Source organism: Peromyscus californicus, unplaced genomic scaffold (genome assembly GCF_007827085.1).
Source record: "Peromyscus californicus insignis strain IS unplaced genomic scaffold, ASM782708v3 Scaffold_12__1_contigs__length_115047231, whole genome shotgun sequence".
Taxonomy (NCBI): Eukaryota; Metazoa; Chordata; class Mammalia; order Rodentia; family Cricetidae; genus Peromyscus; species Peromyscus californicus.
The window spans coordinates 66,882,786-67,006,487 of NW_026294413.1; the positions used below are offsets into that span (position 1 = coordinate 66,882,786).

Below are 123,702 nucleotides of genomic sequence, written 5' to 3' on the forward strand. Positions count from 1 at the left end.
CAAAATAGACTTCAAACTGAAACTAATCAGAAGAGATAGGGAAGGACACCACATACTCATCAAAGGAAAATTCACAAAGAGGACTTTGCAATTCTTAACATCTATGCACCAAACACAAGGGCATCCATGATTGAAACACACACACACACACACACACACACACACACACACACACACACACACACTTAATACAGCTTAAATCACATACTGACCTGCACACACTTATAGTGGGAGACTTCAATACCCCACTCTCACCAATAGACAGGTCACCCAAACAAAAAACCTAAACAGAGAAATGCTGGAGCTAACTGATGATATAAACCAAATGGACCTAACAGACATCTACAGAACATTTCATCCAAACACAAAAGAATATACCTTCTTCTCAGAACCTCATGGAACTTTCTCCAAAATTGACCACATACTCAGACACAAAGCAAGTCTCAACATATATAAGAAAATTGAAATAATACCCTCCATCCTATCTGACCACCACAGAATAAAGCTGGATGTCAACAACAAAAAAAAAAACTGACAAACTCATGGAAAACAGAACTCACTGCTAGATGAAAAATGGGTCAAGACAAAAATTAAGAAAGAAATTAAATACTTTCTAAAATTTAATGAAAATGAATACACAATATACCCAAATTTATGGAATACAATGAAGGTGGTTCTAAAAGGCAAATTTGTAACACTAAGTGTAAACATTTAAAAAAAAGTGAGATCTCATACAAGCAACTTAACAGCACACCTGAAAGATCAAGAGGGGGAGGAGGAGGAGGAGAAATCATACCCAAAAGGGGTAGACAGAAAGAAATAATCAGACTGAGGTCTAAAATCAATAAAATAGAAACACAACGATACAAAAAAAATCAATAAAGAAAACAGTTAATTCTCTGAGAAAACCAGTAAGATTGACAAACCCTTATCCAAATTATCTAAAAGGAGAAGAGAGAATATCCAAATTAACAAAATTAAACATGAAAAGGGAGACATAACAACAGACACCTAGGAAATCCAGAGAATTGTAAAGACATACTTTCAAAACCTGTACTCCACCATGTTGGAAAATCTTAAAGAGATGGATAATTTTCTCAATACATACAACTTACCATAGTTAAATCAAGATCAAGTAAGCAATTTAAACAGACCTCTAACCCTCAATGAAATAGAAGCAGTCATTAAAAGTCAACCCCCCCCCCCAAAAAAAAAGCCCAGGGCCAGATGGTTTAAGTGCAAAATTCTACCAGACTTTTAAAGGAAAGTTAATGCCAATACTCCTCAAATTATTCCACAAAATATAAAAAGAAGAAACATTGCTCAGTTCATTACATTAGGCACAGTTACCCTGATAGCCAAATCACATAAAGACCCAACAAAGAAAGAGAATTACAGCCCCAATTCCCTGATGAACATAAATGCAAAAATTGTCAATAAAATACTTGCAAACCAAATCTAACAGCACATCAAAAAGATCATCCACCATGATCAAGTAGGCTTCGTCCTAGAGATGCAAGGATGTAAATATGTAACATATGTTTTGACATATGTAAATCAATAAATGTAATCTATATATAAACAAACTGAAATATATGAAAACCACGACTGTCTCATTAGATGCAGAAAAGGCCTTTGACAAAATCCAACATCCTTTCATGATAAAAGTCATGAAGAGATTAGGGTTAAAGAGGCATACTTCAATATAATAAAGGCAATTTACAGCAATCTCACAGTCAACATCAACTTAAATGGAGAGAAACTCAAAGAAATTCTGCTAAAATCAGGAACAAAACAATGTTGTCCTCTTTTTCTATACCTATTGAATAGTACTTGAAGTCTTACCTAGAGCAACAAGACAACTAAAGATCAAGGATATATAAACTAGAAATGAAGAAGTCCAAGTATTTGCTGATGATATGATAGCATACATAACTGGCCCTAAAAATTCTACTGGAAAATTCCTACAGCTCATAAACACTTTCAGCAAAGAAGCAGGACACAAAATTAACACACAAGAATCAGTAGCCCTCCTACATACAAATGACAAATGGACTGAGGAAGAAATCAGGAAAACTTGATTTTTTATAAAGTCAAAAATACACACTGGAAAAGAAACAGCATCTTCAACAAATGGTGCTAGTCAAACTGGATGGATGCATGTAGAAGAATCCAAATGGATCCATACTTATCACCTCACACAAAACTCAACTCCAAGTGGGATCAAAGACCTCAAAATAAAACCAGATACACTTGGGCTGGAGAGATGGCTCAGTGGTTAAGAGCACATACTGCTCTTCTTGAAGACCTGAGTTCAATTCCCAGCACCCACATCAGGTGGCTCACAACTGTCTGTACCACCAGCTCCAGGGGGATCTCACACCTCTGACCTCTGGGCACTTGCATTCATGTGCACATACTCCTTCCCCCCATACACATAATTAAAATAATAAAAATAAATCTTAAAAAAAACAGATACACTAAACTTGATAGAAGAGAAAGTGGGGAATAACCTTAAACTCATTGGCACAGGAAAAGACTTTCTGAACAGAATATCATTAGCACAGGCACTAAGATCAATAATTAACAAATAAGACCTCATGAAACTGAAAAGTGTAAAATACATAAAGGACTAAAAAAAAGGATGTCACGAAAACAACCTAATTAAAATGGGGTACATATCTAAACAAGAGAATTATCTAAAGAGGAAACTCAAATGACTGAGGAACATTTAAAGAAATGTTTGACATCCTTAGCCATCAGGGAACTGCAACTCAAATCTACTTTGAGATTCCATCTTACACCTGTCAGAATGGCTAAGATCAATAAAACAAGTAACAGTACATGTTGGAGAGGATGTGGAGTAAGGGGAACATTCCTTCACTGTTGGTAGGAGTGAAAACTTATACAGTCACTATGGAAATCAGTATGACAGTTCCTCAGGAAGATGGGAATCAACCTATCTCAAGATCTAGCCATATCACTCTTGGGCATACACAAAAGAACCATTCATCTTACCAGAGATATTTGCTCAACCATGTTCATTGTTATGCTATTCACAATAGTCAGAAATTAGAAACAACCTAAATGTCCCTCAACAAAAGAACAGATAAAGAAAATGTGATACATTTACATAATGGAGTATTATTCAACCGTTAAAAAAAATGAAATTTGCAGGTAAATGGATGGAACTAGGAACAAAACAAATCACCATGAGTGAGGTAACCCAGATACAGAAAGACAACTATGGTATATATTCATTTATATGAGGACATTAGCTGTGAAGTCAATGATAAGCAAGCTATAATCCATAGAACCACAGAGGTTAGGTATAGACTAAGGGACTGGGGCAGGGCAGCTCTCCCTAGGAAAGGGGAATAGAATAGATAGTTATGGATGGATTGGGGGGGTAAAATGGGAGGATCAAGTGAGGAGGGGGAGGAGAGAGGGTGATGAGGGAATACAAGAAAAAAATGCTTTTTCTTATCTACTTTTTCCGTACCTATTCAATACTTGTTTTTTTGACTTCACAGCTAATATCCACATATAAGTAAATACTTGCCATAGTTGTCTTTCTGTGTCTGGGATAGCTCACTCAGGATAATTTTTTTCCAGTTCCATTCATTTACCTGAAAATTTCATGATTTAATTAATTAACTAATTAATTAAAAAATTAACAAAATACTGACTCAGAAAACTTAAAATCTAAAGTAGAACATCTTACTGATAATCTGAATGAGAATTGCACAGGAGCCATTGCTTGAAACCTAAATTCCTGCTCTCCTTGTCACCAACCTCTGTAATCTCCTTTTTGCCTCACGTCCCTGACATACTGCAGTTCACCAAAATTTGTCTCCATCAGCCTTTCATGACACTGTGACTGTATCTGGCTGCAGCTCTTTTGTTGTGTTTCATTGAAAGCTTGGCCACATGATGGTCTCAGACATTTCATTCAACAGGGCAGAGAAGGTTCTGGGTCACACCATCAGACTCCAGGGAAAGAAGAAACAGGAAGATGGAGATTTTAAATAATCACCTCTGATCTCAGAAGTTTTGGTTCCCTGTAGAAATGTCTGAGTAAAATTTACCTCGGTTTTGAGGGCTTCTAGAATGTACTACAGAGCTGGGATTTCGGTTAGAACATAAAAACCACTTCTCTTTTCTTCCCTGTCACCTTCTGATAACATCACTCAGAGGAAATCCATTGTGGCCAAAAAAAAAAAGATTTTCCTTCCTTCCACACGGGGGTGTGGGCAATAGTGCTAAGGAATTCATGGCAGACATTCACAGGCACCAGCATGAGGGCACGATGCTGCTAAACCTCTGGTTCACTGACTTGACTTGTAGCAGATTAACCCAAGGAGCCAGCTTGAGTTGATCCAGAGGGCTCAGGAGACAGCAGCAAATACATTTCAAATTATTGAAAACTTCAGGTTTCGAATAAAGAGCAGGGTTGCTCTTGCAAAGGTTCAGCTAGGGAATCCTGTGAGCTGATAAGTCAAGCTCCTGTAATAGCAACAGCTACAACACTTGCCTTGAACCTGCTACCAGGTATGGTCCCTGCTGCGGCACCCCCACAGTGCTATGGCCTGGCTTCACCGAACCCCATGGCATGACTTGGGAGAGAAGGAATACTTTTGCTGGTCCTCAGAGCAGAAAGCGGAGACCTCAGTGCTGTCTAACACAAACGGTGTCCCAGGCTCTATCTTCCAGGGGGTGGGCGGAGAGGGGGGAGGGGGAAAACAGGCCCTGGGCCTTTGTTGAGTGGACTGGGGACCTGAGCAAACTCCCTAAGGACCACCAGACAGAAGGTGAACTTCCCCTTCCCAGTCTCCTGTTCCACATCCACCAATCCAGATCAGCCTGACTATTTAGTAAAAATTGAACATATGATGAAAAATGTGGTTTTATGCTTATTTCTTTTTTATGTGGGGAATCAGAAGTGTGGAGTGGGGAGGCGTGTAAACCATACACCATGAGTATGTGGCAGTCAGAGGATAATTTGTAGGCATTGGTTCTCTCCTCTACCATGTGGGCCCAAGGAACTAAATTGTATCATCAGGCTTTGTGGCAGACACTGACCCATCAGGGATGTGATTTTAAGGGGTACCAACTAATGATACTGCTTAGCCACCAACTCTACTCACAATCAGCCCTGCTCACTGCACTTCAGCAAAAGTGATGCTGCCTCCCCACTGTGGGCTGCTACTGATCACGAAGGCTGGAAGGGCAGTTCTGGGGGCCTGTACCTAAACCCCTTGTCCTTAATAGCTGCCATGCTCAGCCTCTCAAAAATCCCAGATAGCTAAATGTTTTAACCCTACACACTCCATCAGTGAGACACAGGCAGAGAAGTGGCCAAGGCCAGCCCTGTGAGACTCAATCTCCAAAGACACCTGCTACCTCGTGTCCCTGGGGATCTGGGTCAGAAAAAGACAGACAGAACACCAAGCCCAGGGCACTCCTGGAAGCCCCCTTCCTACCACAGGACTGGAAGAGTGCTGTACTTGGCAGTTAGGGATTCCCCCAGGCACCTTGTCTGATTTGAGAGGCTGGGCTTGGCCCCATCCAGGGCTCTTGCAGGCTGCAGGGCACCACTGTGGCAGAACCCTGGAGCTGAAAGGCTAAGGCCATCAAAAGCAGCTAAACCGTCCTTCCTCACACACTCCCCCGTGCATCTCTTGTTGGAGTAGCTATGAATTGCAGGCTTCTGGTTATGAGCTCATCTAATACCCACATCACTGAATACCTCCCCCCATCACCCCCTTTTACTTTTTCCTTTCTTGGGGAGAGTGAGGGTATAACAAAATTCTCACTTTATAGCCCAAGCTAGCCTCAACCTCTCAATCCTCCTGCCTCAGATCCCCAAGTGCAGGGACTATAGGTGTCCAATCACCACACCTGGCTTTCTCTTCACTCTTGGTAAGTCTGGTGATTTCACTGATACACTAGTTGTTTCTAAGAAGTCACCCCAAATTTGAAATGACTTAAGACTCACCTTTTTCTTTATTCCTCTTTCTCACAGTGCTAAAGGTAGAACCCAAAGCCTTGTATATATGCTAAGCCAGCACTCTGCCACAGAGCTCCACCAGCCCCTCCAATTAAACTTCTATCCATAGATCCGTATGGGGGAAATAACATCCACTTAAACCTGAAAGATGATGCTGAGATGCGTATGTGTGTACGGAGCAAGGCTTAACAGAGATTGAAATGGTCAGAGTTGATGGTAGCTGGTGGCCCTCAGCAGGCCCCACCGTAGCATGCCTGATTCTACCCATGACTGAACCTGTGGTGCAGAAGGTCAGCACTGTGCACTCTCCTGGATCCTGGATCTACAGACTTTTGTCAGAGAAGTACAGCCCTGAAGATGAGCCCTACTGGTCTCAGTTAAGCTCAAGGGTTTAACACTAGTAAACTTTTGATGTTTTGCACTCAATGCCAAGCTTAATTGTGGTGTGTGTGTGTGTGTGTGTGTGTGTGTGTGTGTGTGTGTGTGTGTTACAATCCCCATACTGAACACTAAAGTTTTGGAAACTAGTTTTTGTTACAGAGTTGGTGATGTTTCTTAATGAGCAACCCAAAAATCACAAGGCAAAGCGTGCTACAGAATAGAACATCCCACAGGAGAGTGATTTCCAAAAGATAAATTAACCTGACAGCTGATGGTGCAACCAGTTCATGGAACTCTGGATGGAATGTGATTCATCTACAACATAAAGATTTGTTAAGGGGGTAGACATCCTTAAATAAAATATAAAAGAATTGTACTATTGCCTTTCAAGAGAGGAATGCACTTGACTCATGACTTGCTAGTTTTCTGCAATCCCTATCCATTCAAGAAGACATCTTTAAAGATGAGACCCAACAGACGAACATTTGCAATCACTTCTGATGATAAAGAATTACTGGCTTTAAGTCCCAATTAAACAAAATGAGTAGTCCTCTAAAGGGCATTCTATCCTTATTGTAACTTTATTAGAAAATACTGATTTTTCTATAAATTGACATCTTGTCAGTAAAAACCTTGTGGAAATAAAAAAAACTATCGCATAATATCAATGTTTTCCATTGGTCCTAGGACCTAGCATATTCTCTGGTCCTTTACAGCTTACAGATGAGAGCACTGTGCCCTTGGTACTGGCAGCTGTGGTAGTGACTGAGTGCTCCCAGTGTGGCTATTACTGACTCTGCTGTGGCCACTTACCATCCTAGCTTCCAAGACTTCTTGCACATTTCTCTATTATCTTTGACTTGGCATATACTCTCTTGCCACTTCATATCAAGAAGAGATTCTGGGTTCTTGCATCATCTGGATGCCCTGCTTCACACCAGGCAAAACTGCACAATGGTTCTAGGGTACATGCCTAAAGCCCCAAACAAACCTCAGTTCTGCCATCTGTTTGTGTGACACAGGTCTTTAAATTGTGGGTAATACCATCACTTTGCAGGTCCACACACAGAAGACACTAGAATTAAGACAGTTCTTAACCCCACAGGAATGTTTGCTGGGACCAGGGTGCTCACACTTGGGGTAAATAGAATACATCTGATCCTAACACTCCACTCCAGCCTTGGTGAAAAGCATAACTGTTACAACATAAATATGGCCCAGGTGAAGCTTGATGTAGAAAATTAAGTGGAATCTAAAAAAGAAATGTGGGCATAGATCACCCCCTTTGGAGCCCAAGGGTAGGGCTTTCAGACTTTGAGATCATAAAAATATGTATGTCACCCAGCATAGTAAGGGTTAAAACAGGTTTGGTCAAGAATGCTTTTATCATGTTCTACCTACATGCCTGCTCTCCCTCTAAGGACTTGCGGCTGATTTTGACTAGGTTTTTAACTAGTTACAAATACAGCTCCTCTAGAGCCCATGCAGACTACTAACCAAATGCCTCCATCTAGCCCTGTACCCCAACTCCCATGGTTATTGAAATGGAAGGTCGAGGAATTCAGGAGGCAGCAGTATGCAAGATGAGTAAAGAGAAACCCACATAACACAGATGCTCAGAGGCACACCCCAAAACAGACACATCATAATGCATCATGTTGCTATTCCCAATGCTCCTTTGCTTTTGGTTTTTTCAATTAAAGGTACTTATAACCATTGATTCATTCAACAAACATTTATTAACACCTAATATGTGCCATAATTTTCCTAGGTACTTGTGATACAGGAGAGAAACCTTATCCCATTACATTCTCACCAAGTATGATGCTCTGCTCTTGTAGCAGGGGGACATTAAAAACAGAATGAACAGGCATGCATGAATAAATCAAGACTGAAATCTCAAGTCTGGGAGTTGTCCTCTGCTTTTTGCACTTTGCATCTCCCTCTTGAGAAAACAGGAAGCATGACTTTATTGAAGCCTAGAACTGCAGTCAGACAGAGCTGGTCTGTGAGTAGGTCCTAGGTATAGTGTATCACTCTCAGAAAGATCCAAGTGACCATCTTAGCTCATTCTCCACAGCTATAGACCATATCCTGGAGAGGGGCTGGGCTCTATGTCCCATTGGGTTCTTAGCACACGGATAGATGCCTGAAGGATGGTCAAGTTGTTAAATGAATAAACAATTTGCTCCATGGGAAGTGTAGCCCTGTTGATGTTCATATGCTACAAATGCCCAAAAGGGTGGAAAGTGAATGCTACTCTTCAATGATTAAATTCAACGGTAAAATTACCACTTCTGTATTTTATTCCTACTCGAACCATTTATTTGTGTATTAAGATCCAAACAGGGCCAAGCGTGGTGGCAGACACCTTTTAGTTCCAGCATTTGGAAGGCTGAGGCAGGCAGATTTCTGTGAGCTGGAAGCCAGCCTAGTCTACAGAGTTCCAAGACAGCCATAGCTCACTACATGGTTAAGACCCTGTCTCAAAACAAAACAATATAAATGCAAGTCTTACAGATCCCTTTTACATCTACCAAAAAAAATGCTAAATATTTTACTAAGAATAAAAATTATTGCTTGTCCCATCACCAATTCTTTACCAGTAATTTTTTTTTAAAAAATCTGAAAAAAAAATTTTTTGTGACAGAAACTGACAAGTGTGTTAAGGCATAGTTTATGCCAGTCATTATGCCAGAACATTGATTCTTAACTGCATTGAAGTCTAATAACAAGGTGCTGCCCCAACTTCACTAACATAAATCTACAACACATAATTCACCTTTGAAAATGCTGCACTCCAAGACCCCCAGTGATTTCAATTAGTCATCCCATAAAAGCAACTGATCCTGTTCACTACTGCCACCTGCTGACAGGAACTTAGAACTACAAATTTGATCATCTGGGAGAGAGGCAAGATGTTCAGGAGTTTGGGATCATTCTGATAGGTGGGTGAGGTGCTATCTCAAAGAAGCAACAAAAACAAACTACTACTCTTGTCATCAAAAGTGGGAATGTTTTATATTGCATATAGAGTTCAAAGGAACACACTACAACTTAGTGAGCTGAGTTTATTTCAAAAGCAATTGCTATGGAAAACCCTCTATCAATGTAGAATTCTTAAAATAACCTGTAACATGTTGGACACTGTATGTTCTACTTACTTTACAGAACCTAGAAACTGGATTGCTCTTGATTCACTGTAGCTGAGGTTCTTGTTGGCTTGGCTGATCCATGGAGAACATTCCAGGTCTGCATTGAGAACTAATTTTTTTAACTACTCAAATACCCAATTGGGCTTAAAACTAGAGACCAGGGCTGATACCATCACTGTCCAGAACTACTCTGACCATTTCCATTGGAGTTAATAACTGCAGTCACAGGAATCAATCTCCATCACATTCACAGGCAGTGATGAGTTCGTCAACAAAGCATAGCAGTAGCCTTTGGGAGGCGTCTAGATTATTCAGCTTCTGAAGATGGAGAGTGCATTCCTGGCAGTTAAATGTGGTACATCTTCTTTAATACACATTTCTTTTTCTCTTTGCCTACCATGGAGAGAAGCAGTTCTGTGGCACAAAGAAAATCTGTAGTAGCCACAGCACTCTGGGCAAGTGGCTCTCGAGGCCAGTCTGATCAACACACTGAGTTACAGCACAGCCAGGGGCTACACAGAGAAACCCCGTCTCAAAAAACCCAAAAAGTGTAGTACAATTTTGTGTTAATATTGATGTGGTTTGGGGTTGGACTTTAAACCCTGATCGTTTTTAAATTATTAAAGTGGTTTTAGACCTTTCCCCTCAGAAAACATGTTTCCAAGTGCATCACAAGGATTCACTATCAACCTGTGATGTGTACCACCACCAAGCTCAATTTCTAACTCCAGAATCAGAAATCTAGGCAATAGTGAGCTTTACAGACCCGAAGCCCTGCCACTGTTGTCACTGTGCTGCAGGAGGGTCAGTTTGGATGTGTGTGGCCCTCTTCAGTTCCACACAAGCTAAAATGCTTGGCACCAGTGATTCAGTTTGTGGGTCTGTAATGTTTCCACGGACTGACTGCATGACTGCTCCTCCCCCGAACACCCCAAATCGGAGTGTTGTCATGAAGACTCTTCAACGTTTTCAGATTTTAGACCATTGCAGAGTTCAGATTTTCAAACTAGGGAAGCTCAACTTGTCACTACTGTTTACAAGTTAAATCTTACCTTATATTTTGGTCTCCTTTTCATAAGGCCTGTATTTATGAGCTTGTAATTCAGTAATCAGGATTCCCTGCCTTTTATTGTAGGGACATTTTCCTACCCAGTTCATCTCATGTGAGAATCACAGCCATTTATTGGATTATCCTTCCAAACATCCAGTTTCAAAATGAAGACATAAAGTAGAGTAGCTGTTTCTACTCCCAGCCCCTGAATGAAGACGCTAACCTGCTGTGGACATAAGAGTTCAAGCTGGTAATGCTCTGAAACTGGTGTAATCTTAAGGGTATAGCAGAACAGACTGGCAAACTGCAGAATCTACTCTATGAATAACAGCTTGTCGGGGTAAAACTGAAAACTATGTAGTTTAGTTAAGGAAATTTATCTTTAAAAGTCTTTCACAGACATGATAATCATGACTTCTTTTGAGGGAAACTAAAGTAACATATAGTCAATGGTAGCTTAGAACAAAAGCAGAACCATGTAATGATACCCTCTGAAAAAATAGCTGGCCTAAAAACTAACGTTCAGTGATTTAAGACTACATTTAGGACATTTAAGACTGAAGACTAAGAAGACCTATGATAGAGTAGTGCAAACTCAAACTTGACATTTTCTATCCTCTTCACTACAGTCCTTTATGCTACACAGAAATGAGTTACCGTGATTTGCAAATCACAATTGGCCAGGACAAAGGGAAGCCAGAAAAAGCAGTGTAAATAGAAAGCACAGCATAATATGCACCCTCCTCCTGTTTCAATAATTAACACACGGGTAACCACTCCATTTCATGAAAGGAAAACATGAGTTACGATTTGAGTAAAAAGTATTTTTATGGGAAAAAAAGAAGGCTGAGCATCTTGCCTAGAAAAATCCTTTAATATCTCACGTTACCTAATACAGTAAAAGCCTTTCAAAATGCGTTGAGAATTCAGTTTGCATGGGAAATCCACTTGCCTCAGAATGGCTAGTCATCTTTTTAATTGAACGATTAAGTGGCAAAATCGTTCAGAACAGAAAAATATAGTATCTTCAATAGACATCTCAAGACAATAAAGTTCTATTTACAAGATGCTGTCTATAATCAGATATCACCAGAAGCAAAAATAAACAATCATTTCATTGTCCTTTCTCTCAGCAGCAGGTTATGGCCACACACTAAGGAGAGCCAAGAACCAAAGAAATGTGCTCCAGGTGAAATAAATTTCCCAGAACAGCTGTCATAAAATAGTTTTCTTTCCCCCTGAGAATCAAGTAGATCAATCATTGGATTGCATGAGACAAAAACGAGCTCTAAATCCACTACCATGTAAGATCAAAATTCTGTAGGCATTTCTGTTTAGAAAAGCTAAAATGTACAAATGATAAAAACTAAATAGCAAGACACGGTGCTTAGTAGTACCACAGCAGAAATTTATGGTATTTGGTAAAATATACATGTGATATTTGTGGATAAGTTTATTGCTTTTTGATGGGCTATAGCACCACTCTGAGAAATAAAAGATGGTTAGGATTAACCAGCCTTTAGTCACAATATGTGTTTCCAGTAAAAGTGTTTCAGAAGGAACGCTGAAAAGCCAAGAAACATTTGCATTATGTTTTAAGTATTCTCAGCTTCATTCAACAGGTGAATTGGGATCAATCTTAGTAAAGTAACTTGTACTGGATTTGCTACTGTCAGGCTGATGATTCAAATATAAAACCAAGGGACTCAAGTTAATCAAACTTACAAAAAGTTAGTACACTGCAAATTTTCATGCCAAAAGAAAATTTTTTGAGATAGTTATTGCTTAAATGAGCAGTGGCTATACATGTCAAATCTTCAAAATCGTGATTGATAAAATTTCTTTAGTGTGCTAAAATTTATCCTAAGGGAGAGAGAAATGTACAAGGGCTATGTAGATACTGTCTACTCACTATGGAAAACAGGCCAATTTCTCTCAGAAAATATTTTAAAAACTAATATCACCATGGTGATTTCAGGATTAAGAATAAGAAAGTAACATCACACATGCTATAGAGTCAGCCAAATAATGATTTTCAGCTACTACTTTACTCAGTCTTCAGAAAGTATAATATGAAGTTTCCTTAATCTAAAAGTTGTGAATAAGATAGACTGCTATGCAGAAGCACAAAGATATTTTAAATGTAATCTTCTATAAGAAGTAATTAAAATTTCAAAGCCAAACAATCTAGCATCAAGTATGATTTCCTCTGAGACTGACTTTATCCACAAGTTTTTTTCCTTCAATCATCTGGATTAATCAGCATTCTCCACTGGTAATCTTTGTGAGAAAGTGGGACACTATCTCCTTTCAAGTAGCTTGACTTTCTAAAATGACTATTTCAGGAGTGGAATTTCTAAAAATAATTCTGCCCCGCATAAGCATCAGTCACTTTTGGAAGCAGGCACAAGAATTCTCTAAGAGTGGTAAAACTTGAGAGTGCTATCCAAGTTGTAATGCAGCATGGTCTGTACACTTGGGGGTGGAGGGTGTCATATACTGAAGGCTGGTAGGGAAAAAGAAAACAGTCTTACACTGTCACCAGACATTTTTACAAAGAGAAATGTCTTAATCTTGTTTTCAAGTTACACACACTCTCTCTCTACTTACATATATATATAAAATCTATATATATATATATATACATACATACTTTTTTATTGGGGTGATGCAGAAAGTCACAAGTGAGAAAAGGACACTAAGTTTTAATAAAGGGAACATAAAGTCGTTTTCACCAGCATAGGTTCACATTACAGAACACCAGTATCGACAGCATTCTCTTGTCTATTTTTGGTACAGAAGATGGTATCTCTCTACACAACCTGGTAAGGCTTCAGTAACTAAAACATAAAACAAACAAACAAAAAACCCAAACAAAACAAAAAAAACCCAGCCTATTAGTTTACAGTTTATTTTAAAAATTTTGAAAGACACTGCAAGTTCTAAACTTGAGTAGTGCTACCCATACACAACCATCGGGTCAAGAACGCAGTAAAAGCACGCCCTTTGGAGGGAGCTTTGCAACAGGAGAGCAGTGCAACAAGAAAAACTTATACATGGCACATTCTCTTCATATTTTGTAATGTAAAAAGTTACAAACATACCTAATCAAATAAATAATAATAAAAAAGAATTTGATGTACTTGTTAAGTATCCTAAAACCACTACATAGAATAATGGCAACTTTCACTCACAGATTATTTACATGGTGATACCCAGTGTGGGTACATTGCTACAAAACTCAAAACAGAAGGAGTAAACTTGAAATGTTCTCCTGTAAAGATCTAGCAGCATGACTATCTAATGCTGTGTTATCCCATTGCTTCTGAAACGGTCCTTTTTTAGTCTGTGTCTTCATCCAGTTCATAATTGTCTTTATCATAAATATCTTTTACTAGAAGAACCCGTACAAGCATATTTTCCAGGGTGTTCCGGTCCAGGGAAGTAGATGTGTACCACACAGGGCTATCTGTAGAACTAGAACATTCTGGTTGCAAATAAAAAACATCCATTCTCTGATTAAGATTCTGTGGACTTTGGAGGAAAAGAGAAAAGGTCAATTTCATAAAACACAACAAAATTCCAATTGACTTTACTTCTTTCAAGAACAACTCAGCCCCCAGCAACAGCTGTGCTCGGCACTTTTTTCTGCCTCATTAACTGCAATAATGTTTTATCAGTAAACTGTTCTCTAAGCTTTTGTAATAAAAGGATTAGTTCTCTACTGTAATTTAAATCCTATTATCATAGAATCCAAGACTCCATTAATATATACATTATTATTTTAGTCATTATTATAATGGTGCCAATTATAATCTTAAATGCACTAATTTAACATTACAAGTCCATTTCAGGAAAAAGGAAATGCGAAAAATATGACTTAAAATGATGAAAATATGCAACATATAAAAAGCATTACAGCATTATACAACAGAAAAAAAAATCAAATACCAAAAAGACAATACTGAGAAAGGAATTCCCATCTGGCAAGTAGTTACCAACACTGGAAATCCATGAAACTAAACTGATGCTCCAGAATAGAGCTTAAGAAAACTACCTTTATACCACAGTGAGAAACATGGGCATGCTAGAGGTGAAGTTCATATGTTTACAAGTTCTTCAAAGCCACCCCAGAAACCACACTATGATTTGAGAAGTTGTTTACAAAGTACAACCCAACTCTGCACTTTATGAAAGTCAGAGTGCTTATTTAAAACACTCAAAATGAAATCGTATGACAGGGCCTCAACACTTATACAGTTCCCAGAGCCTATTAGTTTCAGACAGGGGAATGCAGCAGTCATGCAACTGGGGGACCTTCCGAAGAATGTCTTTAAAAAACTGTTTTCATTCACATCTAGGTATTTTATTTTCATCTCTACCCATTGTACCTACTTTTAAACACACCTACCTTTGCACTAGGAGCTGACAAACAGTGGCCAGCAACCTGTTTGTATAAAGCCATGTACTGTGAACTTATTATTATATAGTATACGGCCTCTGTCTAGTTGTAGTAGGACAATCAAGTAGATAAAACAGATTAAACACCCCAAAACCTAAAATAGTTATCTCTACACAGAAAGTTTATGTCCCTGCTCGGCAATCAACAGAACCGCTAATCTCTAATCTAAAAGATGACAGCAGGAGTGATATTTTTAGCAAAGAGTGGTTTCTTAACATCAACAATCCTAAAGCACGTGTGCTAGGTATTTCACAAGAGGACTCTAAAATTACAGTTGAATATAACTTTGGAATATAAAATTCCAAGAGAGAAATCTTAAAAATTGATAAAATACCATCACTTCCTTCATGCATTTTGTGTGTGTGCATAATACATATTGGTTTTTCAAGACAGGGATTCACTGTGTATCCCTCGCTATCCTGGAACTCTGTAGACCAGGTTGGCCTTGAACTCACAGAGCTTTCTGCCTCTGCCTCCTGAATGCTGGGATTACAGGCATGCACCACCACTGTACGGCTTGCCATCACTTCGTAATTAGTGTTAAATTCAACCAACTTATACAAACATTTTAAAAAGTCAAGTATCAGGCTGAGGATGCAGCTCAGTGACAGAGCACTTATCTAGGATGCATGAAGTCACAAGTTCAATTCACCTGTACTACAAAATAAAAGTAAAATATCATTAATGTTCACCTTTTAGACAAGTAGCATTCAAACATTTTCACAGGACATCTAGAAGGGTTGGCTGTGTTTTCAATTTGTTCAAATACTGGCTCATCATCTTCATGTTTTCGTTTTCCAGTAGCAATTTTATCTTTAAAAAGCAACAATAACAAAAGTAAGCCTCCTAAAACCAATCTTTTTTTCTTTCTTGTGTGTATGTGTATGTATGGTACGTGTATGAATGTGGGCACAGTGAGCCACAGCATATATGTGAAGGTCAGAGGACTTCTAAAAGTCAGTCCTTACCTTCCACCTATCTGAGGCAGGGCCTCTCTACATCTGCACTGCATACTCCAGGCTAGCTGGCCTATGAACTTCCTGGTGATTCTCCTGTTTCTGCCTCTCCTCTCCCCATAGAGTGCTGATATTACAGATGCACCATACTGTATCTGGCTCTTTATGTGGGCTCCAGGAATTCCAATTCAGGTGGTCAGACTTGCACAGCCCCCTAAACCAATTCTCAGTAAAGACATTACGATTTATCCATAGCAACACAGGATTAGGTTCCCTTCAGAGTTTTCTATGTGGTAGCTTTTAATGTATAATTTTCCAACAAAGGAACCGAGAGGCTGAGAATATAGCTCAGTTGGTAGAATGCTTGCCTAGTATGTCGAATGCCCAAGTATGAACCCCAGCTCAGTATAAAAACAGGTGTAATGGTTCATGCCTATAGTCAGCAAAGGAAGAAGGACCACAGTTCCAAGGTCATTCTTTGCTACATGATTTAAGGCCAGTCTCAATTAGAAATCCGATCCCAAAAAAATAAATAAATAAAACAAAAGAAATAAGACATTTTAAGAAGATACAGTTTGAAGGCAGAGGCAGATGGATATCTAGGAGTTTGAGGCCATCCTAGTCTACACAGGGAGTTCCAGACTAGCCAAGGATATATAAGTGAGACCGTGTCTCCAAAAAAAAAAAAAAAAAGGAAAGGCACATTTTGTTTTATGAAAACAATTGTCTTTAGGCTCTTAATGAATAGGGCTTAATGAGGTAGATTTTAATAAGAAAAACTTTGAATATTCCCACCACAGATAATCTCCAAATAAAAAGGCTATACTATCAGGACCAGTGATGGCTCACAGGTTAAGAGCACTGACTTGCTCTTGCAGAAGACCTGGGTTCAGTTCCCAGAACCTGCATGGTGGCTCACAACCATTCATAACTCCAGTTCCAGGGTATCTGACACCATCTTATGGCACCCTCGAACACTGCACATATGTGGTGCACACATACATTCTTGCAGGCAAAACACATTCATACACAGAAAATAAAGATAAATGTTGATTTTAAAAGAAGTTACACTACCTTCATTATCTGTTCCACATAAGGAAGACACCTGATACCGAAGACATGCTTTATTTTCCATCGTTAAAGGATTTTTTTTCCAATGCCTAAACACGGTGCCAAAGGAAAGTCTTAAGTGTTGCTCCACTGTTTTCAGGCCAAAATACTTAGTGTTGAAGTAGAACAAGGTGTTCAAAAGAGCTACTGGAGAGTGTGATCCTAGCTGTTTTATCCTCCAGAGATAGTCTTCTTCAACTCGAGAGAATATTGAACCTTAAATAGAGAGAACTATTTTAAAAGAATTATAAATACAACAGTTTTAATTTAACCATCTAGAAATAGAAGTGAATTTAAAACAGCCCTATGCCAATCCACTATTCACACTGGGTCAATGTGAATGAACCTTAGAATTACATATTAGCTCTTTTGACAATATAAGGGTTGGGAAACAGTCTGTGGAACCACCATCCACAGAATAAGGTACAGGATGCTTGCTCCTGTCCTTTAGTAAGACATCAGAAAATAATTAAAATCTGTATAATTCTTGAAAACATGTGATTCTCATAATCAAATATATTTTCTTCATATCAGAATCTATATATTGTAGGTCTTAAGACATAAATATCTAGCTTTGCACTCCAAATAAAGTAGGTCACAGGCTTTATGAAGTTCTTCACAAACATTAGTTACTGATTATGTTTATTTGCAAATGAGCTCATGAGCACAAGTTCATACATCCTAATTTGGATTATTTCCTAATTATACTTAACATACTTTCTGTAAAAGTAAAAATTCCATTATCAACTATCAACACATATTTAAAACAGCATTACCATCTGGAAGAATGCTTGGTTGCCAACTTCGGAGAATTTTATTCAATTCTTGCTCAAACATCTGGTATCCTGGATCAATAAATATGTTGTCCTTTCGATTACTACCACATAAGTACTACAAAAAAATTATTGAAGGAAAACCAGCTAATTATAAACAGTGAATGTATTACGCTTTTCATTTCTTAAGAAAAAGTTTTATGTTTAAGAAAAGCAAGGATTCTAATAAAACACAAAAAATTATTGGCCTTGGGTATGTGTGTACAAACTGAAAAAGCATAAACTACCAAATAACTATTGCTTAAAACATGAAAAGCTGGAAAGCATAACACAAATTCCTGAATGTAAAAACTACATACGAATCATCAATATGGGGCCATAGAAACGGCTTAAGCAGGTAAAGCATTTGCCACACAAAAGCCTGATAACCAAGTAAGGTTCTCAGAACCCACTCTACAATGTTGTCCTCTGACTGTCAGCTGTGCAGTGTGGCACGTACATGCTTCCCCCACCTCCCTCTCCCTCTCCCTCTCCCCCCCCTCACACACACACACAAAATCACACCCACACTCATTAGACAAAATACAAAATGACTATAGTTTATATCACACATGGAGAAAAATAGACATTTTAAAGAATAATTAATGATTAAAGGAAAACACTGAGGAGCTGGCTGCCTGAGCTCTCTGCCAAAAAAGTGTGCATACATGTGTACATGGTTGCGCTTCTGAAAATACTAAGAACCTAACCAGGGTTATACCACAAGGGAGGAACACCTGCCTAGTTGCTCAAGGGCCAGGGCATTATTTCCAGTATAGCAGAAATCAAAACAAAAACAATCTTTTTACCTGAAAACTAAACAATTTACAGAAGAACCCAGGCCCTTTATGGTATGACTTCACCATCACTTACACTTCACACCTGATATCCAGCCATGTTAAAAGTGGTTCCTGGGAAACTGCCTGACTCTGTTTTCTAGGGATGCCATTCTCCTCTCATCCTCTCTAGGAAATTTCTACCTGCATTTCAATTTAAAGTCTCTCATGCTGTGTATACACTTGTGTAACACATGCTTGTGTAAGCACACACATGTGGAAGCCAGAGGTAAACACTGAGTATCTTCCTTAATTACTTCTCGACATTTTTGCGACAAGAGTCTCTCACTCAACATGGAGCTCTCTGATTCAGGTAGACTTCCTGGCCAGAAAGTCCTAGGGAGCCTCCTGTCTCCCCCTTCCTAGCATTGGGATTACAAGCAAACACCCCCACATCTGGCTTTTTACGTGGGTGCTGGGGATCCAAACTCAGGTCCTCATGCTGGAACTGCAAGCATTTTACCCACTGAGCCAGCTCCTCGCCCCACTGTTAGACCTTACTGAGATACTTAGGTAGAATTACTTTGTCCCAGAACTGTGCTACAAATACTCCTTGAGTAAAGCATCATGAATATTTTAAATCCTTGTGCAAACCATATCATAATGTCCTCCTCCCTTACTATTCTCCCTCACAGCCCATGCTGGCCTCAAACTCACAACCCTCCTGCCTCACATATGCTAGCATGTACGATGTACTATGCCTCGTTTATACTGATTTCGTAAGTCAAACTAATCAATTCTACTTGATTTTTTTTCTTTTGTTGTTGTGTTTTTGTTTTTGATTTTTGTTTTCTATTTTTGGGGGTTTTTTTGTTTTTCTGTTTTTTGAAACAGGGTCTTGCCACATAGCCCAGGCTGACCTCACACTCATGAGCATACCTGCCTTAGTCTCCCCCAAGTACTGTGCTACTATACTCAGCCCAGATTCAAACTTATGAGCTACATAACTTGGACAAGCTCCTATGTAACACATCTCTCCTCATCAGAACAAGGCAAAAATAATGGTAGGTGCATCCAACACTTAGCACGGGTACATAGAAAATCAACTACTAGTAGTTAATAAATGTAATTTATCAACAGAAGTATGTCAATTTCCAAACCATGCCAAAGTCCAGTAAACAGAAAAATTAAAAGATTAGCAAAACTTCATAAATACTATAAATGTATTTCTTTTTGTTTTGGTTTTTGTCAAGACAGGGTTTCTCTGTGTAGCTTTGGAGATTATCCTGGAACTCACTCTGTAGACCAGGCTGGCCTTGAACGCAGAGATCCACCTGTCTCTGCCTCCTGAGTGCTAGGATTAAAGGCATGTGCCACCACTGCCCGGCTAAATATTTTTATAGTATATAAATAATGCAGTCTTAAAGCCTCATGAATAAAAGAAAATTGGTTGTATGTAATTTAGTAATTTCTGAAAACTACTCATTTGTATAGAACTTAAATTAACTACACAGGCCACTGCTCTACTCTTTCTTAAATTTATAAACATAGTGCAAAGCTTTAAAACAAAATCTTACTACATTCCTACCTATAAAATACTCAAAGGTAAAATCCTAGAAGAAATTCTGGGATGATGTCAAGTTACTACTATCTAGGGAGTTGGAAGAGAGAGAAATCTATCAGAATATACCATGAAATTCTCAAAGAATGAAAATATTATTAAACAACAACAAACCCTCAAAACTAAGCAATCAAGCAACAAAAAAAACTAGAAGCTCATTTTTAGGATATATTTAGGAAGGTGTTTTTAAATAAAATTTCATATAGACTAAAAAACAACAAAAATATAGAACTGGATAAAGATAACAAGAAAAGCCTAAAACTTTCTCTCCTTTCCCACTGAACCCATGTTCTGTTTTACACGCAAATCTTTTCATCTGCATAGTCAAACATAATGTCTCTTGAAACAAAGGGCATGGACAGTTACTTAGCATTGCTAGTGTGGTCCAGGTAATATACTTATACCCTGTACTTATATAGAAACATCAGCAACTTAAAGGGAATTCTGTAGCTAACAGTCTATGAATTCATTTACTTGCAACTACTAAAAAGTGGTGTCATCCCCAAACACACAACTAATTGTTAAGACTCCTCACAAAAAATGCATGAGGCTAGGGATGGTGGTGCATGTGTTAATTCCAGCAGGTAGGAGGCAGAGGCAGGTGGGTTTCTGTAAGTCCCAGGTCAGCCAGAGCTATACCATGAGACCCGGTTTTGTTTTGTTTTAAAAAAAAAAAAAAAAAAAGAGGGAGGGAGCGAGGTTGCACTTGAGTTAAGTCAATTGTTTTTGTTTTGATACACAGTTCTAGAGAACCTGAAGGTGTAAAGAACATATGTACTATGTTACAGAAAAGCATAATATCTAGGAAAATCTTTTATATACCCTAGGTATTCCAAAGAGATTAAATTTTACCTTTCTTGGTAAGCCAATAGAAATTCCAGAAACCTGAAACTGAAGAAATGGCTCACCCAAGAGCACTGCTCAATCATGAAGATCAGAGTTCAGATACTAGCACCGCCATCAGGCAGCTCACAAGTTGTAAACACCAGCTCCAAGGCATCTGTGGGCACCCATATACACATGTGCATACATACATACACACGTAAGTTGAATAAAAACTTTTTTAAAGTTCCCAAAAACCCTTAAATTTTCAGACACACATTTATATCTACAAACTCTACCATAGCTTTTCTTAATAATACTATATTCAAAAGCTTACCTCCTGTATACCAAGGCAGAGGTAATAGATGCTGTCGGGTGCATAACTCTCTCCATTTGGTCGTCGGATCTCATTGACAAAATGGGCTAGCCCATAGTTGAGCTCAGCTGTGGTATGAGAGAGTAGATCTTCTTTTAACTTTACTGATTTAGCTAAAAAATAAAATAAAATAATAAGTAACTGTTATGTCTCTGCAACCATATTAGGCAGCTCATAACTGCCTTTTAACTCCAGCTTTAACTCTGATGCCCTCTTTTGGCTTACACGGGCACTCATACACACATGGAATACATTCACAGACATACACATACAGACATAAATAAAATTAAATCCTGAGGTTGGAGAGTAAGCGATTAAGAGCAATGACTGCTCTTCCACGGGATTCAGGTTGATTCCCAGCACCCACATGGCAGCTCACAACTGTCTGTAACTTCAGTTCCAGTGAATCCAGTACCTTCTCTGGCCTTGGTGGGCACCAGGCCAGACAAAACACTCATGCACATTAAATAATAAATCCTTGGGGGAAAAAATTAAGGTAGTAAATCTTAAAAGAAAAATAAGTGACTAATTACAGAAAGCTATTTTTAGACAAAACTTAGGATAACAAAATCAAAACACTTACGGGATTTAAGCTCATCTAATACCAGAAGATCTTCATCAAGCTGCCTAGTTTTGACCCAATGTTTCCATGCATTTACACCATATGTATACTTGAAAGGAAAGCTGCATTCTGAATTGTCAGAACTATCATCATGAGACTGGTATCCTGATACAGCTTTTCTCTTGGTACCCTGGCAATAAAAAAAGCACTGTAAATACTTTAAGTCTACATTATTCCATGAATTCTATACAAGCTATCTTTAAAGAAAGGCAACTAAAAACTATATTTCTGTTAGAATTGGCTGACATTCTGAGAACTGATGAAAGTTATCCATACTATTTCTTGAAATCTAACTACATAAATGTTTCTATACAAATTATTTTGTATAATAAAATCAGAATTAATGAAAAAGTAAGACAAACAATAATATAGTAGTAGTAGTAGTAATAATAACAATAATAATAGGGCTAGAGAGATGGCTCAGCAGTTAAGAGCACTGGCTGTTCTTCCAGAGGTCCTGAGTTCAATTCTCAGCAACCACATGGTGACTCACAACCATTTGTAATGAGATCTGGCGCCCTCTTCTGGCAGGCAGAACACTGTATACACAATAAATAAATAAATCTTTAAAAAATAAAAAATAATAATAATAATAGTAGTAATAGAAGGAAGCTGATTCTAAATATAACTTGAGACTGAAGAACTTTTTAATAACTTGAACATATAAGAAATTTACTCTTAATCTCAGCACTTGGGAGGCAGAGGCAAGCAGATATCTGAGTTAAAGACCAGCCTGGTCTACAAAATGAGTTCCAGGACAGCTAGGACTACAAAGAGAAAAAGCCAAAATTAAAAAAAAAAAAAAAACTCTTTCCTTGGTTTTCACTGTGTTTCCTTTCTTTTCTTATTGGTGCAGAGATCAGCACACGCTACGCAAGCATCTGCCATTCAGTCACAGCCCAAGTCCCTTCCGTTTAATGTTGGGTGGTGAGGTTGTTTGTCTGGAGAAACAGTATCCTTATCTAGCCCAGGTGGTCTCAAACTCACTATGCCCACAAGGTCATGAAGACTTAGACCTAACAGTTTATACTTTTAGCTCTAACATTTAATGCTATGACCCATTTGAGTCAATGGCTGTGTGTGGTGTCAAATAAGAGCTCACTTTTAGCCTACTGTGGATACTCCCTCCCTTTTTCAGTTCTTTCTTTCTTTCGAGACAAATCTAGGAAAGCCATTTTCTTACAATGTCTTTTGATCTTGCCTTATGTTGGAAGTCAAAAACAAAAAGTTATAGATAGAATATTAAACAAATTTAGATTCTATACATCTGAATGATCAAATTGTCTAGTACATATCTTGTTTCTTTATTGTTTAATTGTTGTTTTGTTGTGTTATTTTGGTTTGTTTTGTGATGTGTGAAACTGTGTGACATTTATCCCAAGCTAGCCTGGAACCTCTGATCCTCTAGCTTCTAATCTCCTACTCGAATTACAGGCATGTACCATCACACCCAGTTTATGTAGTTTTGGTGATCAAACCCAGGGCTTCCTGTACGGCAAGTAAGCATTCTACCACTAGGCTACATCCCCAGTTCCCAAAATGTCTTTCTTTCTGTACTGGCATGCTTAAGAATAAATTATACCTCTTCTATATTAATAAACCTCATCAAAAATAATGATGAAAAAAATTAATCCCTTGAAAATCATCAACACCTCCCCCTTCTCCTTTCCTTTTTGAGACAATCTTCTGGCCTCAGCCTCACCAGTGATTACAATTATGTGCCACCATGCTCACTCAGAAAATACTCTATTACTGTCAGAGCTGAATTTCCTATTTAAGTAAACTATTTTCTATTTTGACTTTGTATTAAGATACATTTTAACATCTCTTTTCCTATATCATAAGAAATCACCAATGCATCTTTCTCTATCTGAGATGCTGCTATAGAGATACGAAGTGACTACAAGACATAAAAATATTAACAAATTCTGTACCTTTTTTTTAGATCGAGGTCGGGGCTGCTCCTCATATTCTTCTCCAAAAACAGGTGGTAATAAAAACTCATTTTCCATATCAAGCTCCTCCGCAGCTGACAAGTTAGAGAAAAAAAAAGGTTTTTTTAATAGAACAGTACTGACTTATGCTACATGAACACAGCACATAAAGAAACAGTCACATGGCATGAATGAATAAGTTTGAGGTAGGCTAGGGAGTAGAAGACTTATACTTAACATAGTCTGAGTTTTGATAAACTCTGTTCATACTACTAAAAAACATATGTAACAAGTATCAATACAGAAATTTCATAGAACTATATGATACTATAAAAAGCAAACAACTAAAAACTTAGTAGATTAAACTACTAAGTCTTTTTCATGGAATGCTTTACACGTCACTCAACGGAAATTCATAAATTAGGGGGAAAATGAAAAAAAAAAAAAAAGAAACACCTTCATCTCTCTCTGTTTAAGGTCTAGAATTCACTTTATAGAGTCTCCAATTTGTAATCCTCCTGCCTCAGTAGCAGGACTACAGGTATGCACTATCACATGAGGCTTTTGAAACACTCCTGTTCTTTATTTTGAAACAGGTCCTCATTAGATCAGGCTGACCCCAGGACTTGACACATAGTAGGGGCAGCCCTTTTACTCTAATTCTGCCTACATTGTTCAATTGCTGGACTGTAGAAGTATGCCAAGATGTCCTGACAGGATACATTTCCACACTTGTTCTTAGCTAAGCAGCCCAGAAGCAATGGAGTGTGTCTTTTTAAAAAATAACTGAATACACTTTTTTCATTCAAATGTGAATTTAACTTTCAAAAACATTAAGAAAAATGCTACCAAGCTAGAAGACACGCTGACGTGCCTACAATCCCAGCATTAGAGAGGCTGAGACAAGGACTGAGGTGAGTTGGAGGCTAGCCTAGAATATAGAGCAAACTCTATCTTGATCACTACCTCTACCCCAACACTATCAATACCTTTGAATTAAAAAGAAACAAGTATCGTATTCTTCTCTAGTGTCTAAAGTTCCTGGAATAAATTAAGTTTTAGATGGGAAAGGAAAAGCAGAGGATGAAGGATATAGCTAAGTGGAAAAGCACATCCCCACATACCCACCACAAAAAAAAAAAAAAAAAAAAAAAAAAAAAAAAAAAAAAAACACACAGAAAAAAGAGACAAGTATGGAGACAATGGGTAATGACATTAACATTGATGATCAAACTATTTTAAATACAGCTCTACAATTTGATTTAACAATGATAAAGTAGTATTTAAGTACCTCTGGGGAAATCTATTTCAATATCCAAATCTGGCTCATATGGTACATCAGGCATATTGGATTGTATATCTGGGTCAGAGTTCTTTGTGAGATCTGAGCCAATTATGTCACTCTCAATAATTACACCTGTAACAAAACAATAATTTCATTAGATATAAAACTTTCAAAAAACTCAACAGTATCTGTATACTTAATCTGCCAAAGGAAAAAGTACATACCAATCTTAATATGAAAGCCACTATAAAATTGATAACTATAATTGGAAACTTTTAATCTTATACATTCTGGCTGTCCCTTTAACACTACAACAATTCCTATGTTAGAGTATTTTTCTGTGTGGGTGTGGGTGTGAGAGAGAGAGAGACAGAGACAGACACAGAGACACCTATGTCCTTGCTAGCATGACATATGTACTTCCACATAGATGAGCATGCATGTAGAAACAGAGGTGGATGGTTATTTGTTGTTGTTGTTGTTGTTTATTGGGTCCACCTCTCCTCCTTACTCTACCGTCTCCATTCACTAGGGTTATAGGCACAAGCCTAGTTCCAAAGGATACAATGCTATCTTCTGACCTCCACAGGTAAACCAGGCATAAATGTGGCACAACTCTCATACTCATAAATAAATCTTTTTAAAAATGTTTGATTTTTTTTGAGAGCATAAGTCTGTGTGTGGTGGTAGGCAAAAATAATCTTATCTATTTGAGATGATGAGGCTGAAAGACCTCTTGATCCCAAGTTTGTTGCCCAGGGAACATACCAAAACTCCCATCTCAAGATAAAACAAAAATGGAACAAATCATTTCAGTAGAGATCAAGCTTAGAATTAGAGCACACTTGGCTCAAGGCATGGTATGTATCTCTCTTTAATATTTATTACTGTTTTATGTACACAGGTGTTTTGCATGTGTATCTGTGCACCACTACATGTCTTATGCCTGTGAAAGCCAGAAGAGGGCATGAGACCCTCTGGAACTAGAATTAGACAGATGTAAGCATGTGAGTGCTGGGGGCCAAAGTGTATATCTCTTAATATAAAATATATTTCTGCTATAATTCTTTCTCCTAGCCTCCTATTAGGTTTTCCTATAGGATAGGCCGTTAAGTACTGTAATAATGACAATACACAGAAGCCATCCGCCAAACCACTTATTGACAAACTGTGATATAGTATGGCTCACTATTGATGTCTGATGACTCTGTTTTCCCCTCATCTTCAGTCATCATATCTGTCATTGTAAGCAATTCTGCATCAAGTGGATCTGAAGAAACTTTGCTTTTTAGGTCCTCAACTGTGGCAGGAATCTTCTCACTGCTGTCCAATGGAGCAGGCAGAAACACAGGAACGGGCACCTAATTAATCAAAGCATTTAATGTTAGGTATAATAAACAATACAAGGTATTTCCCCAAATTAAATGCATGATTACTATATAAATACATTATTGAAGAAAATGTTTGGCAAGAATGCATATCAAAACTAAGATGTGTACTATGGCAAGGAAATCCCAGAATATAGATACTTTAAAACATAAACATTTAGGAAAAATAAGCCAAGCTCAAATACGGTATTCTACATATTACAGGTGATTTGTGACGAAGTGAACATTTTAAGAACCTCTCTAGTTGGGCTGGAGAGATGGCTCCCAAGTTGAGAGCACTGGCTGCTCTTCCAGAGGTCCTGAGTTCAATTCCCAGGAACTACAATGGTGGCTCACAATCATCTATTAATGAGAGGTGCCCTCTTCTGGAGTGCAGATATACATGCAGGCAGAACATTGTATATATGATCGATAGATAGATAGATCGATAGATAGATAGATAGATAGATAGATAGATAGATAGATAGATAGATAGATAGATAACGAACTTCTAGTCTGTTTCAGTTCTAAATCTTATGGTTTCAACAAAATATTTCCTTTGAAGATGAATTCAAATATAAAATATAGTATCGGTACAGCACGTACACCCATCTGCTCAACTTAACTCTCTGGGATGACCATACATACAAATAAAGAGCATTATTATGGTAACAGGACGCTGACAAAATCTAACTGTGGAAGAATAGAAAAAATGGCCTCTGTTGGGTGTACATGTCAACTGCTCTTTATATGCTCATGTGTTTGAACACTTGGTCCCCAGCTGCTGGTGCTGTGTTGGAAGGCTGTGGAACCATTAGGAGGTAGAACCTCTTTGAAGGAAATGGGTCACTTGGGATAGGCTTTGAGGTTTTATAACCTAGCCCTACCTCTTCCAGTCTGCTTCCTGACTGCAGATGCAGTAAGGCCAGCAGCTCCCTCATGCTTTTGCCTCCATGTCCTCCCTCCTAAATCATGACCCAAAATAAAGCTCCTCTGTCCATGAAGTCATTTTTGTCACAGGAACTGTAAGTAGTACAGCTTCTCCAGCATCACCAAGCCAGTAAAATAAGTTTCCAAACTGCTTGCAAAAACTAGAATGCAAGGGTAAAATCTCACGCACAGGAACAGGAACTGTGGTAGGGACAGGAATATTCTGGCTGTACATGTGCATAGGCACAGGGACATAAACAGGTACAGGAATAGGCACTGGGACATACTCTGTCTTCCAATTCTCATCTGAAAAACAAGACATAGGCAAAGAAGAACATGTGTTTTACTTTGAGACATAATCTCACACTGTTATACAGGCTAGCCTTGAACTCATGGCAATCCTCCTGCCACAGCCTCCTACATCCTGGGATTACAGGTAAGGGCCATGATAATGGCATTTTGTTTTTATAAACTTGCTTTGTAGACCAAGCTAGCCTTAACTCATAGAGATCCTCCTGTCTCTGCCTCCACAGAAGTGCAATTAAAAGCATATAACCACCAAGCATGACTTTTCACAGTGGTTTTTTTGTTTCTTTGGTTGCTTAGTTTCATAATAAACTTAACTGGACAACAAGGGAAAAAAGAAATTTCCAGCCAGGTGGTGGTGGCTCCTGCCTTTAATCCCAGCACTTGGGAGGCAGAGGCAGGATCTCTACAAGTTCAAAGCCAGCCTGGTCTACAAAGCAAGTTCCAGGACAGCCAGAGCTGTCATACAGAGAAACTCTATCTTAGAAAACCAAAAAAAAGAGAGATTTCTAGTTTCTGTAAGATTTAATAAACTTCAAAGAGTAAAACTTTGTTGTTTCCTGCAACACCTGTTCTAACTTAGAACAAACACAACTTACACTTTTTAAAAAATGGAAGAAGGAAAATATATATATTTAAAAATATACTTCTATATCCAGCAGACTGTTCTGGCAATTCCCTTCAGTTTATTTACTTAAACAATTAAAATGTAGCTGAGCTGCACAGTAGCCCACTCCTGTAATCCCAGCACTCAGAAGGATTGTATTCAAGGCAAACCTGTATACAGCAAGACAGAATTCCCAGAATATCAAAAGGAAACAAAGAACAAAAACAGATAATGCTACAGATGTGAAATAAGCACCTAAATTATTTAATATCTTTATGACCAGGAGAAAAAGAACTATGTTTGTTATAATCACAAAGAAAGAGTTCTCTCAACAGGAACTATGCAATTGTAGGTTATCAGTTCAAGGAAAGTTTTATAGAATTGTGTGGTTTTTAACAAGTTATACTCTAAGCCTTTAATCAGCTATTAACAGATCGGAAGTAGTTGAAACAATATGCTTTATTCCCAAGGCCATTTAAAAAAATCACAGGTGGAAATCAAAAGGACAGGGTATCTATTCTGTAGCCTTCACTCTAGAAAAGCATGCATTTTGATTCAGTAACATCTAAGCAGGAGGTACAATTCAAAGGATCCTAAGTTACCTGTCTGACAAGATTTGGTCTGCATGTGAGGCTTACAGTAAGTTGCTTTTGTCATTGTTAAAGGTTTGCAAAGAATTGCTTTGTTCTTCATCTCTTTGTTTGGTGTAGGAGAAGGGGGTGGTGCTGAGCCCTACAGAGAAGCAAAGAGAAACATTTTTTTATTTTTGTAATTTTTATAACTTCCTAGTGCCAATTGTCTGTTTTCTTTAGTCTTTTCCTCTCTTTCTTTTCTTTCTTGAGGCAGGGTTTTACTATGTAGCTCTGGCTGGCCTGGAACTCGGTATGCAGACCAAGCTGACCTCAAACTCACAGAGATCTACCTGTCTTTGCCACCAGAGTGCAGGAATTAAAGGCATGCGCCATAAAGCCCAGCTCATTGTCTGTTTTCCAAGTCCTAAGGGGACTTACTTCCACAAAAAGTGGGGAAGTATACCTAAATGTTACTACTACTAGTTTACCAGTCTTACTCTGTGAGGGTTAACGTGAATCTACTCTAAACACTGTCGAGCAGCAGGAATTCATTCTGCAGAGCAGTGTCACCTTCAGAAGAGTCTATGAATAGGAGTGTTTTAAGAAAAAAATATAAAAACAATGATCTCTTAAGTATCAGTGAACTCAACTGTTAAAGAATTGGCTCATTTATATCTATTTTATGAAAAGAATTCTTACAGCTATTAAGGCTAACATTACAGCTTCCTGTACTGTATAGACATACTCTAATACTGATAGGTGAAATAACTAAATATAGAATACAAATTCAGTCAATCCTCAACAATTAAGGTAGCTACTCTCTTCACATATAGTTTCCTTGAACAAAGAAGTAACCCATATGGAACATGGCTGCAAAGAACTTAGGGTTGGGTTCCTGTGAGCCTCTAGTTACATTTTCATCAACTGCTTCATTTGTTTTAGAACATTTACTGGCAGTAAACTTTCAGTTACAGAATTTTTGTGTAATGATCTCACTGTACTAAGACCAGATCTATCTCTATCTCTATCTATCTCTCTCTCTCTCTCTCTCTCTCTCACACACACACACACACACACACACACTCACACACACACACAGAGTACAGATAAAATAATCACACATTGTATAACACTCACAAATCATATAGTACATGCATGTATCAGTAATGGCACATACATGCTACATAGTAATCACAGTAAGCACAAAACTATAGAAACAATTATGTACTACATAATATAAGAAGTCCTGAAAATACACTAAAAAGATTCAGCATTTGAAGTTTAATTATAAATACATTAAGTTTTACTCTCATAGAACATCAGAATCTATGATGAGATGGTATAATGATTGATTTAATTCTTGAAAACCAAGGGAAGTTAGTGGCACTAGGGTCTTGTGACTTGTTGGCAACACGAAAGATTTTACCTCCCAAGCCAACTCCAGACATGGTTTTAGCCTTGTCTGGTTAGTAGACTTGCCTCCAATCTTGATACAAAGCACATACACACGTGGTGCTTAACTCTGATGCTGTATCTTAAGCACAGGATCATATTTTTCCATACATTGACAGTTTTTTCAAGATATCTGTTCTATCTGGGCCATCTCCTCTCAGGGCACCAAAGCCTTTCCTACTCATTCACTGTACAACATAAACTATGTACATTTTAAAAATTATATATGTATCTCATATGTATATGAGTGTTTGCCTGCATACACGTATGTGCACCATCTGCATGCCTGGTGCCTAAGAGGTCAGAAGTGGGCATCAGCTCCCCTGAAACTGGAGTTTTGGATGGTTGTGAGCTACCATGTGGGTGTTGGGAACCAAACCCAGATCTTCTGCAAAAGCAGTAAGTGCCTTTAACTGCTGGGCCATCTCCTCCGTCTCTAAATTATGTTTTTAACATTTCTATTTTCTGTTACAAGAATTCAAAGCCTTCAAAACTTTTGCTCTAAACCAACACTCTCCTATCAATTAGCTAACAGTAACTTGTTTGATGTTCTCCTACGCTGTGTTAATGTAATAATAATGGCCAGTTGTCCATTGTGGTGGTTTCTTTGTTGACTCTAAGCCTTGCATCTTCCTCATGCAGTACGCCTTGAAAGTTTGCAGTCTGTTAACAATAGTTTAAAACAAATTTATATCCTGGCACATGTTAGTCAAGTGCACTTCTAATATTTAAATCAACATAATTTTTTGAATCGGAGTCTCATGAAGTTTTCCAGGCTAGCCTCTGTAGACCACTTAGGTCTTAAGGTTTTGATCAAGTCCCAGCCACATCAAGCCTTAATTTTCAACGTAGTTAGACTGACTGTCTACGAGAGAAGTGAAACATATTCATGATGTTTCCAGAAATGAGAAGGACATGAGGATTCTGGCCTAATAGATGGATTAATTCCTCAACAACTCTGAAGGCCAAGTTCCCTCCTTTTTGGTATGATATATGTCCAGAATATTTTAGACATCCCATGCTTTTTCATCTCATCTCTAATAGAATGACATACAGTTCTCTTTTTTTTTTTCTAAGTGTTCAGATACTGAGCACTGACATTGGGAGTTTGTAAAGTTGTTTTAGGCACTGATACAATTTCAAGGCTGCACAAACTGAAGGATTTAAAACTAGGTACTGAAAATTATTAGTAAGTTTGCCAATGCCCTTGAGAACACCAGACACTCCTAACAGCTCTAAAAACTTGTTCTTCATATAATTTCCTATAAAACACTTTCCAGATTCTTCATTCAGTTCTGATCTACATAAGTTCCTTCAAGTTCAACTTTTTCAACATCTCAAATGTACAAGCAGCTAGCACTAGCTGAAGTTTAACATTCTACTAAATCTGATTGTCATGCTATAAGCAAAAAGCTTCACAACAATGCTTGGCATCACACTTTTTGTAAATAGGTCATAATCTCACAAATCCACATGTTGCTTTCTTTGTTATGTCAGTTCTTGCATCGGCCTCCTGCACTGACTAGGAAACTCTTCCTTTCTTTCTCTAGTTGTTAGTATTTGTTTACTTTTGAATCAGGGTTTCCCTCTGTAGTTCTGGCTGTACATCAGGCTGGCCTCAAACTCACAGACATCTATCACCATCCACAGCTGACTTGCTAATTTTAAATTCACACCAACCATACTCAAACTTAATCTGAATGGCTTAACTAATACAGGACAAGAGGTAGCACTTTAGCACCACACTTGTGGGTCCTTATAAACAGCAAACTCAACAATAAAAATGCAAAAAATAGAGTACAATGCACACACACACACAAAAAAAGAACAGACATTTCCAATTTCCAGAATGAACATGGAAACAGTAAAAATCATAGCACTGTTTACATTTACAAGAAATATGCACCTCAGGTGACCTGAATCACTCTATATGTTAAAGATGCCCGATAAGTAGGTTTAGTTAAGTTTGGGGCAGTAGGTAAATTTACAAAAATATAATCTACAAATAATGAAGACTGGCAATGTTGTAAAAACTTTGTGTGAGGAAAAGCTTCTGGAAGAAAAGTGTGCTAGCATCCAAACCCAAAGCTTCACATTTGCTAGCAAAGTAGCTCCTCCAGTGAGCTCTTACCCCAAATCCTTCGGTCAATTTTCTTTTTAATTAATGAATCAACACTCCTACTAGACAAAGAAGAAAAAAACTGTCAGGCAGTACATGAGGCCACTTCCAAACTTGAAGTGACACAACCTCTGGAAGAGTATGTATTAAAAAGAAAAAAAAAGATTTATAAAAGTGACTGGCTCACTTGATACACATAATCTATATGGTCATGAAGGGTGGCACTAGGAGAAGCTTATTCCAGATTCAGTGGATTTCAAGCTACAAACTAATCAGAAATATAGACTCTAGAACAAGAAGGGAACATGGGTCTAATCTGTTCCGTAAAGGCAAATCAATTTATACTTCAATCTCTTCAATTATATAGTGAAGAAAAAAACTTGGCAGGAGTATCTACTATACGCCAGGCACTATGTTAGGTTTGGGAAATACCGTGATATCCCTCTATGCTGGCTAGTTTTATGTCAACCTGACACAGGCTACAGTCATCTGAAGGAGGGAATCTCAACTAAGAAAATGTCTCCATAAGATCAGGGTATGAGCAAGCCTGAAGAGCATTTTCTTAAACAGTGATTGATGTGGAAGGACCAGTCCACTTAGGTCAGACCACCCCAAGGCTGGCGGTCCTGGGTTCTATAAGAAAGCAGGCTGAGCCAGGTGGTGGTAGCGCACACCTTTAATCTAAGCACTTGGGAGGCAGAGGCAGGCGGATCTCTGTGAGTTCGAGGCCAGCCTGGTCTCCAGAGTGAGTTCCAGAACAGCCAATGCTACACAGAGAAACCCTGTCTTGAAAAAACAAAAACAAAAAACAAAAAACAAAAAACAAAAAAACAAAAAAAAAAGGCAGGCTGAACAAGACATGAGGAACAAGCCAGCAAGCAATACCCCTCCATGGCCTCTGCAGCAGCTTCTGCCTCCAGGCTCCTGCCCTGTTTTGTTTGATTTCCTCTGCTCACTGATTTTTGAGGATGAACTGTGAATGAAATAAACTCTTTCCTCCTAAAGTTGCTTTTGGTCATGGTATTTCATCATGGTAACCCTATCAAGGATACCCTTCCAACTTACAACAGAGAAATTCAAAATCACAAATGTCCTATGATTACTTCATGCTATACCTCTCCCTATTCTGTAAACATGATACCATGTCAATTAACTATGCCATAATGAAAGCCTACAACTAACTTCCAACTTTTTAGAATGTTTGTCTGCTAATCAACAGGTATGATCTATAACTATTTATGCTAATACTAAAGGACTCAAACTAATAAAAATTACGAAGACTACAGTACTCCCGTATGAAAATCTAAAAAAATAATAAATGTTTAAAAAAAATTTTTTTACAAAACCATTAGTCATCCTGTTGGGAACATACTCTATACTAAAAACATATTCTTTTTTTTTGGTTTTTTGAGACAAGGTTTCTCTGTGTAGCTTTGCGCCTTCCCTGGAACTCGATTTGGAGACCAGGCTGGCCTCGAACTCACAGAGATCTGCCTGCCTCTGCCTCCCGAGTGCTGGGATTAAAGCCGTGCGCCACCACAGCCCGGCACTAAAAACATATTCTATGCTAAAATCTACATAAAGTAACAAATTTTTCATCCTCCATACAACAGGAGTTGGGTCTTTTTATTACTGTTTCACAAGTGAGAACAGTAAGGATTTAGTTACATAATCTGGCAAGGGATTAAACGGTTAAGAGTTCTGCAGTCAGATTGCAAACATTTTCATTTTATGTCAAAGCTTGTGTTCTAACTACCATATACACTGTCTACATAACATTGGAACTAAAAAACTACCATGTGTTTCATACCCAGTATGTGAAAAGCCAGGTGAGGCACACACTTAAAATGTCAAGAGGTGCCGGGCGGTGGTGGCGCACGCCTTTAATCTCGGCACTTGGGAGGCAGAGGCAGGTGAAACTCTGTGAGTTCAAGGACAGGCTCTAAAAGCTACACAGAGAAATCGGGGGGGGGGGGGGGGGGGGGGGGGGGGGGGCGCCCACCCCTCAAGAGGTTAAAGCAGGAAGATGAGAGCAAGTTCCAGGGCAGCCGAAGGCTACACAATGACATCTCACCTCAAAATAAAACAAACTTGAGAAGGGTATCATATTCAATTTTATTTTATAAGTAAGAAACTAAAAGACAGTGAAATACTTGCTTGAAATAATCCAGCTAAGGACCAGGTGTAGTAGCATATGCTTTTAATCTCAGCAATCAGGAGGCTAAGAATGGCAGATCTCTGTAAGTTTGAGGCCAGCCTAGTCTACATGTCAAGTCCTAAGCCAGCCAGCACCACAGAGTATGATCCTGTCTCCAAAAAAAAAAACCCTCAAAAAACAAAAAACAAAACCAGCTAGCTCATCTTTGGATATGGACTAAGGGATACAGGGCTAAAAGCTCAAAATGCAAAGAAAATAGATTTGTAAGACACAGGTCTTAATAGTCATAATGGCATCCTGTCACTTAGTTATTATCATCGCTGCTTTTATATTAAAACTACGTAATGACATTCTAATTGACAATTTCTGAGTTGGAGCCTAGAGATCACACGGTTCTGAAAACCTGCTATGTGATCTTTGTTGGAGCTAGAAACTAGTAACTACAAATCATCGTCATCATCATCATCATCTTGACCACAATTAGGGCTAGTCCAGAGGCTTTTTATGATCCCAATGAACAACTCCTTGAAGCACAGAGCTTTATTTGGACAGGGCTGCTAGGAACTCCAGAGGCAACTTGAAGGCAGTCAATGCCTCACTGTTCAAGGTATGGCAAAAAATTACTTATGCTCTCTAGTAATCATTACATGTAAATGACCACTATCAACCTATAAAATTCTTCAAATGATAATTAAGGATTTGCTGCATTATACCAAAAGAAAGAAAAAGACTAAACCAAAAAAGATCAGAGCATATTATGTACATATTTTTCAGGTTTAAAAGACTCACAGATCCAGACATCTACTAAGAGATCTTTAAATCACTGCTTTTAGCTTCACTCCCTTATTATTCTCTCAGAGATCTGTATCAGGTTGGACCCTAATGTATTGCTCTGCCAAACGTTCATGTACTTTGTCCTCTGTTGTTTCTCCTGACAACGTTCGACTGACTGTTTACCATTGGCCCATCACTCTCTCCAAGGATAGAGAGAACAATCATCTCAAAGCTACCACTATGCCAATTCAAATACCATGTATTATCTTCCCCACCTGGGTAGGGGCTATCAACAATTCACTTTTTATGTTCCTTATATGTTTTTAGTACTAGTAAGTAAGTACTTACTAGTAAGTAAGCTGAATGTTTCAACAAAATAAAAACCTTTCATGATGATCACATTATATTAGGCTAATTATTTTTCACTCAAACCACACCACAGCACTAAACTGAGAAAATACTCACTGTCATTTTGGTTCGGGACGTCTGACAGCCCTGATCTAAAAAACATAAACATTTAAAATAAGACAAATACACTTTCTTGACGTTTTCTAAATCCCTGTTTATCATTGAATTTTACCAATTTTGAAAAACAATTTTAAAAAAGAATCCCAAATTTAAAGACAGCATAAAAATATGGAGGTAAATGAGTAGTTAACTGATTTTCCCCTTTGCCCCCCTATATACACAAGAGTGCTTTGGGGGAAACATTCTATTCTAAGAATTACTGCTGAAATAAAATTAAAAGCCACAACTTCTAAAGTTTTGTTGTTCCTTCCAGGCCACAACCAGTACATAATCTGCTAAGAATGCTTCTTATTTGAAGTTAGATGTCACAGGATAGATTATTTTTAAAACTATTCTTTTAATTGCTTAATTTCTCTCTAATACAGTGCAGTGATGCCCAGTATTTTTCAGCAAATAGGTTTTGAAAGGGGAATAAAATAAGCAATGTATAGATATAAAACATCATCATACTGGGGACTTGGACCTAGAGAAAGTATGAGGTTTATTTCAATTGATTTTTTCACCCATACATAAACTACAAGAGACCTGACCTTTTTCAGGGGAGGCTTACTAGAGTTATATATGACCTATTGTCCTCCTCTACCATTGAGCCATACCCCAGTCTAAACAGCTATCTTCAAATCAACTGTATATTATCAATGTTTGGGATTCAGAACTAGGAAGATAAAGAATGTAAAGAGATTAAGTGGCCACATTACATACCATAATGGAGGTTTTCAGGTCCTTTCTGGGTCGTCATGTTGGGCTCATTTTGCTGACAGTAGAAACGTAGTAAGCAGTGTTGATCACAGAAATGTTTCATCTCCCCACGCCACTGCACTCGCTCTTTAAGAGTGCCTTGAGATTTACAGCAGTCACACCTCGCAGCCTTAATAAGAAGGGAAAGTGCTCAGACATTTCAAATGAGAAGATTTAACATACCATACACATTAGCTGACAAAAGTGGTGAGAAAGTACTGAAATGTTATCAAAGAAGAAATAAAATTTTAAGTCACACACGAAGACTAAATAAATGTGTAATACAGATTGACAAACTCTAATCTCATATTACCAAAGTCAAAAAGAAACAACAATGGCTGGAGAGATGGCTAGTAGTTTTCTGTATTTGCTGTCCAATTGTTAGGACTGGAGTTCTGATTCTAACACCTGTAAAACCAACTAAGCATACTATAAACACTCATAAATCTACCTGAGGGATCTCATGCCCTCTTATGGTATCCATGTGCAGGCATGTGCACCTGTTTACACACACATGAATCATTTAAAAAGTAATTAAATCAACAATGATTAGACAAACTGATAGAATTTACTAGAAAATAATTTTGAAACTGAGCATGATGGAATATACCTATTACTCCAACAGTCATGAAGAAAAGGCAGGAAGCTGGCAAGTTTGAGGCCACCTTGGGCTACACAGCAAATGTAGGCTACAAAGTAAGATCCTGACTCAAATAAAAATAAACAAAACAGCCAGGCGGTGGTAGTGCACGCCTTTAACCCCAGCACTTGGGAGGCAGAACCAGGTGATCTCTGTGAGTTCGAGGCCAGCCTGGTCTACAGAGCGAGATCCAGGACAAGCACCAAAACTACACAGAGAAACCCTGTCTCGAAAAACCAAAAAATAAATAGATAGATAGAGAGATAGACAGACAGACAAAACAAAACAAAAACTTAAACCAAATAGCATTAGTACAAGACAATTTTTTTTTTTTTGGTTTTTCAAGACAGGGTTTCTCTGTGTAGCTTTGCGCCTCTCCTGGAACTCACTTGGTAGCCCAGGCTGGCCTCGAACTCACAGAGATCCGCCTGCCTCTGCCTCCTGAGTGCTGGGATTAAAGGCATGCGCCACCACCACCCTGCAAAAGTACAAGACAATTTTTGAGGGCCATAATCATAACAAGTAGGAATCTCTAGCAATCATATTAACTTGAACAGTTCCTACAGTAAGCAGATTTCCATGCTTAAGTATAGAAGACTGGACTGTTTTAATTAAAGAAAGAAAATGAGTCCACTGAGTGCACTGCAGGACCACACACTGGGCAATAACAGGAACTTCCTGTAGAAAGACCAAAGTAACTCTGAAGCAAGGTCTTATGATGGAAAACTCAGAAATAATAGCTTCAACTATTTTAGTTTTCTGACAGTTTAATATAAAATTTAAAAGGAAAGAGTTAATTTTCTGACAAGAACTTGAGAGTGTGTTTTAAAAGAGCCAATACTTACTTAAAAGAAAAAAAAAATTTTTTTGCCGGGCAGTGGTGGCACACACCTCTAACCCCAGCACTTGGGAGTTAGAGCCAGGCAACTCTCTGTGAGTTCGAGGCCAGGCTGGTCTACAAAGTGAGTTCCAGGACAGGCACCAAAGCTACATAGAGAAACCCTGTCTCGAAAAACCCAAAAATTAATTAATTAATTAAACTTAATAAATAGATAGATAGATAGATAGATAGATAAGTTAAGATAAGATAATTTATCAGAATATCCAATCAGAAACCAGGTGGTGGTGGCACATGCCTTTAATTCCTGCACTCTGGAGGCAGGGACAGATGGATATCTGAGTTTGAGGCCTGCCTAGTCTACAGAAGTTCCATGACAGCCAGAGCTACACAGAAAAATCCTATCTCGAAAGAAAGAAAAAAAAATGAATAAATAAATAAAATCCAATCAGATCTATAGCTAGGAAAGATCAACAGATCTACAACTAGATCAAAGCAATCCAAAACTTCACATTAAAAACAAAAACAAACAAACAAAAAAAACCCACCACCCTAAAATTCATACAATTACACTTTAAAGCAGTAGCTCAATACAGGGAAGATGTCCACTTTAAAGAGATACTATTTCACCTAAATCTTGCCCACCTTTTAAAGACATTTTGATCAGTGAGTGAAACAAACAATGTAATTAATTCCAAATAGAATAAGAAAGTTTCTAGCCGGGCGGTGGTGGCGCACGCCTTTAATCCCAGCACTCGGGAGGCAGAGCCAGGCGGATCTCTGTGAGTTCGAGGCCAGCCTGGACTACCAAGTGAGTTCCAGGAAAGGCGCAAAGCTACACAGAGAAACCCTGTCTGGAAAAACCAAAAAAAAAAGAAAGTTTCTAATCTAAAATTAAATTACTATAATTTTAAAAACTATCAGCTTAACAGCTTAGAAATTCTGATAATACTAATAAGTACTACTTTACAGTTCATAATAATTGTAGTTGTGGCTTTTTCATTTCTTTAATCCATGGTTTTATATTGTATATGTGATTATATCTCAGCGTATATCTCAAATGAACTATTAATAAATACTTTAAGGGTGTATCTCAGAAGAAGAGTACATTTTAGCTTAAGAGGGGAGAAAAAAGCAAGCTCCTAGTTGAGAGATACTAATAAAGGATCACATTGGTACACAGGTCTTAAAGAACTAACAAAGATGGACCATAACACACTGTCTCTTTTTCTCCATTTCAGCTCTCTTGCTGAATAAACATTAAACAAATGAAGCTTTGTGGTATATATTATAAGCAGTAACTGATGTTAATAAGCCTTGTCCAAAAACTTATGAATCAAATTGTATACTGATAGTATCATGTAGTAATCTCACTCACAGGAGCATTTAGTGTTTAACCTAGGTCATTATGATGGTTAATCTCAGCTGTCAACTGTATTTCAAGTGGGAAGACAGCACCCTAGATAAAAGGAGAGCAAAGAAAGATGTTTTGCTTTTGTCCATTGGCCTTGGTTCTCACTAGCATGTTCATCTACCTACTGCTGCTAATAATCTTTTGCTGACATCAAAACCTAGATTTTAGGGGCTTCCAAAAAGGACTCCCAGCAGCTCTCGGAGTACCAGCCTTGAAAACCAAACCACAACTGCTAAAACACCCAACCTCGAGGACTGAACTGCTACCAGGCCTCTCCCGTGAGAGACAGTCACTGTTGGTAACAAAGAATCCCCTTTTAATATACACATTCTATTAGGTCTGTCCTCTAGAGAATTCTTAATACAGTTATACTTGACTCAATAATGGAAAAGTTCCTATCTACAACTCTTACCAACTAAAGACTACTTGAAACTAAAGTGTTTCAGGTTCTTTTTGTTTCTGTCCATTTACAATCAAATCATAAGGAAAGAAATAAGCTTACCACCACTTACAAATGAGTCAGAGCACAAGAAAAAAGCAAGTAAAGCTGCAGCCTGACTACCCCCTCACTGAGAACCTGAGATAAAAGCCTAATACTGACCTGCTACCTCAGCTCTGCAAAATGAACGCTGAAAACCAACACTCAAAAATTAAAGATCCGACTGACTAACATCAAATATTAAAAATGAAGCTACAGGATTCCAGCAGAAAAGCCAAGTCAAAACCTGTACTTTATCATGACCTCATGATAGATTGGCAAAGGAAACACAAAATGAGTTGCTATAAATAACTAGAAAATAAAAGCCCTAATAAAAGTAAAACACACAAAAGGAGTTCTCAATTTAACATCTAAGCCAAAATTCAGTTTGTGTAAAATTTATCAAATTACCATAGCATAGTACTCTGTTGGCTTTCTGAAAAGGTAGGTATCAGGATGCTCAACCTTGCCTCAAAAACCCAATCAGGAACTGGAGAGATGGCTCAGTGGTTAAGAACACTGACTGTTCTTCCAGAGGTCATGAGTTCAATTCCCAGCACCCACATGGCAGTTAACAGCTGTCTGTAACTACAAGATCTGACACCCTCACACAAACATGCATACAGGCAGAACACCAATGCACATAAAATAAAAATAAAAAAATTATTTAAAAAGAAAAAAAACCCCAGTCAATCATCTTGCTTCCACATCCCAAGTGCTAGAATTACAGGCATATGACACCATACCCAACAATATTTTTATTTAAACCAGTAATTCAAAAGAACATAACTAAGTATATCCTAACCCAAAAAAATCTAAATAATAAAGTAAGTCCTTCATTCTAAAATCATATATATTTAGTTTTCCTACATCCAGCTCCTTTCTTCCAAAAAATTGAAAACAATTTGTCCAAAGAAAACCAGGGCAGGATTAACATCAATTACACATTTTAAAAAAAAATCTACTTTTTTCCAACTAAAAGGATGAGAACTTAAAACTAACAATTCTAAGCTTAATGCCATAAACAAAATTGTGAAGGCTGAAAACTTTTATTTATTTTATGTATTTAAGGTTTTTAGTGGCAGGTATGTCTATGAACCATGTGCATGCCTGGTGTCCATGGAAGTCAGAAGAGAGAGTCAGACCCCTAGAACTGGAGTTACAGATGGTTGTGAGCCTTAACATGGGTGCTAGGAACTGAACCTGGGTTCTCTGCAAAAAAAAAAGTAGTGCTCTTAACCACTGAGCCATCTTTCCAACCCGTAAAGACAGGGTCTTCTTGTGTAAGCACAGGCTGGCATCCAACTGGCCATCCAGATGGCTCTGACAGCTTAAATTACAAGTATGAACCCCTACACCCACATAAAACAAATTTTATTTGATTTTTTTTGGTTGTCTATCAACACTTTTTTTCTATTCTAACTCAAAAGAGTTTGCAGAAAGTCTATTTAATCTAGTGTAAAGATCAGAAAATACAGATTATTCACAATGTCTTAAGAAAAAGCCTATGTAGTTGCTGAATGAGAATGCACCCAATAGGTTTCCACATCACAATACTTGATCCCGAGTTGGTAGCAGAGACGTACGTAGCCTTGCTTGAAGAAGTCAGTCAGTGTGGGTAGGCTTTCAAGAGGTAAAATTCTCCCGCCACTTCTAGTCTGCTCTCTGCTATGTGCTATGTGCTTACAGTTCACGATGTGCGTTCTCCAGGCACCACGACAACCTGGTGCTTCTACCCTGACACTATGGACTCTAACCCTCTGGAACCATACACCAAAGTACTTTTCTACAGGTCACTTTGGCCATGGTGTTTTTATCACAATAACAGAAAAGTAATTAATACAGCATACCAGTAGAAAATTTAAAAGCATAATGTTAAATGTTTCAATTAAATTTATCTTGTGGTACTTAGCATCAAACTCAGAGCCTTTCACTTACTAAAATAAGCACTGAACTATACAGTTAAATCTCATTATTAAATTTAAATACTAAAATATAAAATTATTTTAATTATAGGTAGTCTTTCAATGTTGTTATGTATATTACACAAAGGTTTATGGGTTTTAAATAAGAATTACTGTATTGGTGCAAAAGAAACAGCAATTTGGGGCTGTGACTCTTAAACACACATTATGTGTAACTTGGAAAAAAAATCTTTACCCATAAAAAGGGACCATTACAAGTATCACCTTGGGGGGAGGGAGGAAAAAAAAATGTTTGTTAATTCCAGAGACATCTATCTACGCTTTTGGATTTGACAAACTCTTATTAGAAAGTACTTTCTGTATCCTTCTGGTTATAGAAGCACTTTCCCTTCAAAAAGTTGTCAAGATACTTGAGAAAGCAGTACCTCATTGCAAGAGGTTGGGACCATAACCTGCCTCATCTTCTGAAGCATTAGTTGTGCAACATGCAGTGGGTGTTGTGAAAAAGAACTGGGTCCTTCTGTTGACCGATGACAGCTACAGAAGTTGGCGGTTTTCAGGGTAATCGCATGGGTTTTCTGAGCCCATTTCTCTAGGATTCAGAACACTGCAGTTGATCAGGTAAGGCAGCAGACAACAGTGACAGTGACCATGGCTCTTTTTTCAGTGAATGTTTAGCCTTGGGAAGTGCTTTAGAGCTGATTCTCAGCACAGCACTGAGCTGCCAACTGCCAGTTGTATACAACCCACGTTTTTTAAGATTTTAATTTATATATTTATGTATGTATGTCTCTCTGTGTGTATATGCCACCTGTATGTAGCTGCCCACAGAGAGGCCCGAAGAATGTGTCAGACTTCCTGGAGACATTTCCTACAGACATTTATGAGGAGCCATGTTAGTGTTAGAAAATGAACTCAGGTCCTCTGGAAAAACAGCAAGTGCTCTTAACCATGAAGCTATCTCTCTAGCCACTACAATCCACTTTTTGTCAAATGTCACAATCTGATCAACAATTAGTTTGTTGATGGGCAGTGGTGGTGCACGTCTTTAATCTCAGCACTCAGGAGGCAGAGGCAGGTAGCTCTCTGTAAGTGAGGCCAGGACAACCAGAGCTACACAGAGACACCCTGTCTCAATAAAATACAATACAATTTCAGCTATGAGGCGGCCACTTTTCCCACTATCCCCTTTCCAACTTGCCTCAAATGCCTAGTGACCCCTGACTACTCATGTAGTTATAAGAGGATCAGCTTCACTGACTGCTTTCCAATAGTCACTGTCAACTTCCAATGGCCATTACTACTCTCCTTATCTTCAAGGCTCAAGTCTCCTTTGCAAAAGCCCTTGAACCATCACAATGCACTGTATACTTTGCTAGAAGCTCCTGGACCAAACACATTGTTGATGTTTTTTCAAGTTACCTCTGTGCTTTATGACTCACTTTGAACTTGAATAAGAAAACCACTCAAATCTGCTTTCTAACATACTTTTCATAGTGCAAAATACGTAACAAGTAACAAGTCACTAACAAAGCAAAAAGAGAAAGTGAAAAATGAGCACTAAAATGAAATGTATAACCACATTTATTATATAAGAACATATTTCATGGGCTGGAGAGATGGCTCAGAGGTTAAGAGCACTGACTGCTCTTCCAGAGGTCCTGAGTTCAATTCCCAGCAACCACATGGTGGCTCACAACCATCTGTAATGAGATCTGGTGCCCTCTTCTAGCCTGCAGGGATACATGCAGGCAGAACACTGTATATATGATAAATAAATCTTTAAAAAAAAATTTTCACTATAAAAAGACAAACTTCAACAATATAAAAACCGACATTACTTTGCTGTGGATACCGTTCTGTATAAATAAAACACTGACTGGCCAGTAACCAGGCAGGAAGTATAGGCGAGACAAGGAGAGAGGAGAATTCTGGGAAGTGTAAGGCTGAGGAGAGAGACACTGCCAGCCGCCGCCATGACAAGCAGCATGTAAAGATGCCGGTAAGCCACGAGCCACGTGGCAAGGTATAGATTTATAGAAATGGGTTAATTTAAGATATAAGAACAGTTAGCAAGAAGCCTGCCATGGCCATACAGTTTGTAAATAATATAAGCGTCTGTATGTTTATTTTATAAGTAGACTGCCAGGGCTCTGCGGGACCCAGAGAGAAAACTCCAATATTACTTCTGCACCAACCTAATATAAAATACAGAGATCTTATACGTTCTGAAATGTACTGCTTCTCTGAAATGTACTGCTTCACTGAATTGTCATCACTGAGCACTACACAAATGAACATTATTAGCATGTACAATTAGCATGTATGAGGCCCTAGATTCAATCCCCAGCACTATCAAACTAAAGTAACAAAATGGAACATAAGACAACAATGTGGTCTACTACAAAACAGCACATCTTTACCTGCCACCAAGGAACAAAGAAACAATAAAATTTCTCTATTTTCATTATAGATAATATAAAGAAAATATGAAGAGTAAAAGAAAGAGATAGGAAGGAGCACACAAGAAAAAGAAATAATAGACACAAAGAGAATAACTAGTCCAAGAAATAAAGCTAGTTTATTCTATAAACAAAAACCAAAATCTCAGCCGGGTGGTGGTGGTGGCGGCGGCGGCGGCGGCGGCGGCGGCGGTGGCGCACGCCTTTAATCCCAGCACTCGGGAGGCAGAGCCAGGCGGATCTCTGTGAGTTCAAGGCCAGCCTGGTCTCCAAAGTGAGTTCCAGGAAAGGCGCAAAGCTACACAGAGAAACCCTGTCTCGAAAAACCAAAAAAAAAAAAAAAAAAAAAAAAGAAAAAAAAGACATTTAAAGAAAAAGAAATTACTATCACATCACAGCAACTTCTGTCTCAGTCAGTGAATGATAAAAAGTAAAATGGTACCTTTAAATACGTAGTCACCAAATACCTTTACTGTTTTGTGATTACTCAAAACAAAATTTCAATACTAAAACCTCTTATTCCTAGCACCATTAAAAAATAAAAACAAAATCTATACTAAAGATGTAACACAGTGTTGATGTGTGAAGCTACGAGTTTGATCTCTCGAAGGGTAAACAAACAACTTAATAAAACCTAAACTGAAGGTAACAGTGCATTTGTGTATTAAACAAAAATTAATCACTAATAAGATCAAAATAACAATGGGGGACATTTTTTAAATACACTCCTTTAAAATATGAAAATGTAAGAAGAGTGTTAAAGTGTGTGTTCACTGTGTATTTCTAAACTTTGGACTTTAAAACTTCAATTATCCAAAAGCAACAGTAAAATAATGAATTAGCTTTCTAAAGTATACCAAAACCATTTTATGAAGGTACACCACTGAAAATACATGAAATTTCAATTATTTTACCTCTGGCCAGGAAAGAATTCTTCCTTTAGTTAGTATGATGATTTGTAGATACATCATTAACACTAATCATCTTCATAAAGTGAATAAACTAAGTCAGATTCTTCAAACTTCGTCTATCTCACAATTTAGGAGTTATGGTATCTATCTTCACATGCTTTAAAACTGTATCCATAAAGAAGTACCCCTAAGGTACTTTTTCCATGTTATCAACATAGAAATTAGTAATTTTTTCTTACGTAATATCTAAATTTTCCTTGGGTAACATGATGATATATACACTCCAACTTTATCTTTATTTTCTCATCTAAAAAAAAGTCACCAGGAATGGTGATGCACACCTTTAATCCCAGCAATCAGGAAACAAAGATCTATAATATCAAGGTCAGCCAATGCTACACAGTGAAACCCTGTCTCAAAAACAAGTAGTTAATGCAATAGTCCAAAGGTTATTATTATACTGACATTTAAAAGTTTTTTATAAGATACAACACAAAGTTGTTCCACACCTCTATTCCACCAAGAGTCATTTACAAATGAACCCACACACACATAAAAGCAAAGACTTACAAAACACTAGATAAATATTTAAAGCTACTATTGTTGTTGATCAATACTGACAATGGAGTCATTAAAATAAAATTAAGAGAAACATCCATTTTATGAAGCTACACTATTGAAAATACATGAATAGCCTAATGATTGGTAATGCCTAAATTCAAAAAAAAAAAATAATAATTCTACTTCAACTTATAAAAAACAAGTAGAAAAAAACAAAAACAGTCTTAATGAACAGCTGAATCAGGGCTAGGCATAAAGTATGCAAATTTAAAAAACAAAAGAGTTTCTGTCACAATAATAGCTACCAAGAATTTTAAAAGACTACCCAAAGTAGTTGCTGCAGTCAGAGTATGTATGTAGTTACTTGCCTTGTAGTACCACTCCTGAAATTTTTTACAGCAGTCTTCACTGCAGAAGTCTCTGAGAACTCCATCAAGCTCTTTAGTTGCTCCCTTCTTACACAGCTGAGAACAATAGTTGCACGTAACACATCTTAATCCTAATCGTCTTGCAAAGTCTTGTTTGTATAATAGTTTGCAGCCTGAAAAATGTTACATTTTTTTAAAGAACACATAAAAAGACAAATTTTAAACTGAAACAGATCTTATAAGACTAGTTAATGATTAGTTTCAGAAAATGCTCAATATACTCACATAAAAAGCCCTCTCTCCCTTCTGATTAAAAACTTACATATGGGGCCGGGCGGTGGTGGCGCACGCCTTTAATCCCAGCACTCGGGAGGCAGAGGCAGGCGGATCTCTGTGAGTTCGAGGCCAGCCTGGTCTCCAGAGTGAGATCCAGGACAAGCACCAAAACTACACAGAGAAGCCCTGTCTTGAAAAAACAAAAACAAACTCAAAAACCTACATGTGTATGTTCAGGCCCACGTGGAGGCCAGGGCTTGATGCCAGTTGTCTTCCTCAATTTGCCCTCCACCCTATTCTTTAACACAGAGTCTCTCATTGAACCTAAAGTTAGACTGGCTGGCCAGTGAGCCCCAAAATGGATCTCCTGTCTCCACCTCAGCAGTGCTGGACCTACAGAATGCCATGCCTGATTTTTACATGGATGATAGGGATCCAACTCAGGTATCCACGCTTCATGTCCGCGCAGCAAGCACCTTACTAACAGGACATTTTCCCCAGGCCCTATGAAATGCTAACTCTTCTATGATAACACCAACCTCTAAAAATGTGAACAGAACATGGATTATCACATTAGAAAACGTATCAACCACAAGGGTTCAAACAATACTTTTAAGACAATAAAATCTGGTGATGCTTCAGAACTATTTTCTTTGCTCTATTTAAATAAAATCACAAGGAAATAGCAAGTGAGTACATTAGAAAAATGAACACAAATTGCTAAGAAGTTACAACTAAATTTACACACAATCTTTTTTTTTCAAGACAGAGTTTCACTGTGTAGCCTTAGCTGTCCTTGAACACACTCTGTAGATCAAGCTGGCCTTGAACTCAGAGATCCACCTGCCTCTACCTCCCAAGTGCTGGGATTAAAGTGCGCCACCACCACTGCCCAGCAGACATATTCTTTACAAGGCATTATACTCAAGTTTTCTAGATCCTTCCTAATAGCCTATTTTCATATAAGAATTGTTCAAGGAAATAGAACTGATTTCCTGACTTGTCTAGGGAAAATACTATCTACTCCTTTAATGAAATACCTCTCTTTATCTACTGCATAAATGTGTTATGTATTTTCACATATCTGATTTATTATCTATACTACCTCTAAAGTTAAATAGGCCTCTATATTGTTACTCATGCTATTTCATGTAAGTAGAATAATCTACTAGTATCTACCAGAAGCCCTGTCCTATCTACCTCTTAATAAGAAGTTCAAATTTTAATTCTACCATATACAATGTTCTCATCAATCTAAATATTTTAAAAGTCTTATCCTATTTACGCACCTTCTCCTTTTGGGAGCTGGGTCTCATCATTCTCCTGAGCTATAGCTAGGAATGGCTTTGAACTTTCAATCCTCCTTCCTTAAACTCCTGAGTGTTAAGACTGTAGGCAACTGCTACCATACCTAACTGTACAGTTTTTAAAAATATAAATTTTGCAAATTACTGTGTACCATCTTATAATTTATTATTGTGAAATATATCTTATTATTAAAGTTACATTTATTTTTATAGGTAAATGTTTTTGTGGCCTCATCATGTTATAGCATACACATGGCAGTCAGGACAACTTGAAAGAGTCAGTTCTTTCTTTCCATTATGTGGGGACTGGGAATCAAACTGAAGCCCCCAGACCTGGCACCTCAGTAAGAACACTGAAGAATCATCAGCCCTTGAACTATTTTAAAATATTTTGTAATATATATCTTTTTAGTTTTTGTTGTGGTTGTTCTTCTTGGGTGTGTTTTGGTTTTTTGAAAAGGTCTCTATGTAGCCTTGGCTATCTTGGAACTCAGTATGTAGATCAGGCTGTCCTGGAACTCATAGGTATCCATCTATCTGCCTTTGCCTCTTAGTGTTGGGATTAAAGGTATATGCCACCACATCTGGCCTTTTTTAATTTAACTAGATTTGACTGGTGATAACACTAGGTATTTTGTTATTTATAAGTTCCAGGAGAAAACTAGGTTGAATAACAGAGAGTTAAAAAAATGTCATTTAATGAAAATAATAATGTAAATGTAAATAAAAATGTAAAAAATAAAAATTCATATCCATAACACTTTATTACCCATCTGGAACCTTAAGTCTATCCCCATGAAAATTGTGTTTCTAAGTATCAATTAACTATTTGATGCACTCTTTATTTAGTATAATCCATTTTAGACTTACCAAAATCTAATTGCTACAAGATCACTGACACATATATTAATTATCAATTATTATGTTCAGACTTAGGAATGAATTAGACTTTTTGCACAAAAATGCAAGTGATAGATTCAATCAACTCGGTATCATCTTAGAATGTGTCATTTTCACTATAACTTTGCCCTTAGATAATAACAGTAATAAAGCATCATGGTTCTAGGTAAGATGTACCAATCACAACTAAGTAGAAATAACCTTGCTTTGTTAATACCTTCTAACATATATGTTCTATTGCATGTGAGAAGTATGTATGGAGATAACAGTTGAACAAACTGATACATCTGAATTTGTCATTGACACTGGCATTTAGAATTACTCAACTTTCCTCTTGCCCCCAATTTGCTATAGGAATCCACAGAAAAAGTAGAAGCAAGATACAAAGAATTCCTCAGTGGAAAATAATAGGTCAGTGGCACAAGCAAGAGAAAGAAGAGAAGGTGAAAGCCAGCTTAGAACAAAACTGTGACAACTGGGATACTACTAACAAGCACCTAAACCCATAGCTAAAATCCCATTTCTATCTATAGAAGTGAGTTCAGAACTAGAGTATAGCCTGATTTCTGCTGAGACCAGTGAAACTGTAAGTAAGGAGAAAGGATGTTGTAAACATTTTGACAGAACAGAATGTGCCCCAGACACCCATACCCTAAGTGTACCCTCTCTAGTTGTCACTGCATGTAATTCCTCCCACCTCTCCATCAGTGACCCTTATCTAAAATGCTTGGGGTCAGAGGAATTTCAGATTTGGGTGAGTTATGAGGTGTTTATTTTGAACAGAAGCACTTTATTGACTGAGCTTCCTTAACCTAAAAATCCTAAACCTGAAACTTCTAAAGTATCATGGGTTTCAGATTTTGAGAGCAGTGATGATCAATCTGTCTACTAAAAACATCTGTAGCAAACTGGTAGAGGAAATGCAGCTAACACAAACCATTCTTTGCTCTTCAAAATCAGCTTTCAGGCCACAACGTACAAGTTTAGAGATGACATGGTGTAACAATGCTTTTTTTCCTTTCATCCCCAAATTTCTAAAGATGAAAATTGGAGACCCAGAAATCTAAAAACATATGTAAAACAACAAAACAATTCAGCAGAAAGTAAACTTAAGTTTTGTTCAGCCTTATTAAAATAGTGCACCTATTCTGGACATCTGTAATTACATAACGATTTTGGCAAAAGGCATTAATTATATATAGTCAAAGTTATGAACAACGAACACTGTGTACACACTTGCCTTCACTACAGAAAGGTCTCTTAACGCCAGAGAAATTTACTGTTTCATGAAGCGTCTTCTCCTCTTGGCAGTATTCGCAATATGTAACTATGCAATGCAACTTCTTATAGTCATCTGAGCAAGTTTTGCTGCAGAACTGATGAACTTTGTTCTAAATGCACAATGGGAACCTTGGTAAGTATGAGAACCATCTCAGGACCAAGTTTAAGAAACAAACAAGCCACTTTTACAGTAAGTTAAATCATTTATCTACTTAATGCTATGATCCTTGGAGACACATTTCCTATAGGCCAAAGACATCTAAGCTAACCAATTCACTAAATATAAACATAGCTCCACTAAATTCAGCATCATTAACTACCCTAAAAGTATTCTATGACTAGGTGAACAATCACTAACATGAAGTATCAGTCTGGAAATGCTAACTGAATTGGAGAAACAAAAAAGAAACAATGAAAAAATACAATGTAAGCTACAGAAATACAAGATACAATATTTTTAGTCAATGCAAGATACTCTTTGTTAAAAACAGACAGGTATATTCAAACACTTTCCTGACACACTTTAATAAAAACATCTATTCTGTCTAAGTTTTCAATTTAGTGCTATTCTACAGCACTGATGCAAACCTTGAGACGAAGTTAGTTTCCTTAAATGAAAAATGGTTAATTACTATTTGTCCTGGCCTCAAAGCCACAGCTGTCAGGCCTACTTTTTAAAGAGCAAGCCAGGATTTAAGAAATAAAATTTGAAGAGTAACTTTTCTCCCCAAATTATTGCAGCTACAGATTAAGTCTAAAACATCAACTTAATGCGTATTAGAGCTATCTGAAGACTAAAGTAAGGAAATAAAGCAGTGCAGCAAACTACTAAAGCAGTGTTCAATGGAAAACTGCCGAACTATGAATAAAAAAGTCAAGAGGAGAAAAAAATGGCTAAGAAGGACACACAGACACACACAGTCACACAGAAACATACAAAGAAAGAGGCACACACACAAAAAAGAAGAAAAAATTCATAGCTGCTAACGATGGACTGAAAAAAGGCCCTAAACTCATAGTCTCCCGAGGGAGATGCTCACTCAATAGGACAGTATCTCTTAATGTCATCTAACACTGAAGTTATCAATACCGTATCACTATAAAATCTGGGTAGCAATGATTTTCATCTGAAATTATTGAATTTCAGTTTAAGACATCTAGGGGTTGGGGATTTAGCTCAGTGGTAGAGCAAGGCCCTATATTCAATACTTAGCTCCTGAAAAAATAATAATAAGACATTTATTTCCTATATGATACTATTTGTGGGCTTGCCTATGGCTTTCTTTCCTCACTCCCTGGTCATTCCTTATTTTTCTCATGTCAGGCATTCAGTATTATTTCTGCTATGAGTTAAGTAGTTATTAGTCTAAAACTCAGGACAGGATGCCATCAAGAGTCTCCAAAGAATGACTTATTTAACTACACTGAAGACAGCACCAAACAAAATAATAAACTACCGAGTTTTATAGGAACTAAAATAATCAACTTTCTCAGATTTCCAAATAGTTTAGAAATCATGAAGTATAATTCTAGGTATCACTTCTCACCTGAGTGTTACATTTTAAGTGATGTGTGAACAATCACAAAAAGTGGTCTGTTTTTAGTTCTATATCTTACATAACTTTTAAGTATATACTTCAGGTTCTACCTCGGACCACCCAATACACCCAAAAAAAGTTTAAAGAATTCAGCACGGCAATGAGCAGCCTGGATCAATCTATCCATTACTCTCCTCTCATGGAAATAAACTCACTGTTGAGAAGTGCCAACAGCAAAAGAAAGAATATGACAAAGTAAGTAAGTACACTAAAATGGTTCAGAGTGCTAAGGAGAATCAACTAGATTCACAGGCCTCTACTCTCTTACTAAAATATAAGATGTCAAATGACAGTACAGTGTGTGACTTACACTCTAATTCTACAAATATTGAGCAGTACGGTATTTATAGTTCACAGATGATGACAATGAGGAGAAACAGTAAAATAGTCGACAGATACTCTGGGTGTATAAAGTGACTTTTTATATCCTGTTACAAGCATATTAATTATGCATGTGACTTCATTAAATTGCTTCACCTGAAATCTAACTTGTTGATTTCATTTCCACATGAGTATACACACCAACAACACAAAATATGAAACTTATATCCACTAAGAAAGGTTTCCAAATAGAAATGCCAGTTATTTTATTAGATTCTCATCTTAGCATTAGATAACACATATAAGGAAACAAGACTTGCCTCCCATTCCAAGACTTCAGGTTTTGAACAAAAGGAATTTTTACAGTAGTTGCATTTCAATTGAATATCACTGGGTGCTACAAATTGGCCATTTGGAGATGACTGCATGCTTAGAGCCTAAAATAAAGAACAAAATACACTTAGTCTGACATGTATTTTTAGAACTTCTACCTGCAAGTACTATCAAATGTCCACTAGATGCAGAATGCAATAGTTTATTTGCTAATTATTTCTTTAGTAGGTGAAACAATCATTCTTAATTTTCCCTTTAAAATGCACTATGTCAAAGGGATGGGATGAAGCTCAGTAGAAGGATGCTTGCATAGCAAGTTCAAAGCCCTAGCTTCAATGCCCAGTACTGCAAAAAAAGAATTTTTTTTAAAGTACACTGTAAGCTTTATAAATTGAAATGTTTACCAATAATTACCTAAAATATGAAAAGGAAAAACTACAGCTTAATTATTTGAGTTGAAGAAAATGCTTAACAGTAAGGTTAGCTATCCAAGTTCTGAACTACAAAATCAAAGCAAGGAGGAGGGATGAGGAGGGCGGGCGGTTAGTAGGTAAAGACAGGAAGGAGACAGATAACCCTGCACTGATCCTGACGATGATTAAATACTGAGTTAGGAATGACTTGCCCCACAACATTACTCCCATAATTCTCACTCCAAGTCCTTAATCAAGGAAAACAGCATGTATTACTTTTTAAAAAGGTAACCAAACCAAGCGGTGATGGCACACACCTTTAATCCCAGCACTTGAGAGGCAGATGGATCTCTGTGAGTTCGAGGCCAGCCTGGTCTACACAAAGTGAGTTCCAAGACAGCCAAGGTTACAAAGAGAAACCCTGTCTCAAAAGAAAAAAAAAAAGAGTAAAAGGCTAAAAGCTGGTATTCTGGTATTCACACAAGGAGTAATTCACAGAATAAGATAGGACATATAAACATACACAAACCTGAATTTTTTTTTTCTGATTCTTTGTACGAGACAGTTTCTATATAGTCCTGGATGAACTTGAACTAACTACATAGAGCTGCCTCCTGAGTGCTTAGATTAAAGAAGTAAGCAATCACCACGCCCAGCTATTTTTTTCTGAATCTTAAGCTGAATACACTGGTATTTATCATTCTTTGAAGTATATCCTGCATCACATATAAAGGTTACACATAACCTTGTACATGTATCAAGTAGCTAATGAAATTATTTAAGAAACAATAGAGGGCCAGGTGGTGGTGGAGGCACCGCACACCTTTATTCCCAGCACTCAAGAGGCAGAGGCAGGCGGATCTCTGTGAGTTCGAGGCCAACCTGGTCTACAGCGCCAGTTCCATGATAGGCTCCAAAAGCTACAGAGAGAAACCCTGTCTCAAAAAACCCAAAAAAGAAAAAGAAAAAGAAAGAAACAATAGAGGGAGAAACAATCATTTTAAATACCATATTGTATAATACAATTAAAATTTGTGAAAGGAAGGAAGAAAGAAGCAAAAAAGACATTTACCATCTGATGACTAAAATGTCACATGCCTTTTGGATTACCTCATCCAGTTTCATCTAGTCAAGCCTAACAGGCCTTTGAGGCACAAACTTGCAGGAGCCATATTGGATTTTCTAAGTTCCAAAACTATGAGAAATAGCAAATTTTGCTTATAAGCTATTTTTTATAATAGCTTAAAGAGACAGTAGTATTCTATTATCTTGCTTTTTTTAAAGATTTATTTATTTTTATGCACATTGGTGTTTTGCCTGCATGTATGTCTGTGTGAAAGTACCAGATCCCCTGGAACTGAAGGTACAGACAACTGTGAGCAGTCATGTGGGTGCTGGGAATTGAACCATGTCTCCTGGAAGAGCACCCTGTGCTCTTAATCGCTGATCTCTACAGCCCTCTTATCTTGCTTTTAAAAGTAAAATATCCGAATACAGATATAAAGTTCATGATACACAATTTGCTTGAGAGATTAAAATATTGCCTCTTTGTCAACTTTGTCTTATTTGTATATAGACTATATAAGGATGGATATTTACATCTTTGTATGTTACTCAAAGCTGTTTCTTAAAAATATTTAATGTACATATACACATCAAACCTCATCAAACCATAGCCAAGAGAAGTTTCAAGTAAATGGAAAAAGTAGTTAAGCTGATCATTAACGGCTCAAGCCTGCAATCCTAGCACTTAGAAGTTTGAGAAAGGCGTTATGACTTCCAGTTTAAGGCCAGCCTGAGCTAGAACGTTAAACATTTTCAAAAGCAGGGTGGAGAATGAAGTAGTGAAGACATTATCTGTATCAGTCCAGTATACCTAACATCAGAGGAAATACAGGTGGTTTTAATATCTGACAAGCAGCAGACCATCATCACTATCCTTCTCTTCACAAATTATTCCTTTATTTCTAGTTTAAGAAAAACCAACAAAATAGAAACATTATGTACCACTATAAGAACTTTATCTATCAATGGCCATGACTTCAACTTAAAACAGTTTAGCCTTGAACAAGTTTATTATCTAACTTCAATGAGGATGTAACTCAAGAAAACAATATTCATTCACTTGATTGAGTTTAAAAATCTCAATTTAAATGGTAGTAACTGTTGTAGTAACTCCTATAGCATATGTAAAAGACTACAGTTTCAGTTTAAATAAATCAATATACAGCACAGTACCTAAAATAAAGTAGAACTGTTGGATGAAATAACTCATGAATCATAGCTTTATGCATTGGCTTGAACCTTTGAGCAATACCCTGAAATTCTCATATATAATATGTAAACCTAATAGTACTACCTAATACTTGAGTCCCTCTAAACTACTCCTTCAGAATGGTCAACCAAGTTAAGTCTCAACACTTCCTAAAACATCTGAGATTATTCATACTCCAAGTTTGAAGGACTATGTCAGACAACTCTTACCATTTACCAAATCAGAAATGTCTCCCTGAAATGGACCTCATACTCATACTACTATAAAAAATCTAGCCGGGCGGTGGTGGCGCACGCCTTTAATCCCAGCACTCGGGAGGCAGAGCCAGGCGGATCTCTGTGAGTTCAAGGCCAGCCTGGGCTAGCCTGGGCTACCAAGTGAGTTCTAGGAGAGGCGCAAAGCTACACAGAGAAACCCTGTCTCGAAAAACAAAAAAAAAAACTAAATCCCCCTTTTTACAAAGTTCCTTTCTAATTTGGAAAACATTTATGCTTAATATTTCCAGGCTAAAGGAACCTATATATTTCATTCATTTATCACAGAACACTGCTACTCAAACTATCTAACAAGAAAAGCTATACATCCAACACTGAACTAAACCACACTAAAATTCATTTTCCTTCAAGCTCTGTATCACATCAAATCTGTACAGAAGTTCAACCAGGCCTTCTGTGATTCGTGATATAGTTTCCACCCTCCACTCAGGCCTTCAACAAATTAAGTAAAAAAAAGTAGCAGAAAAGATAAAGCATATTACAATAATTGTTTTCTGTATGTGTTTTATGGGGGTGGAGGAAAATAAATAACAAACCTGAAATTTAGCCACACAACTGGAATTGCAAAAGTTATATAGTTTTCCATCAGGCATTGTGGCTTGGTACTGAGGTAAAGAGTTTCGCTTACAAAAATGGCAAATAATTCCCAAACCTAGAAGAAAAAAGATACATACCTGATTTCTTTATAAAGTAAAAGAAGGGTTTCTTAAAATGTTAACTGATTATTTAAATGGGTCTCTCTATAAATTATTCTCACATTATTTGTACCTTACGTTTTTCAAAATTATTTGCATCTTCAAAATTACTGCCAGGGTTTAGTAAGTGGCTCAGCAATTAAGAGCTTTTGCAAAGGACCCAAGTTCAGTTCCCAGCACCCACAAAGCAACTAACCACCTTTAACACCAGTTCCAGATGACCCTTCACTCTCTTCAGATCTCTGTGGGCACTGCATGCACACAAGTGCACATAGACCACACTGGTAAAACACCCATAAACATAAAATGAGAATAAATATTTAATAAAAAATATATTGCCATTAAAAAAAACTATTAACTAATCTAAAGTATACATAGATACATAAAAATATTTTAGAAAATTATGGGTGTAGTAACAGTTTTAGCTAAAAATTTCAGATACAAATAAAACCTCACTAACTTTTAAAAATTAAAAAGTATGGGAATCATCAAAATAATTTTATACTTGCAATAAAGAAGTTCAGTCTGAGAAAACCAAACACTGTTAAAACGATGTAAAATTAAGATGTTACCTTTAATAAACAATTATGTCATTAAACTTTCCAAATACCTGAAACTTACTTTGTGATTTTGCATATTTTGTCTTGTGACTATTCATGCAGGCAGTTGAACAATATGGCTCCATATATCCATTAGGACCTATGCACTGAGTCATATCAAAAAACCTGCACTGTGTTCGGCAACCAGTACAAGTTGTCAGTTTTCCATATTTCTAAAATTTGAACATAAAAAGATAATTAAAAAAAAATTCAACTAGAACTAATTTCAGCATAGCTTTTTTTTTTTTTTTTAAACAGCAAAAGACAGAGCTCTCTATGGAGCCTAGACAGGCTTCAAAACTTATGACCTCCTTTTCTTAGCCCCACAAGATTTGGGATTATAGACACATGCTATCATACCTGGTTCAAAGCATTTGCTGTCTTTTCAAAGTGATTCTATTACACTCTTTCTAGATGCAAACTAAATGTGCCATCAACTAAACTAGGTTCTAGCAAACCAATCATCATCATCTAACTCTCTTTCAAAAAACAATGATTTTGTCTATATTTAGTTGAAAATCTAGGAAAGGGATAGTACCTTTTCTGTGTGTGTACAATGGTTTTGGTACTATGCTCAAAACTGCATCTCTAAGAAACAAGAAGAAAGCAAGTTCTATGTAATGGCTACTAAAATCTCACTGCCTGGAGGTGGATTTTGGAGCCCAGAAGTTTTACTGAGTTGAGGAAACAGATGATGTTCTGGACAACTACAATTTGGAAAACAAAATAATGAAGGGAGATGCACAAAACAGAGCTATGGCTATTTAACCACAGGTATTTCAGAAGAGGGCTCGGGCTAAGAATTCACATGTGCAAGTGTAAGAAGCAGAGATATGGAAGGAGCTGGCAGTAGTCCTGCGTCGCTCAATCTCAGTATGAAGGAAGAGGCAAGAGGCTAAGCTACATAATGTGATCCTGTCTCAAAAAGATACAGCAGCAACAACACCAACCAAAAAACAAAAAACAAAAAACAAAAAAAAAACTGCAAAATGGAGCATAGGGAGAAGAAAAATACACACACACACACACACACACACACACACACACACACACACAGCCTCAGTGGCTAAGAAACATTAAAAGCAGGATGTCAATTGAATCAGAGGGGTGTTAATAATCAGGGTAAACAATATCAAGAAACAGTATCTGAAAAGAATTTTCTAAGAACACAAGGATTTTCTGACAAAAGACAGGTAAACTTTAGTAGAAGTAAAAAATCTATCTCTTGGAGAAATGAAAACATTCATCATCTGCTATAATTAAGGAGAATAAATTTTAATATACTTATACAATTATGCTAAAAAACATTTTAATGCTTCAAATGGATGTGATTTTTCATATACATTTGATACCAGGGACCTACATGTTATGAGAAGATAATTAATTTCCACAAGTTGTCCTCTAGCCTTCATACAGCCACCTTGGCATGCACAAGCCCACACACATACATACACATACAAACATGAAATACAAAAAATTTAAATGGGTCTTCAATCTCACCAACATTCCTGCTCACCTCAGGCTGCATTAAGAAAGAGTCCTGCATGTGATCTCGAACTTCCTTCAAGAAGCTTGGATGGCTACCTACCTAAAACATTGTAAAAGATTTTGTAAGTACATAAAGAAAAGCTGTTAGACTGAAAAGCAAATAAATAATCTATGAAAGTTGCTTCAATTATTGACTGATTTATAATCTCCTAACTTTCAACAGTACATTTTCTGTTCTGGACTGACTCACTGTTGAAGAGGGGGAGAATGATGAAACATTAACAGAACAATGTGGAAAAGAGAAACAAGAGTTTGGATTCATCCCTCCACACCCTGGCAGCATTAAAGAACCAACACCTGTTCTTTAATGCTAGATAAGCATTATAGTATTAAGATTAACACACACACACACACACACACACACACACACACACACACACACACACACACATATAAGAGAGGAAAAAAGAAAAGAGCCCTAGACTACAGTCACAATTTAAGTTAAAAACAACAATCCTCATCACCAAAAGCCAAGTTAAAACTTAAAAAATGAGTAAGGCAATAGATGTCAAAACCCAAATTACCAATGTTAGAATTAACAGGCAAAGATTTCATAAGTAGCTATCATAAAAATGCTTCAATAATTTTTTATTGAATGTTTACATTCAATAAAATTACAATACGCTTGAAGAAGAAATAAAGTAGAAACTCTCAATTAAAAAGCAGGTATGGAGCCAGGTGTGGTGCTGCACACCTTTAATCCCAGCACTTCAGAGACTGGGGCAGGCAGATCTCTGGAAATTCAGGCTGGAACCAAGGCTATATAGTAAGACCCCGTCTTAAAGAATCAGATAATTGTAAGACAATAAACAGATATTGCACTATTTCATATCTTTGGAGCTCTGAAGGGATAAGACAAAAAGAAGAGTTTTCCAAAAAATAATGCCTGAAGATGCCTCATATCAGGCAGAAGAGGTAATCTACAGATAGAAGGCGAGTAAACCCTAGATTAACTTCATCCCTGCCCAAAAAAAAGGACAAGAAACATCAACAATTTGTTAATATTAAAGACAAGAATAAAATTTTGAAATGAGCAACAGAAGCACTTATAGAAGAAACCCAACACCAACGGTAGCATAGAGAGATAAAACATTCACCCTCTACTCTAGAAACCCAACACATAGCACATTTATTTCTTTGTTTTTTGAGACGGGGTCTTACTATGTAGCCTTGGTTCCAGCCTGAATTTCCAGAGATCTGCCTGCCTCAGTCTCTGAAGTGCTGGGATTAAAGGTGTGCAGCACCACACCTGGCTCCATACCTGCTTTTAAATTGAGAGCTTCTACTTTATTTCTTCTTCAAGCATACTGTAATTATTGAAGCATTTTTATGATGGCTTATAATAGATAAGCTTTAGTTTAGGTCCTTGTTTTCGCCTTGACTACTATGATTTGTAAGGTAGTACTTTTAGTCAGCTGTTTTGTTCTGTATATATACAGCTTATCTATTATGCATATTTTACTTCTAAATGTATTTACAAACTCAAACTAGAGACCAAAAACTGGAAATTAATCCTAAAGCTGAATTATAAAGGTAATCATTCCCAACCCAAGCTCTAACAGTTTGAAAAACCCTCTCCAACTCCCCCCAAAGAAGAAAATTCAAAAGAGGAATTACACTAGTAGCATTTACTATTGTATGTAAAAATCACAAGTTGATTTTCAACAACCTACATATATTCTTAATTCATTTGAGGTAGGCCATCTTCACATATAGAAAATTATGAACTTAAATTAGATTCCAAGATAAATATGGTTAAATCTTCCTATATTAGAACTACAATGCTTCCAAACGCACCCAAAAGAACACCTGGGTCCCGTCGTCGTCGTGGTGTCCCCGTCCCCCCCGTCCCCCCCCCCCCCCCCCCCCCCCCCCCCCCCCCCCCGACTGAGGACCAAACCCAGGGCCTTGCGCTCTACCACTGAGCTAAATCCCCAACCCCACACCTGGGGTTTTTTAGCACATAAATTACCTGTTTGTATTCACTGACACAGCTCTGACAGCAAAATCTTTTCTGCTGACCATCAATCACCAGAACATTATTTCCAGCACCTTTACTAGGCAAATATTCTCCACACTGTTCACAGCAATTCATTATTAGACCATTGGCCATTCTGTATCTATTGAAGCAGTGGTCACTGCACAGCTTATGAGTCATATTTTTAAAACTAACTTCATGGCGAATCTAAAAGAAAAACAAACAATTTTAAAGAATGTATCTGTTTTCAAGTAGCTAAAAAGCTAATCGATCCAACAGCAACAAAAACACCCAAGAATGCTAAATTTGAGGAAAAGGAAAAATCAAAATACACAGCCTATGTCTTTAAAATGTTTATATACACAAGAACATATGCACACATGCAAGGCACTACAGAAAATGAATGACCATAGTGATTATCACTATAAATTTCTCTAAAGATAGATTAAAAACAACAGAAAAACCATGTTTGGATTGTGTTAACATTACATTTCATAAGCAGACTTACTATAAATCTTTAGACAACTCCAAAAGAAATGATAAAGTACACTGCACTAGGCAAGGAAGAAGAAAAGCCAGTACTACAAACAATTCAAATAAGATATGCATATACAGGTTACTTTAATGTCATAATTAATAATGTGAATTTATTTTTTTGAAAATTCTTTCACTTCTATTTGCCCATGTTTGTCTTTTTATGTAGTCAGCCTATTTGTATAAATAAACATAGTATTAGACCAGTAAAAAAAAGGAAAAGTACAATCATAATACTGGGACTCTTTTTCTGTGATTGCTCTCAACCTATGAAATAAACAAGGTCAGCTTTCCTGAGTCAGCTTTCTTAGAAGACTAGGATTGCATAATAGAATACTCTAAAAAGTTTACATATCCTCACTTCTAATGACACATGCACCAATAAAAAAGTAGGGAAAGCTGTCAATACCTGAAATAACCTCACATGAGACTAAGTGAAAAGTACAGAAGTACAAACCTCAGTCAGTTTGCCACAGATTGTGCATCTCGATTTATTTAGAGCTCCTTTAGCAGGACTCTGCTTGTCTTCATAGAGAGACAGACAAGATGTACTACAAAATTCTTGGAAGGACTCACTTGAATCTACTTGAGCAACAATTGTTCCTTTCATTGTAGTTATATCTCTGAAAAACAAGAGGTACAACTTAAAAGTTCCATTTCAAAAGAAACTAAAAATAACAGTTATAACCAATATTTTTAATTTCCAAAGATTGACTCATGGAAATTAAACACCATTTTTAGATTCAGGAGACCACTTTTAGTACAAAATATGAACTCTTGGCAATAAGATTAAAAAGTCAAAATATTTGTTCCTGTTACTAATAATTTATCTTCAAATGCACTAACAAGGCTTTTAGATATTGGAAACACTAAAATAAAATTACCATAATTACATGGAATTAAACTGATAGTGCCTGTTCAATTCCCCTCTCCGATTAAAAGGTAAACATAAGATTCCTAGATTATAGAAATTTAACATCAAGAGAGACTATACGAAGTATTTTCTACTTAAATGCACCACTTGCCAGGCATGGTGGCTCACAACTATAATCCGAATACTTAGAAGATGGAGGTAAAAAGGATCGGAGGTTCAAGGTCCTCAATATACAGCCAACCTAGATTACATAAGACCCTATTTGGACATAAATTTTAAAATGAATTAATTAATGTGTAAATAAATAAATAAAATATGAGTAAATAGAATATGGGGGGCATGCACCTGTAATCCTAGCATGAGGGAAAAATAGAGGGATTGCCACAAGTTTGAAGCCAGACTGTCTTTTTTTCTTTTTTTGGTTTTTCAAGACAAGGTTTCTCTTTGTAGTCTTGGTGCCAGTCCTGGATCTCACTCTGTAGATCATGCTGTCAGAGATGTAGATGTAGATGTAGACAGAGATCCACCTGGCTCTGTCTCCTGAGTGCTGGGATTAAAGGCGTGCACCACCACCGCCTGGCGCCAAAATGTTTTTATAAAGTTCTAAGACAGCCTGGACTACAAAGCAAGATATCTCAAAAAAAAAAAAAAAAAAACCTAAAATATAATGACACTATTGACTTTAAAGAAATACCAAATTTCTAGACTCTCTTACAGTATTTAAGTGTATTGTAAAATAATCTATACACTATAGAACAATTGCTTCTGTGCTTGGATTTACTACAAGAATAAAGCACTAAGTCCTTCCCAGATGTCTAATACCTAAAAATAGCTTCAGACTTGGGCAGCTCCTAGAGAGTACAGAAAACTAGAGAGTACAGAAAATCCATCTGACCCTGCAATACATTGTATCATCTAGTTTTGTTTGCAATCATTGAGAACAGTTCTAAAACATAATATAAACTGTATGTCCAAGAATAGTAAGAAAAAAAAAAAAAAAAGAGGGGGGGGTTTAACCTGGGTCATAAAACTGTAACACTTGACAACACTCAAAACAAATATTCACAAAATCCAGAGATTTGTCAAATTGAAGATAACCACAGTCCAAAAGCAGTGTAAAATGCATCTTATTTTAATACAGAATGTACCAAATATACTCTAAGACCTTGTACCATATATACATTCTGTATCATAAATATAAATAAACTGTCTAACATTAAGCTATATTCCTACAGTTAATAATGCATTTAGTAGTAGAGTGCCTCTATGAGGTGGAGGCTCTGGGCTTAATCCCTAGCACTGTAAAAAGAAAAAAAAAAGTAAAACATTATAAAATTCACATTTTTGCAAATTCAAGGGGTCCATTGGAGAAGAGAGTCAAAATAATTACAAGGGCCTAAAGAAATTACCCAAAACCTACCAAACAGGAAGCTCAAATCTATAGCTTCCAAAATTCAAAGTGGCTTACCAATTTTTAAAACATGAATTCATCTCTAAGAGTCTCAATAAAACTTCTAAATACTTTTATGGTTATTATTCAGCCACATGGAATTGTATAGAAGGTTAATCTTACTTTTTACACATAACACAGAGTTTCTTTGGAGCAGGTTTATGAGAGAAAGAAGAAAGGCAGGTGGTTGAACAAAAGAGGTGAGCTGATCCTTTTCGTTGATAAGCTGTCTGCCCCTTCTGTAGAGGTTTTTTGCAGTTTGCACAAGTGACTTTAACTGGTTTAGTGGGTTGTTGTTGGGCAGAAGGCTGGAATATCTGTTTAGGAAGTGAGGCCACTGGTGATAAAGAATCCACCCCTTGTTGTTTCTGGTTACGAGGAAATGATGCTGACTGGGAGATCCAAGAATCTTAAAAACAAAATATAGAGAAAAGAATTATATAAATAGATATTTAAAGACATAGAAATTATCAAAGCAATAGTTTTAATTTCCCAGTTTGCCAAAGTTTATAATACTGATTAAAGCCACACATGGTGGCTCATGCCTATAATCCCAACACTTAAGAAACTGAAGTATTGCTATGAATTTAAGACCAGCCTGAGCTCTAAAGTAAGACCTTGTCTCAGATGCTAATGAAGCACCAATTTTGCAGAAGTAGAGTGTCTGCAGGTAAGATTGTCTGCTTTCTATAAACAATACATTATAGTCTTAAAAATGGCAAGACAGTAGATTTCAAGTGTCCTCATAAAAAGAAAGTATATGGCATAATATATGATTGGCTTGACTTAGTCATTCCACAATATATACATATTTCTAATCAATATGTTCTACATGATAAAAGCATATTATTTCTGTTTGTCGGTTTAAACAAAAAAGGAAGCCGGGCAATGGTGGCACACATCTTTAATCTCAGCACTCGGGAGGCAGAGGCAGGCAGATCTCTGTGAGTTCAAGGCCAGCCTGGGCTACAGAGTGAGTTCCAAGAAAGGCGCAAAGCTACAGAGAAACCCTGTCTCAAAAGACAAAAAATAAATAAATATATATAAATAAAAATAAAAAAGGAATGGAGCTGGACAATAGCTCAGTTGGTAATGTACTTGCTGTACAAGCATGAGGGTCTGAATTCAATAGAACTCATTGTTTTTATTTTTGCTTTGTTTGCTTGGTTTGTTTTTTTGTTTGTTTGTTTTGTTTTTGTTTTTTTAAAGCATGCCAATGGAGTGGAGAGGTGACTCTTCCAGAGGTCCTGAGTTAATTCCCAGCAACCATATGGTTGCATAGATGGCTCACAGCCATCTCGAATGAGACCTGGCGCCCTCTTCTGGCCTGCAGGCACACATGCAGGCAGAACACTGTGTACATAATAAGTATTTTTAAAGAAGAAAAAGCAAGCCAAATAGGATACACACACTCATAATCCCAGGAGGAGGCAAAGACAGATCCCTAGGGCTCACTGGCCAGCCAGCCTAGCCAATATAGTGAGCTCCAGGCAAATTAGAGACTTTGTCTCAAACTCAAGATTAATCTCTGGCATCCAAAGGAGGGCACATGTACCCTACACAAACACTCATGCACATACATATAACAAAGCAGTAAGTAAAGAAAAGTAAGTAAAACAATAAATTTAAAGTTTGTATTCTACCACTTCTAAGATTGGTGTACTCCTTAGAAAAATGTGTTTCACTCTTCTTTAAACTAGAAATAGTACCAAACATTAAATGTGGTAATACATGTAACAAAGCTGGCACAGTGGCTAGCATACAGAAAGCACTAAAAAATGGCATTGGTTATGAGACAGGAAGTGCAGACAGAGAAACCTTGTCTTGAAAAACCAACAAATAGCCAGGCATGTTACCAAATCTTGGAAAGACTTCTTTACCTACCAAAACATTTAAGAATCAGCCTCGTGGTTTCAAGCAATTGCATACTTTCAGTCAGATTTTGTATTATTATCTGACTATATTAATGCTCTTCACCTTAAAAAAGAATGAAAGATGGTGATGTGGCTCAATAGGTAGAGTACTCGCCAAGCATGCATAAAGCCCAGGCTCAGTCCTCAGCACCACAAAAAAATAGGCACAGTAACACAATTCTGTAATCCCAGCACTTGAAGAGGGGACAGAAGAATCAAAGTTATGGAGCTGTAAAGATGGCTCAGCAGTTAAAAATACTCCTCTTACAGAAGACTAGGGTTCAAGTCCCAGTATCCACATGGTGGCTAGCAACCATCAGTAACTCTAGTTCTAGGGAATCTGCCACCTCCTGGTCTCCATGGCATGAAGGCATGCACGTGGTACATATACATATATGTAAGTAAAAACTCACACATAAAATAAAAATAAAAGAAAAATTCCTTTAAAATGCAAAGATATTATTGGCTATATAGCTATTTTGAGGCCAGATGGGGCTATGTGAAACCTTGAGTGATGGGTGAACTGAATGAGCAATGTCCCTCATGTATTTAAAGACTTGGTCCCCAGCGGGTGTAACTGCTTAGGGAAATTATAGAACTTTTAGGATGTGCAGTCTCCTGAAGTAAATAAATCACTGGAGGCAAGCTAATTTGAGATGAATACATATGAACACATAGAAGAGATGAACACATAGAATAGACTGTCTCAAATAAAATACACACACACATAAAATAAACAGTACATTCTGGAACTGTTTTCTTGCTATCATCAATTTTAACTGATCAACTTTAATAAATGGGTAAAAATAGTTAAAATATATATATATGAATGAGGCTGAACACATTACTAGGTAGTTAGGGGCACTTTCTGCTCTTCCAGATGAACCAAGTTCTGTTCTCAGCACCCATGTCAAGAAGCTCACAACTGCATGTAGCACCAGCTCATAGGATCAGAAACCCTCTTCTGACCTCCTCAGGCACCCCTACATTTACAGAGACATACAGACACAAATACAAATCTTTAAAAAGGCCAAAATCACTGGGTAGTAATGGTGCATGTCTTTCAGATGTCTGAGTCCAAGACCAGAAGAAACCATCTGATTCCCTGGAGTGAGACCCAGGACAACCAGGGCTACACAGAGAAACCTTGTCTCAAAAAATTGATGGATGAATGGATAGATGGATGGATGGACAGACGGATGGACAAACATACAAATAAATAAGGTCAAAATGCTTACACATAGTATGCTTAAACTAGAGGATTTTTAAGAAAGGTATCGTGGCACACATTTTTAATCTGAGTTTCAGGAGGCAGAGGCAGGTAAATCAAGAGTTCCAGGCCAGCCAGCAATACAGAGTGAGATCCTGTCTCCAAAAACAACAAGAATTGTTTTGTTTGTTTTTAATACAAATACTGGATCACTAAGATTTTCAATTTCGTGGGATCATCTTTTGATCACATACTTTGTAAACAAGGGCATCTATTTTACACTTACTTGGGGGAAATGGTGCTTTAAGATTTTATTTGGCTTCATGCCTGTAGAAATAATGTATGACTTTCTTTACATATCAGCTCTTCCATTTCCCCTACTTCCAAGTTTTCACTTCCTCCCATATTTAAAAACAGTTTAGGAATAGGCAGGAATGGTAATCATTTATCTAAGCCCTCAGTTTTATATAAACAGATAAAAGGATTAACAGTTACATTTTTCCAAATAACACCAGTAGAAGAACTGATCTAAACAGCAAGATTTTATAATACTCTTTTTCAGTCAGGGTGGCCTCAAACTCTCTATGTACCTGAGAATGGCAATGAATTACTGACCCCTCATGCCTTTAGTTTCCCAAAGTTTCCCAAAGTCTAGGAATACAGATTAGCACCATGATACCTAGGTAAATTTTCTTTCTCTTAATCTATTATTCTCTTACAAATGAAAACACCCACAAAATGCAAGAGCTAATTAAAAACTACATCAACCAGTCTGATTATTTTGGGTGTTTTGTTTTGTTTTGTTTTTTAACAGTCTGAGGAAATCAGCTCTCATTCTGGGAGTCAGCTCTCTTCCACCATGTGAATTCCTTGGATGGACCTCAAGTGGTCAGGCTGGGTGGCATGGGTATTTATTCACTGAGCTATCCTGCCAGCTCTACATTTTTCATTTTACATTCCTTTATATAATTATTATTAAGTAGTATACAGATAGTACATAATTTTTATGACCTATCAATATTCCTCAAGAAATAAGTATAACAAGATAAATGCAGATTACTAAGAGTAGTTAAATTTAAAAAACTAGAACTAAACTAAGTAGAGAATCAAGAACTCTGAGACATACACTTGACATGGACAAACTTTAAGAACTATTGTGGGGGCTAAAGGATAGCTCAGCAGTCAAGAGCACTTGGTGCTCTTCTAGGACTGGAGTTGCAGCACCCAGCACCCACGTCAAGTAGTTCACAACTACCTATAATGTTAGCTCCAAAAGATCTGATACCCCCTCTAATCTCTACAGGCACTTGCCCACACACATGCACACAACAGACAGTCACATAAGGCATAAATAAAAATAAATCTTTTAAAAAGAAAAAAACTGTTAAGTATTTAAAGGAATGGTGTCGAGTCCAAAACCGTACCTACACTATGCTCTCAGAATTACAGATACTATCAATTCACTTTTATTTTTGAGATAGTGTCTCACTATATAGCCCTGGCTAAAGTAACTGATTCTTCTTAATGGTGATAATCAATGTTGTTATTTGCTTCTTCATACTTATATTGTTAAAATACTTATAAAAGCCAGGCGGTGGTGGCGCACGCCTTTAATCCCAGCACTCGGGAGGCAGAGCCAGGTGGATCTCTGTGAGTTCAAGGCCAGTCTGGGCTACCAAGTGAGTCCCAGGAAAGGCGCAAAGCTACACAGAGAAACCCTGTCTCGAAAAACCAAAAAAACAAAAAAAAAAATACTTATAATAATTAGAAAAAAATCTATTCTAAGACAGGCGGTGGTAGAGCACACTTTAATTCCAGCACTCAGGAGGCAGAAACAGGAAGATCTCTGTGAGTTCAAGGCCAGCTTGGTCTACAGCCAGGGCTTTTACAAAGAAACCCTGTCTCAAGGGGGAAAAAAAGAAAAATGTTAATATATACATGTTAGCAGTATGAACTTGTAAGTGTTTTGGAAAGCCATATGTCAATATATGTCCAAAGTCAAAAATGCTCAGTCTGGCTGGGCGGTGGTATGCACACCTTTAATCCCAGAACTGGGGAGGCAGAGGCAGGAGGATCTCTGAGTTCCAGGCCAGCCTGGTCTACAGAGTGAGTTCCAGGACAGCCAGGGCTGTTACACAGAGAAACCCTGTCTCAAAAAACAAAAAAGCTCAGTCTGGGGTATGACTCAGTAGAGTCTGTATAGCAGCATATTCCTAACACTACAAAATCTAAGCATGAGGAAGTGAGATGGCTCAGAGGTAAAGGAAAGTTTCAACAAGCCCCAGGTCCAACAAGACAGAAGGAAAAAGAACCTGACCCCTGTAAGGTTGTCTGTGTCCTGGCTAATATTATGTTAACTTGACAAACAAGCTCAAGTTATTTGAGAAAAAGGACTCTCAAGTGAGAAAATACCTCCATAAGATTTGCCTATAGGTGCCGGGCAGTGATGGCACAAGCCTTTAATCCCAGCACTCGGGAGGCAGAGCCAGGCGGATCTCTGCGAGTTCAAGGCCAGCCTGGTCTACAGAGCGAGATGCAGGACAGGCACAGAGAATTGCTGGGGGGGGGGGGGGGGGGGGGGATTTGCCTATAGGCAAGTCTTAATTACTGACTGATACGGGAGGGCCTAGCCCATTGTATGAGTGGCCATCCTTGGACAGGTTGTCCTGAGGTGCTATAAGAATGCAGGCTGACCAAGTCAGGAGAGAGTAAGCCAATAACCAACACTACAGCATAACCTCTGCATCAGCTCCTGCCCTCACACTCCAGTCTGAAGTTTCTGTCCTTCCATTCATGAAGGCCTGTGAGCAGGACATGCAGGATGAAATAAACCCTTTCTCCCTCTTGTTTTTGGTCTTGGTGTTATATCAGAGCAACATAACAGTAACTAAGACAGCATGTGTGCAAATATATGTGAGAATGGGAACGTGAGAGAGAGAAAATGAGAATTTTTATTTTTTATTTAAGGCTGTTCTAAACACACACCACAGAGGAGGAAAAAAAAAATTTTTAAGCTGAGCATCGTGGTGGTGCAAGCCTGTAATCCCTACACTCAGTTGTAAAAGCAAAACAATTAGAAGTTCAAGGTCATCCTTAGTTACATACTGAACCCAAGTATGGGCTACATAAAACTGTCTCAAAAATGAAATAGATCTGGGTAAAGAATTCTACATGGAAGAATAAAAACCCAAGTGTCATCACCTAGAATGCACACACACTAAAAAAAAAATAAAAAAATAAAAAGCCACAGGTACAATGAAGTGCACCTGTAATCCAATACTAGGGAGGCATAGACAGGAGGATCCCTAGGGCATGCTGGTCAACCAGCCTAGTCAAATCCATGGGTTCCAGGTTCACTTGGAAACCTTGCCTCAAAAATAAAAGAGAGTAGTTGAAGAACACGTCCAACAACAGGCCTCTACATGCATGTGTACATAGACACTGTGGTGGTTTGAATAAGAATGCCCCCCATAGGTTCATACATTTGAATGCTTGGTCATCAGAAGGTAGCACTATTGGAGAGGGATTAGGAGGTGTGGCCTTGTTGGAGTAAGATGTCACTGGGTTTCAAAAGCCCACACAAAGTCCAGTCTCTCTTCCCCTGACTGTGGATCAGGATGTAGCTCTCACCATGATGATATTGGATCAACCCTTTGAAACTGTAAGCAAGCCTGCAATTACATGCTTTCTTTTATAAGAGTTGTTTGGGTCATGGTCTCTTCACAGCAACAAAATAGTGACTAAGACAAGCACACACACAAAGCTCATATAAACACACACATAACAATACTCATATGCATGTATGTATTTACACATATACATGTATGCATATGTATGGGGAAGAGGTATTGAAACAAATCTCTAAAATGAGTAAGAAGAAACATCTCTTCAGCCAGGTGGTGGTGGCACACACCTTTGATGCCTGCACTCGGAATCTTCTACAACTTACTAACCACCCCCCCCACACCACTCCTACAGGGTTTCTTTGTGCAGCCCTGGCTGTCCTGGAACTCGCTCTATAGACCAGGCTGGCCTCACACTCAGAAATCTGCCTGCCTCTGCCTCCCAAGTATTGGGATTGAAGGTGTGCACCACCACACCCAGCTCCATTTTTTTCCAAACTAAAAAGTATGGGGATAACCTTTGTCCTAACTTCACCTCTAGAAATATATGCTAAGAAGATAACCAGAAATATGAACAAAATATAGTAAATAGAAAAAAACCGAAGGTAGAAATGGACACAAATCCCCACTGGACAGCCATGAACATATATAAACAGAGTTAGGTGCCATTGTGCATCCCAGTAATACCAGACTCAGAAGACTGAAACAGAAAGATCACCGTGAGTTCAAGGATACAAAGTGGGATCTGACCATGTCTCAACTACTCCCCACAAATTATACAGAAACTGTTAATATTGTGAGAAGTATAATATTAAAAGGGAAAAACAAAAAACCTAAGGCTAGAGATTAGGCTCAGTGGTTAAGAATGCTTGTTCTTGCAAAGGACCTCAGTTCAATTCTTAGCATGTACATGGAGGCACACCACCTCCTTGAGCACCAGGCACACACGTGGTGCATAGACATACATGCAGACAAAACACTCATAGACACAAAATAATAAAGTAAATATAAAAATAATAAAATAAAATGATAGTATACATAGCTACATTTCAACTAGGCTTAATTAAAAACAAACAAACAAAACTACCAGAATTTAAAGATAACTACCAACAGCATTGACAATGATCATGTTCAATTAGTATAAGGGACTCTGCCCCTCATTCTTAAATGCCCCTTATGCATTTTCCAAACATTCTTCACCAATCAGATACTAATGTTCAAGTAAATAAACAAAAGTAACAGGCTGGAGAGTTGGCTTACAGGCTAAGAGTAACTGGCTGCACCTCCAGAGGACCCAGTACCCACATAGGGGCTCACAACCATCTATAATTCCAGTTTCTGGGGATTCTATACCTCTTCTGGCCTCAAGTTCATGGTGCAGATACATACACACAGGCAAACTCATACACATTGAATAAATAAATTAGTTTAAAAAAGAAATAATTAGGGCTGGAGAAATGGCTCAGCGGTTAAGAGAACTGGCTGCTCTTCCAAAAGATCTGAGTTCAATTCCCAGCACCCACTTGGTGGCTCACAACCATCTGTAATGAGATCTGGTGCCCTCTTCTGGCCTGCAAGCATACATACAGGCAGAACACTGCATGCATAATAAATAAATAAATCTTTGAAAAAAAAATAAATGGCATATATAACAAAGTGCAGTGCACACCATCTACATTTTAGTAACTCAAATTAATTCTCCACAATTCCTAGAGTGTTAAAAGTTGCTAATGAGACTAAATAAGTGGAGACAGACACAGAGAGAAACTGAGATAGAGACAGGCATACCTACATGCAGAGAAAGGTGAAAGCAGAGGAATATACACCGTTATGATTGTGAAACGGCCAGTTTTGTACGTTGGCTGGTTTGGGGAGAGAGCTTTTTGAGATAATGTCTCGCTATAGCCTAAGATGCCCTCAACGTGCTACATGGCAAAGGATGGCTTTGAATTCCTGATCTTTCTGCCTTCATCTCTCAAGTGCTGGAAGTATAAGTATGTGCCACTACACCCAGCTAAGGCCAGAATTATTACAATCTCTGTATTTTACTATTTTTCAATGAGCAAAGAAGCTCACAGAAAGGCCAATAGTCAAGAACTATACCAACTTTCAAAAATGATAAGTGAAATGTTTATTGAAAACACTGGAAAAGGGGTTGGGAACTGAGATCAGTGGTATAGTGCTTGCCTAGCAGGCGCAAGGCCCTGGGTTCAATCCTCAGCTCCAGGGGGGGGTGAGACGAGACACTGGAAAAAAGTAAAATAAAATAAAATAAACCAACATAGATAAGCAATCAAAAACAAACACAAGGCAAGTGTACTGTCACACACCTTTAATCCCAGCACTTTGGAGACAGAGGCAAACAGATCTCTGTGAGTTCAAGGCCAGCCTGGTTTACATAGCAAGTTCCAGGCCAGTCAAGGATACACAGTGAGACCCTGGCTCAAAAGAACAAAGATAATAACAAGCAAACAAACCACAAGGATCTCAAAGTCATTGAGTAGAATATAGTAAATGTGTACGTGTCAATCATCCCTTAAAATAGTTTAAAAATGAGAAATAATGTATTTGGCTTTCTTCAAAAGGTAAGAAATAAAAGGATACCTTAGTCAATTCTTTAATAAAAATATGGAAAATATGCAGAAAAAGAGAATATAAGTGCAATTATATAACATTTTTCAGGATATTATTAATCTTTTTCTTTTAATTTACATATTCAAACATTAATGCATATTAGCAAAAAGCAATGACCAGATGCTATAGTTTATGAAGATATTAAACAAAGCAACACCTCTTATTACAATGAAAAAGGGATCAGAGAAATTATTAAATTCATTTGCATGAAGTAGAGTATCACTACTTACCAGGATTATGATGCGGTGCAGACTCTCCATTCTGAAATACATCTCCTGCAACATTCATCCTACCAGGATTAAAAGGTCCTACTCCAGACTTGGTCTGTGAAGTTAAAGATGGGGTGTATGTTTGTATATTAACACCAAAGTTACTTGACTGAAGTCCGTTAGAGACATCTCCCAGGTTGGTATTATGCAGTGATGTTACATGAGTAATCATTAAGTTCATATCTCTCCCGTCAGTATTTTCTAGCTGGCCATCACTCACAGAGCTTACACCTGTTTCTAAGGTTGTAACATTAGCAATCTGAATTTCAGAGTCTGGTTCTGTGGTAATACCACTATTACCCATTCCTGTGTTTACCTTACTTCTTGAAAAAGTGGAAGTAGAGAAATCCACATCATTCGTTCTGTTTTTAGTTTCAGAAGGTCTCCTTTCAATAAAATTTGAGGAAGTCTTCTCTTGCCCTTGATTTGTCTCCATGTCCTCTTCATCATCAATGACAATTGTCTCACTTACACTGCCCTTCTGAGAAGCCAACTCTTTCGATGAAGGAAGGACTTTGGGATCATTTCCTTGTAGTTCTTCATTTTTTGAAGATGTAAATGTTACACTTCTTTGATCGGCAACCGAAGGCGCAGAAGATGGAGGAGGTTGTACAGGTTCAATAAAAACAACGTCATCATCATCTTCCACTGATGAATTCTGAAACTTACTAGATCTAGACACTAAAGGATTCGGTGGGCCACTAAATGAATTTCCTACGTTCGTGAGACTAGTTGCCATGGCTGTACTTCCTAATAAAACAGGAGTTTGATCAGTCAATTCTAATGTTCCCACTGAACTTGTGTCCATGCCAAAGAACCTGTTCAGGGAAATGAAATATATATGGTGAGTATGTGACTTGATTTTTAAAGATGCACTTATTTTCTGTTGTAAGACTGCTGTAATATCTTCTGTGGTCTCAAACATTCCATTGTTTACATATCCATATAGCTACATGCATGGGAACAAAGAAAACAGCCAATCCTCAGTAATTATGTGTACTACACTCCCGCTTTCTTTCTAGAGATACACTATTTACTCTATAAAGTTTACCCAAAATGTAAACAGTAGATACACTATTTACTCCATAAAGTTTACCCAAAATGTAAACAGTAAGTGTCAACAGAAAATCCAAAACTAACACGATAATATGAAAGTAAGGGGTCAACATCAGGTATCTTCCTCTATTGTTCTCTATTTTTTTTTTCTTTTTCTTTTTCTTTTTTTTTTTTTTTTTTTTTTGAGATGGAATCTTTCACTGAACCTGGAACTCACTGTTAATTTTTGGTCTTTGGACACTCAGAAACATTCATTTTACTGTTAACAAATTTTCCACAACCATCCAGTTTAAGAAGGTTGGCAGGTCCTAAGAAGTGTGGTACTGCTGACACCTTGATCTGATCCCAGTGAAATGGATTCCAGATTCCAAAACTACCAGGCTAAATTTCTGTTGTTTTAAGTTACCAAGTTTATTGTAGTTTGTTGCAGCAGCCATAGGAAACCCATATAATCCACTTCTCTGTTCAATCATCTCCCAAACAACCTTTAATCTAGCTATAATTTGTATCCTATGTTAATAATTAAGAAATTGCAAGCCAGACATTGTACAGGCCTTTAATTCCAAGGAAAAGCAGGTGGAGTTCCAGACCAACCTGCTTTTACATAGAGTTCCAGGCCAGCTGGAACTACACACTAAAACCCTATCTTTATATATAAAGGAAGGCCAGGCAGTGGTGGTGCACACCTTTAATCCCAGCACTCAGAGGCAGGGGCAGGCGGATCACTAAGTTCAAGGCCCGCTTGGTCTACAGAGCAAGCTCCAGGACAGTCAGGGCTACAAAGAGAAACCCTTTCTCTAAACCACCTGCAAACCCCCCCAAAAGGAAGGAATTGTAGCTTAGGGATTGGAGAGGTGGCTCAGCAATTTACTGACGGTTTTTCCAGAGGATCTAGGTCCAATTCTCAGCACCCACGTGTTTGTTCACGACCATCTGTAACTCCAGGCAATCAGATGGTTTCTTCTGGCCTCCATGGGCACCAGGAATATACATGATGCAGACATACACATAAAATAATAAAATTTATACACACACACACACACACACACACACAAGCAAACACTCTCCCTCTCTCTCTCTCAAAAATTGTAACTTAGAGAAGCTAGTTTGTCTAAGTATACAGTATGAATACACAAGCCTCTAAACCCAAGAGCCCAGGGCCTTCCAATGCTCTGCTACATTCAACTATTTCTGTTCATTTGTTGTTGTTTTTAGAAAGGCTCTCACTCTGTAACCCAATCTAGTCTCAAATCATGGCAATCCTCCTGTCTCAGCCTCAAGTACTGGTTTATAGCAGGCATGAGCCACCCCACCACATCCAGCTCCAATTAAAATTCTCTAAATACCTAACATAATGCCTACCTATGTTGAAGCCAAAAAGAGAGAAGGCAGAGCTAATAAAAGGAAAAAAAAATAGAACAAAATTCTTGAATACATGGGGATGAGATTGTGTACACAAAAGGTAGCATTACTAATTATCAAGAAATCTGGATATCTTAGAGATGAAAGAGACCAAGCTGAGGGGGAAAAAAAAGAGAGCATACACTCTAGGTAGATTAGTAGACATGACAGAAGTTGAAGTGGTTTATAGATGGCAATGTTATTTTCAGAGGATGCTACCTAAAGAAAAAACAGATATACAGGTATTATTTGTGTGTGTGTGTATGCACATTCATGAGTATACACATATATAGGCATGCATGCACATGTGCACAGAGGCCAGAAGTCAACATGCATTTATTCCTCAATGGCTCTTGTTTGAATGTAATTAGCCCCCATAAGCTCATGGAGAGGGATACTATTAGGAGGTATGGCCTTGTTGGAGGAAGTGTGTCACTGTGGCAGCATGCTTTGAGGTCTCCTCTATGCTCAAGTCACATCCAGTGACTGAGTTCACTTCCTGCAATCAAGATGTAGGACTCTCAGCTCCAGCACCATGTCTGCCTTCATGCTATGATCTCACCATGATGATAATGGACTAAACCTCTGAAAATGTAAACCACCCCAGTTAAATGTTTTCCTTTGTAAGAGTTGCCATGTTCATGGTGTCTCTCACAGCAATAAAAACCCTAAGACAGCTCTTTATTTTTTTTTTAATTAAGGTTTAGTTTTATTTTATTTATGTGTACGTGTACTAAGTGCATGCCACATGTGTGTAGATATCCACAGAGGCCAAGAGAGGGCATTAGATCCCTTGGAGCTGGAATTACAGGCAGTTGTGAGCTGCTCAAAGTGGGTGCTAGGAACAAACTCAAGTCTTCTGGAAGAACAAGAAGCACTCTTAACCACTGAGTCATCTCTTCAACACTTTCCACCTTGATTTTTAAGACAGAATCTCTTGCTTAACCTGGAGCTCACCAATTTGACTAGACTGACTGGCTAGCAAGTTTCAGAGATCCTGCTGTCTCTACTTCTCCACTGCTAGGATGACAGATATGCACCACCATACACAGCTTCTTACGTGGGTGCTTGAACTCAGGTCCTAATGCTTGCATGCTTGTGCAGCAACCATTTTTTCATCTGAGCCATCACCCTAGCCCCTGGCTGTGTAAATCTTAAAAACCTGGCTTAAAACCATAAAGTACAAAGAGCTACTAGGATAGAGGACACAAATGTAAGTATCACTTCGATTAATGGGTGACAGGGTAGAGAATGCGTTCACCGTTTATCATATTCTTAATTTTTGGATCACATGATTTTCATTTTTTTTAAGCTAATTTAGGGGGGACTTGGCTTTTATGTTTGAGATAGGGCCTTATTATGTAGTCCTAGCTGGCCAGGTACTCAATATGTAGCTCAAGATAGCCTTGAACTTGTGGCAATCCTCCTGCCTTATCCTCCCAAGTGCTAGGATTACAGATGTAAACTATCATGTCTGGCTATAAATTTAAGTTTTTTAAAACAGAAAGAGGTATGAAGATGTAGCTCAGTTGGCAGACTGTTTGCCTAGCATACACAAAATCCTGCGTTCAGATCCCTATCATGACATAAACCAGGGGCAGAAGCACCCATTTGTAATCCCAGAACCTATAATGAGAAGGCAAGAGACCCTGGCACCAGGGCCTTGTATTAAAAAGTAAAACAAAGGCACGGTCTTTGACTTAGGCATTCAAGTCTCAGTTGTAAGCTCAGGACTAGGAAAAGAATGAGTAAGTGGAAACCTCCTCGACCCGGTGCCTAGCAGTGAGCTCTTCTTTTGAGAACTGAGGTATTCCTTTGGAAGTGAGCTGCACAACTGAGAAAGCATTTGCTGATGCTAAAACCCTGACAGAGTGATCGTGACAATGCACTGCTGATCTATGATCGCTGAGCAGATCATAGCTCTCAACGAGTGACAAGGAATGAAGTAGTACCAAGAAGTCTATGAGCTTAAAGAAGCAGTAAGAGAACTGGGCTTGTTTGGGCCCACCCACACCTTTAACACCAGCATGCAGGAAAGAGAGGTGGGCAGACTTCTGTGAGTCTGAGACCAGCCTGGTCTATAAGGCAAGTTCAAGGATACCCAGGACTACATAGTGAAACCTAGTCTAAAAACAAACAAACAAAAACCAAAGCACAACACAAAACAGCAACAAAGCTACAAGAAATCAGCCATGGCTCATATTACTACTTATGGGACTCCCACAAGAAAACAGACAAATTCATGGAGAGAACAAAAACCTGCATACTCCTCTAAAAGAAAATCAGAATGTTTTGAGACTTATAATGAGCAATTTTGAGACAACTATCTAGAGAGCTAGTAGACAACCAGAAAGATGATCTGGATATAATACTGAAGATAAAATAGAAATGACTGAAATGGCAGCAATTTAGTGGAACTGAAGAGCAGCAAGTTTGCAAGGAACAATATTCCAACTTGAGAAAGAAAACAAAAGCGTAAGAAAAAAAATCTTTCAAATAACTTTTTTTTTGTTGTTTTTTTGTTTTTCGAGACAGGGTTTCTCTGTAGCTTTACACCTTTCCTGGATCTCACTCTGTAGCCCAGGCTGGCCTTGAACTCGCAGGGATCCACCTGCCTCTGTCTCCTGAGTGCTTGGACTAAAGGCGTGCGCCACCAACACCCGCCCAAATGACTCATTTTTAAACCTTAAGAAAGATGATACTTCTGCTGGGCAGTGGTGGCACACGCCTTTAATCCCAGCACTCAGGGAGACAGAAGCTGTTGAGTGAAGCCAACCTAGCCTATAAAGCTAGTTCCAGTACAGCTAGGGCTACCCAGAGAAATCCTGTCTTGACAAAAACAAAAGAAAAAAGAGAGACATAGCATAGAAAAATATATAGTTGATGGTCAGAAACTTTATTCCAAAACACAGTAGAAAGTATAGACTGAGCAACTGTTAACTGGTCAAGAAATCAAAACTTTACAGCTGAACATAACAAGAGTGTTCAGCAGTGCTACTAGATTTACAGTGGTAATACAGTAGCTATACACAAATAAACTTGAAGATTCCCACTAATTAAGAATTCATGCCAGGCAGTGGTGGTGCACGCCTTTAATCCCAGCATTCGGGAGGCCGAAGCAGGCAGATCTCTGTGAGTTCAAGGCCAGCCTGGTCTACAGAGATCCACATCCAGGACAAGCACCAAACTACAGAGAAACCCTGTCTCAAAAAAACCAAAATGAAGAATTCATAAAATCATCCCAGGGCTTTGTGAATGGAAGACCTTCATTCTAAATTTTACTCTACCTCTGTTGTCAGAATAAGCAAAGCTATGTATCATGAGACTTAGCTTTAGTGACTGCCTATCTTCCCATTAATTTAATTTAAATCCCTTGTTAAAGACAATTCAGGTTTAAAGGATATGGGAGTGTTTTATCACTATATATAATATGGCTTGAGGCCAGCCTGGGCTACATGAGACTTCGTCTATTAAAACAAATAACAACAAAACCTTTTAAATAAATAAGGACAAAGAAACAGCAACATAAAAAGGGGGATAAACTAAGCCTAAATTCATAATGGAAGGAAATTTTTTTTAAAAAGTAGAAATAAATAACATTAAAATAGAAAAACAAAAGCAAAGATCAATTCTTTGGAGAGAAAAAAGCCTCAAATTACTAAAAATGGGGATGTAACTATTAACTTTACAGAAATAGAATTTTTTTTTTTTTTTTTTTTTTTAGTTTTTCAAGACAGGGTTTCTCTGTAGCTTTGGAGCCTGTCCTGGACTATCTCTGTAGGCCAGGCTGGCCTCGAACTCACAGAGATCCACCTGCCTCTGCCTCCCGAGTGCTGGGATTACAGGCGTACGCCACCACCGCCCAGCTTCAGAAACAGAATTTTTAAAGACTACCATGAGCAATTCATTATATGCCAAACTGGATAACAAAGATGAAATGAAAAAAAAAAATCCTTAAAATTCACACAAAGGAAAAACATGAAATCTGAGTAGATCTAAAACAGGCAAGTTGATTACGCCAGTCAGTCGGTCAGTAATCAGAAACAGCTCAGCAAAAAATAAGATTAGGGCAGATAACTTTACTCACAAACTCCACATTTCAAAATAACCAACAACCAAAAATAATGAAAAGGGGAACATTTCCAAACTCTCTTTTAACCCTGAATACATAAACACCTTACAGGCAACTTAAGAGTAATCTTTAAAAAGACAAATCTATGCTTTGCTTGGTGGCACAGGCCTTTAACACCAACACTGAGAGGCAGAGTAAGGAGGATCTCAGTGAGTTGGACACCAGCATGGTCTGTATATCAAACTTGAGGATAGCCAGGACTACAGAGACCCTTTCTCAAAAAATAAACAACAAAGACAGCTCCAAAAGTCCTTAACAGAAAAATAAATAAATGAATGGATAAAGAATATGGTATACAGAGAGTATATTCTAGCATGAAGAATGGGATCCTGTTAATTATAGGAAAATGGATGAACTAGAGGAAATCATGTTGAGTAAAATAATACATCTGGGTCCTGTGCTTTCTTTCATATATGGTAACAAAAATAAAGACCTAAAGGAAAAAAAATCTCACAAAACTGGTCCGTTACTTAGACCATGTACAATATGTTAATAAATTTCAAAAAACAATCAAAATCTAAATAGAAGCCAACTAAAACTCTTAGAAAGAGAGAGAAAGCCGGGCGGTGGTGGCGCACGCCTTTAATCCCAGCACTCGGGAGGCAGAGCCAGGCGGATCTCTGTGAGTTCGAGGCCAGCCTGGGCTACCAAGTGAGTCCCAGGAAAGGCGCAAAGCTACACAGAGAAACCCTGTCTCGAAAAACAAAAAAAACAAAAAGAACAAAAAAAAAAAAAAGAAAGAGAAAACTTCATGCCACTGGAATTGTCATTCATTTTTGGATGACACCAAAAACACAGATAAGAAAAAAAAAACTAGACTGCTCAAGATTTACAGTATTTGTGCAAAGAATTATTATTTCCAAGGAAATGAAGACAATGCAGAGGAAAAATACCTCCAAATCAAAAAGCAACCGAAATAAATGTAGGTAGGTAATTAGGTACGTAGGTGGAATTTCCACAATACGAACATATTTTTTAAATGAAAATCATACTTAAATAAAACACTTTGCCAGAAGACACACAAACAACCAATAACCAAATCAAAAGATGGTCCAACATTATCAGTCATTAGGCAAATGTATATGAAACCAAGAGATCTCAACTGGATAGTATATTATCTGTAATCTCAGCTCTGGAGAATGAGCAAGAGATTCAGGCCAGCCTGAGCTACATTTTAATATCTGTCTCAAGGTGGTGGCTCATGCCTTTAATTCCAGCACTCAAGAGGCAGAGGTGGATGGTTGGTTCTGAGTTCGAGGTGAACCTGGTATAAAAAGTGAGTTCCGCCGGGCGGTGGTGGCGCACGCCTTTAATCCCAGCACTCGGGAGGCAGAGCCAGGCGGATCTCTGTGAGTTCGAGGCCAGCCTGGTCTACAGCGCGAGATCCAGGAAAAGGTGCAAAGCTACACAGAGAAACCCTGTCTTGAAAAACCAAAAAAAAAAAAAAAAAAGTGAGTTCCAAGACAGCCAGGGCTACAAGAGAAACCGTCTCAAAAAATGTTTAAAAAAAGAGGGAAAAAAAAAAAGCTCAAGGTATGAAGAAACCTCAACAACAACTTTTTAAAAGTTGTATTATACTTATGTGTGCATGTGAGTGTGCATGTACGTGGGTGTGTATGTCTATGGATATGTGTGCACATGCATGCATACAGTGTGTACAGAGGTCAGAGAGGTCAGTTCCCCCCTTCCAAAATTAATTATAGGAAAATGGATGAACTAGAGGAAATCATGTTGAGTAAAATAATACATCTGGGTATTATTAGTAAGCACCTTTACCTGCTGAGCCACCTCACTGCCCAACCCCTCTAAGCAACTTTTTTTAACTGAACTGCTATGTGATCCATCAATTGTATCACTGGATATATGTCCAAAAAGACATGAAGGGAGAAACTCAAAATGACATTTGTACATCTCTGTTCATATAGTAGTAGTATTCACAAATGCCAAGAGGTTGAAGAAATCCAAATGTCTACCAAAGAATAAACAAAATATAGAATAGCTACAAAATAGGAAACTACTCAGGGTGCATTACAGAAGCACGTGTCCTGGAGTACCATTTAAAAATAAATAAATAAAGACACACCGCCTATGATCTCACTTGAGCCACCTTTAATGGTCAGATTCATCAAAGCAAAAGTAAAACGGTTGCTACAAGAAAGATAAATAGGAAACTGTTTAATATTAGTTTTCTGGTTTTACAAGATCAAAACAAAGTTCTAAAGATCTATTGCTGGCAACATGACACTATGAGTGAGTGAGTGAGTGAGTGAGTGAGTGAGTGAGTGAGTGAGTGAGTGTCTATCTGTCCCCCGTTGCTTTTGTTTTTTGGGAGAGAAGGTCTTACACAGTCTAGGGCCTCTGACTTTCAAATGTTGGAATTACAGGCTTGGTTGTTTTTGTTTTGTTTTTGGTTTAGTTTGGTTTGGTCTAGTTTTTCAAGATAAGGTTTCTCTGTGTGACCCTGGTTATCCTAGAACTCTCAGACCAAGCTGGCCTCAAACTGGCCTCCATCTGCCTCTGCCTCCCAAGTACTGGAACCAAAGGCATGTATCACCACAACCCAGCAGTATTACATGTTTTAAGCTGTACTCTTAAGCTAAATATAGTGACACACTTTTAATTTCAATGCACAGGAAGCAGAAATGTTCTATATAGCAAGTTCCAGACTTGCCAGAACTACATATAGTGAGACTTTGCCTCAAAAAAGAATTAAGATGGTAAAATGTAGGGCTAGGGGTACATGAATCTCAGTGATAGAATGCTTAACTAGCATTCCATAAGACCACGGGTTCTCTCCAGCAGGAGAGCTATTATGCGGGGTTTTTTATAAGAATTGAAAATGTTAAAGGGGAGAGAGAGGGCACACAGGTCTATAATCCCAGCATTTGAGAAGCAGAGGCAGGCTTGTCAGGTCTTCAAGACCAGCCTTAGTCACACAGCAATTTTGAGGCCAGCCTAGACTACATGGGACCCAGTCCAAAAAAAAAAAAAATTTAAACTTTGTATGACTGGTGCCCCTAGAGGCCAGAAGAGGGTGTAGTATCCACTGGAATAGGAGTTACAGATGGTTGTGAGCCTCCATATGGGAGCTGGGAAATCAAACCCAAAGTTCTTAATCGCTGAACCATCATCTAGCCTGCTGTGGGATGTTCTGTATGGCAAATGTGTTGCTCTGATTGGTTGGTAAATAAAACACTGATTGGCCAGTAGTCAGGCAGGAGGAAGTGTGGGCGGGACAAGGAGGAGAATAAAGCTGGGAAGTGGAAGGCTGAGTCAGAGTCACTGCCAGCCGCCACCAGGACAAGCAGCATGTGAAGACTCTGGTAAGCCATGAGCCATGTGGCAAGGTATAGATTTATAGAAATGGATTAATTTAAGCTGTAAGAACAGTTAGCAAGAAGCCTGGTACGGCCATACAGTTTGTAAGCAATATAAGTCTCTGTGCTTACTTGGTTGGGTCTGAGCGGCTGTGGGACTGGCAGGTGAGAGAGATTTGTCCTGACTGTGGGCCAGGCAGGAAAACTCTAGCTACACTAGCCTGTCAATATTTTTTTTAGGAAAGTAACAAGTATGAACAAAGATGACCTGAAAGCAGAGGTTTTGTGCATGACAATTAACTGTAAAATATTACATCATGGTGGAAAAGTTTGACAGTTGTTCTAAATTAGATAATATATAACCTGTCAATTTTATTCATTTCACACACACTCACTCAACAGTACTAAATGCAAAGAATCAAATGGATAGTACTAAACAAAGGACCAAAAGTAGAAACAGTGTAAATGTCCATCACCAAATTTATAAAAAAGCAAAAATATTGTTCTATACGCTTAGAATAGTACTCAGCCTTGAAAATGAATTAAATTCTGAAACATACAACATAGAACTCTGAAATACTGTGCTAAGTGAAATAACTCAAACAACACAAAAATAGGGCTGGAGAGATGGCTCAGCAGGTAAGAGCACTGGCTGTTCTTCCAGAGGACCTGAGTTCAATTCCCAGCAACCACATGGTGGTTCACAGCCACCTGTAATGAGATCTGGTGCCCTCTTCTGGCCTGCAAGGACACATGCAGGCAGAACACTATATACATAATAAATAAATAAATAATAAATCTTTAAAACACACACACACAAAAAAAGACACACACAAAAAAACAAATACTGTAATTCCAATCATGAGGTACTTACTATAGGGGAATTCCTAGAAACAAAGGTAAATTTGACAGAAGACGTTGCTTACTAATGGAGTACCTCACTAACAGGCATGAGGTCCTGAGTTTGATCTTGACCACAGCAAAAACAAACAGCAAAGACAAAAATAAAAGGTAAATTTTTTTAGTGTATTTTACAGGAATATTTTGCTTTGTTTACATTTTTTTGAGAAAAGGGCTTAATTAACTCTGTTATCCAGGCTAACCTAGAACTCACTATACAGTCCAAGCTGGCTTCAAACACTGATGATTCTCTTACCTCAGCCTTCTAAGTACTAGAACTACAGGTGTGAACGACCACATAAGATCAACACAAGAGCATGGCTCAGTAGATGACGTAAGTTCAATTACCAGCATCCACGGCAAGCTGCTAAAAACTGCCTATGACAACAGCTCCAGGCAGATTTGATTTCTCTGGCCTCTGATGGCATTGTGAAGGCATACATACAAACATACACATATACATATACACATATGCGCACAAAACCCATAATTAAAAATAGTAAAACAAGCCAGGCGGTGGTGGTGCATACCTTTAATCCCAGCACTTGGGAGGCAGAGCCAGGCAGATCTCTGTGAGTTCGAGGCCAGCCTGGTCCACAAAGTGAGATCCAGGACAGGCAAAACTACATGGAGAATCCCTGTCTCAAAAAACCAAATAAATAAATAAATAAATAAAAATAATGATAATAATAACAATAATAACACAGCTCAAGATGGCTTAGTGAATTAAGATCACTTGTTAATCTTGCAGACCTGATGGCATTGTGAAGGCATACATACAAACGTACACATATACATATACACGCATACATACATACCACCTATATGGTGGCCTATAATCATCAGTAACTCTGGTTCTAGAGGATCCAATGCCTTCTTCCGGCCTACGGGAGAACCAGACACACACGTGGTACACATACATACATGCAGTCACATTTATACACATAAAATAAACCTTAAGAATTTTTAAGTAATATTTTTTGAATGTCACGGGATTTTTTTTTTTTTGAGTCAGAATTTCTCTGTATAACAGCTCTGACTGTTCTGTAACTCACTTTGTAGTCCAGGCTGGCCTCGAACCCAGAGAGATATACCTGCCTCTGTCTCCTGAGTGCTGGGGTTAAAGGCGTGCGCCGCCGCAGCCGCCACCACCACCAGGCTGTCACAAGTTTTACAGGAAAAAGTGGAAGATAACTATGGGGGGGGGGGGCGCGGGGCCAGAATGACCAATGTGGTAGTTTCAATGTATTTGGCCCCCATAAGTTCATAGGGAGTGGCACTATTAGGAGGTATAGCTTTGTTGGAAAAAAAATGCGTTAGTGTGGGGGCAGGCCTTGAGGTTTCCTATGCTCAAGATACCACTCAGTATCTCAGTCAATTTCCTGTTGCCTGCAAGATGTAGGACTCTCAACTATTACTCCAGCACCAAGTCTGCCTACATGCCGCCATGCTCTCCACCATGATGATAATGGACTGGACCTCTGAAACTGTAAGCAAGCCATCCCAATTAAATGTTTTCATTTATAAGAGTTGCCAAGGTCATGGTGTCTTTTCACAGCAATAGAAACCCTAACTAAGACAACCAATTAGGGGAAAAAACACTGAAGTTTCTCCAATACTCCTACTCAAAATTCAGTACAGAAAATCTGTGACCAAATGTAGAGGAGGACTTCCCTAAACACCAGCAAGATACCCTCTGATTCATCTTAATTCTGACACCATCTATCTAGAGACAACATGAGATCCCACAGGTTGAGAACTTACAGACCTTCCATTTGAGATTGCAAGCCATAGGTTTGTGTTTAACTTGTGTTTCTGATTAATTAGCTCTAAACTAGGAGTCCTCAAGATCCTCTAGCTAAGTCCAAACTTTGCTAAAGATGTCCATAAAACTCAATTTGGAATTTATATTTAACAGCTTACTTTATATAAATGATATTTTAAAGACTACATAAGAGATCTAAAGAACCAGAAAGAGGGAAAGAGCCCATGCCTCCCCCACATAGGGTGCCATCCTCCAAGGCTCTCTAAAAGTTCATCTATCCAAAAGCTCTCTGAACCTTTCTTTTTAGGTTTCATAGAAGTTTGTGGACACTGATGATAAGGTTAACTACCAACTCTCTTGCCCTTCCGCAGAGGTAACAGTTTGGGACTAAAAAATCCTAACCCTTTTATATCTCAGTCTTGCCGATTACCATTCTCTTGCCCCACCCACATTCTGAAACCACCAAAGGACTGCCAGCCATCAGAAAATCTTGTTAGCATAGACATCACTCTGGAGATTCATAAACTTCAGGAGTAGTATGCCAGGAAATAGGGACCGAAAGTACATTTCAGGGGGGCTGGAGAGATGGCTCAGAGGTTAAGAGCACTGGCTGCTCTTCCAGAGGTCCTGAGTTTAATTCCCAGCAACAACATGGTGGCTCACAACCATCTATGAGATCCGATGATTCTGGCATGCAGGCATACATGCAGACAGAACATTACATATGTAACAAATCTTTTTTTTAAAAAAAAGTACATTTCAGTTAAAAGTGAACATAAACTATTGAAAATAGCTACCAAAGGGAGCTGCAGAGATGGTTCAGCAGCTATGAACACCAAGCTGCTTTTCCAGAGGATCCAGATTCTATTCACAACACCCACATGGACAACACACCACATCTGTTAACTCTCCAGTTCCAGAGAATCAGACATCTTCTTCTGGCCTCTATTAGCACCAGACACACACGTCACTCAAGACACAAATGCAGGCAAAACATCCATACACATAAAATAATAAAACAATAATTTTTTAAAACTTAAAAAAAAAAGTTACTGAGGGAGGTAGGGGCACATGCCTTTAATCCCAGCACTCTAGAGACAGAGGGAGGTGTGAATCTCTGTGAGTTCAAGGCCAGCCTAGTCTATAGAGTTCCAGGACAACCAGTACAACACAGAGATACCCTGTTTGCGGGGGAGAAGGGGGGAAATAGCTACCAAGAAAGAAAAATTTAAGAACCAAAATTAAATATAAATTTAGACTCTAATAAATGCCTATCTTAATATACTGATAAAAATGAAAATGCTTATATCACCTTTTACATTTGTGGGTAAGATTTCATTTATGTGTGTATAAGGATCAATGTATGACATAGTGTGTGGCTCTCTGAAAGAGCAGGAAATGCTCTTAACCACTAAGCCATATCTCCAGTCCCCTTATAATGCCATTTTGTTTTTAACTTTTTATTTACTTTTGACACAAGGTCTCGATATATAGCCTTGGCTAGCAGGAGCTCAGGTAGAGCAGGTTGGCCTAGAATTCAGAGTCCCACCTACCTCTGCCTCTGAAGTTCTGGAATTCAAGGTTCGGTGCCACCACACCCAGCTAACTGATAGCTTTTATAAGTATCTCACACTAAATTTTAGCACAATCTCCATGGGACGCAAGCACTACCCTACCCAAAAAAGTTAAAACTGCCTCAAACACTACGGTGGAAGCCAGGCAATGGAGGCACACACCTGTGATCCCAGCACTCAGGAGGCAGAGGAAGGTGGTATCTGTGAGTTCAAGGCCAGCCTGGTCTACAGAGTGAGCTCTAGGGCAGCCAAAGATACACAAAGAAACTCTGTCTCAAAAAACTGGGGAGGAGGCCAGGCAGTGGAGGCACACACCTTTAATCCCAGCACTCGGGAGGCAGAGGCAGGCGGATCTCTGTGAGTTCGAGGCCAGCCTGGTCTACAGCACAAGACCCAGAACAGGCACCAAAACTACACTGAGAAACCCTGCCTCAGAAAAACTGGGGAGGAAAAAAACTATGGCAGAAAATAATTGGTGAAGATACCCAACATCAACCTTTCTTTTTTGTTTTGTTTTGTTTTTTTGAGACAAGGTTTCTGTGTAGCTTTGCGCCTTTCCTGGAACTCAGTTGGTAGCCCAGGCTGGCCTCGAACTCACAGCCTGCCTCTGCCTCCCAAGTGCTGGGATTAAAGGCGTGCGCCACCACCGCCCAGCCCAATATCAACCTTTGATCTCCACATGTACACACAAGTACACGTACATACATACAACACATACAATTATATACATGAAGAAAAGCTTATTCTTGGCCAAAGAAAGGAGAAGTTATTAATTCTAATTTTCAACAGGCTGTTAGGAACTTAAAACAGACATAATGATACCCTGTATCCTACTCTGCTTCAGCTGTCAGTGACATGGCCTAGAATAATCTAAGGGAGAGTTGCAGTTGAGTGACTGCTCAAATCAGATTGGCCTGTGCCATGTCTAAGGAATAATATGGGATGGCCCAGCCCAATGTGGGCAGCAACACACCATCTCTGGGGCAGATGGGCCTGTGCTTGAAGCATTTATCTATTCTTTATCAATAAAAACTGAGGAATCACGTATCAGGGTAAGAACCTGAACTAAATGATCAGAAAAGTGGCAGAAATGCAACCAGTGACTTTGCTCTTGCTCCTTGGTCCAAAAAAGGTGATATCCTCTCTAAAACTCATCCTACTACTTCCTGTGTCTTTCTGTCCTCAATCCTCCAAAACCTCTATGGCTAATTTTGGTGAGCTAGTAGCTAGCTCTGCCCTCTGACTCAAAGCAAATTTTATTGGCAGTCTTGGGAACATCAGAATAACATCAAAATAGCACACAACACGGGTTGTTTAAGAAAACTAGATAAGCCGGGCGGTGGTGGCGCACGTCTTTAATCCCAGCACTCGGGAGGCAGAGCCAGGCGGATCTCTGTGAGTTCGAGGCCAGCCTGGACTACCAAGTGAGTCCCAGGAAAGGCGCAAAGCTACACAGAGAAACCCTGTCTCGAAAAACCAAAAAAAAAAAAAAAGAAAACTAGATAAACCCAGCATGGTGGCGCACGCCTTTAATCCCAGCACTCAGAAGGCAGAGGCAGGTGGATCTCTTGAGTTCAAGACCAGCCTGGGCTACAGAGTGAGATCCAGGAGAGCCAGGGCTGTTGTACAGAGAAACCCTGTTTTGGGGGGGGGGGGGGGGGAAGAAAACTAGATGAAGATGAGCCTGTGAGCAAGGAAGCAGTGTTCCTCCACAGTTCCACTCCCAGTTCATGTTCCCTTCCCTCAATGGCGAACTATGTCTTCAAAGTATAAGCCAAACAAACCCTCTCTTCTTCAAAATTGCTTTTGGTACAAGTGTCTTATCACAGCAACAGTTAAAAAGGGAAAAAAAAAGAAAAGAAAAAAAAGAACTGAACTTGGTATCAGAGTTAGGCTGTGGCTATGATGAACCTCCATGAGGCTTTTATGCTTTTGGACTATCTCACTGAAGGGTTTTCAAACTTTGAGTTGGAAAACCATGGCAAAACAGTGCTTAATGAATGGGTCATTTCAAATGGAGCTTGAAAGATAAGAAGCAAAGACTCTTAATCAGAATTGTTTGTGCTGTATTCTGAATTATCATTGTGTGGTTCTGGGTCAGCCAGGGCTGAATAATCATCTGTGATGAACAAGAGGTCAGTATCACTGAAGTGCAATCTTCTAGACAGTTGATTTCCTCAGGGTTGGCACACAGACGCTGGGGGGGGGGACGGGGGGGACACGACAACATGAATGCTGCATCTCAAGCCAAAACTTGGCAACTAACTTGTCAGAACTGTCTGCCTGGTACTCTTTTAAAGGCATAAAAGTTGCGGGATTTGAGGGGCTCACGGAGAGAGGCTGAGGCCTGGCGCGCTGTAGCAGTCAGAGACTCTAATGGCAAACTAGGAGAGGCCTCACTGAAAGTGCAGTTACAGTGGACAACTCAGATATCAGAGATTCATGGCTATAAGACATCCCAAGAAAATCAAGCATGACCGAGATGGCCCGAGCCTACAAGACAAGTTGTCTATGCTGTGGATGACACAGCCGCCAAGCACTGTGGAGCCCAGAAGTTGACTGAGTCTCAGGTGCCAGACCCTGAGCTTCAAAATTTGGATTTATATTGATAGATTTTGAGTTAAGTTTCACCTGAATATAAAAATATAATATTCTTCCCCCAAAGAATATTACTTGTTTTCGATTTTATAGAGCCTATAGTTAAAAGACTTTTAACCTTTGAAGAGATTGAACTTTTCAAGTACTGGAAATTTTTAAAGACTGTGGGACTTTCAAAGTTGGACTACCTTTTATTTAATGATATTAATGTAAGATCTTAGAGACAAGGAAAGAATTGAAAGGCTATGGCTTAAAGTGATATGTCTGTGTGTCAAGTAGAAAAGGGATGAAGCATCCTAGTTAGTTTCAGCTGTCAATGTGACACATCCCAGAGTATCTAAGGAATATCAACTGAAGGGCTGCCCAGATTAGATTGTGCTGTGCTGTGCCATGTCTGTTGTGGAGTTTAACTATGTAAAGCTATTAGTTTAACTATGTAAAGATGTGTTGCATTTGTGTTACAGAACAGTTGTTTAACTATGTAAAGATGTGTTGTATGTGTTTATGCTGCATTTGTTTACTATCTAAAGATGTGGTGCTGTTTTACCTTGCCTGCCTAAAGCACCTGACTGGTCTAGTAAAAAGCTGAACAGCCAACAGCTAGGCAGAGAAGTGATAGGTGCGGCTGGTGAGCAGCCAGCTGGGGCACAGCCAGCTGGGGGCCAGCCAGCCAACAACAGCCAGGGAGCAGCCAGAGGCCAGACAGACAGAGAAATCAGGAAAGTAGGACATCAGAATGAACGAAAGGTAAGAAGCCCTGAGGCAAAACATGGATGAAGAGAAACAAGTTAAATTATAAGCTCTTATAACTTTATTTTTTTTTCTTTGTTTTTCCTTATAACTTTATAAGAGCTAGTGGGACAAGCATAAGATAAGGCCAATTTGGGGGTTGGTAGCCCAAAGAAAATTCCAACTACAAATGTCTGTGAGGAATTGTCCTGACTAATGATTGATATGGCAGGGTCCAGCCCACTCTGGGCAACAACATCTCTGGACAGGGAGGCCTACGCTGTCTAAAACTATCTGAGTAGAGCATAGCAGCGTATCCTTTAATTGCACTCTGGGGGCAAAAGCAGAGGCATGCAGATCTATAGGAAGTTCCAAGTCAGACCAGGCTATTTAGTGAAATTCTGTCAAGAAAGAGAAGAAAGATGAAGAGAGGGGGAAAACAATGCAGCAAGCAGCATTCCTCCATGATTCCTGCTTTCAGGTTCCTGGCTTGAGTTCCCACCCTGACTTCCCTCAATGATGGACAATGACCTAGAAATGTAAAACAAATAAACCCTTTCCTCCCCTAAGCTGTTTTTTTTTAATTGCAACAAAGAAGCAAGCTAGGATACTCTATCTCAAAAAATATATATATAATAATAATAGTAGTAGTAATATAAATAAACCACAAATCACACTATGTGATCAAGTGATTATACTACCTCACTAATTTTCTAACTCTAAATTGTATTTTTAATGGTTAACAAGAATTTTATCCTGCAGTTTAACGAAAGTACTCCTATTATTCAAACTTCATTTTTAAATTGATATGCTTTTAAACAAAATAAAAAGCATGTTGTAATTCACCCTTTAAGATGATCAACTATCTTTTTTATTTGTTTGGTTTTGGTTTTTTGAGATAGGGTTTCTCTGTGTAACAGCCCTGGCTAGCTGTCCTGGAACTCACTCTGTAGACCAGTCTGGTCTCAAACTCAGAGATCTACCTGCCTCTGCCTCCCATTGCTGGGATCAAAGGTGTGCACCACCAGCATCACCACACCAGGTTTTTTCACCATGGAGCCCACCACAAATTTAGCACCAGCACCAAAGAAGATGCTCTTGCTATTTGCCATGTTGAAAACAAACAAACAAACCAAAGGAAGGAAGGGAGGAAGAGAGGGAAGGGAAGGGAAGGGAGGGGAGGGGAAGGGAGGGCAGGAGAGGGGAGGAGAGGGGAGGGGAGGGGAGGGGAGGGGAGGGGAGGGGAGAGGGGGAGGGGGAGGGAGAGAGGGGAGGGGGAGGGAGAGAGGGAGAGGGGGAGGGAGAGAGAGAGAGAGAGAGAGAGAGAAGGCAGTAGTTTTAAAACTAAGGTAACATAGGCTGAGGTTATAGTTCAATGGTAGACTCTTGCCTAGTGTAGGTTAATGAGGCCCTAGGTTAATTCCCCATTATTGACCAAAAAAAAAAAAGGAAGATGGGCTACAGATATAAATTTTCAATTTCCAACTCCAATCATGTAAAGCAGAATTTCCTGGGTGATACACAAAAAATAATGAACTGTAAGTGTTGCTCTGAACCTCATACTTCAAACTTATGCATTTTTTTAACAGCATTTTTTTCTCAGTGGCAACTTTATGAGTTAAATGCATTGGGATCTGCACAGCTTTTGGATTTGATTATGTTCAATTCTAAAATCCTCATTCTATACTGTTAGTAACAGAAGAAAATTAATTAACTAAAATTAAAATAAAAATTTACTAAGCATTGAGTCCAGGCAATCTCTTTCCTAATGAGAGATATTACAGAAAGAGAAACTCTCTCTCTCTCTCTCTCTCCTTACCACTGTGGTAGCTCATACATGTAATTCCAGCACTCAGACTTGGTAACAGTCTGAGCCTTTCCTTATGGTCATAAAAACACACAGAAGTGAATATGCCTAATATTTCTGTAAGAAGTCCCTTTAACATAATAAACTACGTGTTAATGGTATCAATGAAATGGGACAGATATCAATGCATAAAGAGACAAAATTAAAACTATACCACAACTTTTAACAACAAAGAGTTATAGCATTTAATATATAATACCAGAGCATCCTATTAAAGACAAAGATTTACTTTGTCACAACAGTACTGTTTGTATACTTCTGTAACTCAAACAAGCAAAATAGAGTAAAAGCCTACAAAATGAATCCAGTTATACAAATCTATGGTCTAACAAGCTCATATCCACGCAAGCTGGAAATGTTTTTTTTTTCTTATTGTTTTGTTTTGTTTCGAGACAAGGTTTCTCTGTGTAGTTTTGGTGCCTGTCCTGAATCTCGCTCTGCAGACCAGCCTGGCCTTGAGCTCACAGAGATCCAGCTGACTCTGCCTCCCAAGTGCTGGGATTAAAGGCATACTGCCCAGGCCTTCTTTTTTTTGGGGGGGGGGGGGGGGGGGCGGGCAAACTGGAAATGTTTTTGTCAGCTTCTGTGGAATACCAAAGAACTGACTCACCAAATGAGGGACACAAAGTCAGGCCATGTCAGGTGGCACACACCTATGATCCTAGAACTAAGACTGAGGCAAGAGAACTGCTGCAAGTTCTAGGCCAGTCTGAGCTACATAGCAAGTCTCTCTCTCTCTCTCTCTCTCTCTCTCTCTCTCTCTCTCTCTCTCTCTCTCTCTCACACACACACACACACACACACAAAGCAAAACAACAAAAACACAACAACTAAGAAAAAGGGGAGAAGATAAGTCAATCCACTTGAAAGGTCCTGTAGTGTAGTATCTGAATGGCTTAATTCCTAAAAAGAGCTTCACTCTCAGGTTTATATTCAAACCAGGCATAGTGGTAAACACCTGCAATTCCAGCATCCCAGCACTTGGAATGCTGAGGTAGGTGAATCTGAGTTCGGGGTCAGCTTGGTCTACAAAGTGAGTTCCAGGTCTATATAGTAAAAACCTCATCTCAAATAATAGTAATAATAATAATGTTTCTTACAAAACTTTCAGACTAATCTGGACATATACTGCAAAAAATAATGATACAAACAACCTCTATTGGTTTTGATGAGGTAGTAAAAAAACATCTAAATGAAGCAGGCCATAGTGGCACATACCTGTAACACCACCAACTAGGAAACAGAGGCAGAAAGAATAGCCCAAGGACATCCAGTGCTACAATGAATTCAAGGCCAGCCTGGGCCATAATTCTAGTCAAAATTAATTAAAGAAATAAGTGCAAGTTAAGCATGGGTGTGTCCCTCCCCCTTTTTTTCCCCCCAAGACAGGGTTTCTCTGTGCAGCCCTACTTATCCTGGAACCCACTCTGTAGACCATACTGGCCTCAAACTCAGAGGCCTGCCTCTGCCTTTTTAGTGTTTGGACGAAAGGCATGTGCCACCAACACCTGGCATTCTCTTATTTTTTAAAAAGAAAAAATTCAACAGGATTCAAGCACTTTTTATGTTTCTACTTCCAGGCAGGAAAAGATCATTTCTGACTCAGTTTCAAATGTGAGATGTCATGAGAACCTTAAAGTAAAATATGGTTGCTGCTGTTGGGCTCCATCATCAATCACACTGCTTAAGTTCACACCTTGCTTTACTAAATATTACCCCGTATCTTTCTATGCCTATTTCCTCCTCTGCAAAATTAGGAATGAAAACAGTATTCAAAAGGAAAAAATATTAGCTAGCTAGCTATACTACCAAGTTCTCCTGTGAATTAAATTACTTAAAACACACTTAAAAAAAAAATGTTTAACATTGGGTTGGAGAGATAGCTCATCAGTTCAAAGAAAGGACTTGTTGTTCTTGCAGAAGACCCAAGTTCAGTTTCCAGCACTCACACAGTGGCTTACAACCATCTCCAGTTCCCATGAAATCCAATACCCTCTTTGGATATACTTGGTCACCAGATACATGTATTGTGCACATACATTTTATGCAAGCAAAATACTCATATACATTAAAAAAATAAAAAAGAACCACAAGCACCAATACTAATATAATAACACACCTTCGAAAGTCTACAAATTACAACACGAACTGTCCTGGGCTCAAAAATGACATTGGAGACTAGGGGTGCAGCTCAGTTGGTGGAGTTCTTGCTAGCATGAAGGAAGCCCTGGGTTTGACTCCCAGCACCACATAAACCTGGCAAGAGGGCATGCACCTGTAATTCTAGCCCTTAGGAAGTTGAGACAGAGGGATCAAGTTCAAAATCATCTCCTAGTCTATACAACTAAAGTTCAAGGTCAACCTGGGAGACATTAAGACCCTGTCTCAAAATAAGTGACAGGGCTGGCAAGATGGTTAAATGGATAGAGGTGCTCACTGGCTGAGCCTAACCACATGAGTTGGTTCCACAGAACCCAGTAAGCCTCGAAGAGTAGAACCAACTCAAAAACCTGTCCTGACCTACACACACTGTTGCTGTGGCATGTGCAACCACACATCAAGTACTCACACACAATAAAAAAATTTTAGCAATTAAAAGAAGAGTAACTTAATGGAAGCTTTGTCAACACTGGAGATGAAAGACTAAGCAGAGACTACACAGCTCTGAGCAGCAGCTACTTAGTGAGGTGAAACAGAAGGTACTAAAGGAACAGATATTCTGTCCTTTCTTAACCAAAGACATGAAAAGATCTAGAAACGCATCCACCGTAAGGTTCAAATTTTGTCATTTAGATCAGACATAAAAAGTTAAGCAGCTCCCTCTAGTTTTTCAATACCTTAGATCAGTTAACCATTATGACAAGAAAAATGTCAAAAAATGGTTGCGTGCACTTCAAACAAAATAACGTTAATTCCCACTTTGCAACTCTAGAGGGCACCAGAAATATGCCCTCCTTCACAACACCCCTCCTCCCCGGTAACGTGAGCAGCTGCAGAAGCCCGTCGTCTGGTTGCTGAGGTTGGTATTGCAGCAGCAGAAGCGATGTCTGCAGCGGTGGAAACAGCAGCGCCCACTCCCAGCTGCCTCACCAGGCATCACCCCGGGAGCAGCTGCCACCCAAGCGAAGGCTCCTCCCCTTGAAAACAACCAGGAGGGCCAAGTCCCATAGCTGAACCCCTATAACCTGACGATGTCCTCTGTATTAAGCAACAAATTGGATGCAAAGGACTCACAATGGGGGTGTTTTCCTCACTTTCTGCCAAAGATGCACCAGATAGGGTTGAACGAAATTTCTGGTCCTGGTATAAGAGAAAAAAAGGAAAAGAAAAATGGATGAACACCCAATCTGGTAGGAGCACCAAACCTATTTCACCAGGAGGAGGCAGAAAAGGGACTAAGAGGTCAAGGAGGTTCGGCCCTTCTATTATTACCCCCAGCCCACGCAAAACAGCCCACTCCTATGCAAGTGGAGTGAAATATTTATTTGGGGCCAAAACCTACGTGAAGCCACAATCTGCAGGGGAAGGGACCAGAGGGCATCAAGCCTACTCCTGGGAAGGGGAGGGGGGAAGGGCAAACATTGCCCCGACGCCAGCAAGGGACTTGCACTCCCTCTCAAATCCTACCACCCACCGTCATTCCAGTCAAACTCAGCATCAATTTACAGGTAAGAAACAGTTCACGTCTGCGCTGGGCTGATATTGCCCATATTTGCCCCAAGCAGTTGCCCTGGGCCCGAGGTTTGCCCCCCCTGCAGTCCGCGACCGGCAGCGCTGCCTCCCCGTCCGCCATTAGAGACCCAGCCAAACAATACGTGAGGAGCAAGAGCCGCGCAGCACAGCGCCGGGGAGGAGACCAGCGACGAAGAGGACCCGGCGAGACTCAGGCGGCGCCCCTCGCCTTCGAAAACTTGGGGTCTCGGTCAGGCAGACCGGGTGGGAGTGCGGCCCCCAGGCGGGAAGGCCAAAGGGCCCCTCCCCGGCCCGCCCGCCCGCCCGCCCGCGGCACAGAAAGGAAAACACCCCACGACCTCCGGCCGCCGCCGCCCGCGCCCCGAGGCCCCCGCGCCCCCCGCCCCGGCGTCCGCCTCACCCAGCCCGCCCGGCCGCGCCCGCGCTCCCTCAGCCCTCGGGCCGCACGCGAAGACGCCCGAGACATGAGCGCGGCCCCCAGCGCACCCCGAGGCCCCGACGCAGCAGCGGCGACACCGGCCGCCGCGGGCTGCTAAGCCCGGGTCGGTGGGAGGCTCCCGAGGCTGCCCTCACCCATCTCCGCCTCCCCAGTCGCCCCCGCCTCCGCCTCCTCCTCCCGAGGCTGCGCGGCTCTCAGCCACCCCCACTCTCCGCGGCCCTCGACAGGAAAGACAGCGGGGATAAGCCTCACCCGGTTCTGGCTGCAGCTCCGCGGAACCAACCTCCCCTCCCCCGGCCCACCCCCCTTCGGCGACACGCACAACTCCGCTCGGTCCAGTCCCGGCTTTAGCGCTGGGGAGGAGGAGGTAGAGGAGGCGGCGGCGCGGCGGAGCCCGGGGAGGCCCCGCCCTCCGCACGCTCATTGGCTGCTGGCGAAGGCGGCCCCGAACGCCTCGGGCATGTCCATTGGCTCAGTCGGCTTTCTTTCAAGACTCTTCGCGGTGAGGGAGTCAGAGCGGCTGTCCGTCAAACGTGGGCCACGCCCTCAAGCCTGCTGTTCCCTCCCCCCTGCCGCCAGCCTCGGGCTTAGCCAGCCCTCCCTCCCTCCCTCGGTGCCCCCGCCCCGCCCCGCCCCCACTCGCCGGGTCCGCCGGGGTCAGAGCCCGAGTGGCGAGGCCCGTAGTGCGGGTCGCCGTTCGGCCTCGGGCCGGGGGATCTTCGTCGAGGCTTCCCGCGGGGCCCGGATCGGGCCACCGGGCCTTGGCCTCCAGACGGTCGCCGCGGTCCCCCGCGACTCTCCCCGAGGAGAGACGCGGCCTCGATGCCCCGGCGTCCTCCCTGTCCAGGCCCAAAGGCCCGGGAGACGGGCGAGCCCCGCAGTGCCTGCGGCGGGTCGAGGGGGCGGGCCGGGCCGCGGCTGCAGGGGACAGGCGCGCTGGCCGCCGTGCAGGCGCTTCCACCTTGCCTCGCCCGTGGGAATGGTCCCCCACCTCCGCCATGGCTGCGGCGGGAGGAGACGTCGTCCTCCATTTTGTGGGATCTGGTGGGAGAACTCTGTGCCCATCAGAACCGAACCCCGGGGCGCCGGGAAACTTGGCCCGGAACAGCCCCGACCGCGCTCCACCATCGGCCATGCCCTCGGCGGCTAAGGGCGTGCGCGCCTAGGTGGCGGCGGGGCCACACGACGGTGCGGGGCCCAGGTGCTGCCGCCGGAAGCCGCGGGCCCCCTAGCGGGCTCACGCCCCGGGGACCCGGGCTGTCCCGGCTCGGCCGTCGGTGCCTGGCAGAGCGCGCGCTCCCGGGCCTGCTCAGCGCCCGTCCTCTACGTTGACGGGGCCTCGGGCCACCGCGCGCCCTTGGCTCCTCCTGGCCGCCGTGGCCCCGTGGGCAGCGACCCTCGCCCGGGAGCCCCGCGAGGCGCGTTCGGAGCGGAGCCGCGGGAGGGCGGCAAGAGGGTCTTTTGTTCCTCGTCTACACCTACGTCTTCGGCGGATGTCATGGTGCCGGATTTCCAGGACTCCCTGTAGAGACTTAGGAGATGCACCTCGCCCTGTCGGTTGTTAGTGGGATTACAACTGATGCTGTTGGTTACTTCCCCAGCCAAATGGATGCGAGAATTAGACCTCAATTTCCAGATTGACAATACTGCCTATTAATGAGACATATGACGTTACATTTTAAAGCTCTTCGGAATGATAATGAACGTGAAATTTTTAATGAAGTGAATTATCGATTCAGGACTCAAGACTAATGTGTAAACTCTAGTGGATGCCATTTATAAAGTATAACCTGATAGAAAATGAGATTCATTCTCAATAAAAATTATACACAAGTGCTTTCACCCGCGTCTAAATTCCGTATATACACGGCTCTGTTTTACTAACTGAAAAAGACCTGCATGTATTTGATCCAGCTTTTTAAAGAATATTTTTCTGGAAATTTCGTTAAAAAAAATTGTTTTCAATACACTAAAACATTCTTGTGAAATTTCATGTTACACAATACAGTTTTACATTGACATGCTCAATGCCATTGTCACAACAGGACCATCCTCTTAATAAATGTGAGGAACAATAAAATTCTCTAAAAATGTGGCAGTATCCATTTTCTGCTGCCATCTAGGGCCATATTCTTTTTTCTTTAATATTTTTTCATATGATAGGTTTTCATCGTGTTTTCCTTCTCCAGCTTCTTGAACCTCCTCCTCACCTCCCTAACCCAACTTTTGTTCTTTCTCTCAAAAAAAATAAAAATAAAAAACAAATAGGAAACTAGTAAGACAAAAAAAATGCCAAAATGTGACAGGCAACAGTGGCACATGCCTTTAATCTCAGCACTTGGGAAGCAGAGGTAGGCATATCTCCAAATTCAAGGCCAGCCTGGTCTACAGAGTGAGTTCCAGGACAGCCAAGGCTACACAGAGAAACCCTGTCTTCGAAAAACCAAATAAATAAGTAAATAATGCCAAAACTAAACAAAAAGTCCACTCTAAAAAAGCATGGAGTTCGTTTGTGTTGGCCAACTACTCCTGGGTATCAGGCCTGCCCTGACCGGTGGTTGACATACTCACTGACACTCCCTTAGAGAAAACTGACCTCCCACTTGCCAGCAGTATTAGTTGCAAATAGCTTCTTGGTTAGAAGTAGGACCCCAGGGTCCAATTCCCCCTCCCAGTGCTGGAACCTGAACCCCTGCAAGTCCCATGAGTTCCGTCTGTCCCAGCCTCTCTGAGAGGTCATAAGTGTACCATTGCTGTTTCCTTGGAGTCATCCACCACCTCTGGCTCTTACAATCTGTCCTTCTCTACCGAAGACATCCCTGAGCCTTGAGGGAAGGGGTCTGATAAAGACATTAGGGCCATATTCTAAGTTGACTCACTGAATTTATGGTTAGAAGTGTTTTTATGTGGTTGGCTGATTGATTGGTTTGCCACAAGCTGTTCACATGGGAGCAGCTCTATACTGCTATCAATTCCCTGATGTTGTTGCTGTTTTATACTTCATTATTCTCTGGTGACAACCTGAGCTCAACACCTGGAAGCCACATGGTGGAAGGCAGGTGTGCATGACCCTTCTTGGAAAAATAGTCAAATGTTTATTTGGTTAGTTGAAACAGGTTCTTACACTCCAGGATGGCCTAGAACTCAAATATGTAGCTAAGGAAGACCTTGAATTCCTGGTCCTTCTGCCTCTACCTCCCAAATTCTGGGATAAGCATGTGCCAATTAGCCCTATTCAAATGCCTCATATACTCCAGTCTGGCCTACTTACATTGTAGCTGAGGATGACTTCAGACTGTTGACCTTGCCTATATCTCCTAAACTCAAGGATTACAAATATGTGCAGCTACATGAACATCCATGTGCAGACATGTGCACACACACACACACACACACACACACACACACACACACACTATTTGAACATTTTTATATATGGAAGATTAGATACAATACTTTGTTCATCATTTTATTGTGTCCATAAACTTAACGACTTCTCAGAGTTTTGTTTCATTTTGTTGTAAGACAATCTCTCAAAAAAAAAAAAAAAAAAAAAGGACAATCTCTCACTGTGCAGCCTGATTGGCCTGATATGCAATAGTAGACCAGGCTCCCCTGGAACTCTCAGAGATTGTCCTATCTCAGCCTGGACTTTTCCTAGGGAGAGGAACAAATACTTATTCACCCCAGGTAGAGTACCAAAGACAAGTCAAAGGAATGACTCCCCACAAGTAGAACTTTGTAAATGAATGGGTTTAATTATGACTATTTACAGGAGCATAGGCAACTTATGCTTGAAGAAAACTTATACTGAAGAAAGTCTTCCCAGCAACTGTTAACACTTTATATCCTGGAGGGCAGCATCTCTGGAGCCCCTCCCCCAGCAACTATTAACTATCTACTTATTCTTAGGAAGGCATGGTGCCTTGTGAACCCCTCCCCTACCAGCTGTTAACAGCCTATATATTCTTGGGATGAGACAGGGTTTCATGAGCCCTTCCCCCAACCAACTATTAACTGCCCATATATCTAAAAGTCGATTATGAACCCCTAACCACCAATATGACAAACAGTATTGGGCCAAATCTTGCACAGGTCTTGCACAAGTAACTACCGCTGCTGGGAGTTCAAGGGTGCAAGGACTAAGTCATGACAGGAGGACATCATGGAGATCCGCCTGCCTCTGCCTCCCAAGTGCTAGGATTGAAAGCATGCGCCGCTATGCCTGGCACTACCTTCTTTTTTTTAGATAAGGTCTCTCAGCGGTACGAGGCTCACCAATTCCATTGGAATGGCTCACCAGTGAGCTGCTGCGGTGGCCCTCCTGTCTCCACTTCCCCAGTACTAAGACTTCGGGTGCTCAGCACTATGCCCGGCTTCTTACATGGGTGCTGCAGACCTGAACTCACCTCCTCATGCTTGCGTGAAGGGGCTTCACTGCATGAGCCATCTCTCTAGGCTCCAGGATATGAAAACTCTCAAGTGCTACAGAGCCTACAGCTGTGCGCTGGAGGGACAGGAACCCCCGAGTCTTCATGAGAAATAGCACGGTGGAAAGGAAGGCATGCCCTTGAGGAACTCAGGGGGATGCTCGTCTCCCTACCTAAATGATGAGTCTAAAGAAGCTAAGACCCCAAAATAGAAGAAATAATCATATTAGGAATGAGAACGTGTGATAGTGAATGCTCTCACAAATTCCTTTTTGCTGTGTCCTTTGGTTGGTTGGTTGGTTGGTTGGTTGGTTGGTTGGTTGGTTGGTGGTAGTGGTGGTGGTGGGTTTTTTGTTTGGTTTGGTTTGGTTTCTTGGTTTTTCATAACAGGGTGTCTCTTTGTGGCCCTGGCTGGCCTGAAACTTGCTATGTAGACTTATGGAGATCTTCCTGCCTCTGCCTCCCCAGTGCTGGGATTAAATCCATGAACTACTACGCTCTGCTAGCTGTTCATTTTTTAAATATATTTTTATTGATTTTACATGCATGCCTGTAAAGGTGGGTGCACACAGCCATTTTAGTATGTGGAGGTAAAAGGATAACTTGACAAGAATTGGTTCTGCCTTTCCACCTGGTGCCTCTCTCTATCTAGACCAGTGGCTCTCAACCTTCCTAATGCTGTAATCCTTTAATACAGTTCCTCAAGTTGTGATCATCCCTGGTCATAAAATTATTTCATCATACGCTATAATCTTGCTACTATTAGGAATTATAATGTAAGCCAGGCGTGGTAGTGCATGCCTTTAATCCCAGCACTCCGGAGGCAGAGGCAGGTGGATCTCTGTGAGTTCAAGGCCAGCCTGATCTACAGGGTGAGATCCAGGACAGCCAGGGCTGTTACACAGAAACAACCTGTCTCAAAAAAAAAAAAAAAAAAAAGAATCACAATGTAAAATCTGATATGCAACATCTGTGGGAGTCAAGACTCATGTGTTGAGAACCACTGTTCTAGGGGTTTACAGTCTGAAGGCTCGGCAGCAGGCACCTTTGCAATACTAAGTCATCTTGTAGTCCTAACTGTACTTTTAATTCTTACTTAACTTCACATGAAGCTTTATGTAACACTAGTGACTGTGCCTGGTAACAGGATGAAGATATTGAGCTGCCAAGTTTGGAAAGTAACAGTTTGGGTCAGCGAGATGGCTCAGGGGATAAAGGTGCCTTTCTGCCAACCTGATGACCTCATCAGTCCCCAGAACCTATGTGATGAAAGGAGAGCAGTGACTCCCAGAAGTTGTCCTCTGGCCTCCTACTGGCTGCTGTGCCGTGTGTGTGACAAAAAACACAATAAGTAAATCATATTTTTAAGAAAAGTAGCAGTTGAAATTTAAAAAAAAAGCCCTGAGCATTAGATTCTTCTTTCAAATACTTATTTGGCCAATCAGACCCTCAGAAATGTCCCTTTTGAGCCTTTTTCCTCATTCCTAAAATAAAGCAATACAGAGCTATTATAAGGACTGAGCAAGTTTTGTGTTAGTGATATATGCAAATGTAAATTTAGTGCTCTGAGTGCCAAGAAATCACCACTGAGATGATACAGCCACAAATGCTGGCATTCCAGCATCACCCACCACTGGGCAACTGAATTTAGGCATGCAGTAACTTCTCTAAGTCTGTTTCATCATGTGTAAAGTATAGATAATCCCTCCTTTCAGAGACACAATGAGCACCCATAAGTAGAACTTGTAGACGTCAATAAATGCTTGGCATAATTGGCTCAGTAGACTACTAGAGATATACTTTTATATAGCTAGGCTTGATGGTGCATACCTGTAACTCTGGCACTCAAGAGGCAGAGGCAGAATGATTGTACCAGTAGGTTTTTTTTATCAATTTGACACAAGCTAGGGTCATCCAAATTAGAGGGACCCTTCAGCAGCCTGATCTGTGGGCATGATTAATGATTGATTTGGAAGGTCCCAGGCCAATGAGGGTCATGCCATCACTGGGCACATAGTAGTTCTGGGTTGTATAAGAAAGCAGTCTGAGCAAGTCGGGGGAGCAAGTCAGCAAGCATCATTCCTCCATGGCCTCTGATTCCGTTCATGCCTCCTGGTTCCTGTCTTCAGTTCTTGCCCTGACTTCTCTTCATCAAGGACTGTGATTGGGATGTATATGCCAAATAAACCCTTTCCTCTTCAAGGTGCTTTTAATAAAAATGTCTTATTACAGTTATAGAAAGCAAACTAGAACAAGGATCATGAGTTTAAGACCAGCCTGGGCTACATAGGGAGACCCTGTCACAAAGGAAAAAGTGCTAGGCTTACAGGGCTTGACCGTCTTGCCTGGGCAGAAAAAAATAGGTGTACTAGCTTCTGGGGCTACATTGGTACATCTACCACCAACAATATACTTATATGTAATCAAGATAGAGATGATCAGCCGGGAGGTGGTGGCACACGCCTTTAATCCCAGCACTCTGGAGGCAGAGCCAGACAGATCTCTGTGAATTCAAGGCCAGCCTGGTCTACAGAGTGAGATCTAGGACAGGCATGAAAACTACACAGAGAAACCCAGTCTCAAAAAACAAAACAAAACAAAAAGATAGTGATGATCACAAATAGATCAAGTAATACTTCAAATCAGATGTACTGTTTTCTTTTTTGAAAGGAGTTTAGTATAATTTTCCTTTTAAAAAGAAGACATTTATTTATACATTGCAATGAATACATTGGGTATGATGGCAAAAGAGCTTTCTGGCTAGGGCGAATTATTCCATCTTCCCAACATGGTGGCTAGAAACTTTTTAATTTTCCCATTGAAAAGAAAGAAAGAACCAGGCGATAGTGGTGCACAACTTTAATCCCAGCACCTGGGAGGCAAAGGCACATGGATCTTTGTGAGTTCAAGGCCAGCCTGATCTGTACAGTGAGTTCCAGGACAGCCAAAAAGAAAGAAATTCTGCAATCATTGAAGACCTAGAGAGGTTTTTTTTTTTTTTTTTTTTTTTTTTTTTTGGTTTCTCAAGACAGGGTTTCTCTGTAGTTTTGTGCCTTTCCTGGAACTCACTTTGTAGAAGGTTTTTTTTTTAATAGTTTTTTGTTGTTGTTGTTTTGTTTGTTTGCTCTAGTTTGTTTGTTTGGGGCTCTTTTTCTCTTTTCTTTTCTTTTTTTTTTTTTTTTTGAGGGAGAAGAAAGACTGAAACAAGTTTAGCATGGCAGACTATAGCACAGAAATCCTGTTCTTGATTGGGGCATGGTGGAACATGCCTGTAATCTCAGCTCTTGAGAAACTGAGGCAGGCCAGGCAGTGGTGACACACTCTTTAATCCCAGTCGGAAAAGCAGAGGCAGAGGCAGGTGAATCTCTGAGTTCAAGGCCAGCCTGATCTACAAATCGAGTTCCAGGACAGCTAGGGCTACACAGAGAAACCCTGTCTGGCGAGGAGGGGAGGAGGAAGGAAGATTAGACATTCAAGGCCAATACTGGGTATCTAGTAAATTCAGGGCTAGTCCGGATTTTACAAGAGCTTGTGGGAGAAGGAGGAGGAAGAAAGCAGCCATGGGAGGTTCTACTTTCATGAATGGATGATGCTAGTCTCTATAGTGCAGTGGTTCTCAACCTGTGGGTCACAGCCCCTTTAGGGATTGAATGACCCTTTCACATGGGTCACCTAAGACCATTATGCATATCAGATATTTACATTAACAGTCATAACAGTAGCAAATTTACACTTATAAAGTAGCAATGAAATAATTTTTTTTTTTTTTTTTTGGTTTTTCGAGACAGGGTTTCTCTGTAGCTTTGGAGCCTGTCCTGGACTAGCTCTGTAGACCAGACTGGCCTCGAACTCACAGAGATCCACCTGCCTCTGCCTCCCGAGTTCTGGGATTACAGGCGTGCGCCACCACCACCCGGCTCAATGAAATAATTTTATAGTTGGAGGTCACCACAACCTGAGGAACTAAACGGTCGCCACATTAGGAAGGCTGAGAACCATTGCTGTCATGTAAGAGCCCGTTCAGGAATAGCTTTTTCTGAAAGCAAGGCCACTTGTAGTCTTGGTTCCTTGGTATGGAGTCTGGCTCCCTTTCTTTAGCATGTTGAAACGGTTAGGGACTGTAGTGCGGTTTGGATCCTTCAGCCTCTAGAGTTATCAGTCAAATCTCATTTTTCCTTTTTGCTTTTCTTTTTTGTTGTTGTTTGTTTGTTTGTTTTGTTTTTTTCGAGACAGGCTTTCTCTGTGTAGCTTTGCACCTTTTCCTGGAACTCACTCTGTAGTCCAGGCTGGCCTCAAACTCACAGAGATCCACCTGGCTCTGCCTCCCGAGTGCTGGGATTAAAGGCATGCGCCGCCGCCACCCGGCTTCCTTTTTGCTTTTCTTTGAAACAGTGTCTCCTATAAATCAAGTTTAATTCCAACTCTTTTTTTTAACTAATTAATTAATTTTTCTATTATCCAACTCTTGATCCTTTTGCACCCAGCCATGCACCACACAGAAAGCAACCTAGAATAGAAAATGGCAGCCAAGAGTGGGGTATTGCTGTGACAGACCTAACCTTGTTGCTTTGGGGAAGACTGTGAAAGGAATTTGGGACTTTGAGCTGGAAAAACCATTTAGTGTTCAGAACTGAATGCACTGTTGTGGGAGTTTGGAAGAAAGGCATGTTTGAAAGCAGTACAAATGATGGAGGTCTGGCTAGTAAAGATTCAGAGGGCAGCAGAGACTCTATCAGGGTTGAATTTTCATATCTAATAAGACCAAAAAATCAACAATGCCAACTCTGCTGGTGCATCTAGAATCTTATCCAATAAGACCTGCTCATCCACAAGCCTTTGAGCTTCCGTAAAAACACCTGTGCTCCAGGGAAGGGTAACCCTGGGGCTTAGTAAGGAAAGGGTGAGCCAGGCTTTGAATGCCCCTAAAGGTGACCTGGGTGAAGTCCTATGCTGGCTGCAAATTCTATAAATCTAGTAAGATGGAATGCCAAGTGTATCATAGCCTGTACACAGAGGAGAAGGGGATCCTCAGCAAACATTCTAAACATTCTAAAAGGCCCCTGAGGAAACTCCAGGTTAGGAGTTCTCAAGAAGGAGGAAGAAGAGGCCTTCTGCCTAAGAAGGGTTCCTTAGACTCCTTTGATCTGGAGGAAGAAAGCAAGAAATGAAGTTTGTGTGTCTGTACACAGTGGCCTTGGTGAGTACAGATCAGGTACTGAAAGAAATTGCTTTATCTGTGAAAGCAAAAAGGAACAAAATGCCCCCAGAGAGGGAACGAGAGTCAGGAGGACTGGAAGGACACCTGCCTCAGCAGTTGAAGATGATGCTGAATCCACTACTTGCTAGCCCTGTGGCTGTCTTTCTGTTCTGAATAGCCACAACAGAATTCCAGAGCCTGTATAATTTATAACGAATGGAAATGTATTGGTTCATTCTAGATTTGGGGAAGTTCAACAAGGTGCCAGATGGGGAGAGCCTTCCTGCTCCCTCAATGTGGACAGAAACACAAGAGCAGAGACCTAAAAGAGCAAAGAGGTGGCCACACTCCTAGATAAGGAAATCACTACTGCCATAAGGGCACTGATCAATTTGTAAGGGGGAACCCCCATGATCTAAACTCCTCTTAGTACTGTCACAACAGCAATTCAATTTGAACTTGAGGGTTGTTCTCTCTCCCTCCCTCCCTCCCTCCCTCCCTCCCTCCCTCTCTGAAAATGAGTTTGGTGTAGCCTACCTAACCTGGCCTTGAGCTCACTATGTACCAGAGGACAACCGCGAACTCCTGATTGTCCTGTCTCTATTTCCTGAGTGACAGACATGGTGCCCATGAGTTCTGAAGGAAAGGAAAAGCATTCTAACTATAGCAGTAACTCTAAATCTTTTGAATCCTGAGCTTCTTCACTAAAATGAGAGAATCATGCATCCTCTGTCCTTGAAAGAAAGCTCTTGTTTCTCATTTACCCGCACTTGTAGGATCCCAGTGCACTTCTTTCTGGCTCTTCTAGCTTATTATTAATAGTCTTTACTTTTCTTTTTTGTGGCTTTACTATTTTTTAAAGGGTTATTTACATTCATTATATGTTTAGGAATGTTTTGTGTTATGGGGTATTCACCACAGAAGACTGCTCGGACACAGGTTTAGGCCTATAGAAAGTCTTTGTTAGCTGGCTGGCGACTACACTGGAGGTTTGGGATCCCAGTGTAGTATCAAGCCTTTCTCCGGGTGAGCTTTTAAGCGCCCCCCAAAAAACCATATTCTGGGTTAACACAGTTCAGTTAACAACAACAGTTAGCCAGTTGGAAAGCATCAGGAGAGGCACATCTAGTCACCACCATTGGTACATGCCCACCGTGTAGTCTCAGAGGCCCAGTGACGTTGCTGGCCAGATGTGTTAACTGACGTAGCAGACTAAGAACTGCCTGGATGAAATGTTCTGGATATTAGACAAGTTCCAGTCAGTTCCTGGTAAGGCCTTCAACTTTAATCTGGGCTGCTGCCAGTCACAATGAGTTTTGACAGTCAATGGGCAACAGTCTAACAAGCAATCCTGGCCAAATATTGGCTAGGAATGATTAACTCTATCCACAGGGTCCCTGCATGTGGCATAGAATCTGATTCCCCAGGTTTCCCCTGTTTCCACAAGGCCAGAATCTTTCTTAAGTAATTTTTCAGGAAACCTCAGTTTTACAACTCTAATTTTTGCAATGGAAACTCCCTTGTTCCTAATAATGAAGGGACCCAGCCACACAACATGCATAAAATTGTAATCTCTGTATTCCTATCTCAAAAGATAAACTCCTGCATCTTTCCTTTCTCTAATTCAATCAGACACTTTAAAGTAGGTGTGGTAGTTTTAATGTGATTGGTCCCCATAGGCTCACAGGGAATGGCACTATTAGATGTGGCTTTGTTGCAATAAGTATGGCCTTGTTGGAGGAAGTGTGTAGCTTTGGGAGTGGGCTTTGAAGGCTCATATATGCTCAAGCTACGCCCAGTGTCACAGATCAATTCCTATTGCCTGCGTTCCAAGATGTAAAACTCACAGTTCCTTCTCCAGCACCATGTCTGCCTGCACGTCAACCATATCCCACCATGATGATAATGGACTGAACCTCTGGACTGTAAGTCACCCAATGAAATGTTCTCCTTTAGAAGAGTTGCCATGGTCATGGTGTCTCTTCACAGCAATAGAAACCCTAACTAAGACAGTAGGCATCAGTAAGTAAAGGGCAAGATGGAATATGGGATGCTGGTTTGTAGCTGTTGTGCCCATGTTTCAAATTCCCCAGAGACCACTAAGGAGTCAGTTTCCGATGTAAGCACACAAGAGGGTCTTTTTATTTTCAGGTTCAAACCCGGACCGCCACCCTATGCTCCGATGCAGCAAATGGAGGGAATATGGCAGTGGCAGCAGGCTCAGGGGTAGGAGAGTTTTTTTTTAAAAAAAAACACCAGCCGAGAATTACATGCCTTGGCATTTTGTGACTGGGTGAAGGGATATGAGGCAGGGTGATTTTTTGAAACTATTGGTCTAGACTTTCTCTCATGAAACCACATTTGAAACTAATTGGCTGCTTCTAGGGTATCAGTTCAAGTTTCATTGTCACAGTACATTCCTGAGATTCTTCCTGCCTGAGTACAGCCCCTGGTCACCAGGTGGTCTAAGATGGGGTGGCCCTTCCCTAAGATGGAGTCTGTAAAGTCAAGTCTAAGCCTTCACATTGCCTTCACAGTAGCCACATTTGGTATCACCTCCCCTGTAACTATCCTCAGTTCCCAGGTACAGGCCATGTTCCAACCCCCAGCAAGCAGCAGAACTTGGCAGCTTCAGCCACATGATTCTGGCTTTAGAATCAAGGATACGAGAAAGGAGATACTGCCAGGCGGTGGTGGCTCATGCCTTTTTAATCCCAGCACTCGGGAGGCAGAGCCAGGTGGATCTCTGTGAGTTCGAGGCCAGCCTGGTCTACAGAGCGAGATCCAGGACAGGCACCAAAACTACACAGAGTAACCCTGTCTCAAAAAACAAACAAAAAAAAACCAAAAAAGAGAAAGGGGATACTAAGGAAAGCCACTGAGGCCAGGTATGTGTCAGGGGTGTCCTTGTGTGGAGGCCTAAGGAGACCATTCCATGAAGGTGTGAAGGTAAAGCCTGGATTGTCTTGGAGACCCCAAGATGTTGGAGATGCCAGAGTCATGGGATACCTGCTGAGGAGAGCTGCTAACAGGAAGTGGAAAGAAGTGTGTTACAGTCAACAAAGCTGAAAGGACTTGGAGATCTGAAGAGCATTTTGATATCAGACATGGAGACATAGAGTTTGGAGTTTGCCCAGCTGGTTTTTAGTCTTGTTTTGGTCCAGTATTTCCTCATTATGGACCCCTTCCTCCTTTTTGATTTTTTTTTTTGTGTGTGAGGCTTATTCTTTTTATTCTCTCTTTAAAGACTTTATTTTATAAACTATTCATTATTTTCTATGACTTTATCCTTTTCCTTTTCTTTTTCTGGATTATTTATTTATTTTTTAATTACACTCATGATAGTCATTAATTACACTCACTTCTACAGAGAAAATATTTTACTGTTTAAAATAACCCTGGACTTTTAAATTATAACCTGTTTTTATGTTCAGGCTATCTGTGCATTATTTCTCCTGCAGTTGTACATAAAATGTTTTTACATTAAAAAAAAGGACAAATACTATAGAATTGTATTACTATAGAATATACAAATTCATAGAGACAGAAAGATTAGATGTTATCTCAAGACAGAGAAGAAAGGAATATAGAGCAATAATTTCCTAAGTACAGAATCTCTCTTTTGTGTGATGGAAAAACCCCACAAATGGACAGTAGTATCAGGACATAATATCATGAATGTAATAAATCAATACAATTAATGTAATTATGAATATCATAAATATAATTATTGAATGAATACTGCGAGTGCAATCAATGAATACCTTTTTGAAATGGTAATGTATATCCTGTGCCATTATATGTTGGAATTATGTAGTCTGATTTTTCATTTTGATTTTACAGGGATTACAGTTAAGAGATTGCATGAGTCTCAAAAGAGACTTTGAACGCTGGACTTTTAAATAGTGCTGATACTATGATACACTATGGGGACTTTTGAAGTTGGACTAAATAAACATTCTGCGTTATGATACGGCTACAAGTCTATGGAGGCCAGAGAGTGGAGTGTGGTGGTTTGAATGAAAATGGGCCTTATATGCCCATAGGGAATGGCACTATTAGGAGGTATGGCCTTGTTGGAGTGGGTATGGTTTTGTTGGAGGGGGTATCACTGCGGGTGGACTTTGAGGCCCCAGATGCTCAAGCCAAGGCCAATATCTCATTCTCTTGTTGCTGTCTGCCAAACCAGATCCAGAACTCTCAGCTCCTTCTCCAGGACCATGTTTGCCTGCATAGTGCCATGCTTCCCGCCATGATGATAATGGACTAAACCTCTAAACTGTAAGCCAGCCCCAGTTAAATGCTTCTTTATAAGAATTGCCATGGCAATAGAAACCCTAAGTAAGACAGCAGGGAATTCTGTCACTCATCTGGAAACGGTATCTATAAAAACTAGTAAGTAATTATATCCTCCCCTGGCAGGCTGATCTTAGTGAAGTCAGTTTTCCCAGAGCTTGCCAGGGTGTTGGTTTCTCATTCAGACCCCTTTATAGGTAAGGGATCTCTGTTTCGGATTAATGGAGCACAAATATGGCATCTGGCTGAGACATTTTGTGCCAGGCTCTCCAATTTAGTTTTAACATACGTTGGTCTGAGCAACTCAGAAAGTTGTATGGACCTCAGATGAGTAGCCTGGTGAAGAGCAGTTGCCAGAGTCCTATCACGTGTTTCTGGGAGAATGATCTTTACCTCTGCTGTCCTTCACCAATGGATGCATTTGAGCTGTCCATTTCTTCTTCTTCTTCTTCTTCTTCTTCTTCTTCTTCTTCTTCTTCTTCTTCTTCTTCTTCTTCTTCCTCCTCCTCCTCCTCCTCCTCCTCCTCCTCCTCCTCCTCCTCCTCCTCCTCTTCTTCTTCTTTTTTTGGTTTTTCGAGACAGGGTTTCTCTGTGTAGCTTTGCGCTTTTCCTGGAACTAGCTTTGGAGATCAGGCTGGCCTCGAACTCACAGAGATCTTCCTGCCTCTGCCTCCCGAGTGCTGGGATTAAAGGTGTGCACCACCACTGCCCGGCTTGTCCATTTCTTCTTTACCACAGAGTCAATAGGCCCCGCTGTTTTTAGGACCATTTGTCAGACAACCAGGTCAGCAGCTGGTGGTGGAGGACAGCAATACATAGGAAAAGCCAAATAATCTCTAGGAGGTCCAAGATTTTTTAATGTCCTTTTTCTTTCTAGCAAGAAGAAGTCCTCTTTCTCTATAGGTTATACTGTGGACATGCCCAGTAGTAAAAGCACAATGACTATCCACATATATGGTGGTGGACTTTTCTTTTCCCTGACTGAGAGCCTGGGTCAGATCAATCTGTTCTGCTGCGCCGGCTGAGGTGCCTGACTTACTTAGAGTTTTATTGCTGTGAAGAGACACCATGACCACAGAAGCTATTATAAAGGAAAACATTTTAGTGGGGCTGGCTTACAGTTTCAGATGTTTAGTCCATTATCATCATGGCAGGAAGCATGGCAGCATGTAGGCAGACCCAGTGATGGAGAAGGAGCTGAGAGTTCTACATCTTGATCCACAGGCAGCAGGAGACCATGTGTCACATTGGGCATGGCTTGAGCATATATGAGACCTCAACTTCCTCCAACAAGGCCACACCTACTCCAACAAGGCCCGATCTCCTAATAGTGCCGCTCCATGTGGGCCAAAGCATTCAAACACATGAGTCTGTAGGGGCCATTCCGATTCAAACCACCCCAGGCCCAAATCATTTCGATTAAAGTAACGACTGCAGCTCCCACATACCTGGTTTCATCTTTCATCTCATACAGTCACAGTTTAGTACCTATAAGTTATCATAAGGCAAGAGAGTAGCAGGGTTGATAGCAGCGGGTCTCTCAAACTGGACTCAAGGGTAGTCTAGGAGTAGGGCCCAGTAACGGGTCACACAGGCATCAGACAGCCAGCATCGGTGTTCCTCAGAGGAGTGATGTGAATTTTTTTTTGGGGGGGGGGGTTTCAAGACAGGGTTTCTCTGTGTAGCTTTGCGCCTTTCCTGGAACTCACTTGGTAGTCCAGGCTGGCCTCGAACTCACAGAGATCCGCCTGGCTCTGCCTCCCGAGTGCTGGGATTAAAGTCGTGCGTCACCACCGCCCGGCGTGATGTGAATTTTAAGATCCTGATCCAGAGTTAATTCCTTTGTTTGTTTTTTTATTGGACTAACAATAGCTACCACAACTCTTAGACGGTGGACCATCCTATGACTACATAGAGGGTCAAATTATTTGGACAGGCATGTCACAGGGTGTTTCCATGGCCCTAATTTTGGGTTAAAACCCCTCTTGTCTTTTGTTTCATGGACAAACAAATGAAAAGGTTTCGAGACGTCTGGAAATGCTAGGGCTGGAGCCAAAGCAGAGCTGTTTCTAAAGCCTAAAATGTCTGTGTTTAGTCTCAGTCCCGATTAGAGGCTCAGCACCTCCCTCGTGCTGGTATCTAGAGACCTTGCTATTTCCACAAACTCTGGTATCCAGAGGAAGCAAGACCTACCTGCACCTCGGAACTCTCAAACCTGTCTCAGTCTTTGGAGTTGGGATCTGAAGGATGGCAGCAATCTTACTCTGAGACAGGCTCCTTGTGCCTCCCCTCTGCTGGTAGCCAAGATAGGTAGCCTCTGATGTACAAAGTTGGACTTTCTTAGCAGACATTCTGTAGCCCCAAGTCTAGCAGTCTCTCAGTGGCCCTTTCATAATCTATTTTCATGGAAAACCTCTGACGGAAGAGCAGGGGTCAGCATTTATTGGTTCATCAAACAGGATTGGAGTTTTTTGGTTTTTTTTTTTTTTTTTTTTTTTGGTTTTTCGAGACAGGGTTTCTCTGTGTAGCTTTGCGCCTTTCCTGGGACTCACTTGGTAGCCCAGGCTGGCCTCGAACTCACAGAGATCCGCCTGGCTCTGCCTCCCGAGTGCTGGGATTAAAGGCGTGCGCCACCACCGCCCGGCTGGGATTGGAGAATTTTTAAATCTTTGGGGAAATGTGGTTCATATAAGCTGATCACTATAACCTCCCTCTGGGTCTGTCCATTAAAAAGCAAAGATAGGTTGACTCACCTTTGCCAATGGGAAGCTGAAGAATGCATCTTTCAGGTCCAAGACAGTGTTCACCTGTTTCTCTGGAAGAATCAGACTCATGAAAATTAGAGGTCCCAGGTTTCTTCACAGGTAGAAGAGGTATATTCCAGGGTGACCAGCAGGGCACCAGGATGCCTGTCTCTCCAAGCCGGGCAATATGAGCTGCAACTTCCCCTTTTTGTTTCCAGGTTCACTGGGTATTGTTTAATCTGGATGGGGTAGCTGGACTCTTTAGCTGAACAATTATAGGAGCTTGGTGTTGGGCCAGTCCTGGGGGTTGGTTTCTGCCCATCCCCCCTAAGTCTTTGTTGTCAGTCTAAGAGACAGTCCATCTATAGCTTTTGACTGGAGGCAGAACATGCAGCTAGGAGATATTCTTCTGACAGAGGGTAAGACACCAACCTTTTGCTGGGTATCTGTAGCTCTATGTTCTCATCAGAGAAGGTGATGATGGCTTCCAGTTTATGCAAAAGATCTTGTCCCAGTCAGCTCTCTGTTGTTAAATACCTCTGAGCCACCTCCAGCAACTGGGACCTAAATATACCTTCAAATTTTTCTAAATTTTATATTTTTTTCCACTATCTGGGGCTAACTGGGTGGCAAAGGAAATCATTTTAGCCTCTATCTTTAATCTTCCTAAAAAGGACCTTGAGACAGGATTTCTCTGTGTAATTTTGGTGCCTGTCCTGGATCTCACTCTGTAGACTAGCAAAAAATGTTTAGGTCTCCTTAGTCAGTGTTGGACCAAAGGGACAATCCATTTTGTCCAGGCTACATTGTCTGGCAGTGATTCCCCTGCCCAGCCCAGGGGCAGTTTTTCTACTTTTTCCAGAGAATGGTAAGTTTCTGGTTATAAGGATCACTAGTTTAAAAGAAGACATAAATTGTTATTTTTTTTTTCTCTTAAAAAGAAGACATAAATTATGAAAGACAAAAGAGTGGAACTTTCTCTTTTCCTTCAGGCTCAGCCCAGGGGAACTTTTCTAAGCAGAGGCTGCTTAGAACAGGCATGGAATAGATTCTGCTGTGTATATTCTGCTTAGATGGCAGGTGGCCCTGGATGAGAGGCCTGACCCATCCCCACCTCCACTGTGGCGATGTATTGTGTCCCCCAATATACTGTGTCCCCTAATAAACTTTGTCTGAGGATCGGAGGAAAAAGCCAGCCACTATACTTAACATAGAAGTCAGGCAATGGCCAGGCGGTGGTGGCACACGCCCTTAATCCCAGCACTCGGTTGGCAGAGTCAGGTCGATCTCTGTGAGTTTGAGGCCAGCCTGGTCTACAGAGCAAGATCCAGGTCAGGCACCAAAACTACACAGAGAAACCCTGTGGGGGTGGGAGGTGGGCAAGAAGTCACAAAATGGTAGCACAAGCCTTTAATCCTATCATTCAGGAGGCAGGGATCTGTCTGATCTCTGTGAGTTCAAGGCCACACTGGGGAACAGAGCCAAGTGTGATGACACAGGCCTTTAATCCCAGCACTAACCATAGAGGTCTGGAGGTCTGTACAGACAGACAGGAAGTGACATCAGAGCTGGGCAGGAAGAGGACGTGATGTAGCTGGGCTGAGAAAGCCAATGAGAGAACAACAGAAAGGTATATAGGCAGGAGTATACAGGAAGTAACTCTCTTTGGAGCCGGAGGCGTCGGTGAGGTTAGCTTGTGGCTTTTTCTATTTCTCTGATCTCTCTCAGGTTTCAACCCTGATATTGAAAGGCCCCAGCATACTTGCTTAGCCTAACGCCATTTTGAGCAAGGCCTGAAAAGTACGGGGAAAGTTCAGTTAGAGGACATGGGCACAGGAACAAACAGGGTATCTGCGGTCGGCCACCTGGCCTCAGAACAGGGAACTAAAAGGTCAGAAAAACAACTTGTACCCTAGATAAGAGCCAAGTCAGCAGGCGTGTCGAGCTCGGGGAAAAACCACGAGCTGTCCTGAGCTTGAACCTGGCCTCATATGTATCGTCCAATCAGAACCCTGTAAACCATGGCCTCATATGTATCGTCCAATCAGAACCCTGTAAACCATGGCCTCATATGAATCGTCCAATCAGAACCCTGTAAACCCGCCCTTCTGCTGCCCGACCATATAAAAACCCTCCACTCCAGCCCGTGGGCGTGCCAGCCTCCTGAGCTTCTGGAGTGACTGTGTCGCCCCGGGTACCCGTGTTCCGGAATAAAGCCTCTTGCTGTTTGCATCTGACTTGTGGTCTCGGTGTGATCTCTGGGCGAGGGTCTCTCCAGAGGGAAGACTCTCTTCGGGGGTCTTTCAATATCTGGCTCCGTGTTTTTTATTTAATAAGACTGTTTAGCAATTCATCTACACCTGACCCTTGAGCAGGAGTCAAACAATGAAACAAGCAAGCATTCTTGCTCCCATAGTGGGGCAGATGGAGGTTTGTTCGGTTTGGTTTGGTCTCTCAGGAGTGACCTGGCAGACCCAAAAGAATTCAGGTCCCCAACAGGAGGGGCACAGGTCTTAAGCCAGAGGAAATGAAAAAGCTACAGGTGAATATAGGATAACTGAACTGACAGAAACACACAGAGAGACACACATAGTTAAAAAAAAAAAAAACAAAAAAAAACAAAAAAAAAAAAAACAGGGGTGGCCACCACACATCCTTATGCCTGAATAGACAGGGGAACCCAGTGTGTTTCACATGGATCCCAGGCACTGGATCAGTGGCCACATCTGACCTCTCTTATGTGTCCAAATGAAAGGTGCCTTAGCCAGACTCACCTCCAGAGGTGACAGACCAAATGGCGACTTTCTGATTTCTTTCCTTTTAGGAGAGAAGTATCGGATTCCTCTGAAGCATTAGTCAGTGATTGATCAAAAGGAGTCTTGGGGACCTGGATCTTAGGTTGTACATCCCCTGGGAGCTCTTTGACTACATTCTTCCTCCTCCAAGGGTCTCTGAGCAACACCCCCCACCCCAGAGTCACAAGGTCTGGTCTCCAGTGATCATGTCAGGATCTCCAAAAATGTTGTGGGGTATCTATCAGAGAAGACTGAACAGACACGGATTTAAACCAATAGAAAGTTTATATAGTCTTTAATAGCCAGCCAGTGACTACACTGGGTGGTCATGATCCCAAGGTAACACCAAGCCTTTCTCAGGTGAGCTTTTAAGCACAAAAACCATGTTCTGGGTTAACATAGTTCAGTTAACAACAATAGTTAGCCAGAAGCAGAACTACAGAAGCCAAAAAGCAAGGTTAGTACATTTAGAGGCTTTCCCAAAACTATGGACTTTGACGGATTAGGTCTTTGTTTTGGTTTTGGCAAGTGGTACTGTCTATGTACTGAGTTTTATAGCCTGAATGGTACTTCCATCATAAAGTCAGTTGTGCTAAGGTCTAGGGCCTTGCTACATGTTGCCTGCATGTAGGTAAGTGTACTGTGTCCGTTCCTGGTGTCTGTAAGGGCCAGAAGAGGACACTGGAGTTATAGATGGTTGTGAGCTGCCATGTGGATACTGAAAACTGAACCCAGGTCCTCTGCAAGAGCAGCAAGTGCTCTTAACTGCTGAGCTATTTCTCGAGCCTTCTAGAACCAATTTTTTGTTTGTCTGTTTGTTTTTCCAAGACAGGGTTTTTCTGTGTAGTTTTGGAGCCTGTCCTGGATCTTGATCTGTAGTCCAGGCTGGCCTCGAACTCACAGAGATCCACCTGGCTCTGCCTCCCGAGTGCTGGGATCAAAGGCGTGTGTCACCACCACCGCCCGGCTTAGAATCAAATTGTAAAAGAGAATATTATATTAGATTACTTCAAAGATCCTTTTATTTATTTATTTTTAAGATTTATTTATTATGAATACAGTGTTCTGTCTGCATGTATGCCTGCAGGCCAGAAGAGGGCACCAGATCTCATTACAAATGGTTGTGAGCCACCATGTGGTTGCTGGAAATTGAACTCAGGACCTCTGGAAGAACAACCAGTGCTCTTAACTTTTGAGCCCCAAAGATCCTTTTAATTAATAAAATGTTATGATGTTAAAAAGTAATAAGCTGAGGCCAGGTATGGTTCATCTCTATAAGCCTAGAACTCAGGGGGTAAAGCAGTACTCCAAGGTCATTCTCAGCTACACAGAAAGTTCAGTCTAGGCTACATGAGCCCTTGTACCAAAAACAAACAAACAAACAAACAAATAAATAAATAAATAAATAAATAAGAACAATGATGATGGTGATAAACTATGCAGAGCATGGTGACCATGCCTGTAATTCCAGCACTTGAGTAGCAGATGCAGGCAAATCACAGCCAATTTAAGCTTAGCATGATTTACATAGGGAGTTCCAGGCCAACCAGGGCTATGTAGTGACATCTTATCTCAAAAGACCAAAATAATAATATGAAATAATTCTTTCAAGAATAAACTTTCATCCACTACAGTAGTACATCTTCCATCACTATGACAAAAATATCTGAATAAACCAGCCTATAAAGAAGGAAGGACTGGCGGCCGGGCGGTGGTGGCGCACGCCTTTAATCCCAGCACTCGGGAGGCAGAGCCAGGCGGATCTCTGTGAGTTCGAGGCCAGCCTGGGCTACCAAGTGAGTCCCAGGAAAGGCGCAAAGCTACACAGAGAAACCCTGTCTCGAAAAACCAAAAAAAAAAAAAAAAAAAAAAAAAAAAAGAAGGAAGGACTGGGCTTGGCTTGTAGTTTCAGAGGCTCCAGTCCATGGTCAGCTGACTCTGTTACCTTAGAGCCAGTAATGAGGTAAACATCATGGGTAGAGCACGTGGTGGAGTGAAGCTGTGCACCTCAGAACTGCTGAGAAGTGGAGAGAGGATCAGGCCAGGGTCACACATTCCCTTTCAAGGCCACTAACTTCCTTTAATTAGGCCCCACCTTTGGTAGGTTCTACCACCTCTCATTGGTGGCCCAGGTCATAGGCCAGGTTTTATCATGTAGGCCATTTGGGGACACTAAAGATATAAGCCATAATACTCACTTAATCTTCCCTTTATTGTCAATTATTAATCATTGAATTTCTTCATTGGATGCCTCTTCTCTAAGAAAATAAGTCTAAGCCGGGTAGTGGTGGCACACACCTTTAATTCCAGTACTGGGGAGGCAAGGCAGGCAGATGTCTGGGAGTTCAAGGCCAGCCTGGTGTGCAGAGAGTTCCAGGACAGCCAAAGCTACACAAAGAAACCCTGTCTCAAAAACTGAGAGAGAGAGAGAGAGAGAGAGAGAGAGAGAGAGAGAGAGAGAGAGAGAGAGAGAGAGAGAGAATAAACCTGAAATTAAGCAGGTTTAACAGTTATGAATCAGCCTATTCCTGTCGCTAAATGCTTTTCCTACTTTCCAAGCTATAAATATAAACTCGGTGGCTTTCAGAAGAAAAATAAACACAAACAGAGAGAGATACATAGAAGAAAACCCAAAAGTACAACAGAATACACAACCAATAAAGTTGGCATTCACATAGGACTCCTGTTAGGTTTCTTGAAAATTTTAGGTTCCCAACAAGATGAAGTAAAAAAGAGGCACTTCCCATGGGCCATCCACGCCTACATTTGCACAGCCTCCCCCATCATCTGCATCCCCCAAGAACATACACTGACAAGTTCCTTTTGCTCTCATCAGCACTCAGGACCTTCAACATTTTGGATTCTCATCATCCAGATATACCATTGCATCTTTTTGTTGTTGTTTTGTGAAGGGGATTCTCTGCACAGCCCTGACTGTCCTGGAACTCACTATATAGACCAGGCTGGCCTAAAACTCACAGAGATCCACCTGCCTCTGCCTCCAGAGTGCTGAGATTAAAGGGGTATATCCATATCATTGTATCTTATTGTTTTCTTCCTTTCCTTTCTTTCTTCACAAAACCTGGCAATTGTTGTTTTCAATATAAATGTTCTGATGTAACAATATTTTTCCTCATAATAAACATAATAATTACGTTTAAAACACGTAATCACAAGAACTATACTGTTCCTTTTGTTTATAAGATAGTGTTGTGGCTTAGAGGTGGTTTATCCCTCCCAGTTGGTGCCATGGAGATCTTGTTCCCCTGGTGACAGGATTGAGATGCCATGGAACCTCCAGGAGGTGAGGCCTGGTGGTAGGTCCTTAGGACAACTGAGAAGTACCATTGGAGTGGTTTGGAATTCACATCTTACAGGGGTCCCAGAGGGGTTTTTTTGCTCTTAGACATGCACTAGGGGAACCTGGAATGTTAAATACACAGGGCTGTTCCTTCAAGGGAAAGGATGCAAAACCTGTTTCCTGCCCAGAAGGCTGGAGTGGATGTGCCTTCGAGGCTGATGACCTTTGTGCAATCTCTGTGGCTGAAGATTTTCTGGCACCAGACCTTTCTCCAGACCCATTCTTGTAAAAACTGTTTTTGCACAGTCAATCTACAGAAGTTATCTTTATGGACTTTACAAGGAGTTTTGATGTAGTCACATCTGATACGTGTTTAGCTGACTTTGTTCCTCAAGGAGACTTATGTATGCTTTGTTGTGTACATGGGATCCATTTATCACCAGAATGGTTTTCACCCAATTGTGCTGTGCTTAAATATGTTTAAAACAAGCTGGACAGTGGTGGCGCACACCTTTGATCCCAGCAATCAGGAGGCAGAGGCTGGTGGATCTCTGTGAGTTCAAGGCCAACCTAGTCTACAAAGTGAGGTCCAAGGCAGTCAGGGCTATTACACAGAGAAACCCTGTTTTGAAAAACTAAAAAAGAGAGAGAGAGACCCCGCACATAATCTCCGACCCAGGTATCTCTCGGGCTTCTTGTTTTAGTGTGCTTCCTTCCTCAAGCCCATGCTTCACCATCTACTATGGATCCCATCAGAGTCCACAGCACCTTTGGCCTTTCAGCCTGTGAACGTTCCTTATAGAATTAGCTGCCACAGGTATTTCATTGAGGCAATGTGACATTAATGGGCATGGAACAGAGTGAAGAAGGGATTCTGTAAAGAACGAGTGATATTTAGAAAAATAAAATTGATCCAGAGAAAAGTAATCATCCTCATTTTGCTGTTGATGGCTAGTGTCCTGGTTGGTTTTGTTTGTTTGTTTGTTTGTTTGTGGTTTTTGTTTTGTTTTGTTTTGTTTTTGCCAACTCAGTACAAGCTAGAGTTACCTGAGAAGAGGGATCTCAGTGAGAAAAAGTCTCCATCAGATTGGCCTATAGGCAAATCTGTAGGGCATTTTTTTTAAAGATTTATTTATTTATTATGTATACAGCATGCATGACTGCAGGCCAGAAGAGGGCACTAGATCTCGTTACACATGGTTGTGAGCCACTATGTGGTTGCTGGGAATTGAACTCAGAACCTCTGAAAGAGCAGTCAGTGCTCTTAACCTCTGAGCCATCTCTCCAGCCGGGATTTTCTTAATGATTCATGTGGGAGGGTCCAGCCCATTGTGGGTGGTGCCATCCCTGGGCAGGTGGGCTGGGATGGTATAAAAAAAACAGGCTGTCATGAAATTTGCAGGCAAATGGATGGAACTAGAAAAAAATATCATCCTGAGTGAGGTAACCCAGACTCAGAAAGACAAACATGGTATGTACTCATTTATAAGTGGAAATAGATGTAAAGCAAAGGATAATCAAACCCACAGCTCCAGAGAAGCTAGCTAACAAGGAGGACCCAAAGAGGGACTCATGGATTGCCCTGGGAAGGGGAAATAGATGAGTAAACTGGGGATGAAGGGTGGGCAATGGACAGTAGGGGATAGGGGATGAGAACATAAGGGAATGGGATATTTGAGCTGGAACAGGGATGGAGTGGGAGAGCAATGAAAAAGATACCTTGAAAGAGGGAGACATCATGGGGATAGGGAGTAACTGGGTGTTAGGGAAGTTCCCAGGAATCCACAAGGATGACCCCAGATTAGACTACTAGCAATAGTCGAGAGGGTGCCTGAGCCAGCCTGCTCCGGTAATCAGATTGGTGAATACCCTGTCATCATAGAGCCTTCATCCAGTAACTGATGGAAATAGATGCAGAGATCCACAGCCAAGCACCAGGCCGAGCTCCAGGAGTTCAGTCAAAGAGAGAGAAGAGGGATTCTATGAGCAAGGAGCATCAAGATCATGATGGAGAAACAAACAGAGACGGCCAGCCAAACTAGTGGAAACTCATGAACTGTGGACCAATAATAGCTGTGGAGCCCCCATGGGATGGGACTAGGCCCTCTGCATAGGCAAGACAGTTGTTTAGCTTGACTTGCTTAAGGGGCCCCTGGCAGTGTGATGGGATCCATCCCTGGTGAATGAGCAGGTTTTTTGGAGCCCACTACCTATGGTGGGACACCTTAACACAGCCTTGGTGCAGGGGGAGGGGCTTGGACCTGCCTCAACAGAATGAACCACTCTCTGCTGACTCCCCATGGGAGGCTTCGCTTTGAAGGAGGTGGGGATAGGGGGTGAGTTGGGGGAGGAGGCTGGGGGCGGGAGGAGGGAGGAGAGGGGATCTGTGGTTGGTATGCAAAATGAATAGAGAATTTCTTAATAACAAAAAAAATAAAATTAAAAAAAAAAGCAGGCTGGCTGGACAGTGGTGGCACACACCTTTAATCACGGCACTCAAGAGGCAGAGGCAGGCAGATCTCTGTGAGTTCAAGACCAGCCTGGTCTACAGAGCAAGTTCCAGGACAGCCAGGGCTACACAGAGAAACCCTGTCCTGGGGGGAAAAAAATAATAACAGGCTGAACCAGTCAGTCGGCAAAGTTCCTCCAGGGTCTCGGCTTCAGTTGCTGCCCTGACTTCCCCAGTGATGGACTGGAAAGCGTTAGATGGAACAAGCCCCTTCTTTCTTTCCCAAGTTGCTTATGGTCAGGGTGTGTTATCACAGCAATAGAAAACTAAGATAGAGAGGGGGGAAGACCTTCCGAAGAAATGCATGCAGAAGCAAGCAAGATGTCCTTACTAAGAGCACCCTGCCATGGCAGCCTTCTGCCACTAAAAGGTTGGTGAGAAATCAGACCTGAGAACACACTCGTGGAAAGCAACATTCAACACAAACGGTCCCCGAGAGCAGACCGGAAGGGGACATTAGGTACGCTTATACTGATTATGTGGAAAGAAATAAATGGTTCTACGCAAAGGCTGCTGAGAAACTGCATCTGTGGTAGTAAGGAACTCATGCGACATCGAATTATCTTTTCTTTCTTTTTTCTTTTTTTTTAGCTGCCAGAACCTTATTTATCCCATGCTGGCCTGAAACTTTGCCAGGGATTGCAAATGCTCACATTCCACCTCTGATCATCATTCTTTAAATGTTGACATGGTAATTCTAAAACTTAGTATCTGCTGTTAATACAATATAGAATTTATTATATATATATTAGATTTACCTATTTTATTTTATGTGAATGAGTGTTTTATCTGCATGTATGTATACCCTCTTCTGGACTATGTAAACACCTGCACTCAAGTGCATGCACACATGTGATATTGTGTTCCCCAAAATATTGTGTACCTTAATAAACTTATCTGGGGTCAGAGAACAGAAAAGCCACAAGATACTTAGGCTAGAAAATGTTAGCACACGCCTTTAATCCTAGCATCCCAGAGACAGAAATCCCTCTGGATCTCTGTGAGTTCAAGGCCGCATTGGAAACAGCCAGGCATGGTGACTCACGCCTTTAATCCCAGAAAGCAGCCTTTAATCCCAGGGAGTGGTGGTAGAAAGCAGAAAGGTTTATAAGGCGTGAGGACCAGAAACTGGAAGCATTTGGCTGGTTAAGCATTTGGCCTGGTTAAGTATTCAGGCTTTTGAGCAATAGCAGTCCAGCTGAGAGCCATTGGAATGAGGACACAGAAACTTCCAGTCTGAGGAAACAGGACCAACTGAGGAATTGGCAAGGTGAGATAGCTGTGGCTTGTTCTGTCTCTCTGATCATCCAGTGTTCACCCCAATAACTGGCTTCAGGTTTGATTTTATTAATAAGAACTTTTAAGATTCATGCTACACACACACACACACACACATACACCATTAAAAATAAAAATTAACAACTGGATGATCACAGCAAGCATTAGCAACTGGAAGAAACCAGAGGAGTGATGCCTAGACATCACCAAAAATTCTCCTGGGAAATGGAAGACTATCCGTAGAGAAGAAGGTCCTTTGAGGGGCTCACAAGCACCGGCACCTGTAGACTCTGGAGGCCTGGCAAGTCCTGCCATAGAGTCAGAATGTTCCTGTAGTGCATGGACAACTCATAAGCACAGGCTTTGAGTGAACAAGTAACACGATGCTATGTGACTTTTGTTGTTGTTGTTTTTTCGAGACAGGGTTTCTTTGTGTAACAGCCCTGGCTGTCCTGGATCTCTCTCTGTAGAACTCCCAGAGATTCTCCTGGCCCTGCCTCCCGAGTGCTGGGATTAAAAGCATGCGCCACCACCGCCCGGCCTACTGTACGAATTTTAAATATATAATTCTGATCATTTCATTGAAACAGTGGCAGGAGCACAATTTGGGAAGCTACTGAGAGTTCTGAGAAAGAGCAGGCCTTGGTAGTCCCTGTCTGGTGTGGAAACGGCAGTGGAGAAAGTGTGGGCTTTGCGTTGACTAATGGAGGGACAGTGGCTACTGAAGAACACATGCAAAGTCACTATGAGAATGTGAGACTTCGCTTTAATTTTAGGCACCAAAGTTTCTGATCTCAAATAAATCATTAGAACATTAACTTTCCTCAAGAAAAAGGAAACATCACACACACACA

General features: G+C 40.1%; 1 protein-coding gene across 1 annotated transcript; it reads right to left on the bottom strand.

Moving 5' to 3' along the window:
* Positions 1–11,452: 11,452 nt before the first annotated feature.
* Positions 11,453–95,466, bottom strand: Zmym2 (zinc finger MYM-type containing 2). Its single transcript, XM_052733114.1, has 24 exons — positions 95,401–95,466; positions 72,789–73,645; positions 63,302–63,587; positions 61,312–61,477; positions 60,315–60,527; positions 58,311–58,382; positions 56,817–56,967; positions 56,037–56,152; positions 52,525–52,641; positions 50,245–50,395; positions 46,522–46,694; positions 36,889–37,054; positions 36,124–36,158; positions 29,186–29,315; positions 27,861–27,976; positions 26,563–26,734; positions 25,380–25,505; positions 24,089–24,183; positions 22,116–22,284; positions 21,494–21,645; positions 17,902–18,016; positions 17,090–17,341; positions 15,752–15,872; positions 11,453–14,131 (listed from the first exon to the last, which is right to left on the bottom strand). The coding sequence occupies exons 2-24, from the start codon at positions 73,633–73,635 to the stop codon at positions 13,939–13,941; spliced, it is 4,134 nt and encodes a 1,377-aa protein (XP_052589074.1). The 5' UTR covers positions 73,636–73,645; positions 95,401–95,466; the 3' UTR covers positions 11,453–13,938.
* Between the last annotated feature and the right edge of the window lie 28,236 nt (positions 95,467–123,702).

Bases quoted from the DNA above. Each gene is read 5' to 3' on its own strand.
- Zmym2 (XM_052733114.1), bottom strand. From the start codon at position 73,635: ATGGACACAAGTTCAGTGGGAACATTAGAATTGACTGATCAAACTCCT. The intron at 60,528-61,311 runs GTTTGTACTTCT...TTTTTCTTTTAG, and splicing joins TCTGTGGCAAACTGACTGAG to ATTCGCCATGAAGTTAGTTT. The intron at 50,396-52,524 runs GCAAGTCTTGTT...TTGTGCATTTAG, and splicing joins CTGAAGTCTTGGAATGGGAG to AACAAAGTTCATCAGTTCTG.